Source organism: Coptis chinensis, chromosome 5 (assembly GCF_015680905.1).
Source record: "Coptis chinensis isolate HL-2020 chromosome 5, ASM1568090v1, whole genome shotgun sequence".
NCBI lineage: Eukaryota > Viridiplantae > Streptophyta > Magnoliopsida > Ranunculales > Ranunculaceae > Coptis > Coptis chinensis.
In genome coordinates, this window is record NC_141460.1 from 93,742,263 (window position 1) to 93,882,822 (window position 140,560).

The 140,560-nt window shown below is 36.2% G+C and overlaps 15 protein-coding genes, 2 long non-coding RNA genes and 6 pseudogenes across 30 annotated transcripts; 15 read left to right on the forward strand and 8 right to left on the reverse strand.

Annotated features, from left to right (window-relative positions):
• Positions 1 to 3,654: 3,654 nt before the first annotated feature.
• LOC147500251 (ATP synthase subunit beta, mitochondrial-like) lies at positions 3,655 to 4,240 on the reverse strand. The gene is made up of 2 exons (XM_086563616.1): positions 3,967 to 4,240; positions 3,655 to 3,734 (listed from the first exon to the last, which is right to left on the reverse strand). Exons 1-2 carry the CDS (start codon positions 4,238 to 4,240, stop codon positions 3,655 to 3,657), a joined length of 354 nt encoding a protein of 117 aa, XP_086419742.1.
• Positions 4,241 to 5,210: 970 nt separating this feature from the next.
• Positions 5,211 to 8,017, forward strand: LOC147500252 (putative 12-oxophytodienoate reductase 11). The gene is made up of 5 exons (XM_086561927.1): positions 5,211 to 5,680; positions 5,785 to 5,925; positions 6,597 to 6,727; positions 6,923 to 7,093; positions 7,292 to 8,017. The coding sequence occupies exons 1-5, from the start codon at positions 5,610 to 5,612 to the stop codon at positions 7,894 to 7,896; spliced, it is 1,119 nt and encodes a 372-aa protein (XP_086418053.1). The 5' UTR covers positions 5,211 to 5,609; the 3' UTR covers positions 7,897 to 8,017.
• A 4,833-nt stretch (positions 8,018 to 12,850) lies between these two features.
• LOC147500253 (uncharacterized) lies at positions 12,851 to 13,651 on the forward strand. The gene is made up of 3 exons (XM_086563618.1): positions 12,851 to 13,025; positions 13,124 to 13,228; positions 13,482 to 13,651. The coding sequence occupies exons 1-3, from the start codon at positions 12,851 to 12,853 to the stop codon at positions 13,649 to 13,651; spliced, it is 450 nt and encodes a 149-aa protein (XP_086419744.1).
• A 2,113-nt stretch (positions 13,652 to 15,764) lies between these two features.
• On the forward strand, positions 15,765 to 18,842 carry LOC147500254 (putative 12-oxophytodienoate reductase 11). Its single transcript, XM_086561926.1, has 5 exons — positions 15,765 to 15,931; positions 16,417 to 16,557; positions 17,356 to 17,485; positions 17,679 to 17,856; positions 18,071 to 18,842. Exons 1-5 carry the CDS (start codon positions 15,861 to 15,863, stop codon positions 18,673 to 18,675), a joined length of 1,125 nt encoding a protein of 374 aa, XP_086418052.1. The 5' UTR covers positions 15,765 to 15,860; the 3' UTR covers positions 18,676 to 18,842.
• Positions 18,843 to 19,179: 337 nt separating this feature from the next.
• LOC147500255 (uncharacterized) lies at positions 19,180 to 20,706 on the forward strand. The gene is made up of 2 exons (XR_015196272.1): positions 19,180 to 20,073; positions 20,162 to 20,706. It is a non-coding gene; the product is annotated as an uncharacterized LOC147500255 (long non-coding RNA).
• An 18,235-nt stretch (positions 20,707 to 38,941) lies between these two features.
• LOC147500256 (putative 12-oxophytodienoate reductase 11) lies at positions 38,942 to 42,086 on the forward strand. Of its 2 annotated transcripts, XM_086561928.1 has the most exons (5): positions 38,942 to 39,244; positions 39,347 to 39,487; positions 40,227 to 40,357; positions 40,551 to 40,721; positions 40,934 to 42,086. In XM_086561928.1, exons 1-5 carry the CDS (start codon positions 39,174 to 39,176, stop codon positions 41,536 to 41,538), a joined length of 1,119 nt encoding a protein of 372 aa, XP_086418054.1. In that variant the 5' UTR covers positions 38,942 to 39,173; the 3' UTR covers positions 41,539 to 42,086. The 2 variants fall into 2 exon arrangements, with proteins under 2 accessions (XP_086418054.1, XP_086418055.1); XM_086561929.1 differs by lacking the exon at positions 38,942 to 39,244 and having other exon boundaries at positions 39,419 to 39,537.
• Positions 41,613 to 41,972, forward strand: LOC147500257 (12-oxophytodienoate reductase 1 pseudogene; annotated as a pseudogene).
• Positions 42,087 to 43,013: 927 nt separating the features above from the next.
• On the reverse strand, positions 43,014 to 44,171 carry LOC147500258 (vacuolar protein sorting-associated protein 55 homolog). The gene is made up of 4 exons (XM_086561931.1): positions 43,847 to 44,171; positions 43,737 to 43,776; positions 43,468 to 43,549; positions 43,014 to 43,346 (listed from the first exon to the last, which is right to left on the reverse strand). Exons 1-4 carry the CDS (start codon positions 43,943 to 43,945, stop codon positions 43,154 to 43,156), a joined length of 414 nt encoding a protein of 137 aa, XP_086418057.1. The 5' UTR covers positions 43,946 to 44,171; the 3' UTR covers positions 43,014 to 43,153.
• A 198-nt stretch (positions 44,172 to 44,369) lies between these two features.
• CHR8 (chromatin remodeling 8) lies at positions 44,370 to 49,573 on the reverse strand. 2 transcript variants are annotated; one of them, XM_086561924.1, is made up of 7 exons: positions 49,357 to 49,573; positions 49,118 to 49,223; positions 48,469 to 49,005; positions 47,866 to 48,268; positions 46,153 to 47,642; positions 45,534 to 46,007; positions 44,370 to 45,415 (listed from the first exon to the last, which is right to left on the reverse strand). In XM_086561924.1, exons 2-7 carry the CDS (start codon positions 49,208 to 49,210, stop codon positions 44,735 to 44,737), a joined length of 3,678 nt encoding a protein of 1,225 aa, XP_086418050.1. In that variant the 5' UTR covers positions 49,211 to 49,223; positions 49,357 to 49,573; the 3' UTR covers positions 44,370 to 44,734. The 2 variants fall into 2 exon arrangements, with proteins under 2 accessions (XP_086418050.1, XP_086418049.1); XM_086561923.1 differs by having other exon boundaries at positions 49,118 to 49,240.
• A 534-nt stretch (positions 49,574 to 50,107) lies between these two features.
• On the reverse strand, positions 50,108 to 51,226 carry LOC147500260 (F-box protein At3g07870-like). The gene has a single exon (XM_086563619.1). It carries the CDS (start codon positions 51,089 to 51,091, stop codon positions 50,108 to 50,110), a length of 984 nt encoding a protein of 327 aa, XP_086419745.1. The 5' UTR covers positions 51,092 to 51,226.
• A 779-nt stretch (positions 51,227 to 52,005) lies between these two features.
• Positions 52,006 to 58,038, forward strand: LOC147500261 (uncharacterized). 3 transcript variants are annotated; one of them, XM_086561940.1, is made up of 14 exons: positions 52,006 to 52,141; positions 52,297 to 52,687; positions 53,245 to 53,419; positions 53,788 to 53,871; positions 53,945 to 54,186; positions 54,274 to 54,481; positions 54,776 to 54,855; positions 54,931 to 55,015; positions 55,775 to 55,906; positions 55,999 to 56,112; positions 56,221 to 56,268; positions 56,416 to 56,500; positions 57,166 to 57,225; positions 57,506 to 58,038. In XM_086561940.1, the coding sequence occupies exons 2-14, from the start codon at positions 52,470 to 52,472 to the stop codon at positions 57,619 to 57,621; spliced, it is 1,647 nt and encodes a 548-aa protein (XP_086418066.1). In that variant the 5' UTR covers positions 52,006 to 52,141; positions 52,297 to 52,469; the 3' UTR covers positions 57,622 to 58,038. The 3 variants fall into 3 exon arrangements, with proteins under 3 accessions (XP_086418066.1, XP_086418068.1, XP_086418067.1); XM_086561942.1 differs by lacking the exon at positions 52,297 to 52,687 and having other exon boundaries at positions 52,015 to 52,141; XM_086561941.1 differs by lacking the exon at positions 52,006 to 52,141 and having other exon boundaries at positions 52,206 to 52,687.
• Positions 58,039 to 58,696: 658 nt separating this feature from the next.
• On the forward strand, positions 58,697 to 62,635 carry LOC147500262 (uncharacterized). Its single transcript, XM_086561943.1, has 8 exons — positions 58,697 to 59,327; positions 59,414 to 59,931; positions 61,367 to 61,417; positions 61,513 to 61,620; positions 61,750 to 61,845; positions 61,930 to 62,028; positions 62,110 to 62,169; positions 62,285 to 62,635. Exons 1-8 carry the CDS (start codon positions 58,811 to 58,813, stop codon positions 62,348 to 62,350), a joined length of 1,515 nt encoding a protein of 504 aa, XP_086418069.1. The 5' UTR covers positions 58,697 to 58,810; the 3' UTR covers positions 62,351 to 62,635.
• A 629-nt stretch (positions 62,636 to 63,264) lies between these two features.
• On the forward strand, positions 63,265 to 68,050 carry LOC147500263 (uncharacterized protein At4g14342). Of its 6 annotated transcripts, none has more exons than XM_086561945.1 (5): positions 63,298 to 63,421; positions 65,804 to 65,875; positions 66,021 to 66,114; positions 66,195 to 66,318; positions 67,732 to 68,050. In XM_086561945.1, the coding sequence occupies exons 3-5, from the start codon at positions 66,023 to 66,025 to the stop codon at positions 67,777 to 67,779; spliced, it is 264 nt and encodes an 87-aa protein (XP_086418071.1). In that variant the 5' UTR covers positions 63,298 to 63,421; positions 65,804 to 65,875; positions 66,021 to 66,022; the 3' UTR covers positions 67,780 to 68,050. The 6 variants fall into 6 exon arrangements, with proteins under 6 accessions (XP_086418072.1, XP_086418074.1, XP_086418071.1 ...); XM_086561949.1 differs by having other exon boundaries at positions 63,359 to 63,421; positions 66,018 to 66,114; XM_086561947.1 differs by lacking the exon at positions 63,298 to 63,421 and adding an exon at positions 64,255 to 64,382.
• A 784-nt stretch (positions 68,051 to 68,834) lies between these two features.
• Positions 68,835 to 71,595, forward strand: LOC147500264 (Tetratricopeptide repeat (TPR)-like superfamily protein). Its single transcript, XM_086561944.1, has one exon. It carries the CDS (start codon positions 68,835 to 68,837, stop codon positions 70,917 to 70,919), a length of 2,085 nt encoding a protein of 694 aa, XP_086418070.1. The 3' UTR covers positions 70,920 to 71,595.
• Positions 71,557 to 74,170, reverse strand: LOC147500265 (pentatricopeptide repeat-containing protein At5g27110 pseudogene; annotated as a pseudogene). Its single transcript, XR_015196274.1, has one exon. The product of XR_015196274.1 is annotated as a pentatricopeptide repeat-containing protein At5g27110 pseudogene (transcript).
• A 13,335-nt stretch (positions 74,171 to 87,505) lies between these two features.
• Positions 87,506 to 90,505, reverse strand: LOC147500266 (uncharacterized). The gene is made up of 3 exons (XR_015194652.1): positions 90,435 to 90,505; positions 88,201 to 88,546; positions 87,506 to 87,672 (listed from the first exon to the last, which is right to left on the reverse strand). It is a non-coding gene; the product is annotated as an uncharacterized LOC147500266 (long non-coding RNA).
• A 9,314-nt stretch (positions 90,506 to 99,819) lies between these two features.
• On the forward strand, positions 99,820 to 102,299 carry LOC147500267 (uncharacterized protein At4g14342-like; annotated as a pseudogene). Its single transcript, XR_015196276.1, has 3 exons — positions 99,820 to 100,412; positions 100,493 to 100,603; positions 101,996 to 102,299. The product of XR_015196276.1 is annotated as an uncharacterized protein At4g14342-like (transcript).
• A 764-nt stretch (positions 102,300 to 103,063) lies between these two features.
• On the forward strand, positions 103,064 to 103,626 carry LOC147500268 (uncharacterized). The gene is made up of 2 exons (XM_086559310.1): positions 103,064 to 103,198; positions 103,291 to 103,626. The coding sequence occupies exons 1-2, from the start codon at positions 103,160 to 103,162 to the stop codon at positions 103,564 to 103,566; spliced, it is 315 nt and encodes a 104-aa protein (XP_086415436.1). The 5' UTR covers positions 103,064 to 103,159; the 3' UTR covers positions 103,567 to 103,626.
• Positions 103,627 to 105,531: 1,905 nt separating this feature from the next.
• On the reverse strand, positions 105,532 to 106,074 carry LOC147500269 (uncharacterized). Its single transcript, XM_086563620.1, has one exon. The coding sequence runs from the start codon at positions 106,072 to 106,074 to the stop codon at positions 105,532 to 105,534; it is 543 nt and encodes a 180-aa protein (XP_086419746.1).
• Positions 106,075 to 108,956: 2,882 nt separating this feature from the next.
• Positions 108,957 to 109,586, forward strand: LOC147500270 (putative pentatricopeptide repeat-containing protein At3g23330 pseudogene; annotated as a pseudogene).
• A 5,194-nt stretch (positions 109,587 to 114,780) lies between these two features.
• On the reverse strand, positions 114,781 to 117,456 carry LOC147500271 (pentatricopeptide repeat-containing protein At5g27110 pseudogene; annotated as a pseudogene). The gene has a single exon (XR_015196277.1). The product of XR_015196277.1 is annotated as a pentatricopeptide repeat-containing protein At5g27110 pseudogene (transcript).
• A 2,976-nt stretch (positions 117,457 to 120,432) lies between these two features.
• On the forward strand, positions 120,433 to 121,583 carry LOC147500272 (uncharacterized). Its single transcript, XM_086563621.1, has 3 exons — positions 120,433 to 121,336; positions 121,386 to 121,394; positions 121,498 to 121,583. Exons 1-3 carry the CDS (start codon positions 120,433 to 120,435, stop codon positions 121,581 to 121,583), a joined length of 999 nt encoding a protein of 332 aa, XP_086419747.1.
• A 9,347-nt stretch (positions 121,584 to 130,930) lies between these two features.
• LOC147500273 (scarecrow-like protein 23 pseudogene) lies at positions 130,931 to 134,492 on the forward strand (annotated as a pseudogene). The gene has a single exon (XR_015196278.1). The product of XR_015196278.1 is annotated as a scarecrow-like protein 23 pseudogene (transcript).
• The last annotated feature ends 6,068 nt before the right edge of the window (positions 134,493 to 140,560 follow it).

Genomic DNA, 140,560 nt, shown 5'->3' on the forward strand with positions numbered 1-140,560 from the left:
TATATCGTTTAAGTAATAAAAATTATAGGGAAAAATGAGAGTAAGAGAGGCATATATATGTGGTATATATCTATCTATATTGAATTGCAGATACATCAATGATAGAATAATTTTTTATTGGATTAAATACAAATATAGGTCTTCTAATATATGAAATGCAGTAAAATAGAACAGAAATCAAACAAGGGAGATAGATGACTACATATTTTGCTCATTTTATATGAAATGAAGAAGATTTTGCTTATCATATTATATTCGATACGGGTAGGAGAAGAACCCGACTCGGTAGTCATACAAATTGGTTGATGATTTTGAAGAACTGGAAACTGAAGATGAGTCAACCGAGGATCGTGGTAGTCGTTCACGAAAAACCAAACTTTTAATCATTTTGAATGATAACTAAGTTATAAAGTCGGTCGTTGAATTTGACTCCTTATAGACATTACCTTGTGTATCAATTCCCAAACTAATCTTTTGCAACACCTTATCAATTCCCAAACCAATATTTTGCAACACTTTCTCGCTCAATGCATCAAAATATTGTCATGCAACCATTTGGTAAGCTTACAGTTACTTTGAAACAAAAAACAAAGTTAATATATAGTGTCTGACCACCACATCAAAAATAGTACTACCTACTACGACATAAATAATTTTGATGTCTAGAAATTATAGATTAATTTTATGAACAACACTACCAAAAGCACAATCGAACAAGTAGAAGACGAGTCAATAAGCACAAGTGAATAACTAACATGTTGGGATCCTATTTTTTGAATAATAAGAAATAATAAATGGCTTCATGTGCATAAGTGGACAAGATGTAATGATTGATTAAGTGTAGTCAGAGCACGCAAAGAACAAAATCTACCTACAATTCCATAAAAGTATTACAAGAGATTAGTTATTGCCTGTTCAATTTCAGAAAATTTCACAAAAGAGTCCTTAATTAGGAATCGACCAATCAAAGCAGTAAAGATTCTCCATCATCCATGCCATTTAGGCTATACACTGTTACCCATTTGGAGTCCCTAACTAAGAGCAATTTGTGCAAGAGTCTTCAACAATTTCTTTGACACCATACTTAATCTTAGATGCTTACGCACAATACTTTTTAGCCATGCTGAACTAGGGGAATCTAATGGCTAATATCCCTGCAAAGTGAAGGCCATGAGATATTAAAGTTAGAAGCTTAATTTCCTTAAAACTTATACGTCACGGATAGGTATACTCCATTCAATTGGCAAAAGGCACGCAACTGAGACTGTTGCCAAGTTGGGTGTCATTCCACCTTATTGACAGCAGCAAGGACACTTGAAACTTCCAAAAGCTCTCCCAACTTTTTTGACAAAAAAATTATAATACCAATAGCATGAGACTTGCCAAAATCATAAAGACCCTTCACTGCTTTCCAAAGTACTAGAAAATTCAGGTTGGAAATTCATGTGAATCTATTATAATTTTCACTCATGGACAATTGTATGTGGCGGTTTTAAGAACAACATCTAGACAGGGATTGAGATATATATCTAAATTATATGGACAATGTAGTTGAATCATTAAAATGTGAGATCGAATAAGACCTCATTAATGATTGTAGAAACTGGAGCATGTATACTGATTACTCAAAGCAACATACATGCAAATATACTATGATATACACTAATACAGTGATACACAATTACACATGATCGACCAAGTACAATAAAGATTGGAGAACAAAATTTTCTTTTTCTAATATAATAGGCCCACACAAGAACATAAACAACTTATTTGGCCTATTAGTTTAAAAATCTCAACAAAAAAAGAATGGGGTTCTCAAAACATCCCATAGCATCAATGTTACTTAAACAATTCAACACCGAACCCTTACCTATATCACATTACTGTGGACTAAAATACTAAACATATTAAAGATGTGCTGAGGTGGGATGGTCAACGAAGTAGTATATTTCCAAGAAAATAATGAACAATGCAACAATATACTATACATTACTACATATTTAATCAATTACCAATTCTCTAGAACGGATTTACTCATTGCACTAAAAAATGTATTTAAAAACAAATATATCAAATAAATACCTGCAGTAACACTGTCAATAACGAAGAAGAACTGTTGAAGGAGACGAATGCAATTGATGAAGAACATAAAAGGAATTTAAAAATCCAAAAAGAATATAATAACTTCAAATTAATCCAAAGAGAATTGAAATGAAGTAATAACTTCATTATCAGTTTCAAGTTTCAACTAAAAAATTGGACACGGGTTTCACAAAAAAAGGTCGAAATAGGAGACACCATGACACATGTTCTAACTCAAGAGACACGTACTCTTCACTCTAATAACAACTAAGTTTGGACCAATTATAATAGCCAAGCCCAAATAAGCCCATTAAAGTACCAGCTATTAAAGTCGGTTTATATGTAAGTCGAATCCGGTATGACTCTCAATAGTCTCAATTCAAACATATGAAACAAGTTAGCGGTACTAAAAAACTGCAATCGGAACAATATATACGTGCAACGTTTTTGGGGTTTGGAGGGATGACGTATCTGGCTGCAGACTATCTTTCCAAACCATACAAGTCACAAAAATAATCATAATGGATTTGAAAGTTTTGTTTTGTAAACTCTAGTTTAACTTGGAAACTTCAAGTGATGATAGTAAAATTAGTAGTGGGTCACTGCCTCATTGGTTGGATTAGTTGCTAATACTCTTAGGACTTACGCGAAAGAGTCATAAACATTTTGTGCTTGAATTAGACCATACATTTTTTAAATATAAAAACTATTATAATAAATATTTATTTTACGTCACCAAAGATACTTAAAAGATTCCGGGTTCAAAATCTAGTTTATTAACTACTAGGGTATGCCCGTGCCTACGGCCCGCGATGCGTCGACACGCCTGCGGTGCTACCTACCTCGACGCTCGAAGAGTTATTCTTGAGGTAAACTGGCATGTCCCCACTACTATTTATAATAATTGGGCTTAAATATCATGTGTGTCGCACGACGCGGTGTGCTGTTGAAATATCTAAGCTTTGTTAGAATATGCTAACTATATGAGTTTGGTTTTACTGAGTTAGTTCCCGACATATCATTATATACATACTTTTGCGGATAGAATGGAGAGATAAGAAGGATGCATTCAAGAAGCGTGTTGGCGCGATAGTGCGAACAAACGACCGAAGTTATCGTTTTGATCGACTCCATAATAAGCCACGATCTTTCCGACACCGGCACCACCAAATAACCCAATCTTTCCTCCTCTCGGTATGGTGCAAGCAGGTCCACAACCCGTACAATGCAAAGAATAATACACGTTTAGTTGAGACATAATCTTTCCTCCTCTCAAACTCTTGTAACATTAAGTGAAACAGACACAATCGTGCGCTACTTTTATTCGTGAATTCAAGATAACCGATAATAAACAATATTTACATAAGCACATGAAGCTCTTCATACCTTAATACCGGTTACAAGGATTTCTTGCTTTCGGTAGCACGCTTCAACAAAGGCGGGGGCCTCCACGATGGATGGGCAAGATATGATCGGTTTCGGTGAAAAAGGAAATAACATGTCAAAACAATTGAACAAACCAAAACATATGTACCAAGACAAAACTATGATGAGCAAATGAGCACTGTCTCAAAAATTCTTACTGATATCTCCCCTGTGGTCAATGGGTTCACCAATGATGTTAATAATACGACCAAGAGTAGCCCTGCCTAATGAAACACCAACAACCCACAGATAAGGAAGGGTAATTACCATCAATAATACCACAACCAAAACAGATAAAAATTATCCGCCACATCTTAACCACTGTCGAATACCATGATATGCGTGGAAGTGGAAAAATCTCAATGTTTGAAACAATCCCAAATGAATTTATACAACATTTTCCTTACATTACCTCTCATTAGCAACAAATAACTAAAGTTAATAAATTGGTCATACTTACAGTGATGGGAGAACCAGTATTAAGAAGCATTTGACCTCTAACAAGACCTTCAGTACCATCCATAGCAATAGTCCTAAAATGTTGAGCCAGTTCCAAAACTAGCAGAATCGAATTATCCAAAACTTCTAAAGCAGTCGAAATAGGTGGCAACCCTTCATTAAATCTAACATCAACCACAACACCAATAACTTGACACACACTCCCAATCGCACCCACACCTGTAAACTCATCCGTTATTTTCCCACCTTTATTATTATTATTATTATTCATTATTGTCGAAAACCGACTCATTTGGCCGGTTTTACATTTGTTCTTTGGAAAGTATTCAAGGTAACGGTTTAAGTCTTGATTGAAAACTACTAATCCAACTTTAATAAGGTTTGAAATCTTGAAGATAATTGGTCTTCCACCTGATGTACATGTGGGTTTATTTAATTTCATAACATTTCTAGATCAATCATCACATGTGTTTCCAAACGACTTGATATGGAAGTGGGAAAAAACAAATTTTGAAAAAAAAGCATTAAATATCGTACAAACCTCAACAAATCGATAACCACGCCCAAACAACTTGATATAGAAGTGGGAAAAAATCGAAATAGTGCTAAAGATCACAGAACATGGCTATTATAAGTGTAAATTACATGGCGAAAATGGGAAGATGTTTTAGCATTTCTTTTTGAAACAAAGTAGTGCTAAAGATCACGAGAACATCATATAATATACAAATGAACAACTAAAGTAGTCAACTATTATGATAGGTAAGATCCGGTGTGGTTTTATCTAAATGCTCCGGATCTCGGATCTAAACATCCGCAAGTAAGGTCTTCGTTACTCACCGGGGTTGTGGTTCTTTGTGGAAAGAAAAGCACAACGAGGCGTGGATAATTTTGGTCGCGAAGTTCTCTAAACCGAAGGCGATACCGCGCGGTTTCGAAACAAGATGAGAAAATGGGTGGGAGTGATGGCGGTTAGAGGCGGATGTTGGAAGGAAATGATTATTTTTTTTTTACCCTAAATTAGAAGAAAGAGATATCATGTAACCGCTTATTAACTTTAAACGCAAAGACACTACCAGATGAATTTGAAAGTGGACGCCACAACTTAAAAAACGATAGTAGAAACCATGGATGGGCCGCGGCCCTACACCATCGATGTGTTTTATTAGATAGATATTTGCGAGTTACCAAAAAAAAACAAACTATATTTGCGGGTATACGTGGGGGTAGCAAAGTGATGTGAGTCGTTGAGACATTCAGACATTGGTCCCCGGTAAAGTTCCTTTCCAAAGCCCTACCGACTTTAAAAACTAGCAGATTTGACGAGGGCGTACGTAGTGACGTTTGTTTTTACATTTATTAGACCGAAAGAATCAAATCATTGCGTGCCACAAAGAAGCTCACCACAAGATCATACTATTTCCGTGCCACCGTCCAAGTTCATTGAACTTGTATATATTATTATAACACTCAACTCCGTCAAAAGTCAAAACAAGTGGGCGTGCTTATTACAAATCCAATCACTTTCTTGATTTTGATTTGTCAACGGAGTGACGGACACACACTAATTCAGCTATAAAACCCCGCACCTGGTGGATGAATTGATATTAATTCGAAACTGAAACAAAGAAAATAAGACAATGGGTGCTATTGAAAAGACAATCCCTCTTCTCACACCTTACAAGATGGGCAAGTTCCAATTATCTCACAGGTATGATTATGCTGTTTTGTCTCTCTAATACACAACATATTTTTCATAGGCTGGAAATTAGATGCTAAGAAATGTTAGTTGATCTTTTTTATGTTGGGCTGTAGAGTTGTTTTGGCACCATTGACTAGACAGAGATCTTACGGAAATGTCCCTCAACCGCATGCAATTTTGTATTACTCTCAACGAACCACCAAAGGAGGATTTCTTATAACTGAAGCCACTGGGGTTTCTGATACTGCTCAAGGGTAATAACTTTACCATCTATTAATTTTCTATTGAAGGTTATATACCTCAATTTGTCGTAACTTCGTCATGAATCCAGCTCTGTATCAATTTCAAAATCCTCGTAAATTATTAGTATGTTTATACACTGTAGAATGCTCGTGAAGATGGCATTTTAGTATGTAGGTATGGTACTAAGGTCCTAGTGGACCACATTGTTAGAAAGGAAAAATGTGGACGAGCTATGTTTGTATCAAAGTGATCCGAGATAATCTGGCTGTTTATGCTAGAAGCTCCCATTGTGAAATCAGGAATTATATAGGAATACTCCATGGAATTTTGTTGGAAATGGCTCTGTCATTTCATTCTTTAGCACTGTAGAGTATAGCCAGCAACAACCGAATTTTTTGAATTCCAGATATGTTCTGAAACTATTTGCTTTAGACCAAGTCAGGCTTAGTACGTTACTATTTAGGAAAATATATAAGCACTGCTAAGGTATGTTGGGGGAAGATGCTAAGGTAGTACCCCTGCTTATGGATGTGGAGACCAAACTTTGCTCTCGAAAAGCTCACGTGCTAAGGATCGATCTTGAAAAGGTCGCGATCTACATTTGTTTCACATATAGATGGTTTGTCGGAATTGCATGACTCTGTATATGGTTTGATTTACTTATTGCCATTTAATTTATTAGGTATCCAGATACGCCTGGTATTTGGACAAAGGAGCAGGTGGAAGCTTGGAAACCCATTGTAGAGGCTGTCCATGCGAAGGGTGGTATCTTCTTTTGCCAGATTTGGCATGTAGGAAGGGTTTCTAATACAGGTATGATTTGTATTTGTGAAACGTAAACTCTTATTTTCATATTTTCTTCACAGGCGATGAGTTTAAAAAACATAAGAAAAATGTTTAGTGGATGCAACATGTCTATTTAAGGATCTTAAAAGTGGATATGATTTTGTTTTTCTTTCTCATCTAGTGTTCAATCATTTCTTTGGTTCTTAATGTCTTCTTATGCAGGTTTTCAGCCTAATGGACAAGCTCCAATATCTTCTACTGACAAGTCACTGACGCCACAAATAGGAGGCTTTACTGATGCAGAATTTTCGCCTCCTCGGAGGTTAAAAACAGAAGAAATTCCTCAAATTGTAAACGATTTCAGAATCGCTGCTAGGAATGCTATAGAAGCTGGTAACACCACTTTCCTCAGTACACTCTTATGCACGGGCACATCATAAGGTGTTACCTGTGTTTACATTACCCTTATTTGTTTCCCGTGAAAGTAGACTTTGACACGTTAAATGGCCTGTGGCATTTGCATTCAACACTAATATACTTCTGTTTCATGTCAGAATCTTGTACTGATCAGTTTCAAACATGTTACTGCAGGTTTTGATGGGGTTGAGATCCATGGGGCACATGGCTACCTAATTGATCAGTTCATGAAAGATCATGTCAATGACCGAATAGATGAATACGGTGGCACTCTTGAAAATCGGTGTCGGTTCCCTCTGGAAATTGTGGAAGCAGTAGTCAATGAGATTGGAGCTGATAGAGTTGGAATAAGGCTCTCCCCTTTCGCTAGTTATATGGAGTCAGGTGACTCAGACCCAGAAGCTCTTGGACTTCACATGGCTAAATCACTAAACAAATATGACATTCTTTACTGCCATATGGTCGAACCAAGAATGAAGTTGGTAAATGAGAAATTAGAAACTCCTCATAGTCTTCTGCCAATTAGAAAGGCTTTCAAGGGTACTTTCATAGCTGTTGGAGGTTATGTGGAGGAAGATGGTAACAAAGCGATTGCTGAGAATTATGCAGATCTTGTTGCTTTTGGCAGGTGGTTCTTAGCCAACCCTGATCTGCCGAGGAGGTTTGAGCTTGGTGCACCTCTTAACAAATACGACAGAGAGACTTTTTACATATCTGATCCTGTTCGTGGTTATGTTGACTACCCGTTTCTGGAATCTAGTACTGATGTTTCCAGTTGAAAATCTAACAAATATAGATAGTATTATTGATACGCCTTGTGCCTTTGGAAGTATCAATGACTTCATTCAAATCATATTGTGTAACACCCCTGATCTCAAAATAGGCATTTTTATACCAAAAGTGCGCTGTCCGTGTATATATTTATATATATAATATAAGGGTTTTTCCATAAATCCAAATAACCTTTATTCCAATTGCCATTATTCAAAATATTACTATTCTTAATCAAAATATCAAACCCCAATAAAGTAAACATTTATGCTTAGATCCTAGGGGTGACTTCGGATCGGATCGGATTAACCTCTTTCGGAATTTTTCCAAATTTTTTTGAACCTAATATGCTACTAAAAATCCAATTTTTTTTGGATTCAAAATATATTTCCAATTTGAATTTGGAAATTTCGAATAACTTCGGAAATTTCGAATACTTGGTAAATTTTCAAAATCTCTTTACTTTTAATTATTTTTGGAATATCATACGCCAATGTTCATTGTAGGGAGAGAAAACCATGTCCACAACACCAATATACCAACAACAAACGCGACTTGGTTCTCGAGAAAACCCATTTTCATTCAAACAAGTGATCCAAGAAAAAACGAGAAAAATAACCCCGCGACCACCAAATAGCAAGCATTGCCAATCCGGGTATTTGTAATGTTTCAATCTTTTTCGTATGTGTGGAAATAAGCGTGAAGTGTGGATAAATAATGGATTATGGTCTTGGACTTCTTTACATAATATTTTATCTATTGGAATTTGGCTTTTGGACGGAAGTCATTGTATGACTCAATGACATTTTTTTTCATATCATTGTTGTTATACAGACTTAATGGTAGAAGTGGTCCAATTCAAGTTAGCATCTAGGTTATGTTTTGTTTTGTTTTTGGAAGTAAAAACTAGAAAATGAATGAACGGTCGAGATCTAATCAAGTGGATAGTGAGAGAAGTATATACGAATAAATTGGCAATAATATCGAATTTTCGGATCGGATCGGATTTTAGAATTATATCCAAACCGATCCAATTTTTTTTCGGAATTTTCGAAAATCGGAAAATCGGAAAATCGGCCCATGAAAACTACACCCAGAGCCAGACCAATTTCGGGTCAGATTTCGGAAAAATCGGAAATTCGGCAAAAAGAGACACCCCTATTAGATCCAGAAGCGAATGAAAATGATCAAAGAAACCCTAAACAACTACTAATAGAATCATCTTTGGAATCTGCTAATTACACAATCTCACGAGCTCAAGGTGTAAACAAACTAATTTGAAAAATAGTAAACAACGGAGAGTGACTTCCAATGAACCAAATGACGGTGGAGAATCTTTCTAAGAAATTTTTACAAACACCTAGCTTTCAACACAACTTTGGTACAATATTAAAGGTACGATGAAGTATTTTCCTCAAACAATTTGTATACTATGATTTAAAAAACCTAATATTCCGATACTACTTGTTGGGAGATTTCACTAGGAAGTCACACATCAACCTGGTTACTCTATATCCCAAATGACTTCAATTTCTTAGAAGTCACTCACCCAAAACTTTAGAAGTTATCACAATAAACACAATAGAGCAAAACCACTAAGTTATCCACAAACAATCAATAACAGTCAATAAATATGAAAGTAAATACAAAGAAACACAAGGTTTAGGGTGGATCGGTAAATGTTACTTTTGTCTATACAAGAGTTGAGTTTCTAGTAAAGATTATAGAGTCAACAAGAGTTTTCTAGAATCAAGAACAAATAACCTCACTCAAACCCTAACTCAATAGAGCTCCCACGTTTCTCATGAAATGAATCTCTCAAAGTTGTCTCAACCCTAACCATAAGTTTTTTTTTTATATGTGGGTAAAGTAAATCATGAGAAAATGGACTTGGGGCGTTGTCAAAATTTTGAGATGTTTGGTCAAAGCAGTTGGTTCTCCTTGGCTATCCACACTTCTTAAAGTTGGTCACATCCAACCGACTTCGATACAGGAAAAAAATGACATGCACAAAGGTAGGATGCACAAAGACCAGAACATTTGAACTAAAGTCAAGTGTTCTGGTCTTTGGGTTTGGGACGATTCCCTTGCTCAGATTATATTTCAACGTGCACATGAGTGAAGTAACTTGAATGAATTGTATTTGAGTGTGTGTGATCCAAAAATCTTATACCCAAATTAAAGTGCAATAACATCAGTATGCAAGTTAAAAAAGGCTATCTATAGACTTAAACAATCTCCAAGCTCAGTTCTGTTCTAGTCATGACCGGTCTTAAGCGGAGTGGTGTTGATCATTCATTATTTGTTAAATTATTTGTTAAGTCTAGTTGGTCAGGCTTGGTTGTTGTTTTTATTTATGTTGATGACATAGTTATCACATGTAATGACCATATCGAAATTTCTAAGCTCAATATAGAAATTGTCTATTAAAAAAGGGGCATATTTCTTAATCAAAGGGAATATTGCAATATTTGAAAGGATTCAACACCGTTCTCCTAGAATGTGAAAAACCAGGAACTACACCGTGCACCAAAATCGTAATGAAGATAAAGGCGATAGGAGAGAAACGCATACCTAGAGTCCTCACTGAGTGATTCTTCCTAACAAAGCTAAAAGCCTATAATAACTCTTGAATGACAAACTACGAAAATCGCAGACATATACTCACCTAATAAACAAATAATTTCATTGAATCATGTAATTCCTTTATCTATCAAACAAGGGTTCATGCACAAACACATTCTTACTTGCTTATCTTTTTACACAGACATTATGGAAATATACCAAATCCAACATCTCACAACTCAAAACATACTGTACTCAGATTCTTTGCTCATTTGGACGAAACAAAGTATGGCAAATACAAAAATAGAAAAGGATGATAGCTCCATTATGAGAGCCCCCCAACCAATAATATCAGCATGCTTCAAGATAATTGGTATCGCAATGCTCCCAACTGCTGAAAATCCAGTTAAGAACTTGGTAGCATCTTCCCAGCTGCTGCATAGGTTTAAAAGCAAAATAGAACAAGTCAACCATTTTATGAAGCAGAGGCTTAATTGAACATGTAATCGCAAAATGGCAAAGAGTATTTGATTTTTAACAGAAGGCTAACCTTGATAAATTAGAGAGAGTGAGATTTGAGAATATTTACTTGATTAATTCTAAGGAAATTACAATTGTTTATATAGAGATTACAAGTTCTAAATAGAGAACTAAAACTAAAACAATCAGTTCTAAATAATACCCGAGGGTGGGTGTGCTTTCGGTTGAGCCTTGACGAGCAAGCAGTCGCTACCTGCATCTTATATATCTCCTGGACTCTCGTCAAGGCATGGGCGTAGGTCGCGCTCTTCACTATGACGTGAAGAACAACTTCTAATACTCCCCCTCAAGTTGGAGAGTAAATATCAAGAACTCCCAACTTGCGAATTAATCTCATAAAGGTGTCATTGCCGAGAGGTTTAGTGAAGGCGTCAGCCACCTGATCTGAGGATGATATGGAACGAACGTAGGAGATAGTAACTTGGCCTGTATCTTGTCGCGTAAGAAATGACAGTCAAATTTGATGTGCTTCGTTCATTCATGAAAAACTGGATTTTGAGAGAGATGAAGGGCGGCTTGATTGTCACAAAACATGTTCATCGGAGAAGAATGAGAGATGCCTAAGTCAGAGAGAAGATACTTCAACCATTGAAGTTCACATGTCAGGGTAGCCATGGAACGATTTTCGGCTTCAGCAGAAGAACGGGATACACAATGCTTTGTTTCTTTGTTTTCCAGGAAATAGGCTAGAACCAAGAAAAGTGCAATAACCACTAGTGGAACGACGAGTGACAGGGCAACCATCCTAATCAAAGTCACAGAAACCAGAGATATGTAAAAAACTATTAGCGGATAAGAGAATCCCTTTGTTGATCGAACCTTTAAGGTAGCGGAGTATACAATGAGCAGCATCTAGATGTGGAGTCCATGGCTGAGATAATTAACATAATAAGTGATATCTGGACGTGTAACTGTGAGATATAAGAGACACCCAATCAAGTGATGATAGACAGTAGGATCCTAAAGTAATGTGCCATCATCGGTATGGAGGTTGATGTTTTGTTCCAAATCGACCACCGGTACCACAATCGCACGAATATCCAAAAGACATTTGCGATGTGTAAGAAATAATCCTTCTTTGGAACGAGCAACCTCGATGCCTAAGAAAGACGTCCCAAGTCCTTGATATAGAACTTTGCTTCTAAAAATTGCTTCAAGTTCTGAATGAGAGATGGATTGTTGCCTGTGATCAGAATGTCATCCACATACAAGGACAAATGTAGAATCATAACTACAAATATTTGTGAATAGAGAATAATCAGACTTAGACTGAGTGAAGCCGGCAGTGATAAGAGTGGTACGTAGATAATTTGGCAAACCATTGCCGAGAAGCTTGCTTAAGTCCATATAAGGACTTATTGAGGCGACATATCCTGTTCTCCCCCTGTTTGGCGAATCCAAGAGGTAATGTCATATAAATAGTTTCATCCAAATCGCCTTTGAGAAAGGCAAACCTTGCATAGTTAAACTCTCTACACCTCTCTTTCTACCTATCTCTCTCTTTTGCATTAAAATTAAGTAATTAGTCAAATTAAGCTTGTAGTAACTTGCAGTCCAAGTAACTCAATAAAATCAGTTTAAACCACCAATCAAAATCCATTTCACATAAGTTCCAGTGAACTAATAAAATCAAGTGTTCAGGTCTTTGGGTTTGGGGCGATTCCTTTGCTCAGATTATATTTCAACGTGCACGTGAGTGAGGTAACTTGAATGAATTGTATTTGAGTGTGTGTGATCCAAAAATCTTATACCCAAATTAAAGTGCAATAACATTAGTATGCAAGTTTAAAAAAGCTATCTATAAACTTAAACAATCTCCACGAGCGTGGTATGCCAAACTTCAATTCTGTTCTAGTCATGACCGGTCTTAAGCGGAGTGATGTTGATCCTTCATTATTTGTTAAGTCTAGCAGGTCAGGTTTGGTTGTTGTTCTTATTTATGTTGATGACATAGTTATCACAAGTAATGACCATATCGAAAATTCTAAGTTCAAGGATCTACTGTACAAGAAATTCGCCATCAAGGATCTGGGTATTATGAAGTATTTTCTAGGGATCGAAATTGCCTATTAAAAAAGGGGAATATTTCTTAATCAAAGAAAGTATGTGTTGAATTTTTACGTGAAACAGGAAAGCTAGAGATAAAACCATATGATTCTCCAACTTACAGTGGAGCCAAGTTAGACAACACCAGTGATCTACTTACTGACATTGATCAATATCAGCGATTAGTTGGTAAACTAATATATTTAACTATTACTTGACCTGATATTTCGTATGTAGTTAGTTTGGTTAGTCACTTTATGCACGCTCCAAGGACACATGAATGTAGTTTCTAGAATATTGCAATATTTGAAAGGGTCACCAGGAAGAGATATTTGGATGTAGAAAAATGGGCATATATCCATTACCGCATATAGAAATGCTGATTGGGCAGGATGTCTAGTTGATAGACGATCTACCTCTGGTTATAGTACTTTTGCCGAAGGTAACTTAGTCACCTGGAAAAGCAAGAAACAGAATGTGGTGGCTCGTTCTAGTGTTGAAGCCGAGTATAGAGTTATGGTGTCAACCACTAGTGAAATTATTTGGTTGCGAGCAAACTCTTCTGAAGGATTTATGTTTTGGTTAGCATCTGCCCACTACCCTTTACTGTGATAAATAGGCTGCATTGCATATTGCTGCTAATCCGGTGTTCCATGAGAGAACTAAACATATTGAGGTTGATTGCTACTTTGTGCGTGAAAAAGGTGCAAGCTAACATAGTTACTACCTCATTTGTTTGTAGTGACTAACAATTTGCAAACATTTTTACCAAGGGACTTCCAGGATCGCAGTTTCATGATATCCTCTCCAAGTTGGGTTCATTGGACATCTTCGCACCAACTTGAGGGGGAGTGTGGGAGAAGATAGAGCGTGAGGGTGTGCGCCCCCTGGCTTGGGCATTGACAAGGGGTGTGCGCCCCCTAATCAAGTTTGTTCGGTTTGAGTTTTATAGCGTAGTTTCTATAAGTGAAACTCCATTCCTTTAGAAACAACTACAGCCGATTGTGCTTAATTATATAAATCCTTATAAAACCCTAATCATCAATTAAACAATAAACACCATTTCTTCTCCAGTTTACGTAGGTTGTAGCAATGGCTCCGAACCACTTTAAACTTTGTGTGTTCTGTCTTTAATTCTTCTTTATTTTCTACAATATCCCTTTGGAAGTTGTGGGAACAGTTATCTGTTGGGGTGTGGACCGACATCAATAGTCCCACATTGCTAAAAGATGAAGCAACCACTAGGTATAAAAGTGTGGATCTCCGTAAACTAGCATCAATGCCTTTTCTAAGAAAACCCCACACCTTGATCCAGTCCATGGTTAAATGGGGACAACAGGGCCGTGACTCGATCAAGCCAAAATGTGGCCATAGGCGAGGCCTTTATTTCCTAGGCTATCTATAATCACAAAAAAAATTCACTATATATTCACAATTTTATTATAAATTAAGAGCAAAATTTACTATATATTCACAATTTTATTATAAATTAAGAGCGAAAATCTAGTGTCATGACTCAAATTGAACGAAAAAACGACAAGAACGTAACCAAATAAACATCAAAACTATAAATAAATAAAATAATAGATTCATATTAAAAAAAAAATCAAATTTCACAAAAACTGTGAGTATTAGATGATGAATTGATGATTAATCATTTAGAACTCAAAAATGAAATTGACAAATGGTTAAACTTGAAATTGGTGAAATAGAACAAGTGAGAGAGAAAGATTTAATGAGAGAAGTGTAATGACAATTTCTTTAATTAAGACATTTTAATTAAGAAGAAGAAAAATGCATAGAATGTAGAGATTCTTTCATTAAACATGGAATTTTCCATTTGTTTTTATTCTTCCAATGAAACAATTTGATTAAATGAGCACACTCCTACAAAAACTGAAATTACTACGCACTTGTAGCCATTGGATTCATATTAATACATCGAGATGTCATTTGTGCGGTGGACTATTAGATTGTATACACTCCATATTAATTCACTCTGAAATTTAGTGCGTGGATAGAAAACCCATTTATAAACAAATTAACTATCATATCCTTTTTTGGTGTTTTTTTCTTTATAAAATTAGGTAATAATAAACAAATATGTGGATAAATTAGAAAATATGAGGCCTTCCAAATTTGAGGCCTTAGGTTGCCGCCTAACTCGACTAAGGGTTGAGCCGGCACTGGGGGACAATATCGATGCTAGTGAGATCTATAGGCCCAACATTGTCAATAAGATTGGAGCTGATAGAGTAGAGCTAGAAGCTCTTGGTCTTTACATGTACCTAGATAAATGCCATATGAGATAAATGCATAACCTAGGGTCCTCACTAAGCGATTCTTCCTAGCAAGGCTAAAAGGGCCTATAATAACTTGAGTGACAAGGTAAGAAAATCGCCCCACATTATTAATAGAAATGAGTAGGCAAAGATTTTTGTATTCTAACGCTAAACCATATAAATCTCGTCTCCATTTCTATTGGTTATTTGCATTCCATTGACAAGTATTTTGATTAATTTGATTTCTCATTTTCGTCACCACATTCAATTTTTTTGTCCAATTGTACGTTTCCACATTCCGCACGTAACAAATATCACCGTCCAAGTTCATTGAATTTAATTTAAAATATAAAACTCAACTCCCTTAAAACAAGTGGGCGTGCTTACAAATCCAATCACTTTCTTGATTTTGATTTGTCTAACTTTCCAATGTTGCATGAAGTGTGGCGCACACTAATTTAGCTATAAAACTGGTCACCTGGTGGATGAATTGCTGATTGAAAACTGAACAAACAAAGAAAATAAAAGAAAGAAAGACAATGGGTACTGCTGAACAAACAATCCCTCTTCTTATTCGTTACAAGATGGGCAAGTTCCAATTATCTCACAGGTATAATTCTACCGTCTTTTCTCTCTTATACACAACATATTTATCATAGGAGGGGGTTATAGGGGACTTATCACGTAAACAAACTCAAAATCGTCAGGGCATTTATAAGTTTTGGATTAGGTTAATTTTTTGTATATGTGATTTTCTAACTATTCTAAACATTGTCACAAATAATAAAAAAAATCAAAAATTTCTAAACTTGCCAATTATAGTATAAAAAATGGTGAAAATGAACGGTCTACAATTAGCCAAATTTTGTAAATTTTTAACTACATTTGGTAAGTTCGGAATTTTTTGATTTTTTTGATTATTTGTGAGAATGTTTAGAATAGTTATGAGATTATATCTACAAAAAATTAGCCTAATCCAAAACTTATAAATATCCTAACGATTTTGAGTTTGTTTACGTGTTAAGATAATATATGTCCCTATTGTTGTAAATTAGATGCTAAGAAATGTTAGTTGTTCTGTTTCTATTGTTGTAGAGTTGTTTTGGCACCATTGACTAGACAGAGATCTTACGGAAATGTCCCTCAACCACATGCAATTTTGTATTACTCTCAACGAACCACCAATGGAGGACTTCTTATAGCTGAAGCCGCTGGGGTTTCTGATACTGCTCAAGGGTAATAACTTCGCCATCTACTAATGCCTCTGTTACCATTTTCTATTGAAGGTTATTTACTTCAATTCAAATCGATTTCACTTAAGATCTCCGTTTCGTAACTTATTGGTCATGAATCCAGCTCCGTATCAATTTCAAATTCCTCATAAACTATCAGTATGTTTGTAGGATGCTCGGGAAGATGGTATTTTAGTAACTAGGTATGGTACAAGGTCCTAGTGGACCACATTGCACCTTGGTCCTAGGTGCACTTGGTATCAATCAAAAGATGCTGGAGATGAAAAATGTGGATGAGCTAAGTGTTACGTAAAACCAACACTATGATTCTATAAAAGTGATTAGAGCTAATCTGGCTGTTTATGCTAGAAGCTCCCGTTGTGAATGAAATCAGGAATGATATAGAGATACACCATGGGACTTTGCAGCCAGTCATGGCTGCAAATTTTGTTGGAAATGGCACTGTCGTCATTTCATTATTTTGCACTGTGTTTTATTACCAGCGACAACCGGATTTTCTCAATTCCAGATATGTTCTGAAATTATTTGCATTAGGTCAAGCAAGGCTTATTAATTTTCTATATAGAAAAATATATAAGCACTGCTTCGAACGTATGTTGGGGGAAGATGCTAAAGTAGTACCCCTGCTAATGGACGTGGAGACGAAGTTTGGTCCTGAAAAGCTCATCTGCACTAAGCATCGATCTTGAAAATTGAAATGGTCGCGATCTACGTTTGTTTTGCTTATAGATGGTGTGTCAGAATTGCATGACAGTTTACTTATTGCGACTTAATTTATTAGGTATCCAGATATGCCTGGTATTTGGACAAAGGAGCAGGTAGAAGCTTGGAAACCCATTGTAGATGCTGTCCATGGAAAGGGTGGTATCTTCTTTTGCCAGATTTGGCATGCAGGAAGGGTTTCAAATACTGGTATGATTTGTATTTGTCAAACGTAAACTACTATGTTCATATTTTCTTCATCTGCGATGAGTTGAAAAAACATAAGAAAATTGTTTAGTGGATGGAACATGCCTATTTAAGGATCTTAAAACTGGAGATGATTTGTTTTTTTTCTCGTCTAGTGTTCAACCATTTCTTTGGCTCTTAAGGTTTTCTTCTACGGGTTTTCAGCCTAATGGACAAGCTCCAATATCTTCTACTGACAAGTCACTGACGCCTCAAAAACTATCCAATGGTATTGATGAAGCAGAATTTTCGCCTCCTCGGCGGTTAAAAACAGAAGAAATTCCTCAAATTGTAAACGATTTCAGGATCGCTGCTAGGAATGCTATAGAAGCTGGTAATACCACTTTCCTCAATACACTCTTACACACTGGCACATCGTAAGGTGCTACCTATGTCTACATTACCCTTATCTGTTTGCTTGTGCAAGTCGACTTTGACACCTTAAATGGCCCATGGCTTCAACACATGTGGCATTTGCACTCAACACCAATATACTTCTGTTTATTGTCAGAATATTGTACTGATCATTTTCAAACAAGTTAATGCAGGTTTTGATGGGGTGGAGATCCATGGCGCACATGCCTACCTAATTGATCAGTTCATGAAAGATCATGTCAATGACCGAACAGACGAATATGGTGGCACTCTTGAAAATCGGTGTCGGTTCCCTCTGGAAATTGTGGAAGCACTAGTCAATGAGATCGGAGCTGATAGAGTTGGAATAAGGCTCTCCCCTTACGCTAGTTATATGGAGTCAGGTGACTCAGACCCAGAAGCTCTTGGACTTTACATGGCTAAATCACTAAACAAATATGACATTCTTTACTGCCATATGGTCGAACCAAGAATGAAGTTGGCCGGAGAGAAATTCGAAACTCCTCATAGTCTTCTGCCAATGAGAAAGGCTTTCAAGGGTACTTTCATTGTTGCTGGTGGATATGAGAGGGAAGATGGTAACAAAGCAATTGCTGAGAATTATGCAGATCTTGTTGCTTATGGCAGGTGGTTCTTAGCCAATCCTGATCTACCGAGTAGATTTGAGCTTGGCGCACCTCTCAACAAATATGACCGAGAGACTTTTTACATATCTGATCCTGTTCGCGGTTATGTTGACTACCCATTTCTGGAATCTAGTACCGATGTTTCCAGTTGAAAATGTAACAAATGTAGTAGTATTGGTACGCCTTTTGTCATTGGAAGTACCTTTAACTTCATTATCAACTCATGTTGGTGGGGTTGAATAAATTTATATGATTGCAATGGCGAACACTACTTGCAGATTTTCAAATCCAGTTTACAAGTCTCTTTTAAGACCTGAAACACATTCAATTAGTACAATAGTGCTGAGAAATTTTAGCTTACAAGAGCCTCAGAAAGATGGTGTTCGTGTTTGTGTCTTTTCATTTTACTTTAAGATGTTGATACGATGTTCCTTCCATCTCCAACGACGATGTAACAATTCATTTTGTGGAATGAATGGTCCTGCAAGAAACTTGAAAAAGCGTGCATATCTACTGTTACTTGTATGACTGAATTCAGGCTTCTCAACTTTGCTAAGGTTTTTCGGCGATTTATACTCAATACATCTCTATCTCTATATATATATTATAGCTCTCCCCTCCTCAATTGAGAAAGCTACTAGAGTGTCCATGTGTCCATACTAATTACGATAACGATAAATCAGGAGAAAAAATCTGCAAAAACTAAAGAAGAGTCGCACATCGCACGAAAGTAAAATGAAAACCCCAGACCCTCTTTCTTCTCCGCTCACTCATTCAAGATCCGTACTTCAACTCATCTCCACGTCCTCACTTTCTCTGAAATCACCGCCATCCTTTCTCTCATCGCTTCCTTCATCTATCTCCTCAGCTTCTTCGGCATCGATTTCGTCCAGTCCTTAATTCCTCTTCGCCCCATCGAAGAAGAAGAAGACAGATTCATCACCCGTCTTCGCCCATCGTTGATTCCTCCTCCAAAAACATTCACTCATTCATCCGAAGACGACGATGAGGAGGGAATTATTGATTCAGTGGTTTCAGGCACTACCCCGTCTTACTCGCTTGAATCAAAGCTCGGGGACTGCAAGCGAGCGGCATCCATTCGCCAAGAAGCTCTGCAGAGAGTGACTGGGAAATCTCTTATTGGATTGCCATTAGATGGGTTCGATTACGAATCCATTTTGGGGCAGTGCTGTGAAATGCCTGTTGGTTATGTTCAAATTCCAGTAGGGATTACTGGGCCTTTGTTGCTCAATAGAACAGAGTATTCTGTCCCAATGGCTACCACAGAAGGCTGTTTGGTGGCCAGCACTAACAGGGGTTGTAAAGCGATTCGTGTTGTTGAGAGATGCAATGACTAGAGCTCCAGTTGTTAGGTTTGGATCCGCAAAGAGAGTTGCTGACCTCAAATTGAAACCCCAGTTTGTCTGCCTACATATTCTACTTTGAAGCATCTCCACCTTCATATGCTTCCCATTGAAAACCAAGTTCAAGCTGTTATCATCTTATTAAAAAGAACTCCTAATCTGCAGACTCTTGGTATCTATGTCCTGGTAATACTAGAAATTTTATAAATTTTACATATACCATTATGAGGAGAATTGCGGTTTAGCTCATTTTATTTATTTTTTTCAACTGCAGATGTGAGATACAATGCAAGATACACTCATGGAAAAGGAATATTGGCAACCACAGGAGTTATACTCTGTGCATACATTCGATCATCTTAAATTACTTAAAATCGAGTCATTTCAAGGAACAGAGAGTGAATTTAGACTTTTGAGGCATTTGTTTGAGAATGGTAACGCCATAGAGAGAATGAATATCTGCTATTTAAAAGAAATGACTGAAGCCGGAAGAATTGGTTTTAGTGAGAAACTAATGAAACTAACAAGAGTTTCAACAGAAGTAGAGATATCAGCTGGTGACGACTCATATAAGCCCCATCCCCACATTTTCAAATGGCTCACATTTTAGCATGGATTGTAACCCAAAATAATTACATTCATGTCTGTACCAGATAGTGTTATACTGCTGCAATTTTTTTTCCTTTTTCCTGGTAAACTGGTTCATCATCTGATGCTCTAAGAACATGCAATTTCGAGGATTGCTTACTTTTTTAGTTTGGCTAGGTATGTTTAACAATGATGCAGCAACCAATAACATTTTGTCATTCGTTTCGCCTCTATCCGAATTGCTTTTATAGGGTCAAATTGGTTATCTTCATACTAAAAAGTTATTTGTCATGGTTAATTAGTCCTTCACCTATGTTGTTAGTACCTATGCCCTTCCATTAAGTTTTACATTCATCAGAGAAATATTACTGTGCAAAATATTTCTACATAAGCTACTGTCTATATGTTGTAAAGCAAGTTGCTTGAAAAGTTTTCTTTATTGACAGAAAACAGTTTATATGGGATTCTGGGGATGCAACTCAGGTTAGCTGGAAAAGTTAGGTGCTTTCTGAAGTTTCTTCTAACTTTCAGAGCTTTAACTTGGAGAATGGCAAGTTTTTTTTTTTTTTCAGATGAGAATGGTAAGTTACACCTGGAATCAAATTCTTAAAGCCAATCCAGTTCATATTAGACAGTAGTGCAAATGTGCAATAAGCAATTCTTCTACGCATATGATCTGCTTCCAGCTAAAAAATGGACATTGAAGGTTGTGCAATTGTGCTTGGGTTTGCCTGTGCAAAATTCCCTCTGTAAGCTTGATCTAAAATATACTAGCTTTGAATTAAAACTATGTCGTGCTCTTGGTAAAATAGGATATTTGGACGAATCAATTGAGCTTGAAGAGTTTTTGCATGGTTGTTTGTTAGTGGATTAGGCTTCCAAGTTAGTCCAGCATAAAAAGGCCCAACATGGCATAGTTGGCCCATGAAAGTTTGTGCGGGCAATACATTCAAGTCCTTGAGAGAATTCATTCATACTAGGGGTGTCCCTTTTTGCCGAATTTCCGATTTTTCCGAAATCCAACCCGAAATTGGTCTGGCTCTGGGTGTAGTTTTCATGGGCCGATTTTCCGATTTCCGAAAATTCTGAAAAAAAATTGGATCGGATTTGGATATAATTCTAAAATCCGATCCGATCCGAAAATTCCGAAATTTCCGATATTATTTCTAATTTATTCCGAAAATATATACTTCTCTCACTATCCATTTGATTAGATCTCGACCGTTCATTCATTTTCTAATTTTTTACTTCAAAAAACAAAACAAAAACATAACCTAGCCGCTACTTTCCCACTGGAATTGGACCACTCTACTGTCATTACACCGTCTGCCATAACAACAATGATATGAAAAAAAATGTCATTAAGTCATACAATGATTTCCAGACCAATCCAAAAGCCAAATTCTAATAGATAGAATATTATATAAAACTACTTAGAGTCCAAGATCATAATCCATTATTTATACAGACACTTCACGCTTCAATTTCCACACACAAAAAAAGATTGAAACATTACAAATACCCAGACCTCAACAGAATACAATGCTTGCTATTGGTGGCTGCAGGTTCTTTTTTCGTTTTTTTCTTGGATCACTTGTTTCAATGAAAATGGGTTTTCTCAGTAAGCAAGTGCGTATTGTTGTTGGTACATTGGTGTTGTGGACATGGTTTTCTCTCCCTACAATGAACATTGGCGTATGATATTCCAAAAATAATTGAAAGTAAAGAGATCTTTGAAAATTTACCAAGTATTCCGAAATTTCCGAGTTATTCGAAATTTCGAAAGTTCAAATTGGAAATATATTTTGAATCCGAAAAAAAATTGGATCGGATTTGGCTAGCATATTAGGTTCCGAAAAAAATTTGGAAAAATTCCGAAGGAGGTTAATCCGATCCGATCCGATCCGAAGTCACCCCTAATTCATACCATAAATTTCTGACGTTGGTTTTGGTGATTACGTCAAATATTGGTTACTTGATCAAAGTTACAAATCTAAATAGGCGTAAACCAATTACCAAGTTTCTAAAATTTTGCTGCTACTATGTACAACTACTCCACACCTGTAGGCTATTCCTGCAAGGCTGTTCATCCTATTGCACTTGCAAAAGTGATGAACATTGCACAAATGATGAAATCTAAATTTGACGACAAGCATTATTATCTTTTTGGTATTGGTGGAGTGGAGTGGAGACTGGTAGCGACGCAGCTGAATTTATTCTTCTTGGAGTAAATACTGTTCAGGTTCATTGATATCTGTGATGCCTATTCTTTCTTAATCTTTGAATGTCTACTGAAGAGTTTGGAATTGTGAAAGCTACGATTTAGCTCCAATAATTAGAGAATTTTATTTTAGATTGATAGGTGATGTCTTTAGTTCCATTTGTTATGTTTTGTTAATTGGTAATGTGTGCCTTATTTATGGTCATTACTTATTGTGTGTATGTCGTTGATAGCTTAAAGATTAAGTAATGGTTTGGGGGACATGGTTTATTATTCTTTTTCTAAATGGTGCTATGTTTGCAATATTATGAATTATTTACATGTGCCTGAATCAATTACTGTGTTTGTATCAGTAAGTGGAGGTTGTATTAGCTAGACTACCGTCTTATTGTGTACTGTCTTAACTATGTATGGGGGTTGTAAAAGAATGGGGTAAGTGCATAGAGCGTATTTGCACACATAAAGTGCAAATTGTATGTAACGCAAAGTGAGGGTTCATACGGTTTAGGGCTTAGACTTGATGAGTTCTTCCTTGCTTTTTCAATATTTCTTTTTCTTTGCTCATTAGTTTTGGGATCTCTATTCTCAGCAGATAACGTGGTGGATATTCCAAAGCTAACACCAACATATATACGGATTCCTTATTGTAAGTTCTTGCATCCTCTTACAAACTTGATGAGTTCTTCCTTGCTTTTACAATTATTTTTTTCTTTGCTCATTAGTATAAATAATTCGGGTTTATCCCATCCAGTGGATGGTTGATTTCTATAATTAGTGGATACGGTTAGATGATGGTTAAGAATTATGATGATGGCAATTAGGTTACATTATGTTCAACAAGATTATTGAATAACAACATGTTAGCAAGTTGTTACAATGTCCGGTTTTATTTTTTCCCAAACTCATTAAGTTATTTTCTGCTCATTCAATTACAGTAAATTGGTTGAGTAGTTCATATTTGTTTTTATTAATTAGAGAATTCTCAACACATTACCAGGCGTGTTCTTTGTGTAGACTATTCCACATGCATGTTATTACCGTCTCAATTGGAGATGGCACCCAAGTACAATACTAAAGTATACTGTAGACAGACTTTAATTGGTGGGAACTATGGTCTCCTCAACATGACAACGTTTGTTCCCAATCCTGATTATTACAGGCAAGAAAATTTTCATTGAGATTGAAACGACATATATATATACTTGAGTGATACTCTAATTCTAATGTCCTTCTTCTGTTGATGGATTTATTATGTTCAGTGCACTGATGTGGCATCAGCTTATGGGCAAAGGAGTCCTTGATACTGATAGCAATTCATCGCCATTTTTACGCGTTTATGCCCATTGTTCCAAAGGAAGAGTGAGTTCCATATTATTATTTTAAATTGCCCCAAAAAAGGATTGCATAATCATAAAACTATTGGCTCACAAATGAACTTCAAACACCATGTGAATGCATGGACGAGCTGATTTTGTAGAAGTATTAGAATATCCAGGGTTTAGTGAATTTTTCTTTGTTTTGGTAGACAGCGTTGTTACACCCTAAATTTATCGTAAGGTTCTCACAGGTGGAATCTTACTTATTAAATCTCAACTTGAAAGAGGAGAGAAAAATTGCGATACATGTCTCCAACATAGACTGAAAAGCCCTAAACCTGCCAAAAACCCACGACCCATTCACCAAAACACACGACACACACACACACACACACAACGACTAAAATTAAAAACAACCCTAGAGATTCTCTCGCTTCAATTTCTTTTTCATATTATTTCCATACTGTTATCATTGTCTTTATTTTTTTAGTTAATTTTTTGTTGTAATAATACTTCTTATTCCCAAAGTTTAATTTTCCAAAACCCTCGAATTCATATTTTAATTGTTAGTTGTAAGAGATGAATTTCCCAAAACCAATTAATTGTTGATCGAGAAATCAAAGTAAAGAAGACTTGATACTCAAGCCATTATAAAGTTAGTAGAATTGATAAGCATATAAATTAAGTCTTCCCAATACTCAACCCATAGACATGCCCATTAGGCTTTACATATGCTTTGTCTTTCACATCTGTTTTGGATTGATATTGGACTCTCCTCACCTGTAAAAGAACCAAAATATTTAATATGTAGAAATGATAGAATATCAGAGGAAAGATTTACTGTAAAAATTGTCATAATTAATGGAAACCACAAATTTTAGCTGTAGAAAAGCATAATCCTAAGCACACTTGATGTAAATTTCACAATTATAGTTGGAAACATAAGAAACAAAAGATTAATAGTTCATGCGAAGGATTTGCACAAACCGACACACAAACTTTACCATTACAATTTTTTCCACACTCAGACCTCATAATTTATAGATACTCCCAATTGCAAATCATTTAATACCCACAAATTGTCTTTGAAAATGTATTTAAAGAATCAACACTTGAAGTTAAATTCATGATTAACTAAACCTTCAGCCCATGTCAGGAGGTGCATGCAAGCTTACCGAATACATTAGAGCATTCATTTTTTGTTTGGTAAGTCATAAGAGCAATCAAACAACCTAGGCATTGGAATCTCATATTATTTAGGACATTTCAATGTCTGATAGAATATCTTAAATTAGAAACCTTTGTATCTAATCCCTATATGATCATAGGAATTGTTGGGATTCTGTTATAACTAGGGTCAATGTTGCAGAGTTCCTATGAGTACGATAATGTCATAATGAAGATGATATTAAGCTATAGGTTACTCAAGTTGTTCCTCCATTGCAGATACTTGCTTCAGTCAAACGTCAAAGAGATCACTCAATGTCTACGTAAACTGTTGGGTTGTAAAGGGGTGACCGGATGAGAAAGGAGTTAAATTTGATGTCTGCTAGAGAATTAGAATCATTTGATGATCACTATAAGGCAAAACATGAATCCAATTTCTGATCATGGAGATCCTTAATGGCATGTTAAAGTAAAGTGGCAGAAAAAGAGATCACCTATCATTTTGAATGTAGAAAATTAATATCTCAAATTAATATGAATAGTTCATGGGAACGAAGAGAACTGTATCTATACAGATGTTATGGCGATCAAATGACCACGTAAATTACAAACTTGGGGAGATCAGTTGTGATTGCGGACATGAAGTTTACTTAGTTGTTTGTTCTCTGTGCTCACGGACTCTCATTGTTAGTATTACCTGAATTTTAAAGTTTGTTTTTGGTAAATTCTAATATACAAAGATCAAGAAACCTTTGGGTGTATATATATATTATTTACAACCCAACTACTCACATTTGAACATGAGTGCATACATTCCTTGCCTTTCTTATACTAAGGAATCCAGTTTCAACTATAGAATGATAGTAGACTTTTTGTTATTATTTATTAATTTTTCTAAAATGTTTTGATTGGTTTTTATTAGTGATGTTGTATTTGATCAAGTGTTATTAACTAATGGGTTTATTCTCTATTTTTTAGTTTGAATCATCAGTATGAGTCGGACTCTACTAATGAATGTCTCCAACCAATACTTCATTTATTCTTCTAACAATCCATTGGAATGGGAAAGAACGAGGACGATCGAGGTACTATGTTTTTTTCTCTTATTTGACCCTTCATTCTTTTAAACAAGAAATCGAATATATAGATATTTGTCCTTATTATTCTTTGGGTTTGGGGGAATATACATATAAATGGTGGTGTTCTCTTTCTCTATAAACCCCTTTTCACTACGCTCATCATAAAATCTTAGCTTCTGGCGGTGAAGATACCACCCCTTTAACCCAATGTTTTGCAAGTGATAGTTGAACTTGAAAAAGGAAAGCTAAACCCATGACTAAAAACCAAAAAATAAGTTGATTCTGCATTCTATATTCCTATTTAGCTAGGACTATTTGAATAACAAGGTGTTTTCTCAAGTTCTCGCTTTGGAAAAACATTAGTCTTAGATCGAACTATAGAGCTAAATGTCTTGCAGTTCTTGAAGGAGTAGAATGTGCCTTGACTAAGGGTTGGCGGCATATTTGGGTAGAAACTGATCGATTTAGAAGCAACTGCTTTAGCCTTCAATATGGATAAACTACCATGGATGTTGCTACCTAGGTGGATGAATTGCAAAGGTCAATTGGTAAAGTTCAAGATCTCTTCCATTTGGAGAGAAGTTAACTTTACAGTGGACACGCTAGCAAAAGCAGGAGCATTACTTCAGGACAATGGAACCAGTTTGGTAGATGGCAAACCCGACTGGATTCAAAAATGCAAAAGAGCTTATGCCTTTACTGTATAAAGAAGCAGGATGTTGTCAGTTTAATGCTAATTTGATCTAAAGGGCCAATGCGATTTTCTCCACTCGAGAATATCTTGTTTCAGCATTTGTAAGAGTCTTGCTAACAAAGAATATAGGGCGCCCTTCCATCGCCGTTGACAAATAAGGCGGCACTTACGGCATGATCGATGGCGGCTAAATACTGAACCTATAGCTGCCCTGCCCGTTCTTTGGGTGGCAAGAACTGGAGGTTGGACTAAGTATGCTTTCAAATGACGAAATGCAAGTTCACAGTCCTCCGGCCCAAATTGATCGCGTCTTTCAATGTTTGGAAAAAGGGCGGCATCGATCAGAATACCGAGAGATAAATCGATTTAGGGCAGCCAAGCGTCCTGTAAGTCGTTGAATTTCTTTCTTTGACGTCGGAGAAGGCATTTCAAGGACAGCTCGAATCTGATCCGGATTTGCTTCAATTCCGCGTCTAGTCATCATGTATCCTAAGAATTTACCAGATGATAAACCGAAAGAACACTTAGCCGGATTCAAACGCATGTTGACATTGGAGAGTCTGTCGAAAACAGCTTGCAAATCCGTAAGATGATCAGGTGCTTCTGTAGATTTGACAACCATGTCGTCGATGTATGCTTCGATTGTCTTTCCAAGTAGGTCGAGGAAAAATAGTGTTGACTAGCTTTTTGATATGTGGCTCCGGCGTTTTTCAGACCGAAAGGCATTACACGGTAACGAAGAAATGCCTTGGTGCGTAATGAATGCAAAGATGAACTCTTGGTCCTCAATGAATAACGGAATCGATGATAACCAGAATAAGCATCCAAAAAAGACAAACGCTGAAAACCAGATGTTGCATCGACCATTTCAGATATACGAGGCAATGGATATGGATGAACCGGACAAGCCTTATTGAGATTTGTGAAATCGATACAAACACGTAATTTGCCGTTCTTTTTTAGGCAATGCGACAACATTTGACATCCATGTTGGATAAGTCACGGGCCTTATAAAGTTAATGGACAAGAGACGGTCGATTTCGTCTTTCACTTTAATCTTTCTATCGGGGGCCATCCTTCGGGGCTTTTGTCGAACTGGTTTTGCATTAGGATCAATGTCGAGTTTATGACAAGCCACCGAAGGATCTATACCAGGCATTTGCTCTATTCGCCAAGCAAACACATGATTATTCTTCCGCAATAACAAAATAAGCTCTTGTCTCTCCTCTTCGGAAGTTAGAATTTTGAAATAAAAGTAGTCTCTTGTGGAGTTGGCCAATTTGAACTTCTAAAAGTGGATCGATGTCGGGGTCCTTCAACATTTCTATTTGGCAGAGTAAACCGAAGGTCCGGATCTTTGTAATTGCTATTTTTGGCGTTGGAACTCGAATAGTTAGTCCAACAACTTCGGACTTCTTATAATCATCGAGAACATTGTCGTGGCAAATTAGAGATGCCGGTTGATCGCGCAAGACCTTCTGGACTCTTTTATTGAATGGGAACTTGATGGCTTGATGATATGTTGAGACGACGGCTTCCATATAATGAATCAATCTCGACCAAGGATGACATTGTGGGGATTTACAATCCATCAATAAGAAATCAATATTGACTTCCTTCGCATAAGAGTGACCGGGAGAGACACCTTTCCAACGCAATGAGTAGCGGTACCATCAAAACCAACGATAGGCGATTTTCAGGGGGGTGACCAAGTTATCAATAAAAGGAATACTTTGCGATAACACCGAGAAAACATGACGCTTATTTGAACTACCGGTGTCGATCATTATACGTTGTACACGATACAAAACCGATATACGCAGATTATCGACAAAACATCATAATGAGGAACATGCACACCCATTAGATCTTGGTCAGTGAAACATAATGGTTCATCTTCAATAGTCTCGATGCGAAAACCTTCCACTTAAATTGATCCCGTTAACTTCGCACAAATTAGACGGATATTTGACTTTAGAGCGACGAAGCGGTTTTTCGAGTATTGGACAATGAATCAATGATGGCATGTCCAACCTTAATGACATTGTGATGATCGTTGATAGTTAAAGCTTGAGTTGTTACTTTCTTCGCACATATTGATCAAGCTTCCCATTCGCACAAGCTTTTCAATTCTTCCCCGCAAAAGACCGACAATTCTCCGTCTCATGACCATAATCATTATGAAATTTGCACCATAATGATTTATCACGAAGTTGATTTAGTGTCGTCGCCGCAAAGGAAATGGCGGAGTGAAAGAGACTCTTATCCTTGATTTTGTCGTAAACTACCGCGATATTTGGTATTAAGCGGAGTTAATTCAAAATCAATAAAAGGCTTTCCAAATCCGCTTTCGTGGAGTCTTCTTTCTTATCTGAAGGCTTCCATTTGGGTTCTTTGTTGATCAAAAGTCGGATTCTTCGTTTTATTTAAGCTGATCATTGAAATCCTTTCCTTTATTATCTTTGTCACGAGAAGTTCGAAAGCGTACCGCGGTCGTCTTCAACATTGATAAATTGTTGAACTTCGGTTTGGTATAACGACGTCGGGAAGATGGAATATCGAACAAAGAGAGTTGTATAACCCATCTTTATCAAACAAGATAGCTTCTTTAAAAGCGTAAACCACCATTAGATCGGATTGCTCGTAAATCTCACCGCAGCTGGCGGAAACGCCGATAAAACTACGGAGAGTTTCCTCACGTTGTTGCTTGATGTTGAAAAGAACTCGGACTCCATTTGGACGTTTGAGATTATGATGAAAACGCCTTGAAAACTTTTCAGTTAAGTCCTTGAATCGACGAATAGAACGCGGAGGTAATTCGCTAAACCATACCAACGCTTCCCCTTAATAATGTAGAGGGAAAAGTTTGCATTTTAAAGCATCATCACCTCCCGATAAAACCGGTTTGTTTGTGAAATTAATCACATGAAGCATAGGGCAACCCTCGACATCATCATATTGATCAAACTCGTTGTTTGAAGTCTTTGTTATGAGTAGCCCTTTGGGCGAGAGAAAATTTGTCCAAAATACCATCTTCAACCGCCAGATTTTCTAGTGTCGATTCAAAAGGATCATTTGTCCGTAAGAGCTTTTTAATCATTTCTCGACACGCGTTGAGGAGTCATTAGATCCGTATCTGTTGGATCATGATCATAGTCACGATGGCGCTATGGGGCTTAACAGACGAGAAGAAAACGACGAAGATTCATCGTTTCGTGTCGAGATGATTGTGGATGGTACGTTGGGCTTTTCGAGACGATAATGCTCGAATGATAAGAACGAAGCGTTGTTGAAGTGTTTCACCATACCGATGGTTACGATCATGAGTCGCGATCATTATTCGTTCACCATTTGAATTCCGGGACTTGCCGAAAATTTGTAGGACCGTGGGGTGCGATCCGGACGATTATGAGCAAGACTTTGCCTACCGAGAACGCGTGACCAAGTGGGTGGGGATTTTCGGCGGAGGTCGGGAATTCGTCGCCCATTACTCTTAACTTGTTGATGGCTGTTGCGAATATTGCGAATCTCATCCTCACCACTTAAACGATCCCACACACTATTATGTCGTTGGCGTGTGTGACGTTGTGGTGTGACAGATACAACATCATCTACGAGTGGAGCGCGTCGTTTAAGATGACGCCTGTAGTAATTATTCTGTTTGCGGACAGTCTTTAACTTTTGAAGAAGTGCTTCTCGAGACATATGACTTACATTATCCGTGATCGGATAATCGGAGAATCGTCGAAACAATAACCTCCACGCTGAATAATTTGGCATTGGTGGAACGACAATATTTGAAGGTATTATCTTTGCCGCCAAGTTGTCCTTGACCATCATGTTCGTGGATGATCGTCAGTAAGAATCACATCGGGACCTTGAGCTCTTCGGTATCGTCATAACTTTTCGCAGAACGTGATCGAGGGTGTAGTATAAGAACCGCAGACGGCGCCAATTATGTTTCGACCAAATATGATCAAAACACCAAGTGTTGATGAAAAAGACGAAGAACGTAGAAAAGTAATTAGAAAAATGATGGTGATCGGGGGAATGATGAGACTGTACCTTGCGGTTGCCTACGTACCCAAATTATCAGTGGGATCAAGTCTCAAGAACGTAGTTCTGTATGAAAAATAGTTTGGTATTTATATAGGTAGAGTAGAGAGTCCTTGTAGCTCAAGTAATCTTGTAGCTTGAGTAATTGTGATAGACTATAACTTTCAACTGATAATTATCTTTTTGATAAGAAATGAATCTGGACATAAATCAACGTACATTAGTGGCAAGCCATGTGGCTAAGGTTCAGCCTTAGCCACATGAGTTAATGGGCCTGTACATTGATCCATGATATTGCGAATTGGGCTTTAGCCCTGTCGATTAAACGAATAAAGTGGAGACTCCTACCAATGGACGTTTGCCACGTAGGTGGGGGTCGAAACAAAGGGCAAAGCAATTAAATTCTTCAATGGCCAGACTTATAATTCCATTCACACACTCTGTTTAGTTTACACTATTTTGCCTTGCATCACTATATAAGCTGACATACTTCACCATTGCAAGATATTTGGCCATTGAACTACTTATGAGCTTTTCCATGACCGAGTTGGTTAACTGCTCTTGAATTTATGAAATTATTTAATCCGTTATGCCCTTTCTATATGCAAATATGGTGCATGACTTGCTTTTTAAGAATTTTGTTTATCATTGTATTTTTTGTTTGTTTTAGTAAAAAATAATTTTACGCGTTTTGATGCTAGCAATTTTTTTTTCCTTATTGAAACAACAATATAAAGTTAGTTCATGGGCAAGGTTGTAGGATCAAATTCACGACTGCAAGGATCCTTTTATTTGTTTATTTTGTTCAGTACCGGCCATCTATCTGCAATCTCTTTTTTCTTGCTTTAGGGTCTAAAGTCGATTGGTTTGATTTGTTGTTAGTGACTGCTTTTACAATGGTCCATGTTTGGTGTATGATAGGAAGATAGTTATATGATAGCCAAGATATAGTATTTTGTATTCCATTATTTGTAGCACATTAGGTTGTGTGACTCACCTAATTCCAGTCCACGTTTGGTATAACTTAAATTATTACTTCATTTTGTTTCAATTATGTAGCCTTAGCAGCATGTTAGCCTTTTATTTGTGGAGAACCCATCGTTTTATATGTGGAGAATACACCCCGTGTACTCAATTGGTGTCATTGACAATGAGGTAGACTGATTGATGAATCCAATTATATATACTGTGAAGTTGTGATTAATATGAAATAGAAGCCATGTACCCCTATTAGTTTTTAAACATTATGAGTCTCCCTTATATAATTTATCAAAGGGCTAGATTGTCAGGCCATGTCAAAGGTTCCAGTTGTAATGTTGCTCAATGATTTCAAAAGTATCCAAGGATGAAAAACTGAATAATTGATTTCTATCTCTCGCTAACACTATGCGCATTAAACCCCCAACAAAAACCAAGGAGCTAGCACATCTTCTGCTATCTTCTTCCTCGATCTCCAACGTGAGTTTGGCAATCAAAACTGGTTTTTCTCTCATCGTCAATCTTTTTAAAGATTTTTTGGCTAAATTATATTTCAATATTAAATTGCTAGGTTTTGTTGCGATAAACTTGAGACATATCATACCAGTTTGATTAATCTCCATATATTCTTTGCTTTGATGTTTTTTTGCGCATCTAGGTGAGTTGCCACCACTCTTTAGTGCTTAAAACTTTATGAGTTAAGACTACTCTGAAGAAGAAGAACAGGTTTGTTGTTTTTTGAGTTTTGTAAGCGTTGCATTTGCAAGACATGCTATATTTTCTCATATAGTGAGTAGTATTTCTCCTGCTAACTTCAATTCGCCTCCATTATTCTCAGGATTTATTTTCGTATTTAGGTGAACCGTGAACCCCGCCAACTTCCACCACAATTACTCTATGGAATAAGAATTTACTCTCTTGAGCTATCTCATGAATCTTATGTTTATTGTTCTGATTAATTCCTTACTGCTTTGACTTTTGTTCTTTCTCATTTTTTTGGTTTTTCGGCTAGATTGCAAGTTCATAAACCATTTGTGGATTTGGAGGAGAGTGTAGCGACTAGCGACTGATGCAATAGAAAAACTATGGAGTGGTTAGATATAAATTATTTACATATTTCAGATTTGTTTAATCAAACACAAAATTAATTTTCTTAGTTTTTGTTGGGGAGACAAGGAATGAAATCTCTGATTGTTTTTTCTTATAATGATATTGTGGTTTTAGTATTGGTTTGCTTGGTTTCTTTTTTTGTACTGCCACCACCAAACTCAAGTTGCCCAGGGAAGACCCATCAGTGTTGAGTTTCACATTCCTGACGTGACAACTATAAAACATGATGGCCTTCAACGGGAACTTAGAAGCTTGATGTTAAAGAATTGAATCAATTTCAAAACACCCACAAGATGGGAAATCGGAAGTTTGATGAAAAAGAATTGGATCAATTTCAAATAACCACGAGACAGGAAATAAGAAGCTTGATGGAAAACACTCACGAGATGGAAAAATTGGATCAATCCCAAAGCACCAACAAAATCAGAAGCTTGAATAGTACTTATAATGTCTAAGGTTTGAGCTTATTCTATCCAACCAACCAAGAAGGCCCAATGCAACAAAATATCAAGTCTTTTTCATACACATTGTTCATTTGAAGTTTTGGAACAAACCAAACCACTAATGCATTTGTTTTCTCATGATTTTACCATGTTTCTTGAAGAACATTATTGTTTGAATTGTACACCCATGAGGTGCATAGCTAGCATAAATTCCAATTGTATTATGACTTTCTTCTAATGGTAGATGTCTCTAAAAAAATATAAAGATGGAATTTCAAACGGGATTCATTACCAAAAGTCCAACATAAATAGTCTTACTTACTCAAGAGAACAAATAATCCAAACTCACACACTCTCTCTCTCTCTCTAAAAAGTCCGAAAGTACTAATAGAAAGACGATTATGACAATAAGCAGGATTAATCATGTAGCAGTTCAACTTAATCTTTAAGGATGAAAGACTTCTAATTTATATTTTAAAATAATATTATTAAATGGTAATTGTTCGTAGGACGGGTTCGAAAACTAGTTAGACATGAAAGCTCTATCATACAGTCTTAATCACGCTTATTATGAAGACCAGAGGCTGCTATGAAAAAGTCAAAGGTCAAAGTCTTCAACTCAGAATACCAGAGATGGAGGTCCTTAGCACAAAATATGGCATTCTCCAAAACCTATCTTAATCAAGAAGAAATCAAAAAGCAAAAGAAAAAAAAACAAAAGCATAAAGTAAAGGATGAGGTGACTCAAATATAATGAAGAAGGGCAAATCAGTCAAAAGCATAAAGTAGGGATATATAAACTAAAAGTTAGGGAGAAAGAATGCACCTAGACTTAATCTAGTGTCATGTAGGATTTAATTTCTAGTCTTTTATATTTTCAAGTCATTTTACTTTATTGTTCTTCATTTCAATCTTGTTATTTTGCTTTATTTCAATCAATCAATCTTCTTTTGTTTTTCTTTGTTTCAATCTATCATTTCAATCACTTTTTCAATGTTTTGTGTTATTTCAATCTTCAAACAACGTAAGCTTTCAATGTTCTTCATTCAACTAGAAACTAAACAAGTCATAAACCAAAAGTCTACCTTCCTATCTTCAACTCCCAACATTTAACCTCTAAATAATATATGGTGAACCACATCAAAAACAAACTTTGAGATACTCCAAGCTAGTTCACTTCAGTTGGTCCTTAGTCCTGACTTGACATTTCTGATGACACATTCAATCATTCCATCTTTCAGTCCCATATCTTTGCAAGCTTGCAAAAACACTGGTCTTTGTTGATTCATGTCATTAATTATGTTTCATAGATTGGGAACATTTCGCTTTATTTCACGACTGCTACAAAACTTCCGAATAAAAATTGTCATCTTGTGCTTGTTAAAGAAACTAGAATGCATAACTCCTAGCACCATCTCAAACCAACTCTTAATTGTGTATGTCCCAATCCACAAATTACACTTCATTGGTGACCTTGCCCTGGCACTAGGAGGAGTGGAGTCAGGGCATAACTTCAGTTTTGCTACTGTTCTTGAATTTGATACAAAAAAAACAGCACTCCTAACAAGGACTTCATATAGCAACTCATTCCCAATAAAAATTGTCATGTTGTGCTTGTTAAAGAAACTAGAATGCATGACCCCTAGCACCATCTCAAACCAACTCTTAATCATGCATGTCCCAATCCACATATTACGTTTCATTGGTGACCTTGCCCTGGCGCTAGGAGGAGTGGAGTCAAGGCATAGCTTTAGTTTTTCTACTCTTCTTCAATTTGATACAAAAAAAATAGCACTCCTAATAAGGGCTTCATATAGCAACTCATAGGAATATCATAGCACAACTTCCTCTTTTGAGATCGGTTTTGCATGCAGTTTGTCGCGTTGGAAACTAAATTACAATGTCTTTCTGGTGATATGAGGCACTACACTTGGTTCTTATATATACATTTGGTTAAGTAGCTTACATCTTTGGACGGAAGTCAGAAAATTGAAAGTTTGTGGTGGAGTAAGTAAATCGGGTATAACTTCCTTTTTATAGGTCAGTTTTGCGCGATGTTTCTTGCGTTGGAAACTAGATTACAGTGGCTTTCTAGTGATATAAGTCACTATGTATACTTGGTTCTTATGTATTTGGTTCAGTAACTTATACCTTTGGACAAAAAAAACATCACTCCTAACAAGGGCTTCATATAGCAACTCATAGGAATATCATGGCATAACCTCCTCTTTTGAGATCGGTTTTGCATGCCGTTTCTCTGCGTTGGAAACTAGATTACAGTGTCTGTCCGGTGATATGAGGCAGTACACTTGCTTCTTATGTATTGGTTCAGTAACTTATATCTTTGGATAGAAGTCACAAATTGGTAGTTTTGTGGTTAAATCATGAAATCAGTATAACTTTCCCTCTAGGGGTCGGTTGTGCAAGCCGTTCCATGTGCCAAAAACTATATTCAGTTGTCTTTCCAGTGATATATGGTACTGCACCTATCACTTCTCTATATGTTTCAATTTTGTAAGTCTTTAGGATAGAGTGAAATAGTGTACAGTTTTAACGTATGTAACGTCCTCCCTTAAGGTCCATTAGTTGTTTCTTGCGATAGAAACTTGAGTTAATTACCTTTTTGAAGGTTCATGGCACTGCAAAAAGTTCTCCTTGTCATACATCAAGTATTGAATCTTTTCTGTTACTGTGGACTGAACTTAGAACTCAAACAGTTAGGACATCAGGCCCCTATCTTCTTTGTGTTATTCATATTTTTCACTGGCGATTAGATATGTTGTTTTTAGAGCATATTCATTGTGTACTTTTCAATCATTCAAGACCTCCTTGCTCTATTTCTACTAGCTGTATTTAACATTTATGCTTTGTATCATGTATTACTACTACACCGAGATAATGTTCATTTTCTTTACCCTCTTTTAATTTATTGTTAACTTTTTTTATTTATCATTCATCCATATTCACCATATCATACCCCCAATAACCCAATAGGAGGGATGCAAGTGGGCTTATGGCTAGTGGTTAACACCCCTATTGACGGTGCTAAAAGCCCCAACCACACCACCAACTAAAGATCTATTTGTGTTTACACTTGTGGGGAGGTTTGAAAGTGTGGAACCAAGCCTTATTAGATGCATAAACCGAACCTCATATGCATGCATACTTGCATAGTCATATGGAGTTACTTTTGTTATTTCACAATATTCATTTATTGATATGACTATATAAAATTAGTCATTTTCTTAATAAATATACAATGCGAAGAAAAAAACAAATTTTCTATCTATTAGTAATCAACATTTGTCTCATATAAAATCAAAACAATTAGATTAAAATCAATATAGATAGATTTGTCTCATATTTATAAGGGTGGGATTTGAGCCGAGGGGCTCGGGCTCGGCTCGAGCTCATTCATTTAATTAATGAGCCAAGCTTGATGCTATATTATAGCTTGTCTAACAAACAAGCTATAATAAAGCTCGGCTCGATAAATTTAAATAGCATCATCGTAGTGTAAAATAATCGAGCTACTCGGGCTCAGCTAGCTAAAAGCTCGGCTCAGGCTCGTTCATATATTATATGAGCCAAGCTTGAGTTTTTTTTCAAAGCGCTTAATAAACAAGCCGAGCTTGAGCATAGTGAAGCTCGACTTGATTAGCTTGAATTCCACCCTTATATATTTACATAAAACATAGATAGATTATTCGAATTTGCTTATTAATCCTTGCCTCGAAGATTAAAATTTTCATCTAATATATATTTCATTAGACTTTTAATATATATAATCAATATAGATAAATTTGTCTCATATTCTCATTGAAATATTTTATTTCAAAATAGGTGGAGGTGGAGAACTTGATAATTAATATACCAAGGTGCGTAATAAAAGTCTATTGGAAATCATTAAAGATGATTGGGGTGATAAGAATTGTCTCGATTGGAGACAAAGAGGTGGTCTCAGGAACACACTAAGTTTAGCTAAATTCAAAAACATTTGGTTTTTTTTTTTAGATAATAATCAATTTGGCTTTCATAGAAGCACTACTTAGATGTTGGAGGCTTGGAGCCAAATGACATAGGGGCTATTTGTTTTTTTGGGTTAAGTTATAAGAGGGTCTTATAAGAACATGTCTTATAAGAGGGTCTTATAAGATGATCTTATAAAGTGGTTTGTTTTTCATTTTAAGTTCTTCTTATAAGCACTTGTAAAAGTAGAAAAAACAAATACATGACATCTTATAGATAGTTATTTGACAAATATAACCCTACTTTACATCACATTTAACTTGAATAGATTAATTTGAAATAAGTGTATAGTTTGATTTTCGATTTCAAATCAATTTTGATAATTAGAATATCGATTTTAGAAAACTATCTTAATTGGCGGTGGTGGTAATGGAGGTGATGATATTGGTCTTAATAGTACGGTGGTAGTGGTAGTAGAAGTAGTAGATGTCTTAATAGTACTGTGGTGATGGTGGTGATAGTCTTAATAGTACGGTGGTAGTGGTAGTGGTGGTCGTAGTAGTAGTGGAGGTGATGATTTGGTCTTAATAACACGGTGGTAGTGATAGTGGTGGTGGTAGTTGTAAAAGTGATGGTGGTTTTAATAGTACAGTGGTGGTGGTGGTGATAGTTTTAATAGTACGGTGGTAGTGGTGGTGGAGGTAGTGGTAGTAGTGGTGGTAGTAGTAGAAGTGGTGGTGGTTTTAATAGTACGGTGGTAGTGGTGGTGGAGGTAGTGATGGTGGTGGTGGTAGTAGTAGAAGTGGTATTGGTTTTAATAGCACGGTGGTGATGGTGGTGATAGTCTTAATAGTACGGTGGTAGTGATGGTGGAGGTGATGATGGTGGTGATAGTGGTAGTGGTGGTGGTGGTGGTGGTAGCCAATGGTGTTTAGGGCAATGAAGTTATTTGAAGAAGAAGATAATGAAAAGGGAAGAAGAGAGAAATGAGGCTAAGGGTATATGGACGGGGGTGTTTGAGTCATTTTTCGAGTTATAAGACTTATAGAATTGAAGTAGATTCAATTTTGGTACTTATAGAATTGGAGCCACTTATAAGACATTTCTAGTAGAATGCTTCTTATAAGAAGCAAAAAAACAAACAAAAAAAATGTCTAAAATCACTGGCCAGATCTTATAAGAGGCAAGTTCTTATAACTTTATAAGAGGCAAAAACAAATGCCCATAGTCTGCAAATTTATCAACTTTGCAACACTAAAAGAATGTTCTCAACTTCGTGGAGATGTTGGAGCCAAATGACATGGTCTTCAAATTTAGCTCCTATCATTTTTGCCCAACACTAGAAGAATGTTCTCACGGATGTCTCTTGAAGGAACCCTTGCTTTTCCCCGCCAACGTGTCTCTAAAAATATTTTGAAAAGGATGAAAGTCGACGAGTCAAAACTTACTCTCTTGGTTTCCTTATCTATAGACATTTAAATATTGATATTGATTTTGTATATTATCATAAACCTCAACTCCGTCAAAACAAGTGGGCGTGCTTACAAATCCAATCACTTTCTTGATTTTGATTCGTCGACGGACACACACTAATTCAGCTATAAAACCCCGCACCTGGTGGATGAATTGATATTAATTCGAAACTGAAACAAAGAAAAGAAGACAATGGGTACTATTGAAAAGACAATCCCTCTTCTCACACCTTACAAGATGGGCAAGTTCCAATTATCTCACAGGTATTATTATGCTGTTTTGTCTCTCTTATACACAACATATTTTTCATAGCCTGGAAATTAGATGCTAAGAAATGTTAGTTGATCTTTTTTATGTTGCTATAGAGTTGTTTTGGCACCAATGGGTAGACTGAGATCTTACGGAAATGTCCCTCAACCGCATGCAATTTTGTATTACTCTCAACGAACCAGCAAAGGAGGATTTCTTATAGCTGAAGCCACTGGGGTTTCTGATACTGCTCAAGGGTAATAACTTCACCATCTACTAACGCCTCTGTTACCATTTTCTATCGAAGGTTATATACCTCTCCGTTTCGTAACTTATTGGTCATGAATCCAGCTTCGTATCAATTTCAAATTCCTCATAAACTATCAGTATGTTTGTTGGATGCTCGTGAAGATGGTATTTTAGTAACTAGGTATGGTAAAAGGTCCTAGTGAACCACATTGCATCTTGGTCCTAGGTGCACTTGGTATCAATCAAAAGATGCTAGAGATGAAAAATGTGGATGAGCTATGATTCTATAAAAGTGATTAGAGCTAATCTGGCTGTTTGTGCTAGAAGCTCCCGTTGTGAAATCAGGAATGATTTAGAGATACTCCATGGCACTTTGCAGTCAGTCATGGCTGCAAATTTTGTTGGAAATGGCACTGTCGTCATTTCATTATTTTGCACTGTGTTTTATAACCAGCGACAACCAGATTTTCTCAATTCCAGATATGTTCTGAAATTATTTGCATTAGGTCAAGCAAGGCTTATTACTTTTCTATATAGAAAAATATATAAGCACTGCTTCGAACGTATGTTGGGGGAAGATGCTAAAGTAGTACCCCTGCTAATGGACATGGAGATGAAAGTTTGGTCCTGAAAAGCTCATCTGCACTAAGGATCGATCTTGAAATGGTCGCGATCTACATTTGTTTTACATATAGATGGTGTCTCAGAATTGCATGACGGTTTACTTATTGCCACTTAATTTATTAGGTATCTAGATATGCCTGGTATTTGGACAAAGGAGCAGGTGGAAGCTTGGAAACCCATTGTAGATGCTGTCCATGCAAAGGGTGGTATCTTCTTTTGCCAGATTTTCCATGCAGGAAGGGTTTCAAATACTGGTATGATTTGTATTTGTCAAACGTAAACTACTATGTTCATATTTTCTTCATCTGCGATGAGTTGAAAAAACATAAGAAAATTGTTTAGTGGATGGAACATGCCTATTTAAGGATCTTAAAACTGGAGATGATTTGTTTTTTTTCTCGTCTAGTGTTCAATCATTTCTTTGGCTCTTAAGGTTTTCTTCTACAGGTTTTCAGCCTAATGGACAAGCTCCAATATCTTCTACTGACAAGTCACTGACACCTCAAAAACTATCCAATGATGAAGCAGAATTTTCGCCTCCTCGGCGGTTAAAAACAGAAGAAATTCCTCAAATTGTAAACGATTTCAGGATTGCTGGTAGGAATGCTATAGAAGCTGGTAATATCACTTTCCTCAATACACTCTTACACTGGCACATCGTAAGGTGTTACCTATGTCTACATTACCCTTATTTGTTTCCTCGCGCAAGTCGACTTTGACACGTTAAATGGCCCATGGCTTCATCACGTGTGGCATTTGCACTCAACACCAATATACTTCTGTTTATTGTCAGAATATTGTCCTGATCATTTTCAAACATGTTAATGCAGGTTTTGATGGGGTAGAGATCCATGGCGCACATGGCTACCTAATTGATCAGTTCATGAAAGATCATGTCAATGACCGAACAGATGAATACGGTGGCACTCTTGAAAATCGGTCTCGGTTCCCTCTGGAAATTGTGGAAGCACTAGTCAATGAGATCGGAGCTGATAGAGTTGGAATAAGGCTCTCCCCTTTCGCTAGTTATATGGAGTCAGGTGACTCAGACCCAGAAGCTCTTGGACTTTACATGGCTAAATCACTAAACAAATATGACAATCTTTACTGCCATATGGTCGAACCAAGAATGAAGTTGATCGGAGAGAAATTAGAAACTCCTCATAGTCTTCTGCCAATTAGAAAGGCTTTCAAGGGTACTTTCATAGCTGCTGGAGGTTATGTGGAGGAAGATGGTAACAAAGCGATTGCTGAGAATTATGCAGATCTTGTTGCTTTTGGCAGGCGGTTCTTAGCCAACCCTGATCTGCCGAGGAGGTTTGAGCTTGGTGCACCTCTTAACAAATATGACAGAGAGACTTTTGGCATATCTGATCCTGTTCGTGGTTATGTTGACTACCCGTTTCTCGAATCTAGTACTGATGTTTCCAGTTGAAAATGCACCAAATATAGATGGTATTATTGATACGCCTTGTGCCTTTGGAAGTATCAATGACTTATTAAAGGCCAATGGCTAAATCACTAAACAAATATGACATTCTTTACTGCCATATGGTGGAACCAAGAATGAAGTTGGTAGGAGAGAAATTTGAAACTCCTCCTAGTCTTCTGCCAATGAGAAAGGCTTTCAAGGGTACTTTCATTGTTGCTGGTAGTTATGAGAGGGAAGATGGTAACAAAGTAATTGCTGAGAATGCAGATCTTGTTGCTTATGGCAGGTGGTTCTTAGCCAATCCTGATCTACCGAGGAGATTTGAGCTTGGTGCACCTCTTAACAAATATGACAGGGAGACTTTTTACATATCTGATCCTGTTCGCGGTTATGTTGACTACCCATTTCTGGAATCTAGTACCGATGTTTCCAGTTGAAAATGTAACAAATGTAGTAGTATTGGTACCCCTTTTGTCATTGGAAGTATCTTTAACTTCATTATCAACTCATGTTGGTGGGGTTGAATAAATTTATATGATTGCAATGGCGAACACTACTTGCAGATTTTCAAATCCAGTTTAAAAGTTTACAAGTCTCTTTTAAGACATGAGACACATTCAATCAGTACAATAGTGCTGAGAAATTTCAGCTTACAAGAGCCTCAGAAAGATGGTGTTCGTGTTTGTGTCTTTTCATTTTACTTTAAGATGTTGATACGATGTTCCTTCCATCTCCAACGACGATGTAACAATTCATTTTGTGGAATGAATGGTCCTGCATGAAACTTGAAAAAGCGTGCATATCTACTGTTACTTGTATGACTGAATTCAGGCTTCTCAACTTTGCTAAGGTTTTTCGGCGATTTATACTCAATACATTAGACTTCGGCTGCGTTTGGTTCACGGAAAATGGGAGAAAAGAAAATGTTTTCCTGGATTCTAAATTCTATTAGGTGTTTGGTAGACCACGGAAAATGATAAACAGAGAAAACATTTTCCATTCAGGGTCACTATTGAGGAAAACAACATCCTTTTTAAAACGAGAGAAGTTGCTTTCCTTTTGTCTGTCGGCCGAGATTTGCTGAAGTTATTCCATCGTCGTTGCTCGAGAGGAACTAGAAAATCACTCGTGTATAGAGTTATCAGGTTTCAGGTGGGGTTTGATCCAGTGGACCAGTTTTTAAAATTGTGAACCAAACAACTAGAAAACACATTCCTCAAAAATGGATTCTGGCAAATTAGTTTCTGAATTTTCTCTTTCTTTGAGAATCAAAATTCGTTGAACCAAACACAGCCTTCATGTTGTTCTCCTAGAATGTGAAACACCAGGAACTACACCGTAGACCAAAATCATAATGAAGATAAAGGCGATAGGAGAGAAATGCATACCTAGAGTCCTCACTGAGCGATTCTTCCTAACAAGGCTAAAAGCCTATAATAACTCTTGAATGACAAGCTAAGAAAATCGCAGGCAAATACTCACCTAACAAACAAATAATTTCATTGAATCATGTAATTCCTTTATCTATCAAACAAGGGTTCATGCACAAACACATTCTTACTTGCTTATACTTTTACACAGACGTTATGGAGATACACCAAATCCAACATCTCACAGCTCAAAACATACTGTACTCAGATTCTTTGCTCATTTGGACAAAACAAAGTATGGCAAATACAAAAATAGAAAAGGATGATAGCTCCATTATGAGAGCCCCCCAACCAATAATATCAGCATGCTTCAAGATAATTGGTATCGCAATGCTCCCAACTGCTGAAAATCCAGTTAAGAACTTGGTAGCATCTTCCCAGCTGTTGCATAGGTTTTAATAGCAAAATAGAACAAGTCAACCATTTTATGAAGCATAGGCTTAATTGAACGTGTAAACGCAAAATGGCAAAAAGAGTATTTGATTTTTAACAGAAGGCTAACCTGCTCTCACTTTCAGAAAAAATAGAGTTATCAGAACTCATAAAGAACATCAAAGGCATGGGAAGTAGTACATACATGATAACTGCATGAAGATAGAGAAGTCCATCATTATTTTAGCAATTTAATACGATTACTGATTTACTTATGACCTTCAATGGCATCCCACACTTTCTGAAAAGATATTACATCAATTACTAGTCTTCAGTCATGATTCTGTAACTCTTTCTACAATCTAGAACTGATATAAGCAATTAAATGGCATCACAAACCTGTTAACATTGGCCACCAATTATTGTAAAGGGCACATGCCTGCAAAACCACACATAGAATTCATTAGGTAATGGCACCACAATGTATAACTAGAGAGATTGTTGTTTACCAAAATTTGTAACACGATTCCAGCTGAGACCAAAATTGCCAATAATGCAAGTCTCCCAGTATGCAAGCAGGCAATCAAATAACGAGGTACGTCTGCCATAAGCTTAACTGGCCTCACCACATAGAAACAATATCAGACAACTTTTCTGTTGAATTCCGCGATATCGGTATGTTAGAATTTTAATTGTACTAGCTGGAATTATAGAGATCAAAGTTAATAAATTAAAAGCGTAGACATAAAAAGATATTGTACCAGAGAAAGAAAAGCTCGTTTTGATTGAAGGAAAATTAAAAAAATCTTCTGGAAGTATTCAGCTTTTTAATTCTTTGTTGTTGGGATGAAATTAAAACGAAAACAAAAAAAAACTAATTACAGCCATATAATTGGCTATTTGCAGCCACACTGATTTTGCAAAACTCGCTATAAGCCTGGCCTGTTGTGGGTGTACAGCATATCCGAAAATTTGTTCGAGAGAAGATTATACATAGCTCACAGAGCAGATGAGTTCTCCATATTCTTTCCATTCAATTCTGAAACTGGATTTGATTTTATAGATAACAAAATGAATTTAACAAAAATAGACTAAAGGAGAAATCCAGTAAGCCTAGTTGAGTACCAAAAATTGGCATATGTACATGTGAAATGAGTGTGTTCGCCATCATATCGTACTAAAAGAAACAGCTCAAAATGTGGAAAGACCCAACGGCTAACGGCAGTTGCATCACTCTGCACCAAGAACGAATACAACCTCATTTGAAGGTTCATGTGCTTGAAGGCTTATAGACAAAATTTCCAGAGAAAAGAGAGAAGGTTTCATTTGCTTGAAAGATGGGAACTGGAGTTCAAAGCACAAACTGAGACAAGGAATCATGGTCATGACTCATGAGTTTACTGCTGTTGATACTCTGCCTTCAGCACCCATAACTTTCCAGTAGGTCTTTTCTCTAATGTGGCTATTTCCATTAGAAGATTTTTAAAGAGAGCCAAATCCTTGGAAGGTATTCTTTCCTTGAAATGTGCCACTACGCTGGATGATGTGGTACTTCCACCATTTTGCTGTATGAATGTACAAATATGACGAATCAATATCTCAGGTTGCGTACTGTAAGAAGACCAGGAAGGTTTATTTGTTGTTGATGGTTGGTTTCTATTACTAGAACTAGATGCCAAGTCAAACTGATGTTCAAAACCAGACCCAACTGCTATTTCTTGGGTTCCTCGAATCCTTGCCAGCAATTCAGCAGAACTTAATGCCTTTCCTGCGGACGCCCCAGCTGCAATGCCATTTGGTTTGCTTGTCAGACTGACAGAAGAACCTTCCGAAGGTTTTGGACTGCTAACCAACTTAGAATTCACAGTTGAGCCAAACTTCTTACGCACAGACGACGGTGCACCAGCGGCCCCAGATCTTCCAGTCCATGTAGGAACAGAGATACTGTCTCGGCTTCGAAGCATACGTGATTGACGTAACGCTTCAGCAGCTCGTTGGGCAACTTGGGAAGCTTGCTCGTCAAGCCTCATCTTTTCCTTGTCATGAGCATTCATTATCACATCATGGTTCATAGCACTCTGATGAAGAGAAATGCAAAGGCACCACATGAGTAAGACATAGAACTGTTTGGCACAGTAAAATAGCAGAAGAATGCATAACCTGTTAAACAAAAGAAACAAGTAAAATCCAACTTACATGAATCCCATGAGCATCAAAAAGACTCTGCAAGACATTTGTTTCTTCATCTAATTCTTCATTCTTCTGATCATCTTTTTCTTTCCCTTTAGTTGTGGATGGCTCAAGAACTAAAGATCTCGCTCCCCTGCCAACTTCAGTGTCACCAGAAACGATCGCTGCTGAACTGGAAGTTGTGTTTCTATCCTGACTCTCTTTATGGGTCTGTACGACATTTATATCTCCGGACAATTGACTAAATATGTTAGATGTTTCAGTCGAACCACCTACTGCATCATCTTGCAAAGTAAACAGATCTTTCATATCTCTAGCCTTAAAGAATCTTCTCTGTTGCGGATTCTTCAAAACTTTATTGGTGAGGAAATGTTTGTATATCTGTCTATGATACACCTTTTCTTCTATGGTTCCACGAGTAATCAACCTATATATTGTGACATCCCTTGTTTGCCCAATACGCCAAGCACGTTCCCTTGCCTGAAATAACAACCATCAATTAAAATGAATCTTCCAAGGAAAAGAGAGATACAAGCACCAATCATGAAATGATGATATGATTCTTCTGAAATACATGTTATGGCACTTCATTAAGAATGTAAGTATTAGGCATATATCAAGGTACCTGCATGTCCGTAGAAGGATTCCAATCAGGATCAAAAATTATCACCCTGTTCGCACCAATCAGATTTGTTCCCAAGCCACCAACTTTAGTAGTAAGAATGAAAACAAATACCTCATTTGAGTTATTGAATTCATCAATCAGGGTCATCCGCTGCTTTACTGGAGTTAGTCCATCCATCCGTCGGTATGTATAGTCACCTGCTCTCAAGAAACTCTCAAGAATATCTAACATTTGTTGGGTCTGCGAGAAAAGAAGAACACGGTGACCCTGGTCCTTCCACACCTTAAGCACTTGGGTAGCAACTTTCATCTTCCCACTGCGCACAGGGTTCCCGTAGTCCGGATTGTTCGAGGAATGTTCTCTCTCAAGCAGATCAGGATGATTGCAAATCTTGCGCATGACATCAATTCCATACAGAGAGTTCCTATTCCCATCAAAGATTTGCTCTACCTCCGAGCTAGCAAGAAACGACCTATATATGGATCGCTGCTCCATTGTCAAGCTGCAAAAGAGAACATGCTCAGTCTTCTTTGGTAGATGAGCATTCACATCAGCTTTCATGCGGCGAAGAAGATATGGCATGATTAGGTCACGAAGAACAACTGCACATCTGTAAGCTGTAGATACTTGCAATGGTGTAGCATTTGAATATCCACCAACTGAAATAGGCACTGCAAATTCTGCTTCAAACACAGGCAAAACACCCAGCTTTCCAGGAAAGACAAAATCAAACAATGACCACAGCTCCGCCAGTTTGTTCTGAATTGGTGCACCCGTCATTATTATACGATGGACAGTTTGCAACTGTTTGCAGACTAATGTGATTTCTGCATTTGGGTTTCGTATTCGATGTCCTTCATCCAATACTGCATAACCCCATTCAATGTCAAGTAGCTTTCCCCCTAATAGCCGTAGTTGCTCATAAGTGGTAATGAGCAGTCCAGATTCTGATCTCAAGACACGACCTATGAGTAAATCCCACTTTTTTGTGGTTTTTGTGGTTTTGGTGGATAGAGATATTTCTTCGTCACTATCTAGTGAACATTCAGTATCACAATCACTTTCATCAGATTGGGTTCTCCCCTTTCTGTTAGAAGGAACCTGAGCAGAATCATGCAGTATTTCAACACGGAATCGAGGATACCATTTTCGCGCTTCCCTTCTCCACTGTCGCAAGAGGGTGACAGGACAGACAATAATACTGGGCTTATACATTTTACTGAAATGCAGAGCTCCAAGGAAAGATATGACCTGAATGGTCTTACCAAGACCCATTTCATCTCCAATAATCCCACCTGCTCTTTGGCAATGAAGTTCCCACAACCACTGGACTCCAACTTTTTGGTAGTCAAAGAGTTTACTGAAAATAACTTCTGGGATTTTCAATCCTCCATCCAGAGTTACATGAGAAGGTTCACTGTCATCTGCACCTTCGACGCCTAAGTTTTCTTCCTCGTTGTCTGATGTAGTCAGGTTATCCCTTGCTTCATCTGGAAGAAACACAAGTGGCAAGTGAGTACACTGTATTATGTGCATAACATGAATAACTATTATTTTCCTTCAAAGTGAAAGTATTGCTGATGAAAACAACACTAGACAATCTGAACAAAAGGGTCAAAAAAAAATGAAAATGCATGTCTGCCTTTACATTATCGATATATTAACCAAATTGTATGACACTACAGACTAAATATGATTGAACACAGATCATACCACTTCCTTCTGAGAGTTCCACCTCGCGAGAAGCTGCCTTTCTCCATTTCTTGTCAGGTAAGGGTCTCTTATGTTTGCGAGTTTTGTCTTTCTTCTTCTCTGTCTCAGTGTCTGGTGACAATGGAGGCTTCAAAGGGGGTTTTAGTCTTCGAAAAGGATGAGTGGGTGCATCGAGTTTGGGTAAATCTTGTGCGTCAAGCAGCTTGGTCGTTGGGCGAGCTTGTGCAGCATCAGACATTGATCGAACAGCTCTGGCCACAGTAGCTGAAGCAATGTCATCAGTTTTGTCCTCTTCCTCGGGTACAGTCCTTCTAGATGGCCCTGGTTGTTGAAGGCGACGCTCAAACCCTTTAAGTTTATGGAAAGGGGTTAAGATACCTTTGCGGACCAACTCATCCCTTTCCTAAGACATCATAGCAAAATGTCATTCACATGCCTAACTTTCTATGTGTTCCACTCTATTCCCACTTTAAAGTCCACATATCCAATAAAAATGCATAAATGAATAGAGCTTTAATGTATGAAGTACACTCCACCAACTTTTTCATTCTCAGATCTTTAAAGGCAACATGAGAAGGGGTGATATATATCTAAGTAACTTACCGTTTCAACAAATCCTGCAGAAGCAGCATCCAAAACCGCATCAAAGTCAACATCTTCATCATAAGAGACTGTTTTCTGGCGTTTCTTTGTATCTTTTTTGGATGCCTGAGCTTCTTTCAGCTTTCGCTTTGGCTTAACCTCTTCCTTAACCAGATCTTCAATCAACTTATGCTCATCTTTATCCAACTCTAATAGTTCATTTTGGAGCTGTACCTTTGTTTTCTTGAGGCTTCTTAAACGATCTTTAGCTAGAGCATGTTGAAGGTTTAAATTATTGGTAGCATTCCGAATGTCATTTTTATCATCCTCTTTACCTTCCTGCTCTCCATTATCAATGCTTCCTGAGAAATACTCCTCGTTTTCCACACGACTACTAGCCTGTTCAAAGCTAGCTGCAACAGCATCTATTTCAACTTCAACTGCCCTCAGTTTACTTTGAAGCTTGACTCGACTAGAAGACGAAGAGTCACCGACTTTCTCATTGTCAAGAAGCTGTTCCTCAATGCTCCCTCCAGCTTCACCAACCTTGTCTGTTGCCTACATTATTATTATAAGGACTGTCATTTTCAAACCAATATTGAAACCATAACTACGACGGAGCAGTTAACAAAAGTATAGGCACAATAATAATCAAACATGTCAATCTGACCTCGGCTAATATGTCGCGTTCAATATCTTCAGGGTTGGCGGATGTGACGCCTAGACCGCTGAAAAGAATCCTATCCTCCTCTTCTTCTTCCATGCCAATGCAACAACTATCTCAAATAGAATACTGCAAGTTATAACGCATGAGTAAACAATCACGTTCTGCAACGGTGTCCGCTCAAAAGAAATAAGTAGAATCAATTTAACAATGTAAATTAAAATTTAGATGAAATTTAATCTTACCAAATTTCGAGGTTGAAATGATTTAAAGCACGTGAATCTTTGATTGTGGGATTTTATAAGTTATTGATGACTTGCGTTCTACAAACTATTTTGTTGTTCAGGCGACGTAAGACTTCTCTACCTCGGGTGCAACTTGGCGGGTAAGGGCTAGAACCCGAGTTTCAGTGGGGCATCTCTTTTTGGGACTTGGGGTTCAAAAATTAAAATTTGCCATCAACTGGGCTCAAGACCCAACGGGCCTAGTTCATATAAAGTTGTCTTGGTAACCACCCCGGCGAGTATTCTTCATTAACCTACAATTAATGAGATGGTCAATATTCTAATGGCACGAGGGATATATAGGGAGACAATGATGGTACAACTACCAAGCCAACTAGGCGACGTTCATACCCTTCAATATCGTCATGGTTTGACCCTGGTATTGCACCAACAAGTTCATACTTCATAGCCATAATGGTCCGTAGACATTTATAGGAGAAGCGTGAACTCACCCCTCCCTATATAGGTTGAAATAAGGCTTCTACTGTGAGCAAAATGGAACATTGAAAATTCTTCTTCTCCAGAGACTAATTATATTGTATAAATATAAACTACTCTTTAGTCATTGTGAGATTAATTGAACACTTTGGAACACATAATAGGTTGCAGTAAAAAGGAAATGCTCCAGTTTTTGTTTCCCAAACTATCACCATGAACGAAGTTCAAAAATAACATAACGAAAAGATTTGTAATGTTACTCAGTCGACCACACTTAGACGCTGCAAGCTGATATCGTAGCTAGATAATTAAGCTCCCCGATCAGATAAATTGGAAAGGAGTCACTATCCACTCGTTTATCCATCTTTTTTTTTATGGTGAAATCCACTCGTTTATCCATCAGTCCTGTCTTGGGTGAAAATAAGCTCCCGGTCAGATAAATTGGAAAGTAGTCACTATCCACTCGTTTATCCATCTTTATTTTTGTATCCATCAGTACTGGGTAGTTGTTGATATTGCGAACCGAGATAGAGCTAAAAATCTTATTTTCCAGGTCAAAGTAACCAAGATTACTCATTTTGTCAAGCAACAAGAGCTTCTTGTTCTGTAATTCCATCACTTCATGACACCCATGAGAAAGAGGATGAAAAACTTTTCGATGGAAAACATATTCTTTAGACCAAGAGCTATGTACTCCATAATCTTTCATTACCCAAATCTCCTCACCACGAAATAAGCCATCACCATAAATAAAACAAAGGCGTTCACCTAATACCATCAAATTATTAACAAATCCGAAATTCACATGATTGTTTACAGGAGAAGGCGTTTCGATTATAGAGAATTCATCTGTATTCACATTGAAAGAAAGGATAAATCTAATACCATAATCATGATCATTCCTTGAAATAACTAGCCAATGAACGCATCCATTTATAGCCAAACTAGACCGTTTCATAAAAGTAATAATGTATGGAATACTTACTGGTATCTCTCTCCATGTATCCGAACCCAGAGTATATACTTCAGCCATGTTCCCGGAATTTTTTCTCAAAACTCGAATAAGCTTATATTGATTACTAACTGAATCAAACCCAAACCCAGATGCAAGGGGTTTAATATATTTCTTAGGAGATAATGGAGTCATTAAGTAATCTCTTGTGATAGGATTACAAATATAATACGAACAATCGGAACCGTATAACAAAAAACAAACCAAGCCATTAACTGTTCCTACAACTTCAAAACCTTTTTTCATTATTGTAAAATCTTCCCTCAATTTTAGAGCGTAAGCTGTCACTGATGTTTCAAAATTATCCAAGCATTCAGGTTCAATCAAGTAAGACAATCCAAATCGTTTGAAAAAAACCGCACAAGGACTTTTACTTTTATTCCTTGAAAAATGAAACTCAGCAAAATTTGGGTGTTGTATTAAATCATACCATATTTTCGATACCCATCTGCACTGAGAAATACTTTTAAGTGGTAATCTACAGAAAATGCAGTAAATCACGTCAATCGGGAGCTTTGAAAATAGCCCATTACTGCACTTCTTTTTGTGTATTCCCTTTTCCATTAATCAAGTCTAGGGTTGTAGCAGAAGTGCAAAAGAGTTGGGATTTTATAGGTTTCGGTCTTGGGCTTCTAATACTAACACGGGCCGAAGTATTTGGCCTTATCCACTGTTCTAAAAATCGGTCTAGGGCGCTAGGTCGTGCCTAACCTAGGCGCCTAGGCTCAAGTTGTTTAAAAAATCGGTAGACCGACTCGGTGGGTCTAGCGGACCGATTAGGTGGGTTTAGGCGGTCCAGTTAAGTTATTATTATATATATATTTTTAATTTTTTTTAATAATTAAATGTCAAAAATTAAAGGAGGTGCATAGGCTTAAGATTTAAATGATTTTAAAATACTACGGTCTAATGTAAATTATATGTTACTATAACAAAGATTATGTTTTTATATGAAGTTGATATTCTTTAATTATTATACATTTTTGAAATAAGTATTTTTGTTTGTGTTTATTTTTTGAGTTATGGTAAATGATTTTTTTTATTTATTGTAATATAAATGTGTATTACTAATAGGAAAAAAGCCTAGCGAGTGCCTAGAAGGCCTACGCCCTAGCCACTCCCACCGCCTTTTAGAACACTGGGCATTATTATAACAACTTCTAGAACTAATTTCAATTTATCGTTTTTTTTAATAAAAATATCGCGAGAAAATGAAGGGAAATTTGTTTATTTTACACCAGCGAAAATGGCGGGTTGTTTTTGAAAAGATCCATTTTCTTCTCACACAAATGCGCGGTAATCCCGATTTCTCTTTCTTCGTTTGGATATTTTAAGATTTTGTTTTGTTGGTCCCTTTTTCTGGGGTAGTAACTGGAATTCTCCACTGAATTCTTGTTGAGTCTCGTCAATAATATTTGTTAAGGTTCACATTTTTTATATGATTAATGCAGAAGGAAGGAAATTGTGAATATTGAGGTGGTGAAGAAGCATGAGATCTTTGCTTCTTATTATTAGAATGTGTTTATAGTTTCGGGCATTTGAGTCTATTCGAAAATGGATTTCTAACGGTGTGATACAAGAAATATTTATATTGTTATTGGTTGAGGGAAAAAAAAAGGTGGTCATGGATTCAGCTAGGAGTTGGTTTCATAAGTTTCAACCAAGAGAGAGATTTAGGTCGAGTAAGAGAAGGGAATCGAGTCAGGATATGGAAGGATCACAACAACCATTAAGTGATGAAGCACTTTCTAATATAACGAAACAGAAAGCTGCGGCGGCTAAACAATATATAGAGAATCATTATAAGGAGCAGATGAAGAATCTGCAAGAGAGAAAAGAGCGGTATGCATGGTTTCTACGGTTCTTTGTACCTTCTTTAAAGTAGTTTTTTATTGGTTATGCCTTTCATCAACTTGGTTATTTGCTTTTCGTGATTTTTGAAAGTTGAATTTGTCAATACATAGGACAGGATTTATTCTACCTAGTTCATATGGGTGACATGGTTAATTTCATGTTTTTGTGCGGTAAATACTATAGAAGATGTCAATATGTTTCTATGTTTAAGGAAACTGGCAGTTTGTGTGACACAGATGCTTTCAAGTAAGTATTATTTCAGGCATTGCAATTGGTGAGCAAACTATTGTACATAAACCTAGTAAATTTCTGTGTATCCATTATGTTGTCTAAAATGATTTATGTATAATTAGATGGTAACTTATTCGTCCATAAATTATGTCCTGCATCTGGTTGATCTTATTGGTAGTATGACTATTGAGTATTGGTACATATTATTTGACTTTTGATCTTCAAACCAAAACATTTTTTATCAGAAAAGTGAGTTTCTTATCAAACTTTGCACTTTAGCATGATTCCTAATATTCATACCACTATTCAAGCAGACGTAATGTACTTGAAAAGAAATTGGCCGATGCTGATGTGTCTGAGGAAGACCAAAACAACTTACTAAAGTTTTTGGAAAAGAAGGAAACCGAATATATGCGTCTACAAAGGCATAAAATGGGAGCTGATGATTTTGAGTTATTGACAATGATAGGAAAGGGTGCATTTGGCGAGGTATGTTTTCCATTAGCTATATATGTTGATTTGTTTACTAAGTATGACTGTTCTCCACGTCTCCTACATTGAAGTATGTGTTTATGCCAAAACACTCTTGTAAGTAACTTTCAATAAAGATTATAAACGATCCACTATTGTCTATAGTGGTGAGGTTGGAGCTTATTGAGCTGCAAAAGAGTGATCCTCTCATGTGTACCTAGCTTCAGGGCTAAGGCATAACACCCGCAATCATCCACACTACTTTTTCTGCAATATATATCTGGAGTTTCCTATGTATTGGCTTCTCTTACGCAATTGCTTCTGGCCTTCTGCTTGCATTCACTGAAGTTTTGTGCTCATGGTAATTATTTACTTTTGTTGTTCAGGTCAGAGTCTGTAGGGAGAGGACGACGGGTCATGTGTATGCAATGAAGAAGCTTAAAAAATCAGAGATGCTTCGCAGAGGGCAGGTACACATTTCTCTGTCAATCTTGGCCTGTGTTTCCCTGTGCTGTATCTTTATTTGTTCAAAATCTTTATCAGGTTGAGCATGTCAGAGCCGAGAGGAATCTACTAGCGGAAGTTGACAGCAATTGTATTGTCAAACTATACTGTTCGTTTCAAGATGATGAGTTCTTGTATCTCATTATGGAGTATTTACCTGGTGGAGATATGATGACTTTACTGATGCGGAAGGACACTTTGACGGAAGATGAGGCCAGATTTTATGTTGGGGAAACAGTTCTAGCTATCGCGTCTATCCACAGACATAATTACATTCATAGGTTTGCAGATACTCTTATTTATTTATTGCTTCTCTAACTGGTTGTTTGAGACAGATGACTAAGTCTTTCTGTCAATCCATCTAACAGAGACATTAAACCAGATAATCTTCTACTAGATAAGTATGGTCACATGAAGCTGTCAGATTTTGGGCTATGCAAACCGTTAGACTGTAGTAATCTCCATGAAAAGGACTTTTCTGCGGGAAGCAGTTTTAATAGTTCTCAACCAAATGCTCCACCTAAACGCACACAGATGGAGCAATTGCAACATTGGCAGAAAAATAGGAGGACACTGGTGAATTTCCTAACATTGTATGAGTGATTATTTTGCAATTTTTTTTATAGCAGTAGTAATATTTTTGTCAGAAACAGATATTTTCAAGAGTTTTTTTTTACTACGAAAATAAGGTGCAGTTTTGTTGAATTGATGCTGACCGAGTTTAAAGTGAAAAGAAAAAAAACCAGTATTTTGTTGCCTTGTTCTTATATATATATATATATATAGTTTTTCAGTTCTTTCCAGTGCAGAGTTTCTCGGTGACTGCTTGAGATATATGTGTACTCAACTGTTGGAACATGAAACTTGCAGGCTTATTCTACGGTTGGTACACCTGATTACATTGCTCCAGAAGTATTGTTGAAGAAGGGATATGGAATGGAATGTGATTGGTAAGTAACCATTGAATAAACCTACTTTTAGAGTTAGTGTAGTCTCTTATACTTGGTGCACTTTATTTTGCACAGGTGGTCACTTGGAGCTATCATGTACGAAATGCTTGTTGGTTATCCGCCTTTTTATTCGGATGAACCGATGTCAACATGTAGGAAGGTAATCTACTAGTGCTTATGACTTGGCTAAGCTAAGTGCTTTGTTCCATAAAGTCAGTGTGACACCTTTTTCTTTTTAAAACTAATATCACGAGTTAGACTTGCAGCACCATGGTTGCAGTCCAGTGTATGCACCAATTGTTATCTTTGGCTCTTCCTATTTATAGCATTGCAGCTAATTTTCTTGGAAATACATGCCTTTTTTTCCTGTTTCACAATGTCCGACCTCTCTCTCTCTGTGGAAGTTATCTTTTATTTGGGAACTTATATGTCATATTCTTATGCATGTTTGCCACAAGGCTGCTATTTTGAATGTATAATGCGAGTCATTGATCTTTGTTTTTTGTCTTGTGTGGTTACTATTATTCATCACTATCGAAATCACATATTTCAGGCACTCGCTAACTTTTAATCATTCCTCTATTCAGTGTATTGTACTAATAGACTTTCATTTATTTATCAGTTGATGAAAAACAGATATGTTAGTCTGAGAGTCTGATTATACATAACAATAATAATCATTTACTTGGGAACTATCGAGTAAGATCGGTGATTCAGATAAGAAAAACTTGATTAAGGAAAGCAGAATTCCAAAAAAAATTCCTCAAATTTTCACAATTTTCTCGTCTTCTTTCAAGTTTGCAATGGACTCATAATGGTGTTGGGCGAGGTACATAATGCCAACAGGGCTCACAGGGGCCTTTTAGATCTCAACCTGTTCATATAAATTTCATCAAATGTTTCTTCGCTGTCTATGCAGATAGTAAATTGGAGAACTCATTTGAAGTTCCCTGAAGAAGCAAAGTTATCTCCGGAAGCTAAAGATCTTATCTGCAGACTCCTGTGTAATGTTAATCAGAGGCTTGGATCAAAAGGCGCTGTTGAAATTAAGGTGTTTATTGGTTTATTAGTTCTAAATTGTTGAATTTGTATTCTAATGAAAACTTGACGGACTTACCTGATTGATCCTTCTGCAAATGCCAGGCCCATCCATGGTTTGTTGGAGTTGAATGGGATAGGCTATATCAGATGGAAGCTGCATTTATTCCAGAGGTGAATGATGATTTGGATACTCAAAATTTTGAAAAGTTTGAAGAGGTAAATATGTTGGTCAAGAACCATCAATCTGTGGATCCTCATATCTTTAGGCAATTTTTACCGTGAGCGTTGTTTCATTTTGTTGTAATTTATGGGTACATATTGCAGGCTGACAACAAGAATGAGACTTCATCAAAATCAGGCCCATGGAGAAAGGTAACTTTATGAATACATGATGTCTAACTTTGTGTGCTTCATTGTTGAAGCATTGGTCTTAATCTTACATTCTGCATTTGTTGAAGTGTTTATCAAGTGCCTCAATGTCCATATTAGTTTATTTATTTATTGTCTCGGTACTTGCAGATGCTCTCGTTGAAGGACATCAATTTTGTTGGTTACACGTATAAGAACTTTGAAATTGTAAATGATTATCAAGTTCCTGGGATTGGTAATTTCTCTACTCTGGTGCAATATATCCATCTCTTGTTTGTAATATCATACTGTTTCTCTCTGGATTCACTTTCCACTTCCATTGTGTTTGAGGAAATATCAAAAGATCAATGAATTTTACTTTATTATTTCTTTCTGAAGTTAGACAATCGATAGATGGATACACCAACTGCGTTGTCATTCTGCAGGTGCTTTTTTGTGTTAATAAGCTAGTAGAAATTGTTCCTTATTCTAATCACCATTAAGGCCAAGGATACCTTTTAACAGTAAACCTGATATTCAAATTAAGTATGAGATCAACAACTAGTTGCTCGAATGCTGATAAATGTTAAAGGAAACATGTAAAAACATGGATAGAAAAATAGCTGCTCTGTAGGCAATTAATCAGTAACCAAGCTTTTCGTTCGTGGGATCTGACAATCTAAAATCAACATTTAATTTTTTAGGTCAAATGAGATCCCATTATATGTTATGCTAGGCATTTGCAAATAATAATTGCTTATTCAATGTACTTTTCTTTTCATTTCTAAGTTTCTCTGAGAAAAATTCTTGACAGAAAACAATATTGCTATTCAGACATCATTCCTGACCTTCTCCCAAACGCATATTTACTAGCTGCAGTAACTTGGTTCATTACTGATTTAGTCTTCATTCTCATTGCAGCTGAACTGAAGAAGAAGAAGAGCAGTAAACCGAAGCGGCCATCCATCAAGTCCTTGTTTGGTACGCATTGGACCTACCTTTATAATTGCTTGAAAATACCCATCTAGTTTCTTTGATCACCCTTTCCATCCCTGTTTGTTCCTAATGACATTTTCAGAGCCAAATTGGATTGTGACATGCATACCAAGAGTAAAATATAGCTAGTTTTTTAGTTTCGCTTTGTTTTGATGTATGTATACTGATAAGCAAGTGTCCTTACAATCAAAGACATGAAATAAATATATAATATATAAAACACCATTTTCCTTATTTTATTGATAATGTCACTTTTATGTTGCAGAGGAAGAGTCATCAGATGATTCTAGGCATTCTTCTAAATCTGTTTCACAGGGGAGCTTTCTCAACTATTTACCTCCCAAAGCAGGAGTCTCTCCGAAGGAAATCCAATCCCCATAAGCTCTACTGAATTTACAACACTAGATGTCGAGAAGCTCCAAGTCCGCATTTCTTAGTGATTTGGTTGTCTGATATTTCCGCAGGACATTGAGTTCCAATGCAGTACGGCAACATGCCCATTGGAGGTCATTGATCTGGAGCTATAGTTGCCTAGTTACTTGCTTAAATCAGGGTCCCTTCACTGAAATAGGATACCAATTTTTTTACCACCCTTTCTTTTCCCTCTGGATACCAACAATTCTTTCACTCCTGGAATCTTTTCTTTGCGTAAGATGTACAGACCCTAAAATATTCTGCCTATTAGAAATACATGGATGTAATTTTGAATCAAAAAACCTAATCTTGTGTCTATAAATGCTTTGTAACTTCTTGTACGACATTGTAAAGATATATACAGTAAATTCAGCAGTTTCAGCATTCTCTTGTCAAGTGAGCAGAGCGAACCTTCTGGCCGAGAGGGGAATATGTCGCCAAAATTTGATTTGGTTGGTTTCTGTCTGTTCTCATCTCTTCTCTTCTCTTCTTCTCCTTCTTCCTCTCCCTCTCCACTCTCCACGCTCTTCTAATTCTCTGCTCACGTTGTACATTTTCTTCTAAGAGCATTCCCAATGCAAGCCACTTTTATTCACCTCCACGTTAGTTCTATTTCCCTTATTTTCCACCATTTTGGTGAAAAGCAAGGTGAGGTTGTACAATGCAAAGGTGACTATTATTTTCGGATGGGATGTTTGATTCGGTCTGAATGTAAAAATCGAAAAAAAAAAAAATGAAACATCCGTTTGAAGTTTAAAAAATCTAAAAAACGAGAATGAAACATTCCGGGACACACGAGCCAGGAATAAAATATCCCGTCCGAAGATTCCAACTCAGCTATTATCTCGGTTGAAGGTTTCACTCTTGTTTTGACTTGGGAAAATAGTCACCTTGATATTCGGTTTTTGACCATTTAGTAATATTGTTAGATCCCGTTGATATTCATATGCATTGGGAAATGCTCTAATGGGTTTTCTCAACATGGTCGAAAACGAGATATCGGTATAATACCATATATATCAGAATGTCACGTAATTTCGACATTTATCAACAAATTTCACACTTGCTCACTTCTCAGTTTCTATGAACACAGTGAAATGGAAACCCTAGCTAAACCTTCTCCACTGTAAACAAAAAAAAAAAAAAAAAAAAAAAAATGGCATCAACACTCTCAAAATTGAGAGGAGCATGGACACGTGTACTTGTTCAAAGAAGCCATCTAATTCATCTCCCAAAAACTCACAACATTTTATTCCAAACCCCGGAAACCCATTCTCATTTCAATCATCAGCAGTCACGTGATTTCTGTATATCAACAGAATCAACAGAATTAATACGAAAAATAAGAGCAGAATTGGAAAGAAAGAAACAAAAAGAAAGAGAAAAAGCTGGTCTTCCTATACCTAATGATAATAAAGACGATGAAAATTTTTCAGGTGTCCACCCGTTAATTGAAAAAGTTTTGAAAATGGAAAGGAAAATAAATAAGGATAAAATGGGAAGGAACACAAATAACAATAATGTACGTGATTGGGATTTGGAAATACCTACTGATGATGAAACTGATGAAGATGATGATAGGTTTACTGAAGATGCTATTCGGAAACGTGCTGAATTGCATGACAAAAAGTGTCAACGTCACGAAGATTTGGTTCGCAACTTTACTAATGCTGGTATTGTGTTTTTTTTTTAGTATTGTGTTTTTATTTATTTATTATAATTACTTGTTTTTCATTTATGTTAGTTATTTGATTGACAGAAACTTTTGAGGAAGCATATAAATGTATGGTAACTATTAACAAATTTGAGGAAATGCATTTGAAGATTCCGTTAGAGTATAAGGTTATTGGAGAAATGATGAATCGTTTGAGAGGAGCCACTGGAAAGGAAAAGTTTATGCTTCAACAGAAGTTACATAGAGCCTTGAAAGTAGTGCAGTGGAAGGAAAAGTATGATCCTAATAATCAGGAGAATTATGGAATTATTGAACGTGAAGAAGACAGTCCTTCGGTCAAGGATGTTGAAGAGGATAAGGAAGAATTTGACCTTATGCGAGGAGTTGATGATGACGGCGACGATGAGGGTGACTTTGAAGATGATAAGGATGCGGAGCTGCTTGAGAAGCTTAGTGCCATTGATAAGAACCTTGAAGATAAGCTGGCTCTACTGGATCACACGTTTGGAAGGAAGGGTAGGGCTCTAGAGGAAGAGATTAAGGATCTTGCTGACGAGAGAAACGCTTTGACAGAGGCAAACACACGCCCACTTTACAGAAAAGTAAGTGTGCACGTCTTTCTGTTGTGGGTATTTTGTCTTCCATTTATTTATTTAGTTTTCTGGTATGCCTTTCTTTCGTTCTGATACATACTTATATTAAGTTGCGGTTGATGTTCTAGGTGTAAACCAACGCAACTTTGATCTCTTGAGTTATGAGGTCACGTGAGTTGAAAGTTCATAAAGAATCAGCATAATTACGATTCGTGGAAATATACATAACCATGTATTTCTAATGTTTTCTTATATTTTTTAATCCTTCCTTACTAGAGATAGTCAAGGGGACGGTATATAGCTAGACACAAAAGATGTAAACATATGGCTGACCGGGATGGTCTAAGGTTTAGTATGAAATAACATTTGCAGCAGATTTGTATCATTTGAAACTTACATTTTAGTATAGAAAACACCAGTAGAAGGGCTAAATTTTTGTCCCAGAACATATTGCAATATGTAGGTCAGCAAGGAATGCATAGTGAGTCAGGAGATCATATACCCAGTCTCAGGATTCCAGGACTAATTTTGGACAGTCCAGAGTAAGGGAGTAGTTTAAACTAGGGGTACAATTGTTATAGTCATACAGACTCACAAGAAATAAACTGTAAGGAATTGGGATGGTGATAGGGTGTTGTGGCAGGATGGTTTCCCTCTTGAGTACTTTGAGAAATGTTAAGCTGTGATTAAGTTTGACCTTTTGAAAGTGATTCAAAATTTCCACGATAATGTTTCTTCAGGCATACAGTGAATTGCACTTTTGATCAGTTATACTAATAAGAAAAAGGGTCCAAACGTCTAATGAATATTGACTTTAGATCCATCGACAAAGATAGTGAAAATCGTATGTTTATATTAAAAGTTAGTTCTGCACTCTTTGGTCTCACAAAATCTGGGTGCATTTGTCATTTAAGCATTTTGGATTGCGTGTTCATTGAGAATTAGTGTATTGATAATTAAAGAAATAGGGGCATTACGGCTAATGTTTTGACGAATTCCAGCATAGATGCATAATATTTGCATATAAGAGGAGGGTAAACAATAATTTCCTAAACTTTCCTCCTTACGACGCGACGATGTGAATATTTGAGACTTGTGATCTATGGTCTAGTCAGATGTGAAACTCTAAGTACTTGCTAGTTACTGACTGATTATAGTCAGTATGCGTAATTATCTGGAAACAAGCTGAACTCCCCCTTTAAGTTCAAGTTATCATAATCATTATCTGCACCTTTTTAATTTCTGCAATTTGCTTTCAGACTCCTTAATATGCAAAAGATCTCTCTTGTTAAACTTAGGCCCATGGGTTTGGCAACCTTCAGTCTTACTCGGTTCTCCTTCCTAATTTTCCTTTTTTTCCCCGGATCGGTACTGTCCTTTCTGGATTTCATATTCATTCCAATTCTTTGCTCATTGTAATGTATTGATCTTCTTGTAATGGCAGGGTTTTAAGGAGCGGTTAATTACTGTCAACCGCACATGTAAAGTTACAAAGGTAATGACTTCCCACCACCCACCTCCTTTTCCTGTTCTGTCAGTTATTTGATTAAACCTTTTCTCATGACTTGGTATTCTCCGTGCACATATTAGGGTGGGCAAGTGGCTAGCTTCACTGCTCTGGTAGCTTGTGGGAACTTACATGGAGTTGTGGGTTTTGCAAGAGCAAAAGGTCCAAAAGTTCCCATTGCCCTTCAAAAGGTATGTGTAATAGGTTCTTTCGCTACATACTAGATCTGGTTAAGTATTTTATGTGTTCTTTGTCAGTAATAGGTATGCAATGTCATATGGTTTTGTGCTGTCAGTTTTAATTGGTATTCCACTTCACAGGCTCGTGTGAAATGCTTTCAGAATCTACATTATGTAGAACTACATGAGGAGCACACAATTGCTCATGCAGTACAATCAAATTATAAGAAGACCAAGGTCCACATATCTAGCTCATTTCTGCCATTTTCTCCCCTTGTGGCTCTTTAATTCCTTTGATACTCAATTTCTGTACTTGTTCAGGTATACCTCTGGCCTGCCTCAACAAGAACAGGGATGATAGCAGGCAAAACTGTCAAATGCATCCTTAAGTTAGCTGGTTTCAAAAACATCAAGTCTAAGGTAACAGAATAGAAGATAGACCCTACTGTATGTCGGTGATCGCTTGGTCTATGAGTCTTTAACCTCTGTCATCTTTTGTAGGTTATTGGTTCAAGGAACCCTCTCAACACAGTTAAGGCTGTTTTTAAAGCTTTGAATGCGGTGAGTAGGAGCAAATTACTAATAACATTCTAATTCACTCTTGAGTTTATAATGGTTTCTTGTATGGTTGCTTATGTTGGACTCCTTTGTGGTTTTATCATCTTCGCTTATCCAGATTGAAACTCCCAAAGATGTGCAAGAGAAGTTTGGAAGGACTGTTGTGGAATCATACTTGCTGTAATGGGTATTTGCATATCTGCTAATCCTCGGCATTTGATGTTCTCAGCCATTTGAAGTCGGAGAGGCCGCCATTACTTCTTGAGACTCAAATAGGTTTCTAATGAAGGAAAATTGAATTTCCCGAATTATCATTTGTCTACCCTTTGGAGGTTTAATTTATTTTTCTTGTACTTTAACGTTATTTTCCTGATGATGTCAACACTTCATAATGAAAATTTTGTCTTGCTTGCTAAAGCTTGCACATGTGAATCGATGTTCTTTATAATGAAAGGTTTGTCTTTCTAAACACAGTTGATTTATACTGTAAAATTGTGGTGAATATTTCGTCAATGAGAAGATGCAATGATGGGGAATTGTGAAAAAATAGATAGAAGTTTTTGGGGATAATATACATGATATGGTTTTCGTTGGTGGAATTGAACAATCGTGTACAGACTATAGAATACATTACCTTGGCTCAAATTTGATCAATCATATTATCAGACAATTTTTTATTTTATCTTTAATTATTTAAAGATTTGTGCCATATTCATTGGTATTGGTTCATTATGCACATGTCTATCCCCTTGTTATTGATACTTGCTATTCCTTCGTGGAACCAAGGTATAAATCCAAAAGTGTCCTTCAGTGCATAGTTTCATCGCAACTCACAAATTCACATTTAGCATTCTGCGGAATGGATTATTTGTCCGTTTAATCTTTCACTCCGAGCAACTTTTGAACATATGGCGTCACTATCTCAAATTTGAAGGAAGCAACTAAGCCAAAACATATTTGGCCATTGCAAACGCCCAAATTTTTTTGCTTGAAAACGGCGATGGGAAAAAACTTATGAATCTGGTTTATTTCACTCGAATTAGGTGGGCCGGGCTGGGCTTTATAGAAGATAAACATTAGGGTTGGGCTGGTTTGTGAAATTGAACATATCTGGCTGAATTTAACTGGGTGCATTAAGGATGTGCGCAGATTCTTCTATATATATAACCCGAAAAGTTTCACCCCTTCTTCTTCATCTTTGACAACTATCTCACTCTTCAATCTTCAGCTCTCATTCTCTCAAACTCTACCTCAGGTATTGTCTTCTTCCCCTCTCATTCTCTTATGGAATAAGCATATTTTTTGGCTAATCTGTCCATCTCTGTACATACTACAACCGGAAAGTTCTTGTTTAAAGCTTGTTACTGAAAAATATGATTAAAGGAAATTTCATTATGAACAGTATGGGGTAATGGCTAAGGCTAATTGGCTAACTATGGCAGACCTTTAAATTTGATGAGGAATTAGAAGACTAATTAATTTGGATATAGATTGTTTGACAACATCATCACTAATTGGATGAAATGGATTATGGTGTGAATGTCATTTCTTTAGTATATTGGTTGTGTAGCCAAGTGGGACAATGCATGGCTACTTCTTTTTGTGGTTTTGATCCATCAGAAAAAGTTACTAGCTTTTGTTTTTTCTATACTATATGGGCAGATGCAATTAAGGTAAGTATATTTGTTTGAAAAAGTTTTGTTAGTGTTATTGTAGTGGAGCACCTCCATTTTTTTTACCACCTTATTTATTTATTTTAAATGGTTAGTAAGAATACTTTATTCCAATAAATATGTTCATATACATGTAAGAATTGATTTCATTTGAGTTTTGAATATTCAAAATTTAACTCTTAGTAAGTATTCTTTCCTTGTATGTATGATTTTAGTAATATTCTCTCCCTCTCTTGATTTGCTCTAAACGGAGTGAAGTAAGAAGAAGCTAAGAGAGAATGCTTAGTTATTTTGATTATGTTAACAATGCGTAAGATTCATTTTTATCTTATGATGCTTTCATATTCGGCATAACATGTGTAGAAAGATGAAAAGATAATGTAATATGTAAGCAGTTTTTCTTGGTTTAGTTTCTGGGGTCGGTTCAGAAGAGTCCTGAAAAATTGTGCTTGGGAATTAGGTCTCGGGGCGTGAATAAGAGTTATAGATCTGCGAGTCTGCTTTCCAATACAGTTGGATTCATCTCGTTTCGATACCTGCACAGTAAGTTACGACTGTTTTAGTACAAAAAGGTCAGCTAGAATTTTTCTGACAGAGTTCTGTGTTTGGTGGCATTCTGTGCATTTTCTGTTGGGAACCTGCTTGCATGGTCTGGAAATTAGTTGTAGAAAATTTAGTGTAGTTTCATACCCAATTTACCTTGTACTAATCCAAGTTATACAAATAAAGTTGCGATAGTTTTAATGCCAAAAGGTCAACCAGGATTTTTCCAGACAACCTTTTGTAAAGTCAGGTTAAGTGAATTTATGAGTTGGAATCTGGTTTTTGGGTGTGAACAAATGTTGTAGAGCTTGGAGTGTAGTTTCTGACCCATTTGGATTTGTGTCAAACCAACTTATAGAGAGAAAGCTAGGATTGTTTCAGTAGTGTGGTTAACCATGATTATTTTCTTGATTATATATATGTTGAACCGATTGAGAGTATTTTCCTTTACAATACGATGCCCGTTTGATTATTATTTTTGAAAATTGTGGCGTGACATGCAGTTACAAAAGTGTTACAAATTATCATTTGCTTTTGTGAATATGACTACCAAGTTGTATATGTTTTTTTATGTCGGAAGGCAAACCCGAAAAGGAAGACTTGTAAAGGTAAGCTAATACCTAGGTTGTTGGAGTGGGTTGAAGTGCAGATTTTATGGCAGATTCTATGGGTCCAGATTTGTTTTTCCATTGATGAAATTGATGTGTTGGATGAGGAACAAAAGATTGAGGCTATGGAGTTGTTTTCAAAGGATGGTGTTGAAAACTTGAAAATGTTTTTTCTCAAGATGAGTACTAATAAGCATGCTAGTTGATTATTAAAGAAGCTTTTGATAATTGAGTGGATGAGTTCTTAGACTTTTGTGGCTGTTTTAGATACACTTTGGGTATGTTTTGATGTTGTTCTTTTTCTTTTTATGGTGGAAGTGTCTACTCTTTTGTGGTGTTTTGTATTCATTAAGCGATTTGGATGTTTTGAGGATTATAGTAGCTTTGCATTGTTGCTTTAGTGAATGCACAATGGTTACATGTTTGTGGGAGGTCTCTATTGTTATTTTTAGATAATATTAATATGAGTTTGCAGGTGTCATACAAGTTTATACTCTATGTTGATAAAATAGGGTAGTTTATGCCATTTTTTTTTCTATATGCTAAAGTGTCATATATCTGCAAAAATAGGAAAGGTTATGCCAATTTTTTAATATTATTATTTTATTTTTTTCAGAATCTATGAGTTTTGAGAAAAATGATAAGTAATATGGATGAAATATTTTGTTTCCAACTTTCATTTCTTTTCCACAGTTTTTGCATAACAAACTGGATTATATTTTTCCCCAGTTTTACTTTTCATTCCACAGTTTACCAAACAGACACTATTCTGAAACTGTTTCCATTCCATTACTTTTCCTTTTCTTTCCATAGTGGACCTATGTAAAATAGGCTGCCCATAATTTTCTACTTCACCAATCAGCAACTAAAAGGCGAAAGCTCAAGGTGCCCGTCCACTCCTCCTCTTTAACTGTGATTAATAGTAGTTTAAATCATGTTTTTATTGCATATAGTTAATTCAATAGCTAAAACATTGTATTCCTTTCTAGTGTAGTTTTTAAGCTCACACCTCTTTTTTGGAGTGTAGCAGATATGCAGGCCAGCGACAGGTTTAATATCAATTCACAGCTTGAGCATCTTCAAGCTAAGTATGTTGGGACAGGTCACGCTGATTTGAATAGATTGTAAGTTTCCATCTCTTTGAATTGCGTTTAAGAATTTGTTTGGAAGTTTTGAATTGATGTATGTATGTTTGGATGTATAGTGAATGGGCAGTGAACATCCAGCGAGATAGTTATGCATCGTATGTTGGTCATTATCCTATGCTTGCTTTTTTTGCCCTTGCTGAAAATGAATCCATTGGAAGAGAGCGCTACAATTTTATGCAGGTATGCTTTACGATTTTTCGCCCAATAATTTCCACTGTTTTATTTTGTGCAAGTAATTTTTAGTTTGTTTTGGTTTAGGTCCCATTTGGCACTGCTTTTCCTAATGAAGAGTTTTTTGTTTAATTTCTAGCTTACTTTCCGGTTCCATTGTTTTGAACTAAATCAAATGTCTAGATTGTTGTCTAAAATGTGGTTTTGTTGAAGTAGGAATCCCTTTTCGAATCCCCTTTTTCCTTACTGCTTATGTAAATGATTAAAGTAAAGCATGAGGACTGTACAACTAGTTTTAGGCTGTCAAATCAAAGAAAACAGCGCTATAGAAATTAAGCAATGCAAAATGGGGCCTTAGTGCTTACTTTATAATCACATGTTTATGGTACTTTTATATTTTCTTGAGCAAACACCCGATGAGAGAGAGAGAGAGAGAGGCCTAGCAAAAAGAATGAGGTTGTTTACTGAATATGATGCAGGATTATTACTAGGTCTTGATATGCTGGTTTTTATTAAGGAAGTTGAGCGGCTGACTTGTCCCTAACCCTTCCTTTCCCATGTTTAACTCATTATCAGGAAGACATGAACAGTTAAATGCGGTCTTCTGCTTAAATGAGAAAAACATCTGTAAAGCATGTTGTTGTCTCGTCATACTTTAGATCAGCCGATTAAACTGCACATAAATTGCTGATATAAAATGTTAAGTGTAGGCTGTGTATCAGCAGATTCTGCTAATAAAAATGTGGAACTAGAATTAGACGTGTAGGTGATTGATTGGAAGTTCGTGCAAAAAGGAAAGAAGGTAAGAATTTTAAAAGAAACATCTGGGTTAATCTAAGTGCAGCTAAAGGCAGCAGTTTGGAATCCTTTCACACGAGAAGGTGTTTGATGGATGTGGAAAAAGTAGCTATTCGTGGGTATGGTGTTGATCTTACTAGATACTTTGGCTGTAGAAATAGCTAAATAGGATTCACTGTCGATTCAAAGCCATGATGAATATAAGAATTCCACCCATTTGAGTATTTCTTTATGGATTCATAACATCTGATAATACGAATAACTTCTCTTACCATCCTTTGTTTCTTTCAGTGGAGCTGCTATTGTATAGATTGTTTGAGGAACCATTTGCATTTGTTAGACCAATGACCAATCATAAATTGCTTGCCATGATTTAAGATGCGTAGACTATAACTACTTAATAGTCTTGTTGGTGTTATTTAAACTCAGTACCCATATCTGAATTTTGAGTGTGTTATATAATCTTTTTAAAAATATGTTTGTTTCATATTAACTTAATTGTCTGTGCAATCTTCTAATACATTCAACTCTTATTGCTCTAGTTTTCTCTATTGTAGCTCATAATGGTTTGGCATTGTTATAAAATAACTTCAAACTTCTTGTGTTCTTGTTATATTTTTGCAGAAAATGTTGATGCCTTGTGGTCTCCCGCCAGAAAAAGAGGAAGATTGAAAACTTGCCTCTGATCCTAACATCAACGTATAGCTTGTACCATTGATGGATAGAATTGTCAGGGATTCTGTGGAACTAATGTCTAATGTATTTGATATGTTAAGCCCATTTCAGATTATGAACTTCTGATTAAGTTTGGAATGCTTTCCTATAAAGATAAGCCAATCTTATGTGCCGAATCAATTACGAAGACACTATTTGTAATTTTTCTTGCCATCTGTTTGATTTCTTTCATGGAATTGCTTGTTTAATTATTATTCATCTTCTTGGAGATCCTATAGCTCTATTTATTGTTGTTACGAAATTGAAAATTGATGGTCTGGCTAATATGAATCCTATATCGATCTGATTTCGATATTGTTAAAATAATTAATACCCTAAACTCTAGAAGACTGAGTTGTAAATAAGGTGCAAATTGTATCATATTGTGCTCTATGAACACATGGGTGTGATGCGCTCTAACCAACTCGGCTAAGAGCTGTTTGCCGATTATGTTAACCAGTTTAGATGAGATCATATTTGCCATGCGTGCCATGGGAAGCTCTACTTTTCAAGAGGTGGCCTTGCATTGGATTAGTAAGTTGTACGCCGTTACAGCAAGTCCAACGCTCATGCTATATGGGTGTTTAAACTCCCTGATCCTCAAAATCTGTTTTAATAGGTTTAAGAAAAAATGGAAACAGTGCGCTGTGTGAAAAGGTGCGATGTCGGTTGAGAAAATATGTCTAGACTCTAGAGTTCATTATCAATAAGCCATATTTTTTTTTGTACCAAACTCGTTGAACCAAAAACAGTTACAATAAGAGGGTTGTTTGTTTTATCTGTTAGAATAGATAATACAGATACATGAACTTTTGATAACATAGTAAATTATTTTGAATCTTCAAGAGAGCATATGGACAATTGTAACTAAAGACATTAGCATTCATTCTTAAAGATTCATTACAAAAACAAGAAACAAGAGAAGCACCAAGAACAGCTTGAGGTTGAGTAAGAGGCACTAGTGGGCACAGACATGTTTAAATGTTAAAAATTGAAGAAGAGGGAAAAAAAAAATGAGTGTCAGTCCAATAATAAAATCCTTCCTTTCAAAACCCAAAAAAATAAAATCAAAATCCCAAGCAAACCAACTCCATGCACAAATCCTCAAAACCAATCCATCATACACTTCAATGGTTTCACTTGTATCCATTTACTCAAACCTAGGCTACTTACCCGAGTCCCTACTCATTTTCAATAACTTCACTTCACCTTGCACTATTGCATGGAAATCAATTATTAGATGTTATACTTCACTTGGTCTTTTTAACAACTCTTTACTCAGTTTCGTTCAAATGAGAAATCAAGGGAAGTATCCTGATCATAATACATTTCCTTCTCTACTTAAGTCTTCTACTTCGCTTATGGATTTCAAGCTTGGGGAATCTATACATGGACTTGTTATTCAACTTGGTATGGATTTTGATCTTTATACTGGTAATGCACTTATGAATATGTATTGCAAATTGCAGGGGAAGGAAGTAAGTAATGGTGGGACCAGCTCTCGTTTCTCAAATGTTGTTTCCATGGAAAGTGTGAAAAAAGTGTTTGGTACGATGCCCCAGAGGGATATTGTGTCGTGGAATACTATTGTAGCTGGTAATGCACAGAATGGGATGTATGAAAAAGCTTTAGTGATGATTAGGGAGATGGGGATGGCTGATTTGAAACCTGATGCCTTCACTTTGTCTAGTGTCCTTCCTATATTTGCAGAGTATGTTGATGTTTCTAAAGGAAAGGAGATACATGGTTACACCATACGGCATGGGTTTGATTCGGATGTTTTTATTGGGAGTAGTTTGATTGATATGTATGCAAATTGCAGTAGGGTGGATGACTCCCGTCAAATTTTCAGTCTCTTACCTTACCGTGATGCAATCTCGTGGAACTCTGTTATAGCAGCTTCTGTGCAGAATGGATTGTTTGATGAGGGGCTGAAGTTGTTTCGTCAAATGTTGATGGCAAATATCAAGCCTAGGCATGTTACTTTCTCAAGTCTCATGCCAGCTTGTGCTCACTTGACAACACTGCATCTGGGGAAGCAGCTACATGGGTACATAATTAGGAATAATTTTGACGATAATGTGTTCATTGCTAGCTCGCTCGTAGACATGTACGCCAAGTGTGGGTATGTTCAGATTGCTAGGTCAGTATTTAATAGGATGGGATCGTCTGATATGGTGTCATGGACTGCCATGATAATGGGATATGCTCTGCATGGGCATGCGCAGGATGCCCTCCACTTGTTCCAGCAGATGGAGGTGGTGGGTGTGAGACCTAATTATGTGGCATTTGTCGCTATTTTGACTGCTTGTAGTCATGCTGGACTGATAGATGAAGCTCAGAAGCTTTTCAATAGCATGATACAGGATTATGCCATTTCTCCTGGTTTGGAGCATTATGCTGCAGTAGCAGACCTTCTTGGCCGAGCAGGAAGGTTGGAAGAAGCCTACAAATTCATCAGTAGCATGCATATTGAACCGACAGGGAGTGTTTGGTTAGCATTGTTATCTTCTTGCAGAGTTCACAAAAATACTGAACTGGCTGAAAAGGTGGCTGAGAATATATTTAAGGTGGATCCTGAGAATATGGGGGTCTACGTTCTTATGTCAAATGTATATTCTGCTGCTTTCAGATGGAAAGATGCAGCGAGTATGAGAGTAGCTATGAAATATAAAGGGATGAGAAAGAAACCAGCTTGTAGTTGGATAGAAGTTAAAGGCGAGGTACATGCTTTTGTGTCAGGAGATAAGTCCCACCCTGACTACGATAGAATACACAAGGCTCTGGAAGTTCTGTTGGAGCAAATGGAGCGGGAAGGATATGTACCAAACACAGAGGATGTGCTTCATGATGTTGAAGAGGAGCAAAAGAGAAACATATTGTGCACCCACAGTGAACGGCTGGCTATAGCGTTTGGCATCATTAGCACTCCTTCTGGAACAACCCTAAGAATTACAAAGAATCTCCGGGTATGTGTGGACTGCCACATAGCAACAAAATTAATATCCAAGATTGTTGGGAGGGAGATAATTGTGAGGGACGTTAGCAGATTTCACCATTTCAAGGATGGGAAATGCTCTTGTGGGGACTACTGGTGAGTAGAAGTGAGATCCATGTCACTGCGTTCAAACCCAGTGGCGCATGAGCCTTTGCCTGGTATGCTGCAGAAAACCTCCCTTTGGTACAGCACTTGAAGATGAGCAGGTGCAGAAACCTCCCCACGGTACTGGCGAGTTTGAAAAGTAAGATACATTTCACGAAATTCAGCTCCAATGGCTCGTCAGCCTTCGGCTCATATGGTGCATAAAACCTACTGTTGGTACAAAGCTTGCAGATGAGCGAGTTCCATACTTCCATGGCATTCAAATGGGGACTATCTTGGGAGCTACTTTCCAAGCTTAACTGTCAACTTCTTTCCATGAATCATCATCAGGTTCAGCTTTCCTTGGGACAACAGTGACTTGTCAAAAATCTATAATCCTGCTCAGGAATCATACTATACGGTGCAATTGCAATAAGAGTGCCCATTTGATTTAATATACCGAAGAGCAAACTGTGGTTGTTTATGATTTCTCAGCTGTCTACTAGTCAGGCTTGTATCCAGTATCCCACCCAAATGAGTTGCAATACATGATATGTCAGTATGATCACAATACAAACAGTCTTTATCTTAAAATGTACTTGTACATAACATGTATTTGGGATATAATGAGAGCATGTGTTACTTATTTGAAATGAATCAATAAAAAAAATACAGGATTAAATTAAGTATTACATTGTTGTATGTGCAACTGTGGTTACCACTCTTGGACCCTCACCATCTAGGTAAAGAAGAATAAACACAAGAAATTTAGACCAAACATCTGAATTACAAGCGCAAACATTTGGTCTGACAACTCACTGCAATCAGCTACCTACAACCAAGATTATCTACAATTATCACAGCTCACAAACCTAAAAGTACTTGTATATCTCTTTTCCTGATCAACTTGATCCGATTAGGCAAACATTACATGTGGCGATGCTTAAGGTCCTGAGTCTGCTTCCTCTCCAGATCCACACATTTCTTTGACGGGAGAATTTAATTTACAGGTAAAGAGGCTACTTTACTGTAATACCCTAATGGCCTAATGCAACCAGCAATTCAGAGACTGCGGAGTACAATGAATGTGGAGGTGTTCAGTAGAAAATTAACTTTGTGTCTGCTCCTTTTCCTGGTATGACAGCAGTTCCTCCTCATCCATGTCTGATAATATTTGCTAGACATTCATGTATCAGTTCTACCTCAGGGTGTGATTTATCTTCAACAAAGAATGAGTTTAGTCTCTTGTCAACTTCGATCCAGCTACAACCAGGGTTTATCTTCAACCCTAGCTCTTTCATCTTTAGTCTAGTTTTGCGTACATCACCCCATTTCCCAACAGAAGCGTACAAGTTGGATAGAACTATATAAGTGACTGGATCATCAGGATCCTTCTTCATAAGCAATCTTGCTATTTCTTCTCCCAAGTATACATTCTTGTGCATATTGCACGCAGAAAGCAACGCGCTAAGCGACCCAACAACTTCTTTAATGGCAGGATTACTTTGTAGGATACCATAAGCTTCACTCAGTCTTCCAGCACGCCCGAGAAGATCAACCAAGCATGAGTAATGTTCCAATGTGGGTTTAATCCCATACTTGCTTGTCATGACATTGAAATAATGACACCCTTGGTCCACCAGACCCCCGTGGCTACATGCAGACATTACAGCAAGGAAAGTAACCCCATCTGGCTTCGCCTTGGACTGTTCCATCTTATGGAATAACTCCAAAGCTTCTAAAGCTTGACCATGTGACCCATAAGCTGTGATCATGGAAGTCCATGACACAAAGCTCCTTTCCGGTAACTGATCAAAAACACGACGAGCTTCCACCATATCACCACATTTTGCATACATATCTTGTAGTGCACCCATAACAATCTCATTATTTTCCAGTCTATTTTCAATGACTAGGTAGTGAATTTCTCTACCCTGCTCTAGAGCTGCTAGTTGTGAACAAGCTGGTAAGACACTAATGAATGTAACTGCGTTGGGCCTCACATTACCGTCTTTCATGTCCCTGAAGATGTGCATAGCCTCAAAGTAACAACCTACCATCACATACCCTGAGATCATCACATTCCAAGCTACAACATGAGTCTTGGGCATACGTTTAAAGATATGTTCAGCCAAGTCAGCACTTCCACATTTGAAGTAAAGATCAATAAGTGCGCTATAGATGAAAATATCAGGTTCTATTCGGTTTCTTACAATGTACCCATGTATAAACTTCCCTTCTTGTAGATTAGCTGTTCTAGAACAAGCTGTTAACAAGCTAGTTAGAGTAGTCAACGTGGGTCTCACTCCTTCCTCGTTCATTCTCCGAAATAGCTTAACACATGAATAGCTATCGCCTTTCAAACTGTACCCAGAGATCATGGAAGTCCACGACACTACATCCTTTCTAGGAATCTGCTCGAAAACAGCTCTTGCCATATCCAAATAACCACATTTTCCATACATGTCAACAAGAGCAGAGCTAATATATCCATCCAAAACAAATCCACTTCTCACCAGATCCTCATGAATTTTCCTCCCTCTATCCAACTCCGAAAGTTTAGTACACGCAGAAAAAACAGTCGTAAAAGTCATTGAATCAGGCTCAAACCCCAAACTCTTCATCCTTTCAAACATGTCCAATACTTTCTCAGGTTGCTCATCTTGATAATAACAAGATAGCACAGTATTCCAAGATGTCACATCTTTCTCAGGCATTTCATTGAACAAACAGATTGCCAAATCAAATAAATTGCATTTTGCATACATGCCAACAATAGCATTTACAACCACAACATCGAAATCGAACCCCGATTTAATAACTTGGGTATGAATCTTCTTCCCTTCTTGTGCATTACCCAATGCACTACATGCCTTTAAAACACTTGGGTAAGTAAAATTATCAGGTTTAAGGTATGGGAAAATTTTCAACTTGTCAAAGAGAGTTAAAGCTTCGTTGTACATGTGGTGCTTAGTATAAGCTGATATAAGGCCATTCCATAATGAAATATCATATGGGTTTTCTATAGTTTGAAAAACTAGCCGTGCAGATTCAAATAAATGGCAAGTGAAGTAGAAATTTATAAGTTGTTTGCACAAGGAAATGTTGTTTTGCAGGTCAAGTGTGACTATTTTTTGGTGCACAAGTTTTCCTTGTTTCAATGATTTTGAGGTGATGCATGTTTTTAACAAATAAATTAGCCTTTGTGTCTCCATCAAATTGCATCAGATCAATAAAATTGCCAATAGCTGGGGAGTACATCGTTCTTCGTTGTTCAAAACAAGGCCCAAAATATCGATATCGATGAAATATGTGTGTTTGGACTCGGATATTTCGGATATATCCATTTTTTTTGGCCCAAAACTATTTAAAATATCGGAAATATGGGATATATCGGAAATATAATATCGAAATATCGGATATATATTGGAAATATATTGGAAATAATTTATATTTTAAAATGGTAAAAAAGTCAACGGCCTCATCTGATTATATCGGGCGATATAAAGTTTCATATCGGAAATTCGATATATATATCGGAAAAAAGGGTTCTATATTATGTTTGGATATAGCCCGCCTGTGCCGGGCATCTTTATATATATATATAGATATTTTTGGTCCATGGTTCAAAATGTGTGTTTGGACTCTCGGTTGGGTTTTGGCCCATTTGGTAATAATTTGCATGGCCTTAAGATATAAAATAGGCATCTTTTATATAAAAAATCTCTTTTAAGGACTCATTGGGGCTAACTAAAGGGAGATTCCCTGCGAAACTAAAGTTAATTAATTGTGTTTCCTAAAAATCAGGACCAATCTCTATAATCTAAACACTTTTCACCTCTGTGCCTTCTGTACTCCCCGGCTCAAGCAAGAGCCACAGTGACTGGAACAACAGGCAAAAACCCACCAGTCCTTGGCCGTTCGATTGATTGTTCTTAAGTCGAAGTCATTTCGTTAAGTCGAATTGAAAGGTAGATTTTGTCAGTGATTAAATGGAAAGGGGAGCCTACTCTTGAAAGGCTAATGAAAAGCCAAAACAAATGCAAAATATCGCCTAAGAAAGATGGGATTCGACAAACAAAACAAAGAAAATGAAAACACTCCCTTTTTTTCTCAATTTGTCAAAATTATTGCCGACAATGATGAAACCCAGATCGAACTCTAAAATCAAGTCTTTCATTGTTCAAGCTCTTGAACATAGGTTGAGTTCATACATTATGAATACGGCAAAAACTGCAAACCCATCTTTCTCTCTCACGAAGAAGAACGCGGCAATGACTCAATCTTCAAAGTTCAAACCCCAACTCCACTCTGATGATACAATACCACCCCTCTCCTTACGACTTATGAGTGTTCATCTTCAAGTCTCTCTTCTAAATAACAAGTGTTCTTAGTCACATACTCATATATGCGTTATCTCAATCCTCCTCTTCTTATGTCGAGGATTATTTATTTTTAAATTTATTTTAGTTTGTATTTGTATTGAACTGATTAATCAGATTTTTATTGCAATCTCACTCAATAAAAATAAGATTGGACTAGCGATTCGGGTTATCTAAGGCAATCACAATTGGATCAATTGAACTCTCCAATGATTGGTCATAGTAGAAACTGGTTATTGTATTTTGGTAAGGAAAATCAGTTACTAGATTAAATTGTTGTTACTTCTAGAATTAGAGCATAGGCAATTTGTATGTATATTGTTCAATGTTTTTATGTACAACATGGTTTTGTGCTTCGTCTTTATTGGTTCAACTCAAATACATTGTATTTATTGCATGGCCATTCAACAAATTTTCACATGAGGTTTGTTATTATTTAAACAAATGGTAACAAGACGATATAAATAGATAAATGGTGATACAGGTGTCTTTATCTATTTACTTTTTTCCTTCAGGTCCTAAATGTAACAATCTATGTGCTTATTTAAATTTTACTTCAATATGACGTAATCTTCAAGGGACTACATCTGTATCCTCAATACAACTTCCATGATCGCGAGGTAAAATGAAGTTATTTTATTATTAATATTATTTTGAATGAAGTTGTTCTATTAGGAGTGTTGATTTTTATTTTTGGGGTTGGTTCTGAACTTCTGATGATGAAGATTAGTTTCTCATATTTGTTATATATTTCCAAAAATAGAATTTGAGATCTCTGCAATCAAAGGGTTTCCAACACTAATTTTATCGTGTTCAATCTCATAAATATGGTAAGTTATCATTTATGTCTTGAACACTGTGATTCAACAATTATTAGAACTGCACCAGTTTATTTTCTTTACACTAATTTTAATCAATATATTCTACTTTCGCAATACAATTTATCGTTTGTTAATTCACCGCACTCAGCCACTGGAGTTTATCATTCGAAATCTTAATCTGCAAGTATACGTAGTATTTTAAGTAAATTAATTTGACGAGCATGCTACCCCTCCCATTTGTCATCAATCTATACCAGTAGAGTGTTGAAACTTTTGACCTGTTGAACAAATGTTTTGAACTTTTAGTATTTTGTTTTCCATTAGGTTTGAACCTGGGCAGCAACGCAAACAATGTATTTAAGTTTTTAAAGATAGGTGTCCAGTATAGAAGGAAAGAATGTTTCCTCATGATATGTATTTAGTAGTGAATGCATAGTGTAATAGAGATTACCTGTTTGAGACTTTTGAATCTAATGTGATCTAGGAGAACCAAAGCTCATTCAATATGCCTATATTAAATGTGTAACCGGCATGTTTTTTTGGGGTCTAACATGATATGCCTAATTGGTTCTGTTTTGATCGCCCTAATAATTATAATCAATGTGCATAATCAATCTTATTTTATTCTTTGCAGTTTGTACACGATATGAGAAGCTGTGATGTACACAATGTTCTAATATTTACAAGCCAAATGTAACTGAATTCATGTCCGTAAGTTGCATTCAAAATACTAATTTTTTATGGTTTTAAGTCAGATGTCCACCTAAAAAAATAAGTCATACAAGCAGGTATTGCATAAAGCTTAAGAGCCACTTTTTTTTTTTAAATTTGAGAAAATGAATAATGTCGAAATCAACTCTGTCTTTTTGTGAGTAATGACGTAATTAACTACGCACCATTATATGCTATTATTAGATTTCTTTCTTAGGGTTGTTTCGAGAAATTTTTTTTACTGTGCAAATGCATGCAGGAACCAGGTCCTGAAATTAATTATGTTATATTTGTTTGATATCGTTGTAATCACTTGAATTAAAATTTGGAACAAGTAGAGTCAACTTCAAGGAAATCATATCTCTGTGTAATGCTCTGTCTCAGAATATCCTACTTTGTTCAAAGTCTTGCTACCAAGAATGGCACTAAAAAGTGTGGTTCTTTATCATGCAAGTTATTGTAAAGGTCTGGAACCTTACAACAATCAATATGGATGGTCACCACTTTTAAGAATGGGATACTGGATTCAGATGCTTTGAATAAACTATGGGTTTGCCTTATAGTACAATTTTTTCTTTTGCATCTCTTTAAGTTTTGCTTAACATAGTGGAATGTCTTATTTATATTCTCTTTTACAAATAGTTTTGGAAGAAGATGATATCTTATTTTGGTGTTGGTTTCAGGTTGCTTGCTCTGTCCACTTCAAGTACAAGTCAAGCCGTTCAAGTATGTACAAGAAGACTGAAGCAATTTCTAGTGCAACTCGCCATCACTTCTCAGATTCAGGTTTCTTCCTGCAAAGGCAAACTAATTGGTTTTCTTCTTCTTTGAAGGTAAACATCTTTTATTTAAATCTTGATATGCTCCTATGCCATAGTCAAAAATAGTATCAACTACTAAAAAACTGGGACGTGTAGAAAATTAACCATTAGCACAAGGTATTGCTTGAACATAATGAAATGGAATGTATGATGTTGGAAATTTTAATTCGTGAACGGTGAACCCATGATGCATGAGAAGCACAAAATGTAAAAGGTATATACACAGTAATTTATCTTTGGTTTCACTCACTAACTGTAGCTTACACAAGGCCTATGGGTTGGTTCTCATTGGTCTGTGTTAGAGTCTATGTGTAACACAATGTGTTTTCCCTTACTAAGAAAACTTGAGGATGAGGTACTAAGAGCTGAAATTCTTACCAATGTAGATATGTTTGACGGACATCCAACGTAAATGGAAGCAATTTGCCTCACGCCCTAATAGTTTGAGTTGTTAAGCTTTTCTTCTTTAAAGCATAACTGGATGAGTAGACACTGATATTCTGATATATAGGCTGATATTGGGTTCTTACCTTTGTGTTATACGCTTCTCTAACGGATATGGTTCTCTATCAAAGTTTAGGTTCCACTCGACATACGGGCTTTATTGGGAAATTAGAGATAAGCTCGATCTGATAGTCTTTAAGCCAACAACAAATTGCGTTAGCTATGTTTCAGCCTCTTACTTGAAGACAACTATCTGAATCTAAAACTTTTCTTTAAATTGTTTGCAGAAGATTGAAGATTTCACATCTGCTGCATTCACCGCTTCCTTGGTCAATGTTGTCCTTTTCAATATAAGCACTTAAATTCGTTTTTACTGCAAACTTAACTTTAATTTAGTCCGCCATGAATTTACTAGACTAAGTTGAATTACAACCGAATTCCTTAGTTTTTGATCAATTGTACAATTTGTTTTTCAGCTTCTTATTCAATGTAATCACACCTAAAGTTTGTGTACATCTGACCATCACACATATCCGTGTTAGGCCCACTATACACTTTTCGCATCTCTCTATCTTATACTTTTTGGTTTCTCGACACTCCAGCCAGTTCTGCCACTCCGTTTACACTAAATCAGGTATGGTTTTTCCTTTTGCTTTTTTTTATTATTGTTGTTTTCAACTTCTCTCTATTATTAATTTATGCATTCATTTTTCTTCTAAACATATATTGTATCTAATTTCGATGCTTCCTTTTGGAAAATCCAATCTATCTATGGATGACTCCCTCTCTCACCATTGTATATAACGGAATAAAAGGCTTTTAATAAGTTACATAATGTATAGGAAAATTTTGAAAACCATATATGTATATGCCTTTGAGTTTTTCAAAGATAATGACAATAAAAAACATAGACATGAACTTGGATTAGGAAAATATTATTATACTTATATTGAAGTTTTGGTTAGATATCCATTTTGATAACCAAACTTTATCAGATATGTGTTGTCATTGATCCAGTACTATACTAATCCTTATTTAACTTAGTTTAAGCCTAACATGTTGCAGATTCAAGAAGCTATTAATTTTTTAAAATTATATTTGTGGGACGATTTGCCTCCAACCTATGTTAGTAGGGCTCAAAGACTTTCTAGCACTTATATATTGTCATTACTGATTTTCAGAACCTGGTTGATTATTGTGTAAATGCATGGGCACATATGTACAATTAATTTTCTACTATTTGTTTTCATTAGGTTGATGATTATAATTAATCTGTAATGTGAACTAATTAGGGATTTGGGACATTAATATGCACTTTTAGTTGTCACCGTGTTATATGTATATGAGAAGGAGGAGCAACTTAACACTAGAATCAGGTATGACTTTTTCTTTGTAATTAACTTTTTTCGAACTTTGAATTGCTGCATATAGTATTGTATTGTTTATCTTATGTTCTAGACCCTCTTGGGACGTGAGTTGGATTCCTAGGGGTCATAAGTTGGAAGCACCTCGCCTAGCTTCCCTTTTGAGCTCTCTCAGCTCAAGGTGTCCATATCAAATTTTACTCACGAAAAATCAGGAGAAAATTAAAAGCTTGCCTAAAGAACTTACTTCTTGATATACCGATGAAGCGGGCGAGAATATTAGTTAGACTGTTAGAGTCGAAAAGAATCACAAGATTTACCGAAGATATCTTTTGGGTTTACTCATCTCCTCTCTACGTTAGTCATCTCCAAAGCACCAAAATCGATTTTGTTTCATTGGTCTGAGATCTCTCTGCAATTCTTAGATCACTCCCCTTGAACCATAAAATCTCCGTGAACTCTCACAATATAAAAAATCCATTTAAGTTTCATATATGCCGACTTAAAAGATATGCACTCGAGACAGTCGAATGTAATAGTGGAGGAAGATGCCTCTGGCAAGTTGTACAACAAACTATAGTTTTTGAGTAATACAGGTAAGGGTATGCCTAACCCTAGCTTATTTTCGGGAAAAAAAATATATATGTTGAATGATATGCAAAAAAAATCAAAGAAATCAAAGATGAAGCTGAGGTATGCCATTTGATAAGTACCCAAAATTGTGTTTTAAACCCCGCAGAGACATTACATTTGGGTCAATTATGTGTTTAATAAATGTAAATTAATTGTATTTTCATGTTTTCACAGGTTTCAACAGTCAACGATAAAATACACACAGAACCTGCGTTTTAGCATGAAATACAGCCGAATAAAGCTTGGACTTGAAATCTTCAGTATCAGCTCATTTAAAGCTCCAATCTGCCAGCAAAGCTCATGGACTCAGAAAACCATGAAACAAGTTGAAGAATCCAAACTTGAGTTCTTGAGCTAGCCAAAGGAGTCATGTTCGGGTCAAGACTTGGTCAAACTGACTTGTAACAGTCCGAAAATCAGTAGAAAGTTCAAATGGTGACATCTTTCGTCTCCTAACTCCGATTGAAGCATATGACTGTCAAAATGATGATCAGCAGAGAAAAACTCTACACAACGGTATATTGCTTTTACAAAATGGACATATGGTTTGAAATCAGAGATAAAGCCAAGCACGCCACTATTCATCGAAGACGGCGTAGATATTTTAGATTTTTTATTATTTAACTTTTGTAAAGTCAAAAGATGAATAGTTCAAATAGTGTCAAATAATGTTGAATAGTGTCAAATAGTGATTACTGTTCTTTAAAATCAAAAAGTTGAATAGTGATCAAATCTCAGTCGTTGGATCAGATTTCTGAGATTCGATCACGACCGTCCATTCAACTATAAATATAAGGGTCTAGTTTTAGTTTTTCTCATGGAATGGTTAGCATTCCATCAATAGGAGTAGAGTAGTTTACTGCTTTCCTAGTGTAATGAAGAATTTAATTTCCAATTTTTAATTAAAATGTTTTTAATTCAGTTTTATTTTCTGTTAATTAGAATAAAACTTTAGTTATGTGATCTCAGAGAAGAAACTCTGCTCGAGTGAGAATTATATCCGTTTGGGGAGTTAATAAAACTCATGTGAGGGAAAATCTTCGTTGTTGGTTTGGTAAGTTGTTTAGGAAGAACAACTAGACCTACATCATATCCCAAAATGATAGTTGGTGTAGTGTCTAGTTAGGGATCAAAGTGATGAGCTTAGAGATAAGTCATTGCTTTGGTTCCACTTGCTAGCATGTATGAGCTTAGAGATGAGCCCTACATGTTAGGGATCAAGTTTTCTTCTATTAGACTTGTCTATGAGTTCTAGGAAGAATAAAATGAACTTATCAAATAACAAAACTTATTAAAATCATTGAGATGAAATATTTTGCAATTTTATTGAAATGTGAACGAAATGACAAACCCGACCGCTGTTTTACAGTCAGATCACCATTATTTTTCAATTTCCACCTAAAACCCTTAACTCAATACAAAATCCTTGATTTTATTAAGCATTGGTGTAATTGTGTATGGGTCGCTATTAAATTCAAGCATATGCATATATTTTTGTTCGAAAAATCAACTTATATGCAAATATTTCATGTGCAAGCAACATCTAGATAACATGGTTATATACACGGTAGCAATTGGTTTTAGTAGTTTAGACTTTTGAGGCACTTTAGACTTTTGATACACGTAAGCAACAGAGACATTTTCTTTTTTTTCTTGAAAGAAACTAGAAGAAAGCTAAACTTTATTACTCTACGACAAAAAGAGGATTATAGTTATGTAACTTCCTGATATCTAAGCTTTTACTGTAGAGTCGATGGATCAAGTGTAATTTCACTCAATGCTTATATAATTTTGTGAACTGAAAATATTTTTTAAATGTCACACTTTGAAATGAATGCGAAGTTAGGGGACTTTAGCCTTGCTAAATTATGTGATCATGGAGGTGATCCTCAAACTTTTTGCCATGGAGGTACTCTCGATTATATCAGAGAAGAATTTGCTAGAACTGGAAAAACAAGTACACATAATGATGTGTATCCATTTGGAGCATTTCTCACTACTGTTCTAAATCAAGGTATGTGTCTTCTTCTTTCTCTCTAAAATATATTTTTTGTAATTAAACCAACATGCTTAATTAGGGTATACACATTCTCCAGCTTCATTAACGTGTCTTTTTAGCATTGGAATTGATTGAACTTTATGGAATTGAACTTTTAGGATTTATTTGGGTTTTTAGAAATGAATGGAAAATGAAACATTTAGATAGATCTGATTTAGCTAATAAAAAATTCAGAATTCAGTGCTATGTTGATTTTGTTTAGGAGTGTCATGTTGGGTCACTTATAGCTCAAGTAATTCTAGCATCCTCAACTTCTCAATCTCTTAAAAAGTTTCAAAAGGTACTAATACTCAATTTCTGTGAAAACCCCTGATTTCTTTTTGAGGTTAGGGGTTCCACAACTATTTTTTTCCCTTTTGCTTCCCTTCGTTTTTGTTGCAGAATTACTAGAAATAATGAAACTAGATATTTATATGTACTGTCAGGAAACTCAGTAGTGGATTTAGCTGTTGTGATTGAGTAAAAAACTCGCTATAATTCCGAATATGGATTCCTTTGGAGGTAATCCTACAAAGTAGTAGTTAAATCACTCCATTTACAATTTCCATTTTATTCTCCTTTTATTATTGAGCGTTGTATATAAATTTTGGGAGTGAATTGCAAATTCCCTATTTCTCTTTAGCTTTGAATATGTTTCTTTTGGTTTTCATTACATGCAATACTTATATGGTTATATCAATGTAACACTGTTAATGGTTAGATCTTTCTCAATATTCGTTTTTAATTAAAATCCTATTACTTTAGTTTATATTTGGTAAGTTTAGCAATTGCTCTTACATAACCTATGTCCTCTATCTAATTTTCATAATTGGTTGAGATTGAAATTATGATCACATGAATTTTATTGCTGAGATAAACTGAATCTTGGTGACATCTCATGCAATAGGGTTGCTTAGCAAATGGCCGCATTTTTTTATTCTTAGTTGTTTTAGTTTACACGTGTATTTGAATTCACTATATTTCTCCACATGCCACAACTAAAGCTAGCATCCATGTCTAAAAAATTAAGATAAAAAAACATGTTTTTCCTTTCTTTATTTCCTTTTAAAACAAAGTAAATGAGTGCAATGTTGTGTTTATATAGTTTTGGTTTGTTGGGGTTCTTAGTCTATATATTGTTGTCGTGAATTAGCTGAGTAATACTTTTCTTAACTTTGCTATCTTAAAGTGGAACTTTAGCTCAATGGTAGAGCACTTGAGTATGGAAATACATCTCAAGGGATGGTGGTTCGAATCCACCAAGGTCTTGTGATCCTGTCCATGGTGGTCATTTTCTTTTTGGGGTAAAGGCTATTTAAGTATAATCCAACTCACTTTTTGAGGTAATAAGATAGTCAAGCCTTGAAGAACAAGATCAATTTGGCACAACTTGAAACCATTTGTTACATGTTGTTCTTCTCCTTTCTCATACGTCGTTACAAAGATCTACAAAGATCTGTTTGATTTAAGTTTTGAGGTCATTGTATTTCCTGTCTCTTAAGAACACTACAAAATGATCAATAGAAGTTGGTATTACACACCACCTTAGATAGCTAATGGGAAATTATAAATTACATGTAAATGCATTGAACTAACATGAAAGAACAATTAACGAGAAATTGGAAACTAGATGCAGCTGCAATGAACTAACCTACTAACCTCAAAGAACAATTGGAAACTAGATGTAGCTGCAATGAACTAACCTACTAACCTCAAAGAACAATTAACGGGAAATCAAAAACTGAATGCAACTGCTTTGAATTAACCTCAAAAAGTAATTAACAGAAAATCAAAAATTTAATGTAAATGCGTTGGACTGTCCTCAAAGAATAATTAACACGAAAATTGGAAACTGGATGCAACTACATTGAACTAATCTCAAAGAATAATTAACATAAAATCGAAAACTGAATGCAAATGCATCGGACTAACCTCAAAGAATAATTAACAGGAATATCGAACTAACTTTAAAAAACATTTAACGGGAAATAAAAAACTGGATGAAAATGCATCGAACTAACCTCAAAAAATAATTAATAGGAAATCAGAAATTGGATGCAAATGCATTGAACTAACCTCAAAGAATAATTAACGGAAAATCGGAAACTGGATGCAAATGCATCGAAATAATTAATGAAAAATTGGAAACTGGATGCAAATGCATTGAATTAACATCTAAGAATAATTAATGGGAAAACAGAAATTGGATGCAACAACATTTAACTAATCTCAAAGAATAATTAATGATAAATTGGAAATTGAATGCAAATGCATAGAACTAACCTCAAAACATAGTTGTATTATATGTAGTCGAAATGTCTCGACAATTATAGTTTTGCATTTAAAATGATGTTTATTATATCTTTATTTGTATGATTGAGAATGCCTAACTATTCAACAAGGTGCAATATGATCTTCGCCTCATTTAGCATTAAAAAAAAACTTCAATCAAACGCCTATTATTAAAAAACAAAAAGAAGTCGAAGGGGTTATTTATTTTTATGGTGAGTGGGGTTTTCACGTTGCAAGATTGATATAATATTTATATCTCATAGCTCTATATAATTGCAAATAATTTTCAAAATAATGTAATATATAACGGCACCCGTTCGTAGGACGGGTTCGAAAACTAGTGCTACATTGATAGTTCACGATAAATTTATTTTACTTTTATCAAGCGTAGTATTAACAACTACAATACAATATTATCCATTACATGCATTACCTACCATTGGCAGAGTATTGACTGACCTACCTCCACTGTAATATAATTGATGCATCAGTAGCATAAAAAATTAATAGCGGGCCTGCTATATTAAATTAATTTTCCTTTGTACTAATTCTTTTGAGGAGTAAGTATAATGATTTTTTTTCAAGGAGTAGTAAGTATAAACAAATTGATCAATAGCTTGTCAATAACCGATCCATAGTCATTTCAATCTAAAATTGTGGAGTTTCATGAAATTCTAGCTTACAAACCACTATTATTAATTTCTAGCTTACGAACCATCCAATTGTGAATTACTATAATTAACCAATAATAATTAATACCCTACGAACCATAATATTCTCAATCTCGCAAAGAGTAGTATCATTCTTTATCTGGTCTTCACTCAGTTGTAGACTTTGGTTGTGGTTGGTTTTTCTGTAACGAAATAAAATATCTTCACCAAGGCTTTTCTGATGATTTTCAAAAAGTATTTCTAGAGATGTAACCTCACACAGCAAGATTAAAGTGACAAAAAGTTCTCTTAAAGAAGTTGTATTTGCACGCTCGCTGGCTTGCTTCATAACATCATTGTGAGTACAACTCACCTTTTCAATGAGAGAGAAATAGCATGACTTCACATCTTCCAAATCAATTTACCTTGCTCTTTCTATAAAAGTTATACTTGCTGTTAAATAAATAACGTATTAGTAACAATTTATCGGACAACACATTGCAGTAATGAGAGACAGAGTTGGATGATAACTTTTACTCATATAAACTGGTCCCATCGACAGTCACCATTTGGTTTCTAATCTATGTAGTTTAAGCGTTAATCAGTAGCTACTCGGTCTAGGAGCAAATAGTGATGAGTCCTAGTCATATAATTAATCGGGGAATAATGAGGATCTAATTGAAAATAAGAAAAATATAATAACCGTATATAAGAATAACAACTGAACAGCAGACGCTATTGTTGAGTTAATGAAATGCTCCATTAAAAAGTAAAAACGTATAAGCAAGTCCAGGAAATGTATAATTGTATAAATGCAGCTTGAGACAACCATGAATGAACATTAGATCAACTCTATTTTGAATATATGAGAATGAAGTAGGCTAATACCACATTACATGAATATACTAAGGGAAAAAAGGAAATGTATCTAGCTAGAGTTTGTTAACCATGATTTGATCTTTTGTCTAGTCCTCATCAAGTCTGGTGTACAAATTAAATATTAAGTTCTCCATATCCTTTGTAAGACCATTGTTGCACGTGTGATATGCCTTAGATACTTCTAACTGCTTTCAAGCTTGAAATAAGAAAATTTTGCTTAATATTAGTTTAAGCAAATATTAGTTTCAGGGTACATATATTTTCTTCGAAATATGAAACACTATTGATTGAACCATTGTGTTTACCTTTCCCACTGTCCCAATCAACACCAACCCCAAATTACAGTATACCTTTTTACTCCTCTAATGTACTTCACTGTTTCAATCCTTCTTGGATCACCTAAGGCAAGAAGTCTTTGATTGTCAATAATCAGATTCGACAATCGGTTATGTCTTCTCAGAACTCATTTTTTCTCTGTTATCTAAAATAATCGGATTATTATGTCTAAAGAGTACTATATATTTCATTGTTTACCCAATTTATCCTCCAAATAAGTATCCATAAGGAGTACCTATTTACCATCCGCTAGAGCAACTACAATTGCAACTTACACATTAACCCACAGGAAAGCGCCAAAACTGGTATCCAAACCCCATGTTCTAAGGTTGAAAGCTCTAAATTGGGCATTCCTTGTCCGTAATTTGATTAACAATGAAATAAAAACAGGTAGTGCATAACTAACTGAGGGGTTATATACCCCTTGGCCAACAAAGACTGTTACAACAAACTATGAAAACTATAGTGATTCAACTCCAAAGCACTCCCAACAACAACAAATTATTACTGGAAACGCCACAGAGAGAAGGTCAACAGTGCTATTATCAATCAACAGAAAATAGGTAAAACATGTGTAACACGATGTACATAGCAAGAATTAAAAAGTAAAATCATACTTGGTCATTCCTCATTTGTCCCATAGGAGGATTGAAATTTTGTTGCTCTCCTCCTTACATGCCATCCCTCTACTCCATCTGAGAGAATATTTGTCCTTTGCCTGGCCCTGGATAACTCTGACTATAGCTAGAGGCAGCTCCTTGCCGGCCTGTAGCCTCTCAGCAGCAGGGACCAAAGTTCCTACTATCGCCTCTGAGATCCCTATTCTCTGGAGGCATATTATCTCCTCTTCCCGCCTGTGGGAAGTCCTCTGATACGAAGGCATTGGTTCTCTCTCGCTCTACCTGATAAGTCTCTCTTCATCCAGTCTGTTGTCCGACTGAAACTGGACCATAGTTCTGCTATGGTATGTAGCTTTGTGGTACGGAGTTCAGTTGTACCCTAGTTCCCCTTCCATCTCCTGGTCCAGCTGGAGTTGAATTGAAGTTTGTCTGTGGTGGATAATTCTGTTGTGCCACATAGTTCCTTCCATCTCCGTGTATTTGGACTTGGAGCAAAAATTTTCTTTTTGTGGTGGGCCAGTTTTTGTTGTACCCCACAGTTCCTTCCTACTCTTGGTCCGACCGACTGGATCCGACCAAAGTTTTCCCTTGAACCATAGTTACATTTGTGGTGCATAGTTCTTTCTATCTCCTTGGGCAGAACCCTGGTGATCATACGACTGGTTTCTTGGTTGCATTGGTGGGCGGCCATTACTACGCTTCATATCACCATATCTACCAGACCTATACTGTATTGGCGGAGGCCTGTGAGTAATTATCTTGTTCTCATATTTGTCTCCTGACAATCATAGATAATTCTTTAATGTCAAAAGAACAACCTGAGATCATCATTACTTAGAATTGTGTTACAGTACATAAAACCACAATAGTTACAAAGAAGCAAACATAATATACCCACCCAACCTCTGTCAAACAAAACAAAACTAAAGAGAAGAGAGAGAGAGAGAGAGAGAGTCATGTTATAGTACCTCCATACTCCTCATTGGGTGGATCAATGTAAGAATCAGGCAAGATGAATCATACTCCTCATTGGGTGGATCAATGTAAAAATCAGGCAAGATGAATACTACCTAAGCTATTATACATTATACACTCGATTAAATAAGATTCCTCAGAAGTATAGGTAGAACATTAATCTCGACGCAATTAAACATGTTTTATTCCCCAATCTGAAATCTTTAGAAATGCTGGTTTTATTCCCCAATCTAATCACCTATTAAAATTAAAATAAAAGACAGGTGGGGTCTGCCTTAATCCCATAACCATTTCAGTTATGCAAAGAGCAAAATAACTCCAGTTGACTCACCTCACATCCCGATTCCAATGAAAGCTTGAAGAATCCAAGTGAAACAGAGTGCTTTGCAACTGACTTGGAGAGCTTGATCTGTGATAACCAATATGAAGTTGAGGATATAAGAATGAACTTCTTGTTGCTCATTGAAACTCATTTTTCACTACTACTCCCTTGCCCTTTGCTAGATCCATTCTTTCTGGTCTCAGATAGTGGAGTTATTGTGCCAGTTGACTTAGGGGTGGGACTGATAGAAGATTTTGTAGGACTACAGAGCCTTCTCAGTGGCTTGGCAGATTTGTCATTCGCAGGAAGATTGAGAACACTCACACTTTTGCTAACATTTGATGTAGGCTTACCCCTAAAAATATACATATAGAAGTAAGCAAAGCATTCAAGTACTCCCAGAAATAAACAAAAAGAATAGAAGTCCAACTATTAACGGGAAGCGTCCAATTTGGATACTCAATTGTAAGAGTTCAACTGCCTAATTTTGTTAAGTATTATAACTATACTTCAAAGTTCAAACTGATGGCATGTAAATATATAATATCAGTACTGGTACTTTACAAAATGTTAATTTCTACATTTATAATCTATGCAATCATCAGAATGAAAGGTAAGTTACATAAGGCAACCTAATTCACATATAATAGACTAATAAACATGCAACATGCATCATAGATTTCTCACTCATACCTACTGTTTCAGCAAGATTTGCTAAAACACACCAGTTGAGGGTTGGAAGTAATGTTTTTTTGGAGATGGTGAAGGAGATGGTGGTTGGGAAAAGATGAGACTGGACTTCGATTTTGAAGTTGCCTACGTACCCAAATGTATTGCTTAGGATCAAGTCTTGATGCGTAGTTTTGGAAAAATGACGAAGGTTGGATTTTATAGGTAGGATTGGTGATAGTTACTTCCTCGTTCTCCAATATTCCAATCGTGGGATGAAGTTGGAGAACTGGCAGAAGAACTGTCCAATCATGGGATGAAGTTGGAGAGCCGGGCGGGACAACCGCCACTCGTGGGATGAAGTTGGAGAACTGGGCGGGACATCCGTCGGTTCGTGGGATGAAGTTGGAGAACTGGGGGACAAATTTGCCAACTCGTGGGATGAAGTTGGAGAACTTGCGGGACAACTGTCAGCTCGTGGGATGAAGTTGGAGAACTGGTGGGAGAGCTGTCAGCTCGTGGGATGAAGTTGGAGACAACTGTCAGTGGGATGAAGTTGGAGAACTGGCGGGAGAACTGTCAGCTCGTGGGATGAACTTGGAGAACTGGCGGGAGAACTGTCCAATCATGGGATGAAGTTGGTGGAAGTTGTTTCTTGAATGTGGACGAAGTTGTGTAGGTATGTACGCTTTGAGCATGGGCTCTAAGCGTGGGCTTTATTGTAGATAAGCTCTTAGCATGGGCTCTGAGCGTTGGCTTTTTGGTAGATAAGCTCTAAGCGTGACTTTTTGTAGATAAGCTCGAGCATGGGCTCTAAGCGTAGGCTTTTTTGTAACAAAGCTCTGAGCATGGGCTATGAGCGTGGGCTTTTTTTGTAGCATGGACTTTGAGCGTGAGCTTTATATTGAATTGGGCTTTTATTGTAACAAAGCTCTGAGCGTGGGCTTTTTTGTAGCATGGACTTTGAGCGTGGGCTTTATATTGAATTGGGCTTTTATTGGGCCACATTTGTGGGGGCCGGAACACCTACAACAAATAAAAAGGAGTGAGCGGCCACCGATAAATGAAATAAAAGGAGATGAATATTAAGAGTGGATTATTAATGACATGTGCAAATTAGTTATCAATGGCTCGCAATTTGATCATAATTATAACAACTTGTTGTGGTCCAACATTCTAACCATTATTTTAGGAGACTATGGTTTGTCTATCAGACGAAATAAAGAATTCTAAACTAAACATTGAAGATGTAAAACATGATCTCCGTTGTCAGGTGAACATGGAAATGTTCCCCTGTTTTCAGCAAAAATCAGTAATAAGACAATAGTGCATCTCCTGAACATTATTATTACACTTTGTTGGATTTTGCCAAATCAGATGAATATAACTAAAAGTGATAGGAGAGGGCAAGAAAACTCTTAAGTTTTACGTAGTGTTCCATTGCTGGAAGAAGATTCAAGAACTGATTTTCTGTCTAAATAAAACCAGTTCTTTACCAATACATAATCCTAATTCCAAAATACTCTATAAAATTATACTACCTTAAAGAGAAAAACTTCAGAAAAGCATATAACCTGATGAGCAAAGCAAGAGTTTTGATAACCAATCTTCATGAGCTATCCCCAAACCTTGTGAAACGGAAAAGGCAAAGCTTCAATGTATAAATTGGCACCAAAAATAAATCAGTTGAATAGATTGGACCCCTCTCTTATAGATAAATATCAAGTACATAGTGGAATATCACATTAGGATAATACTATTCTCTTAAGTTTCTTTGAAAAGCTTATTGGGGCGTAGGCAAACTTCTCAAACCAACAACCGTTAAATTAGCCTAAATTGAGGTATGAAAGGTTTACACCACAGACCCACAAAAAGTAAACCAACATCAAGAATTCAAGGTGGGGTTAAATTCTGAAAGTACTTATCATATAGGAAATAAGGAAAATGTCTCTCCTACCTTCCTATCAAGCCACAATTCCAATCATGTTCAAAACTTTCAGAAACTCCTCCCTTCTTAGTGTTGAACTACATAGATTTACTGTCAGGGGTACAAGAACCGAAAAAAGCTAAAGCTCTTATAGGAGTTATAGCCAGATGAAAAGTACATGTTCAAAAAACTTTCACTGTTTGAGGATATTAGGAAAGGAGTGAAACCATAGATAAGAAGGAGATCAAATTGGTATTCTCAGAAAAAACAAAGACTCGAGTTGATGGAGGTGAAAGATGATCGACTTCTCAACATGCCCCAATAAATCCTTATATACTAAATGGTGAATACTTGGTATGAACACATGGATTCCAATGCTACTGCTTGGGTTTCAAATCTGGTGTGAAAACATGGAGATCGATTTCTTAAGAATTTGTCGAAGATAATTTGTTTTAGGTGTATATCCATTATCAGTGTCAAGATCAACTCATGAAACGTTGCATCCTTTATTTGGTTTGTCGCGAAATAGAGACAATGTGGAGAAGAGTGGCTTATCGATGTAGCATTCATCTAGAACCACAAATTCCACAAAAACACTTTCATAAAATATAAAAACTTCAAAACAAAACGGAGAATATTTGATAAGATACCTGCTCTTAATGATGTGTTGAAGCGTGGATCTCCATGTAATGAGACCAAACCGCAATGTAACCCTTCATCATTATAGTTTCTAAAAAAAAAGACTAACAACTCCAAAAGTCATAAGCATAACATATCCATAAAAAGAAAAACATATAGATAAATAAATATATATGTATATGTAATCATTCATCTTCGAATACAGTGGAACATTATAAACCAAGCATTTAGATCTGGTACATGTTAAGTATTGGGTTGATCCAGCGTTACGCAATATAAATATAGCATAACTTCCATTTCCAATCTAATTATTATAAGAGCAATAGGGTCGTTGAACTGGTTTATCTTTGTTTGCCTCTGCCTTGAGACTATCCCCGTTTGGAACATTGTTTGAGCCAAGCCTTATGCAAGGTCAAACCAACCACCATAGTTAGGAGCCTTTCTCTTATTAGCCTAATTGGCAATCCTGACCTACTTCATTGCACCCCTTAAAAATGATTAAGGGCTGAAAGAGTCTACTTACTATACGTAAAGAGTCTCAAACAGTTAATAGATTGACTACATTCAACAATTGAAAAACAAACACACACTTTTTGTGGCCTAAGTAATGCCACAATTCATTGCAATGGAATGGCAAGTTTTAAAAGAAAATGACTAAAGGGAAAGTGATCCTCTCATGCGTATAAGAAGCAACAATTATTGAAAAAAAAGAAGCAATATGGAGCCATAAAAGTCTATTGTAGATTCAAACATTCAAGCAATACAGGCAATATACGTAACTGAAACCCTTGAGTTATTTGATGTAGAGGGCAACTACGCTGAGTCGAATGGGATTTTTTAACAGAGATTTCTAATTAAACAGTAAAAAAATGCACCTAATATATACTTGAGACTTGCCCACTTACAATGGGGAATGAAATTCCTAAATTTTGTAAAACTGCAACTGGCCATTCCAAAAAGTTCATTGTTGCTCCTTAGGGATTCCTATTTCCATTAGTTGCATCAGTCAACAACAAAACAATTTGAGGATAATAGAATACAATAATCCTCACCTTCAATTGAATTTTGGTTTTACACTGGAATCAAATACCTCATAATCCTTAGGAAGATTGTGCGGAAAACCAAGTAGCATGAATGAATTCACAAACTAATTGACAAAAAATTAGATAAGCACTCAGAGTTGAGTTTCTGCGTAATATTAACCTTGGTAATAGAACTCTTCCCTAGCATCATACCTTGGGGTTCCTTAGCGTCATACCTTTGGGAAAGAAAAAGAACGGTGAAATTAAATTATATAAAATGATGCCAAAGTTCAGTAAACTATGAGCGCCACATCCAGTAAAACAACCAATGTACCACAAAGTATACCAAACTAAACTCAGAACATATGCGCATCCCTATAATTTATAGCAATGACATGGAGAGGTCTACAACATAACTTAGTTTAAGGAATTAATAGGCAATACAAATCCAAACTTTACTTGTGAAGGTGAACTCACCATTATATATGCTCTAAGAACTCGGGAATGCTCTCGACCCTACTTTGTTAATAAAAAAATTCCAAACAGATTTTGAGTTGAAACATCTTCGTATACAAACTAAATAAATTAAAAAGCTACTTTCAAACACTATTCCTAAGAACAAAATGGATTACTTGATCCATAGTTATGAAATTGTAAGTTAAAATATATTAGAGGCTTAAGTTATGAGAGAAGGTAACGGCTTACTTACCAATGTACAGTGAGAAGGAATAAAATTCCTGAATTGTGCAACTGGCCATTCCAAAAAGTTCATTGTTGTTCCTTAGGGATTCCTATTTCCATTAGTTGCATCAGTCAACAACAAAACAATTTGAGGATAATAGAATACAATAATCCTCACCTTCAATTGAATTTCGGTTTTACACTGGAATCAAATACCTCATAATCCTTAGGAAGATTGTGTGGAATACCAAGTAGCACGGAATGAATTCACAAACTAATTGACGACAAAAAATTAGATGAGCACTCAGAGTTAGAGTTTCTGCATAATATTAACCTTGGTAGTAGAACTCTTCCTTAGCATCATACCTTAGGATTCCTTAGTGTCATACCTTGGGGAAAGAAAAAGAACGGTGAAATTAAATTAAATAAAATGATGCCAAAGTTTAGTAAACTATGAGCACCACATCCAGTAAAACAACCAATGTACCACAAAGTATATGAAACTAAATTCAGAACATATGCGCATCCCTATAATTTCTAGCAATGACATGAAGAGGTCTACAATAGAACTTAGTTTAAGGAATTAACAGGCAATACAAATCCAAACTTTACTTGTGAAGAACTCGGGAATGCCCTCGACCCTACTTTGTTAATAAAAAAATTCCAAACAGATTTTGAGTTGAAACATCTTCGTATACAAACTAAATAAATTAAAAAGCTGCTTTCAAACATTATTCCTAAGAACAAAATGGATGACTTGATCCATAGTTCTAAGATTGTTAGTTAAAATATATTAGAGGCTTAAGTCATGAGAGAAGGTAACGGCTTACCAATGTACAGTGAGAAGGAATAAAATTCCTGAATTGTGTTCACATGTAAATCTCCTTCATTCCCCAAAGTTCATTGTTGCTCCCTATATGCATAAGTCAACCACAAATAGAAAATAAGGTATCGTGAGTACCCTATCCATGATGAAGATTTCAACAAATAAATTAGTTGCTAGAAAAAATAAGGTAGTGATGCAACACAAACTTAAAAAACCTAATAAGTATAAAGCCTGAAAAGTGCCTACCTTAGAATCCAATAGAAGAAATTCCAAGCCCAGGAACTATTTTTATCTTTCAAATTAGTGGAGTCCCATAATCTTGTAATACGTCCCCTTACTTTCCATCGGTTTGTTCCTTTACATAGGCTATTGAGGTCTTAATAAGGTTGCATCGTCATGCACTGTAATAGGAAAACTTGTAAAATAAGCAAAAAATTATCACAACGCACCTACATGGCCAACATCTATTGGAGTGAGAAAAGACGCAGCATGTTTTGCAAAAAATGAGGAAAAGAAAAATAAATCTAAAGCTAGCATAGTAAAAAGTTATCTAATATTTGATATCAATAACACCAAGTATATTAGTTTGCAGCACTAACATATTTGTTTACTGTATCTAATAGCTACGGAAGTATGAAGAGGTGATTCAGTTATCCATTGCTTTACATGCATTACTTTCTCATTGGCATCTTTCCATTCATTAGCAACAACAACTGCAACCCTATTTGCATTAACCTTTGCTCAAGCCAATTCCCGGTCAAGAGTTTTCATCTCGTCCTAAACAAAATACTTTAAGATTTTTTTTTTTGATTGGCAAGCCTGTTTTTAAAATGAGATCAGTAACTCTTTGATGCTGGCAGGGTTCGAGCCCCAGACCTCTGGTATCATCACCCAAAGGTTTTACCGACTTTGCTAGTCGACAAAAAAAAAAAAAAAAAAAAAAAACTTTAAGATCATTTATTGATTCATGAAATTGTTGTACACTATGGATAGGTATTAGGCATATCTAAAGAAATTAAAGGTAAATGATATAAAATTATTACATTCATCTCCTGCACTTTTCTCTGGTAATCACACTGGCATTGGCGGTCGCTCCACCGAAAAAGAATAGCTTCCTCAAGATCCTATACTGTTTCCATTAGCTTTTCAACCTCTGCAACTTTTTGACGATGCATTTTGTCCAGGATTTTGTTTTCCTCCTGATATAGAATCAAAATATTAAAATCAAACATTTATAGCTCATGGTGAAGCATAAGATAATTCAACAAAATAGCCACATTGCACCAAAAGGTTGAAAACCAAACAAACCTGGCATATTTCAATCTGTTTCATCAATTCCTGGTTCTTGTTTTGCAGTTCATCAACCAATGGCGCCTTTGCCAAAGCTATCTGAATAGTTCTTTCAGCCTCAAGCAAAGCAGCTTCTTTCGATTTAGTGAGGCGATAGACATGCTCACAGTGCTCTTTCAGATGCTGCAGATCTTTAGTGTTCCATCATGGTCTCAACAGATTCTTTTTCAGTATGATTTCCTCCACGGCTCCACCTCCTTTGGAACATAATCCTGTGTCGCCAGCTTCTCGTCTTCAATTTTTCCTCTAGGGTGTGTTTTAATTTTTTTTCTCTAGATTTTCCTTCCCAAACTCACTTGTTTTTAAACTTCTGTCATCTCCACCCTTTTCTCGTCCAACATTACCTTCATTTTCCAAAATTCTCACTATCCTTCTTCAAATCATCACACTCTTTTAGGAGCAACTATTCTCGGCAATTTTATCTAATCCATAAATCCTGCTTCAAGTGAAATTTCAACGGATATGTGGCTTTCTCTATTTTTCAGTTACTCTTAAATTTTCTTCATCTTCATGCAATCACAGCTGTTCCTGTTCGATGTTAGCCCTTTCCATCTCAAGCTCAGCAATTAATAGGATTCTTCAATATTCTTCATCTATGACCTTTTCTTTCATTACCATCTCCAGGTTCTTCTAGTCAACTTTTATGCTCTTCTTCACCTCCCTCAAAGCTTCCAACTTTGGGTCAAGTTCTCTCTCTTTTTCCTTTAGCTTCTCCATCTTCTTTTTCAAAGCCTACTCTGTATTGTGAATCTTCTCTTTCTTGAGACAGGCAATGTTTCATGACACAAAATATTGTGGAGGGGTTGATGGGATGACCTTAGTTTAATTTTGGAAGAAGAATAAGATAGAAGATTTGAAAAGATGAATTTTTTTGGCAGAGTTTGGGGGGTGTTTTGAGAGTATGGAAAGAAGGGTTTTGGTTTTTATCTATTTTGAGTTACGAACAATTGAAATCTGCAAAAAAAGAGCGTAAATTTACCTTTTTTATGCAATCTGATGTGTCAGTGTGAGAGAAAAAAGAGGGGCTGACGTGGGTGCTTGGGAGCATTCTCAACTACTCAGTATTCATGGTCTTTGATACCAAGTAATGGTTTAGAGAATAAAATTAATTTGTGGACTTTTTCAAAGCCTTATCTAGTCTGTGTAGATCTCACCTTGCACACCTCGGAGTTACCTCTTCTTGGCCTTTAACTTTCCCTACTAGTTTGGTGTGCTCGCACAGCCAAAACTGTAATGTCCACAACAAAAACTAAATTAGCAAATGAAGTAAACACAAAATATGTTGCAAGGAGTATATAAACAAAAGAAACTAAACTTCTTTTTACCAAAAGTAAAGTACATCCACTAAATGCTCTTTGCATGTTATACTCATTTACCACTTGATGCTTCAATTCCTCCAAAACTGCTCTTGCCCAACAAAACTTGTTCATAATTCTGAAATCTTCCACACACTCAACTAAGTATTTGGAGACCTATAGCTTGAATTGGCGAAGAGGATGGTAATAATAACATATAAGGAAACAAGCCTAGCAAAGTCATCATGCCTATATGCATATGTGCTCACTAATGTTTGTTTAATGCCTGCTAGAATGTGTTTGGATTTGACTTCTTTTACTCCACTAAAATACTTTAACATGAACCTCGACTGCATGTTTGTCTTCAAGTGTCGATGATTACAACTCGGCTCTAGGAATCTCTATCCTTAAGGCAGCCCTTGAATCAAAATTGTATCCTTTAAAGTCAAACTAATATTATTTCCTCCAATATCAAATGCATCATCATCTAGGGAGTAGGTTATAAAGATACTAAATATCTGTTGGGAGGACTTGTTAGTACTTTCTTTGACAATTTTTCACTATAGAATGTGGTAAAGATATTCCGAAATGGCGTTTTCTCCATTGCCATCACGTATTCCTCTGTAATCCGTGGCCTATTTTCTTCAATTAGTTTATACATCCATTTGAAAGTGCTTCTGCATTGTGGCGGTTTTGCCTTAGGCTTTTCTTCTCAAGCACCGAAACTTCTTCCTCTTTTTCTGTTCTCTTATTCCTTTTGTTGCCAACCGGTTTTGTCTTCTTCCTATTGTTGCCACTAGATTCCATCTTCTTCCTTTTGTTCTTTGACTTCTCCATCATGTTTTTCCTTTTGAGTTCCTGCATAAGTATTGAAGAAGCATTTATTTAAAAAATTGTAAGCAAAACAATATTATAAATCTGATGTATGCACTCATAACTATGCATACTATGATTTTTTCAATTGAGCAAAATAACAATACAAATCCATAGTATGCACTGATAACTGTGCATACTGTGAAATTTTCAACTGAGCAAAATAGCAATACAAATCTATAGTATGCACTGATAACTGTGCATATCGTGAATTTTTCAACTTAGTGAAACAACATTATAAATCTGATGTATGCACTGATAATTGTGCATACCATGATTTTTTCAGCTGAGCAAAATAGCAATAGTATGCACTGATAACTGTGCATACCGTGAGTTTTTCAATTGAGCAAAATAGCAATACAAATCTATAGTATGCACTCATAACTGTGCATACCATGATTTTTTTTCAATTTAGCAAAACAATATTATAAATCTAATGTATACACTGATAACTGTGCATACCATGATTTTTTCAACTGAGCAAAATAGCAATACAAATCTATAGTATGCACTGATAACTGTGCATACCGTGAATTTTTCAACTGAGCAAAATAGCAATACAAATCTATAGTATGCACTCATAACTGTGCATACCATGATTTTTTTTTTTCAACTCTACCAAAATATTCATATGAATAGGCAAATAAACTTTGTTATGAATTGGCAAAAGAAATGTTATGAATAAGCATAGAACACATGCAGATTTGGCATGCACGGTTGTCAGTGCATACCTAAATTCGGTGTTCATTTAATTTAGGTATGCACTACACTGATTTAGGTATGCACATGCAAAGTATGCATGCATACCCAAAATTATCACAAGAACACATGAAACAATTTAATTTTGATGCATATCAAAATGAAATGAAAAATTAAGATGCAAATTTGTTACCCGCGAGTGTTTCTTCACTCTCAGTTTCTCCATCATCATCATCCTCAAAACCTTCTTCCACTTCATCAAATTCACTCTCTTCATCGTCATTTTCTGTGTCATCTTCACTTCTAGCATCTTCGTCATCTTCTTTGACTTCTAAATTTTCTACAAATTGTGTGAAATGTTCATCACAATAAGCTTTACCTTTCAGCACAGTAAACTTGCATGAATCTATTCTACAAACTTTCTCATTATCTTCAGTTTCTTCTTCATTGATCTCTTCTTGTTCTTCTTCTTCACAAAAAAAATGACCAAAAATTACTTTTGATTCCACATTGTGAGAAAGTTCTTCAATTCCGCCATCATTAGCACATTTAATCTGATTACTTTTAGATGAAGAAATTGATATCTTCGAGTTCAATTGTGGGTTTTTTAATTTGGGGAAAGTTTTTTCTGTATTTTCAGTCTCACTCTCGAATTTGGGTTTGGGGTTTTGTTTTGGGATATTTTGGTATATTTGGGAATATTTTGGGGAATTGTGGATATTCTAAAGTCAACTATTGTCCTAAATAGTGTTTTTGAAATTGCGGTGGCCTTTTGGGTTTATTATTTCGGAATTTTGTCCTTTTCAATTTTGTCCCCTTATCAAAAATGGGTTTACACCCCAGTTCCTATTTTTGGACGGCAGTGGCTAGGCTTTTGTGAGTTCATTCTTTTCAACGGAAATCACTTGCCACCAAGAAAGTTGCAAGGCTCTTGTCTACCCACGACAATCCCAAATGTGGAAAATAGAAATACAGGGCAATCAACCACCGACCAAACCACGACCATAGTTAGCGAATTATTCGTTTAATTCAAAAAACGTTTTAAAAAGGTTGTATTTTTCAATGATACGGAATAATTTGTTAATTCGGTAAGAAATCATTAATTCTCGAATAATTAGCCCCCACATTGATTTCATAGTTAGCAATTCGGTGAATAATTCGCGAATTTATCGTGTTTTCACTATAAGTTTGCTGAGTATGCAATAAAATTTTCTCGTATTTTTTTATTTTTAGCTTCGTATTATACTCGAATTACTTACGAATTGAACTTTTGATATTTCCATTTTTTTTAATCCATATTGAAAAAACAAATTCTCATCGAAACTCGAATTTTATTTGATTATTTTTCGTATCGAATTATTACGAATTGCTAACTATGACCACGACTCATTGAAAAATTAAATCTTTAAATTGACTACGGTAATGAAGTTATGAAATAGATGGTGAGCCACGACACAAGAATTCCGCCACAGATGCAATTCCACGGCAACATGTCACTGTTGAAACATATAACTTACGGCAATTGGTTGTCGTGGGATACATAATTGGCTTGGAAGTTTTTGGGTTGGTCACAGTATACGGTTGCTATGAATGATGCAATCCCACGGCAACCAATCACTGTGGAAACCAAGAAGTTACGACAGTTAAATACCGTGAGACACATTTTGGACAAAAATGTGTTATTGTGAGACCACACATTGGATAGTGATGATATGTGGAGATAGTGGTGACAGAAAAATAAGTTGTGGTGAAAAGATAAAGGTGGTGAGATGAAGGATGGTGGTGGTGGCGCATTATATCATGGTGAAGAGACGATTAGGGACGGACCCAGGAATTTTGTCGAGGGTATTCAAGAAAAAAAATCAACAACCAAAAATTTCTTTAGTGTCATGTTAATAAAAAATAAAAATCACAGACAAACAAGTAAGGAATAATTTCGTAAAATCTTGAGGACACAAAAAATAGAAGGTTCAATTCAAGTCGGAAATTTAACAACAAATTTTTTTTTAGTGTCATGATAAAAAAAATCACAGTTTAACGAATAATTTCGTTAAATCTTGAAGACACCAAAAATAGAAAGTTATACAAGTATCCTGCCCAATCGAATATGAGAAAAAGTTCAAATAAAAGATAAGGAGTGTAGTAGATATGCAAGCCACTGACAGGTTTAATATCAATTCACAGCTTGAGAATCTCCAAGCTAAGTATGTTGGGACAGGTCATGCTGATTTGAATAGATTGTAAGTTTCCATCTCTTTGAATTGCGTTTAAGAATTTGTTTGGGGATTTTGAATTTATGTATATATGTTTGGATGTATAGTGAATGGGCGGTGAACATCCAGCGAGATAGTTACGCATCGTATGTTGGTCATTATCCTATGCTTGCTTTTTTTGCCCTTGCTGAAAAAGAGAGCGCTACAATTTTATGCAGGTAAGCTTTACGATTTTTCGCCTACTGTTTAATTAATTTTGAGTTTGTTTTGGATTAGGTCCCATTTGGCACTACTTATCTAATGAAGAGTATTTTTGTTTAGTTTTTAGCTTACGTTTCTTTTCCGTTGTTTTGAACTGAATCAAATGTCTAAATTGTTGTTTAAAATGTGGTTTTGTTCCCCTTTTCCCTTACTGCTTATGTAAATGATTAAAGTATAGCATGAGGACTGTACAACTAGTTTTAGTCTGTGAAATCAAAGAAAAAGACGCTATAGGAATTAAGCAATTTGAAATGGGGCCTTAGTGCTTACTTTACAATCACATGTTTATAGTGCTTTTATATTTTCTTGAGCAAACACCCAATGAGAGAGAGAGAAAGAGGCCTAGCAAAAAGGATGAGGTTGTTTACTGGATATGATGCATGATGATTACTAGGTCTTGATATGCTGGTTTTTATTAAGGAAGTTGAGCGGTTGCCCTAGTTATTACAGCATTACTATTTGTACTTGGACCCTTCCATGCCCATGCTTAACTCATGGGAATACAGGAACAGTTAAATGCGGTCTTCTGCTTAAATGAGAAAAACATTTGTAAAGCATGTTGTTGTCTCGTCGAACTTTAGATCAGCCAATTAAACTGCACATAAATTGCTGACATAAATGTTAAGGGTAGGCTATCTATCAGCAGATTCTGCTAATAAAAATGTGGAACTAGAATTAGACGTGTAGGTGATTGGAAGTTCGTGCAAAAAGGAAAGAAGGTAAGAATTTTAAAGGAAACATCTGGGTTAACCTAAATGCAGCCAAAGGCAGCAGTTTGGAATCCTTTCACACGAGAAGGTGTTTGATGGATGTGGAAAAAAGTAGCTATTCGTGGGTAAGGTGTTGATCTTACTGGATACTTTGGCTGTAGAAATAGATAAATAGGATTCATTGTCGATTCAAAGCCATGATGAATATAAGAATTCTACCCATTCGAGTATTTCTTCTTGGATTCATAACTTTCATCTGATAATACGAATAACTTATCTTTTCACCCTTTGTTTCTTTCAGCGGAGCAACTAATGTATAGATTGCTTGATGAACCATTTCCATTTGTTAGACCAATGACCAATCATAAAATGATTGCCATGATTTAAGATGCATAGACTGTAATACTACTTAATAGTCTTGTTGGTGTTATTTAAACTTAGTACCCATATCTGAAGTTTGAGTGTGTTATATATTCTTTTTAAAATATATATGTTTGTTTCATTTTAACTTAATTGTGTGTGCAATCTTCTAATATGTTCAATTCTTATTGCTCGAGCTTTCTCTATTGTAGCTCATAATGGTTTGGCATTGTTATAAAAGAACTTCAAACTTCTTGTGTTCTTGTTGTGTTTTTGCAGAAAATGTTGATGCCTTGTGGTCTCCCGCCAGAAAAGGAGGAAGATTGAAAACTTACCTCCGATCCTAACATCAACGTATAGCTTGTACTATTGATGGAGAGTATTGTTAGGGATTCTGTGGAACTACTGTGTTTGATATGTTGAACCCATTTCAGATTCTGAACTTCTGATTAAGTTTGGAATCAATTATGAAGACACTACTTGCAATTTTTCTTGCCATCAGTTTGATTTTTAGATGAGGGTGCCGTTTGTATGGTACCTCTCATGGAATTGCTTGTTTCATTATTGTTCATCTTCTTGGAGATCCGACAGCTCTATTTATTGTTGTTACGAAATTGGAAACTGATAGTCTGGGTAATATGAACCTTATATTGATTTAATTTCTTGTCAAAATATTAATACCCTAAAACTCTAATAGACTGAGTTGTAAATAAGGTGCAAATTGTATCATATTGTGTTCTATAACACATGGGTGTGATAAACTCTAACCAACTCGGCTAAGAGCTGATGGCTGATTTTGTTAACCAGCTTAGATCAGATCATATTCGCCATGCGAAGCTCTACTTTTCAATAAGTTGTACGCTCACGCTATACGAGTGTTTAAACTCCCTGAACCTCAAAATCTGTTTTAATAGGTTTAAAAAAAAGAGTTCGTCTATCCCAATGATATCCTCGTAGGGACGAGATCCGAGACCGTTGGAGGCTAATTGGCTAAAACTCGGCTAGGCCGCTAGACATGTTTAAATGTTAAAAATTGAAGAAGAGAGAAAAAAAAAGGTCTTTTAGGTATTGGTCCTAGCTGATAATAGGAAGTTAGACATTAAAGACTAAATAATGTATATTTAGGGATTGACCCTAGTTCCGTCTGTGGACCAGTTACACCGTGAGCAATCTGTTTATGTTTTCCCCTTTTTGTATGATGTCACAAATCAATATTTTTGATACCCAAAATACCCATGGGCAGTCCACATGAGTCACGTGTATTTTGAGCTCACAAATATATAGTCGTTGTGAATTGTCACTTTCCTTATTCACCTATAAACACCATCATTTTTCACGACCTTTCTTCCCCAATACACTTTTTCTCCATAACCCTTCTTCTTCAACATCATTCTCACAATCTGCGTGCAAGTCGGTACTTGAAGAAAGTATAACAAATTACAAATGGGTGGAGCTGATGTGGAAGTCTACTCTGCACCAAAGGTATGTTCATGCTTTAATGGCAGAAAAGTAGGACTTAAACCTAATTTTCTCATTTACAGGTAGGACTTAAACTTGATATTTTTATTTTACAGATTTGTCAACTTGGTGAGCAACAAGGGCATAAAGCAGCATCATGCCCTTACTTGAATCGTAGATGCAAAGAACCTGGGTGTAATGGCATCATGGAAATTATTAAAGGAGGTGATGATGAGGGTAATGTGGATGTGATGCTTCTCAAGTGTGAGTATGATGATTGCAAAGGTGTTGAGAATCTCTACAAAGATAACAAGCCCATGGTCCTTGAAGAGAGCAAAGCTCCATTTGTAATTGAGTGTGATAACTGTGAGAAAAAATACACATCTTGTTGAACTGCTATGAGATGCACATCTCTTATTGAAATGAAATGAAATAAACTGTCATTTATCTAAGTCGGCAAAATACTACATATTTGTTCCAAAATACCAAGTATGCATGAACTTCTTAAACCATTCATTTGCCCAAAATGCTAAAAACAAGTTGGTAACTTCATAAACTAACACATTTGTCCAAAAAAAAAAAAAAAAAAAAAAACTAACCACCAACACATATTTGTTCCAAAATACCAAGTCTGCATGAACTTCTTAAAAGTGTGATGTGCCCAAAATGCTAAAAACAAGTTGGTAACTTCATAAACCAACACATTTGTCATTTGTCCAAAAAAAAACTAACCAACAACACAATTCAATTAGGTCTGACTAAGTGATGGTGGAGGAGTTGAAGACTCTTGGTTTGAAGCTCCTGATGCTTCAAACCAGCTCAACCAATCCCTTCTTGTGGATCTAGTAGCCCTTTGTTGCTGCTGGGGAGCCTGCTGCTGCACATTTGGGGGAGCCTGCTGGTGTTGTGGTGGAACTTGTTGTTGCACATTTAGGGGAGCCTGCTACTGCACATTTGTTGGAGCATGTTGCTGTTGTGGTGGAACTTGCTGCTGCACATTTGCCTGCTGCTGCACACTTGGAGGAGTTGCTTCTTGTTGCTGCTGGAAATTGCCTTGTAGTTCATCTTGAATGATACTTTTCTTAGCTGTTACATGATTAAAATGTTAAAATCCAATAAGTTGGGACAAATATACAAATGTTCACTTTTCTTACCTCTCTTCTTTGGCCTAGTTTCATTCTTCCTTGCATCACATGTCCTTGTATTATGATTTAACTCACCACATTTGCCACATTTTCTTAAGACTTTACTAGTTGCTTCAGGTTCATCTTCATCTCTGATTCTTTGCTTCTTGGGCCTTCCTACTTGGGGTTTAAATTCATGAGGGTTTCCCAAATCCTCACGATCAATCTTGAAAAAACAAATGAAGTTAGCAAAGAAATGAACTTACTTACAATTATGAACTTCAAAAAAAAAAAAAAAAAAAAAAAAAAAAAATATATATATATATATATATATATATGAATATATAAAATAATAAAAAAACAGAACACTTACAATTATCTCCCAATCTTCTTGATTGGCAATAGGATGTATGTGAGTAAAATAAGTTGACTTGAATGCCTCTACTGTAAAGTATTCACTACAATACTTGCTCCATTTATCTATTATTTGTCTGATCACACATATTGCATGCACACAAGGAACTCCTGATATCTGCCAGACAATGCACTCACATGTTTTTTTCTCCAAATCTACACAATAATGATTCTTATTTTTTGTGTTTTGAACTAAACTGATATGGTCTGACACCCCAGAAACTTTATAATTCTTATACTTAGTTTCTCTCTTCTTGATAATATGAAGAACTATTGGAACTACAACATCATAATCACCCAACTCCCTAGACACCATCATCCTATCATACATGAGTTTCACAAGAGAAAGATTGTACATGTCTACAAACTGCACTAAGGGCTTGTCTCTCATTTTTAGAATCCAGGAATTAAATGACTCAGAGAAATTATTGGTAATTTCATCACACTTACAGGTGTGGTCAAAGTAAGCTCTAGCCCAACAACTTCTTTCTTCTGAATCTAACCAATCAGCTGCCTTTTGATCTCTTCACTATATCACCATTTTTCGTAAATGAAGTCATTCTCAGACTTTTCCGGCCGCATCCCATGCAAGTTTCTCCCACATATCACCTTTGAACACTTTCTTAAAAAATTTAAACATATGTCTGAAGCAAAACCTGTTGACATAATAATATATTAGTTACAAATGTTAATTAGAAATGTTACTTACACTTATAATCAGTTTAATCAATGAAGGAAATATTACCTATGGTTAGAGTCTGGAAAGTATGCATGCACAACTGGTATCAGTCCTTTCTGTCTGTCTGAGATGAATGTGAGTTATTCCCTGTGCTGATCAAGGTCAGGTTTTAGAAGTTTCAACAACATCTGCCAGTTGGCTTTGTTTTCACCTTGACATATGTATATGCCAATTGGGAACAAGCCATTCATTGCATCAAGCCCAATAACAGACAAGCAACACCAACCATACTTTCCCTTTAAAAATGAACCATCAAGACCAAGAATTGGTCTACACCCTTCCAACCACCCATCAATTGATGCCTTAAAGGCAATGCACACACCTACAAACTCTCTTGTATTCTTAGTACAAAACCATCTTGCAATGGTCCCAGTATTTTTGTTTTGAATTTGCCTACAAAGCCCTGGCAGTAACCTATACCCTTCCTCATAGTTTCCATTGATATTTTCCAGAATTTTCACTCTTTGCAGCCCAGGCAGTCCAATAAGAAATGTGAACACCATGTCTTGACATGATTTCAGCTTGAATATCCTCAGGCCTGTAAGTGGGATGTGTCCTAAATTCATCTTCCAAGGCATTTGCAATCCATGGAGCTGTGCATTGTTTGTACATATCCTTCTCATTTGCCTAACATGTGTGCTCACCACAAAACTTCCTCAACTGGAAAGTGTACCCATCAGCAATAACAGTTGCATTGATCCTCCACTTGCACTCTGTAATCTATCTATACACTTCAGTATGTACCTTGTTCTGTCATTTTTCTGTGGTTTGAAACTAATAAACTTGTTTTTTATAGCTAGATTCTTAAAAAATTATCTGCAATCATCTATTGTAGGCCATGTCATCCCAGGAATTAAGGCTAAGCTAGCCATTCTATCTACATGATCTTTTGTAACATTTTCCATTTCTTCTTTTTCAAATATGTTATTGCTCAACATAGAAATGTCTACATCAGCATTCACAACAAGTGGTGGTCCCATGTCACCATCACCATTCTCTTATGCATTATCCTCAGCATTTGCCACAAATTCCTCTTCTAAGCTATCACTACTCTCATCTCCTCCAGTACAATCACTCATAAATGGTCCAAAATTTGAACTATATGCATATTCATCCCCATCATCTCCACTTTCATATTCTTCTTCTTCTTCAATATCAACTTCAATAAAATCAGATATATTCTGTGAAATTGCAGATACTGCATCATCAATTTGTGACTGTATACCCTCATCATACATAACATTAACTTTGGGAATATGAGATAGGGATTGACTCAGCCCTTTATTCAACCTAGGTGACCTCCTAATAACCCCATCACTTCTGCTTAACCCCTTATGTTTTGGTGTAGTTGGAATGGTAGGATTCTGTGTTGTTGCTGGAGGAGATAATGGTGGGGTTAGAGTGGTAGGATTCTGTGTTGTTGTTGGAGGAGATAATATATGGTGGGGTTAGAGTGGTAGGATTCTGTGTTGTTGTTGGAGGAGATAATATATGGTGGGGTTAGAGTGGTAGGATTCTGTGTTGTTGCTGGAGGAGATAATGGTGGGGGTTAAAGTGGTAGGGGACACTTGTGGAGGGGGACCAGCTGTAGAAGACAGAAATAGATGAAACTTCTTGTCTTTTCCAGGTTTCATAAGATTCCACAAATGTATAAGTACTTGATCACTTTTAATCTTACACAAATCACCACCAATCAAGCATGCAATATCAACAAATGAACAAGGACTCACCCCTAGACCCAACAACTTGTTCACATCCTTGTTTAGATCCATAAAAGAGAGTTCATCCCCATTTAACTCCCATTTCTCTATCTTCCCACCCTTATAGTCAGACATCTTCAAAATCCTAGTTCCAGTTTTCCCCCAACATCCCCCATAATGGATAACAAACTTTCTTACACCCTAATAAGTCGCGAGCCATACATACCACTGGAAATAACACAATTTAATTAATGATTTCACATAATTTCACACAATTTAATATCACATAATGTATAAATACAATTATATACAGTAATTTAGTCATTTATCAAAGTGTGATGAAATTATGAAATGTGTAATGACTAAATTTCATCATATCAAATATACAATGACTAAATTACACATATCAAATATACAGTAATATAACACTTAGAGAAATTATCACACTTACACAATTATATACAGTACGTAATATACAAGGGTACCCAATATACCATTATCAAATATGCAATGACAGACATCAATTGACAAACAAGGGTACCCGACAAACATATATATTAATTAAGGGGCCCATATACCCATTAAAGAATATTCAGTGCCAATTAAAGAATTAGTAAAAAAAAAAAAACCCCCAATTTCTTCTAAACAATTAGGGTTCGGTCCTACCACATCAATTAAAAATTGGGTTTAAAAATTGGACTCAAAATTTGAAGTGGTGCAAGTCTTTAAAAACAAGTTTTCAACACGCAAAAACATGCAGAAGAAGAATGCAAACAATTAGATCGAATACTTACATGCAGAGATTTGTTTTCATCGTATTTCGCTTCCAAGAGGTTTCCAAGAGATAGCATTCACTTTATTTCGTAAAACCAACTTTCAATTCGTATATAAGAAAATGGCCGAGAGATTGTGGGAGGTAAGGTTCAGATGAGTGTGAACGAAGTAAAACCCTAATTAGATCCATCAATTTCATGGTTTATTTGTGTTAGATTCCTCGAGATATGTGCAAGATAGACGACATGAGATTAAAGCACTACACGCATGACACGTGTGACCTAATACTGATTATAAATGCTCACGTGCAGCGCACATGGAAGGGCATCATAGGCATTTCACAAATATAAACAGATTGCTCACGGCGTAACTGGTCCACAGACGGAACTAGGGTCAATCCCTAAATACACATTATTTAGTCCTTAATGTCTAATTTCCTATTACCAGCTAGGACCAATACCTAAAAGACCCAAAAAAAAAATTTAGTATCAACACAAATGAGTGTTAGGCCAATAATAAAATCCTTCCTTTCAAAACCCACAAAAATAAAATCAAAATCCCAAACAAACCAACTCCATGCACAAATCCTCAAAACCAATCCATCATACACTTCAATGGTTTTTTAGAATATGGGGTCTACGTTCTTATGTCAAATGTATATTCTGCTGCTCATAGTACAAAATATCCCGATATATCGCGATATTTGAGGATATCTATCCAGATTTAAGAGAAATATATATAAATATCACGATATGTTCAGAGATATATATGACTACAAATATCGGTGATATTTCGGCGATATTTGTGATATTTGAGGATATTTGGCGATATTTTGTGTATATAACAATTTTATTTAATATTTACCATTATATTTCAAATAAATATAAATAATGTATCATGATATATCAAGAAATATTTACAATATCCACGATATTTACATGTGAAACAATGTCAAATATCCCCAAAGAGAGGGATATATCCACGATACATATTCAGAAATTGAATATCGATAAATACTCATATCCTGATATTATGCTGCTGCTTTCAGATGGAAATATGCAGCGAGTATGAGACTAGATATGAAATATAAAGGGATGAGAAAGAAACCAGCTTGTAGTTGGATAGAAGTTAAAGGCGAGGTACATGCCTTTGTGTCAGGAGATAAGTCCCACCCTGACTACGATAGAATACACAAGGCTCTGGAAGTTCTGTTGGAGCAAATGGAGCGGGAAGGATATGTACCAAACACAGAGGATGTGCTTCATGATGTTGAAGAGGAGCAAAAGAGAAACATATTGTGCACCAACAGTGAATGGCTGGCTATAGCGTTTGGCATCATTGGCACTCCTTCTGGAACAACCCTAAGAATTACAAAGAATCTCCGGGTATGTGTGGACTGCCACATAGCAACAAAATTAATATCCAAGATTGTTGGGAGGGAGATAATTGTGAGGGACGTTAGCAGATTTCACCATTTCAAGGATGGGAAATGCTCTTGTGGGGACTACTGGTGAGTAAAAGTGAGATCCATGTCACTGCGTTCAAACCCACTGGCGCTTGAGCCTTTTCCTGGTATGGTGCAGAAAACCTCCCTTTGGTGCAGCACTTGAAGATGAGCGGGTGCAGAAACCTCCCCACGGTACTGGCGAGTTTGAAAAGTAAGATACATTTCACGAAAAAATGGCTCGTCACCCTTCACCATATGGTGCATAATGTTGGGTTTGTGGAACCGCCGAGCTTTGCTCCGTGATGGTAGCGAGGAACTAAAAACAGTTGTGAAACATAGATATCGGATTGGCCGCGGTTTTCACTCTTGGATCGCCCGCAAAATCGCCCCACTTTTTGTAGTTTTTTTCACTCGCTTCAAGTCTACCGATGTGACCAACCTTGAGAAGTTTGGATGGCCCCGTGAACCGACCGTAAAAGAAGTTTGGACGGCCCAAGAGAACCAACCGAGATCCATGCACATTTCTTCCTTCCTCGCTTCAATTTCGATGTGACCAACCTTGAGAAGTTGGATGGCCCCAAAGAAGTTTGGATAGTGAAGCCAGGACCAAAATTGCCTTTGACTAAATATTATGAAATTTTGATAGTTTGTCGAAATTTCAATAACCAAACCCATTTTTCACGTAAATTTTCTCCCACCTATATAAAGAAACTTATGGTTGGGGTTGAGATAACTTTTGAGAGATTCATTTCTTGGGTATTGTGAGAGCTCTATTGAGCTAGGGTTTGAGTGAGGCATCTTGTTCTTGATTATTGATATCTCTTGTAAACTCTCCAATCTTTGCTATAAAGGAAACTCGGCTCTTGTGTGGATGTAGGTAACATTTACCGAACTACCTAAATCTTTGTGTCTCTTTGCATATTTACTTCCTTATTTATTGTTTGCTTGTTATGGGTAATGATAAATTAGTGGCTTTGCTTGTTTGAGTTTGTTGTGATAACTACCAAAGTCTTGGGTGGGTGATTTCCTTGGTGTGATCTCCAAGTTGAAATCATTTGGGATAGAAAGTAGCTAGATTGAGGTGTGACTTTCTAGTGAAATCTCCCAACAAGTGGTATCAGAGCACGGTTTTGAATCATTTGAACAAGGTGTGTGAGGAAAGACTCCACCTTTAGCATTGAGAGCTAGGTGTTTGAAGAAATTCCTCTGAGAGAGTCTCCACCGTTGTATTGGTTCAAGTGGAAGTCATGACGAAAAAAAAGGAAAGCTATAAGAGAGAGAAGTTTGTGGAACAAACTTCGCTATGGAAGATGCAAATTGAGGACATACTCTATCAAAAGGATTTGTATGAACCTTTGATGGGAGAGAAGCCAGTGAAGTTGCGAAAGCAAAGTGAATGGGATTTGCTAAATAGAAAAGCATTGGCGACAAACCGAAGTCTCTCGAAGTCGTTGGCCTTCAATATTAAAATGAGAAGAGCCTTCATGAAGGCACTAACGGCATGTATGAAGCAACCTTCGCCTGAACAAAGTCTATTTGATTACCAAGCTCTTCTCCATGAGAATGTCGGAGAAAAAAGGACCACTTAAATGAATTCAACCAAACGAAAGACCAATTGAGTCGGTTGAGATTACATTTAGTGATGAAGTGAGAGCGTTGGCGATAATAGGACAAATGCCTCCAAGTTGGAAGGCTGGGTTTGCTATTAGTGGCTCTACGGGAATGAATAAGTTGAAATTTGACGATGTGGTTAGTATGATACTAAGCGGAGGAAATTGAAGGAGTTCGGATGGGGCCTCGACATCGGTTCGGCTTTGAGTACCGAGAGAAAGCGGATGCACATGCACAAGGGTCGGTAACCGAGAAAAAGAAGGGGAGAATGAACTCTCATGCCCCTAGTGATGAGCCTAGAGATGATAGTATCATTATATGTTATAATTGTGGTTTTTGGCCACTATAGTAACCGATGCCAAACACCAAGGAATAACAACTACAAGAAAAATCAAGAAGCTAATGTAGTTGAAGTGGAAGATGATGCTTTGATATGTTCGATGGAGAACAATAAGGACTCTTGGGTTTTAGATTCCGGCAAGATCATTCCATGTAACCTCAAATCGAGAGTTCTTTGTGAACTACACCAAAGGTGACCTTGGAAAGGTCTTTCTTGGTGATGAAATCTTGTGCCATTGTTGGCAAAGGTGATGTTTGTCATGTTGAAAGATAGGACATGGTTATTAAGGGATGTCGACACGCCCGGATTGAGGAAGAATTTGATTTCATGGGTCAAATTGGCTAGTGAAGGATTTGTTACAATCTTCACGAAGGATACTTGGAAATCTCTAAGGGTTATCTAATAGTCGCTAAAGGCGACAAGGATGGTTTCTCTACATGACCGCATTATGGGTGTGGGTCTAAATCGCGGGCAAAATGGCAAAGAGGATCCAAATGTTTGGCAACCGCAGACTTGGTCACACGAGTGAGAAAGGAATGCAAGTAGGCACTCCATCGGTAAAAGAGTCGACGGACTTTGACTTCTACGAGAATTGCATGTTTGAAAAGCAGAGAAGGGTGAGTTTTCAGGAGATGGGTCGAACTTTGAAAGCTAGGAAGCTTGAGTTGATTCATACAGATGTCTGGGGGCCAGCTAATGTCTCTTCACTTGGCGGAAAGTTATATTTTGTGACTTTCATTGATGACCATACTAGAAAGGTGTGGGTCTATTTCTTGAGACACAAGTCCGAGGTATTGGAAGTGTTCAAGACGTGGAAGGCCATGGTTGAGAATGAGACATGCTTCAAGGTGAAGAAGTTGAGATCCGATAATAGTGGAAGTATGTTGATTCAGGTTTTGAGAAGTATCAGGCTAACAAAGTGGCATCAAGATGGAAAAGACTTTTGGGGACACCTCAGGAGAATGGGGTCGCATAAGCCGGATGATTAGAACACCGACATATAGGGCTAGGTGTCGCGCATACACTAAGCAGAATGAAAGCAATCGGGCAGAAAGTGTTCCTCCAAAACCCGATCAACCGAGGACCATCGGTACCTTTGGATTTCAGAATTCGTGAGGAATGTGGGTGGGAAGGATGTGAACCTTCCCATTTGAGAGTGTTTGGGTGTGAGTCCTATGTGCACACTAGTGACCAAGCTAGGAGTAAGCTTGATGTCAAGTGTACCTTCATTGGATATGGCGATGGATTGGTTATCGTTTTGGGATGACCAAAACCGAAAATTATTAAAGTAGAAATGCCTTGTTCGGTGAGATGGTTTTGTACAAGGACGAGAAAAGAAGAACAGACTCGTGGAGCTACGATAGTGACACGGTATGTTGAGTTGGAAGGCTCTTATATGAGTCGTGGTGTTGTGGAAGTTCCACGGTCGGATGATGATGATAGTAGTGACCGGGTGAAGAGACTACGGAGATAAGTCCATCTCCACGTGCACTAAGGAGGTTACGAAACCTGCATCGAAAGCATGAATATCCCTCTCCACCTATTTATTTATCGATGGTGGTGAACCTCATTGCTATGATGCGGCATTGGAGGTTGGTGATGCTAGCAAAGTGGGAGCTTGTTATGCATGATGAGGGAAGTCCCTCGCCTTTAGTGTCACTTGGGAGTTGGCCAAAGTACCCAAGGACATGACTCTACAGAGCAAATGGGTGTATCGAGTCAAGGAGGAACATGATGGTTCCAAGAAATATTTGGCAATGACAAGTGTTTAGTATTGTTGTATGCGGAAGGTTTAAATCTTAAGCAGCTTAAATGTGAAAACTGCTCACCTCCATTGTGACCATGTTGAGGAGATTTACACGCGACAATTGTTGGGTTTCCTACGGAAGGATAGAGAGAATATGATGTGCAAGCCGAAAAAGCTTGCATGGTAGTTGAATACAACCCGGAAGATATATCCCATGCGGTGGGAGTTGCATGGAGGTTTGTGGCTAACCTTGGCAAACATCATTGGGAAGCGGTGAAATGGATATTGTATTATTCATGGAGTATCACGGAGACATGTCTATGTCAAGTTGTGGAAGACGAAGTTGAAGTGTTCAACTTCGGTGGTTTTCTTGCTTTGAAGACCATGTTGGATGAGAGGGAAAGTGTTTCATTAGTAAATTGGATTTGGATGGAGTTGTTACAATTGAGATGTGAAGAATCTCGGGATGTGTTTCAAGTGGGAGATTGTTGGGTTTGTGGAACCGCCGAAGCTTTGCTCCGTGATGGTATTGAGGAACTAAAACAGTTGTGAAACATAGATATCGGATTAAGCCGTTTTTCACTGGAGCCCGCTAGCACGGCCCCACTTTTGTGTAGTTTTTTCACTCCTCGTTTCAAGTCGGCCCTGATGTGACCAACCTTGAGAAGTTTGATGGCCGGGGAACTGACCGAAAGAAGTTTGGACGCCCAAGAGAACCAACCGAGATCCATGCACATTTCTTCCTTGGGATCGGGCCCGATGTGACCAACCTTGAGAAGTTTGGATGGCCCAGTGAACCGACCGAAAGAAGTTTGATGGCCCAGTGAACCACCAAAATTGCCTTGACGAAATATTATGAAATTTTGATAGTTTGTCGAAATTTCAATAACCAAATCCATTTTCTCACGAAATTTTCTCCCCACCTATATAAAGAAACTTATTGAGATAACTTTTGAGAGATTCATTTCTTGGGTATTGTGAGAGCTCTATTGAGCTAGGGTTTGAGTGAGGCATCTTGTTCTTGATTATTGATATCTCTTGTAAACTCTCCAATCTTTGCTATAAAGGAAACTCGGCTCTTGTGTGGATGTAGGTAACATTTACGGAACTACCTAAATCTTTGTGTCTCTTTGCATATTTACTTCCCTTGTTATGGGTAATGATAAATTAGTGGCTTTGTTTTTGTTTGAGTTTGTTGTGATAACTACCAAAGTCTTGGGTGGGTGATTTCCTTAGTGTGATCTCCAAGTTGAAATCGTTTGGGATAGAAAGTAGCTAGATTGAGGTGTGACTTTCTAGTGAAATCTCCCAACACATAAAACCTACTGTTGGTACAAAGCTTGCAGATGAGCGAGTTCCATACTTCCATGGCATTCAAATGGGGACTATCTTGGGAGCTATTTTCCAAGCTTAACTGTCAACTTCTTTCCATGAATCATCATCAGGTTCAGCTTTCCTTGGGACAACAGTGACTTGTCAAAAATCTATAATCCTGCTCAGGAATCATACTATACGGTGCAATTGCAATAAGAGTGCCCATTTGATTTAATATACCGAAGAGCAAACTGTGGTTGTTTATGATTTCTCAGCTGTCTACTAGTCAGGCTTGTATCCAGTATCCCACCCAAATGAGTTGCAATACGTGATATGTCAGTATGATCACAATACAAAACAGTCTTTTTCTTAAAATGTACTTGTACATAACATGTATTTGGGATATAATGAGAGCCTGTGTTACTTATTTGAAGTGAATCAATAAAAAAAATACAGGATTAAATTAAGTATTACATTGTTGTATGTGCAACTGTGGTTACCACTCTTGGACCCTCACCATCTAGGTAAAGAAGAATAAACACAAGAAATTTAGACCAAACATCTGAATTACAAGCTCAAACATGTGGTCTGACAACTCACTGCAATCAGCTAGCTACAACCAAGATTAAGTTCTACAATTATCACAGCTCACAAACCTAAAAGTACTTGTATATCTCTTTTCCTGATCAACTTGATCTGATTAGGCAAACATTACATGTGGCGATGCTTAAGGTCCTGAGTCTGCTTCCTTTCCAGATCCACACATTTCTTTGACGGGGGAATTTAATTTACAGGTAAAGAGGCTACTTTACTGTAATACCCTAATGGCCTAATGCAACCAGCAATTCAGAGACTGCGGAGTACAATGAATGTGGAGGTGTTCAGTAGAAATTAACTTTGTGTCTGCTCCCTTTCCTGGTATGACAGCAGTTCCTCCTCATCCATATGTCTGATAAAATTTGCTAGACATTCATGTATCAGTTCTACCTCAGGGTGTGATTTATCTTCAACAAAGAATGAGTTTAGTCTCTTGTCAACTTCGATCCAGCTACAACCAGGGTTTTTCTTCAACCCTAGCTCTTTCATCTTTAGTCTAGTTTTGCGCACGTCACCCCATTTCCCAACAGAAGCGTACAAGTTGGATAGAACTATATAAGTGGCTGGATCATCAGGATCCTTCTTCATAAGCAATCTTGCTATTTCTTCTCCTAAGTATACATTCTTGTGCATATTGCACGCAGAAAGCAACGTGCTAAGCAACCCAACATCTTCTTTAATGGCAGGATTACTTTGTAGGATACCATAAGCTTCATTCAGTCTTCCAGCCCGCCCGAGAAGATCAACCAAGCATGAGTAATGTTCCAATGTGGGTTTAATCCCATACTTGTTTGTCATGACATTGAAATAATGACACCCTTGGTCCACCAGACCCCCGTGGCTACATGCAGACATTACAGCAAGGAAAGTAACCCTATCTGGCTTCGCCTTGGACTGTTCCATCTTATGGAATAACTCCAAAGCTTCTAAAGCTTGACCATGTGACCCATAAGCTGTGATCATGGAAGTCCATGACACAAAGTCCCTTTCCGGTAACTGATCAAAAACACGACGAGCTTCAACCATAGCACCACATTTTGCATACATATCTAGTAATGCACCCATAACAATCTCATTATTTTCCAGTCTATTTTGAATGACTAGGTAGTGAATTTCTCTACCCTGCTCTAGAGCTGCTAGTTGTGAATAAGCTGGTAAGACACTAGTGAATGTAACTGCGTCGGGCCTCACATTACCATCTTTCATGTCCCTGAAGATGCGCATAGCCTCAAAGTAACAACCTACCATCACATACCCTGAGATCATCACATTCCAAGCTACAACATGAGTCTTGGGCATACGTTTAAAGATATGTTCAGGCAAGTCAGCACTTCCACATTTGAAGTAAAGATCAATAAGTGCGCTATAGATGAAAATATCAGGTTCTATTCGGTTTCTTACAATGTACCCATGTATAAACTTCCCTTCTTGTAGATTAGCTGTTCTAGAACAAGCTGTTAACAAGCTACTTAGAGTAGTCGTAGTGGGTCTCACTCCTTCCTCGTTCATTCTCTGAAATAGCTTAACACATGAATAGCTATCACCTTTCAAACTGTACCCAGAGATCATGGAATTCCACGACACTACACCCTTTCTAGGAATCTGCTCGAAAACAGCTCTTGCCATATCCAAATAACCACATTTTCCATACATGTCAACAAGAGCAGAGCTAATATATCCATCCAAAACAAATCCACTTCTCACCAGATCCTCATGAATTTTCCTCCCTCTATCCAACTCCGAAAGTTTAGTACACGCAGAAAAAACAGTCGTAAAAGTCACTGAATCAGGCTCAAACCCCAAACTCTTCATCGTTTCAAACATGTCCAATACTTTCTCAGGCTGCCCATCTTGATAATAACAAGATATCACAGTATTCCAAGATGGCACATCTTTCTCAGGCATTTCATTGAACAAGCAGATTGCCAAATCAAATAAATTGCATTTTGCATACATGCCAACAATAGTACTTACAACCACAACATCGAAATCGAACCCCGATTTAATAACTTGGGTATGAATCTTCTTCCCTTCTTGTGCATTACCCAATGCACTACATGCCTTTAAAACACTTGGGTAAGTAAAATTATCAGGTTTAAGGTATGGGGAAATTTTCAACTTGTCAAAGAGAGTTAAAGCTTCATTGTACATGTGGTGCTTAGTATAAGCTGATATAAGGCCATTCCATAATGAAATATCATATGGGTTTTCTATAGTTTGAAAAACTAGCCGTGCAGATTCAAATAAATGGCAAGTGAAGTAGAAATTTATAAGTTGTTTGCACAAGGAAATGTTGTTTTGCAGGTCAAGTGTGACTATTTTTTGGTGCACAAGTTTTCCTTGTTTCAATGATTTTGAGGTGATGCATGTTTTTAACAAATAAATTAGCCTTTGTGTCTCCATCAAATTGAATCAAATCAATAAAATTGCCAATAGCTGGGGAGTACATCGTTCTTCGTTGCTCAAAATGTGTGTTTGGACTCTCACTTGGGCTTTGGCCCATTTGAAAAAAAAAAAAAAAAAGGTTCGGGGTGAGTGCCAAGTGGCAATAATTTGCACGGCCTCCTCTACCTAGAACTGATATATATATATATATATATGCCAAATAATGGTTTAGAGAAGAAAATTAATTTGTGGACTAAATCAACCATTAAACTATGATTAGAACACGTCGGATCATGAAATTATGTTTGTTATTTTATTTTAAACACATCATCACTATTATTAACTTCTGATTAGAAGACATGTTTAATGATAGGGTATCAACCAAAGGACTAGTCGTTTTCAGATTTCAGGGATAAAATTGGATCATTCTCACAAGGAGAAATACTTGTGATTCCATTGTGGAAATGTTCAATATTCATAGAGCACAAATGCAGGTAGGGCGGCAGGTACAGTGAATGAATGAATTCTCTGTATATTTTACAAGAATTTGGTTCTAAGGCTAATTTTTGAGTGAAATTAGCCTTAGGGGGTGTTTGGATCCTATTTATTTATTGTTAAAAAGTGTTTATTAGTGAAAAAACATTTTTTGAAAAAATAAAATGTTTAGGGATTTAAAAAAAAAGGATTTTTTGGATCCAAAAAGATTTGTGATCCCAAAATTTTATGAAAATCAAAAACAAAAAAGATAAGAGAGAAGATGAGAGAATGTTGTATTTCTCGAGAAGTGTGAAACCGATTTGGATCACACATCCAATGGTAAGAAAAATCTTTTTTGAAAAAAAGCTCATCCCTATGAGGACATTCTCTTAGGATCCAATAGGTCAAAACAAAAAGAGACAACCTCTTATTTTAATCACTTTTTAATCACTCCCAAAGACAATTTTCGGGTGAAAATACCTTGAAAATCAATTTTCGAGTGAAAATAATCCATAAAGACAAATAACTAAGATTTGAAATTAATATTTTCTGATTTTACCCTTTCTATTGTTTTGTTATGAACAATGAGTGTTCATACCTTATGTTGATATATGCAAATAGGTTAATGTACCTCATACCATAGTACAAAATATTCCGATATATCGCGATATTTGGGGATATCTATCGAGATTTCAAAGAAAGATATATAAATATCACGATATGTTCAGAGATATATACGACTGCAAATATCAGTGATATTTCAATGATATTTATGATATTTGGGGATATTTTACAATATTTGGCGATATTTTGTGTATATAACAATTTTATTTAATATTTACCATTATATTTCAAATAAATATAAATAATGTATCATGATATATCAAGAAATATCTACAATATCTATGATATTTGTCGATATTTTGGATATATCTACGATATTTGCATGTGAAACAATGTCAAATATCCCTAAAGAGGGGGATATATCCACAATACATATTCAGAAATTGAATATCGATAAATATCCATATCCTGATATTTTGTACTATGCCTTATACAGTATATTAATGTATGAACAATGATTGTTCATAGCTCATGTTGAGATATAAATAATGATTGATCATACTCCAATAGGTGTTCTTATTGATCATACATTATGTTGAGGTATGATATGAACAATGATTATTCATAGCTCATGTTGATATATGAACAGTAATTGTTTATACCCCAAATAGGTATAAACAATGATTGTTCATACTCTAATAGGTGTTTTTAATGATCATATATTATGTTAAGGTATGAATATTGATTGTTTAATGAGTATGAACAATGATTGTTCATATATGAATTGAACACTGAGTGTTCATAGCTCATATTAAGGTATGAACAACCAAGTATGAACAGTGATTGTTTTCATACTTATTTTGGCTATGAACAATCATTGTTCATACCTCAACATAATGTATGATCAGTAAGAATACATATTGGAGTTCATACTATATATACAGGGTCGTTTCGGTTGGGCCGGACCATTTATTATTTTGCGCCAGGGGTATACTTTGAGTAACTTGACTTTTCATCTATCCAAGCCGTTTTTAATTTCGCGTCAAGAGTATACTTGACCTTTTATCTACCTAGTCCTTGTAAGTGATTTAAAAAAAATGGTTCAGAGAGTTACTTTTTCCTCCGAATTGTCCAGAGAGTTACTCCCTGTATATATTTTAATAGAGCGATATTTACACCCAAAATTGTGGGATTGGCAAGGCTAAAGGGTACTAGAAAAATGGTTATACCATTTATATCCTTTATCAGAACAATAAATAAGCCAAAAGTCCCTAATTCTAGTTTTTATCACTGATAAAAACTAGCCAGATTTACAAATCATTGGTTAGGACAAGTTAGACATCATAATCACTAATAAAACTGGTTTTTTGTTTTTAATCATTCAAAAGGACAAGTCCATGTTGACTTGACTTTTTATTTTCTTTTTGATCCAATTATACCCTTCTATGCTTCGTAGTATATAAGTCATTCATTTGAACTAGAAACAGAAAAATTGGAGAAACCATCAAGCGAAGCAAAAATGAAACACAAGATTGATAGTTTTCGATTGAAGATTAAAGCTGAATCTAGAGGTTCTACATTTCATTCGATTCGATTTGAAAGTTTGTCTCAACTTTATTATTCAAATCGAAATTGATTTGATTCGATGTTTGTTTTGATTCATTTTATTTGTTTGTTGAATTAGAAGGTGTTTTTACTATTTTTTTTTTGTTTGTTAACTATCTTATTAATATATGTGGCTCATTTACGCCAAGTTGCTTCCTATATTTAAATCGTCATGGATCTAACTTTTTGAGTATGCACTAACAACTGTGTATACCATATTTTCTTAATGATGTGGTTGGTTGATTTTGTGCTATGAATTTTTGTGTGGTGGGTGTTTTTTGTTATAAAGGAGGTTCGTTGCACATTCGTATCAGGTTGGAAACTTGTTTGGATGATCTTCAACGTGAATTGAGTGACAAGTGGTATGATTTGGGTTCGAATTCCTTTAATTTGTCTTTTTTCCATGATGGCAAGGGCAACATGATTGAGACCGATGAAGAGATACATTCTTTGGCATGTTATTGCTTTGTTGCAAAGAAAGAGTTAACTGTGAAGGTTAAAGTTGCTTGTAATGTGTTTGCTCTTGCTTGTAGTGTTCCTGCTCTTGCTTGTAGTAGTTATGCTCCGGGTGAATCTAGTAGCTCAAACTCGTTGGTGGTTGGTGCTTGTGGGAATGACGAGTATAAGACAATTGCTTGGGTGTATAATTTCAGTGGGGGTGTTGGGCAGAGGTTTGAATTAGGTGCGGCTGAATTTCGTTTGAAAGTTCTCAAGTTTTCTATTGCCACTAGATATAAGTATAAGTTCACTAAGAATGACGAGTGTAGAGTTATAGCTATTTGTGGGAAGCGATTGGAGACAAATTGTTTATGGTTAATCCATGCCTCAGATAATTTTGGTGCATTTGCAATTAGGAAAATAAACCCTATTCATACTTGCGGGTTTGCGTGTAAAGACTATAATAATCCTCCAATGACTAGTAATTTTGTGAAGAGTTTGATTATGGATTATGTAAGTGATACACTTTCAATACCGGTGAAGACGATAATTCGTTACTTTAAAAAGGAGTATGGGTTGACTGTGAAGAAACATGTTGCCTATATGGGGAAACAATTGGCTTTAAAGGAGTTGTATGGTGGGGAAGGTATTTCTTACCACCAGTTGGTCTGGTATATAGAGGAGTTGATGAGAAGACACCTTGGGAATTGTATTGACCTACCAATAAATAAGGAGATATGTAAGTTTGAGAGGGTATTCATAGCCTTTGAGGCTTGCATTCATGGATTCAAGTATTGTCATCCTATGGTGTATTTAGACGGAACATTCTTGATTACAAAGTACAAAGGTTGTTTGATGGTGGCAACTGCGAAGAACGGTGATCAAGGTAAGCATTTGCTATTTTAGTTCAATTGTTTTCCTTCTTGTTTATGCAGGGGGTAAAGGTATGCGGATGCATGTATGCGTGCACACCTTAGCATTATACTGTAAAAGTTTATATTGTGTTCTTTTATTTATTTAGGTTTATATCCTCTGCCATGGGTGTAGTTGATGGTGAAGATGACACTAACTGGTATTGGTTTCTTGATAAGTTTAAAGGGGATTTTGGATACGAGAGGAGGTATACATTTTAAAGCGATCGGCACCATGGGTTGCTTGTTAACATTCCGCTAGTTTTCCCAAGTTCATATCATAGCTTCTGTCTTTGGCACTTGAAGAACAACTTGAGAGCTGCTTTGTCAAAGACTAATTCAGTTAGTAGACACTTAGTCAAGTTATTCTCGATTGTGCATATGCTCCCACACACGACAAGTTTCAAGGGAAAATGGTTGAGCTCCAAACAATTAGTGGTGATCAAGTGGATAGATTTTTAGCTAGAGTTTCTTTGGAGAACTGGGCAAATTTATGTTTTCGCGGTTCAAGATATGGGGAGATGTGTTTTTCACTAGCAGAGTGTTTCAATAGTTGGGTAAAAGACGAATATTTTCTCCCCATCACCTCCATGTTAGATCAAATTAGAAAGAAAATGATGAGTATGGCGACTGAATGGAGGAAGGATTCTAAGGGTTGGGCTACCATTCTTTGTCCTCAAATGGAACTGAAGTTAGCTGAGAGGATTGAGAAAGCACAGTTTTTGGATGTGATAAGGTATGATGATTATGTGTTCCAAGTGATTTCGAAGAATAGTGAGTATCGTGTTGACTTGATATCTAGAGATTGCACTTGTAATAATTGGAAGATAGACGGTTTCCCTTATATTCATGCAATTGAATCCATCTTGTGTAGTGGAGAATTTGTTTATGGCTATATTGATATTGCTTTCCACACCTCGTCATTTTATAATTGCTACTCTCATGGTATTAGTGCTATAGATAACCATGAAATGCTAAAGGAGATCTCGACTTCCTTCAAGTGCTGCCACCAGATGTCAAGAGGGGTCATGGCAAACCATGTTCTAAGAGAATTGAGAATACGGGTGCAATGCGCAACAAGCGTCATAAGTGCTGAAAATGTCATTCGACGGACTACCACAATCACAAGACTTGCACTGGGGAAAAGAATGCATACCAAAGGAATGAGTGGGAAAGGAGTAAGGCATTCTAATGTTGCAATTATTTTTTTTCAATGTCAATAAACATAGAGGAAATTGCACATACATTCAAGTAAACATACATGATTCTCTATTAGATATTATGTCAGAATTCAATAAAAGTTTATTTTAGTTTGTTGGTTCCATTGTTTTGTTTACGTATCTATCCTGGAATTTCATCTCCTGTTAGTCCACATTATTTTTGTATGTGAGAGGGTATGCGTAGTTTTCAGTGCACACTTAAAAGGGTATGCACGGACTTTGGTGCATACCCTCTTTTGGGTGTGCACTGACAGTTTTTGCCTTTTGGTGGTGGTAGTTCATCAACAAAAACTGATTGTCAACTACCACAATACATACACACAACCATCTCAAGCTGCATTTAAGCAAATCCATGAGGAGAGACATGTAGTGTGGTTGAAACATTACCAGTTAATTCAGAAACAATGTATCCTGCACTGACATGGTATGCACCATAGATTTTTTTTTGTTTGTTTTGTACAAAGCCACAACATGTAGACTTGGTTAACGCACAATTAATACTTATACTATATTCAATTGCATGAATTAAATTCATTAAAATAAAAATATATAATGTAAACTAAATATTGTAACATTTATTAAAAAAGTACTTGTTTTCAACTTATTAACTTCATTATCCAACAAAAACATACATCAATGGCACTTGAAAGTTGCAACTAACAATTTCATCCATTCGACCAACATACATTTCCACAATCAAATTCCTGTGTTCGTATCAAATTTCGCTTACATTTTTTGTTCTTCATGTTTCTTCATTTCTTCTTCTTCCACTCTGTCAACCTCCAACAAGATTTGTTCCTCAAATAACTCTTTATTACAATATGATTCCGTTGTCTGTTGTGATAGCAAATTCCAGCTTCTTGGAGGGTCATTGAGTAAGCGGACTGCAAAGTCACCTTGCATCCAAAGTGCATCTTCTCGGGTGAATTCTTTGAAATGATTAGGCTTACCTTTCACTACATATTCCATCAACTTGCATACGTACAATCCACAATCAGTCCTGCATTGCATTATAGAAAAAAAAAACGTTATAATTTATAACAAAATAATAGTCAAAAATGATTTTCAAAATATGCTAATTTCATGGATTATGAAAGTACTTACGCTGTTTCTTGTTAAAGACAATCACCAGTGGCTATTTTATTTTCTTTAATGAGTTGAGCCATCACATTCCCCTCCCTTTGAATACGCTCATTAATGGCCTCTATTAGTTTCCCTTTCTGTTTTGCAACAAACAATTTTGTTAGTTTTCAAACAATATGCTATTGTTGCATATAGATGGCAAGCCAAATTAATTGTTTCTTTTTGCATGTGTTTTGTAACTTACCAGCACTCTTGCAACTTTTCTTGTTTTGTCGTCTTTGGCACCTGCCCTAGCAGAGTAAAAAATACTCCATTCAGTTGATGCTCCTCTTGAGAATTCTAGGAGTAGCATTGTCCAATGGTTGTCAACATTTAATGGGATGCCAATATAATCGACATCAAGCTCGATGGTGTTAATTATTTGCTTTAGATTGCTCTCTCCACCATTTTCTAGACTTTGCTACTAAAGACATGTATATATGCATTATAATCATAATCAGATTGTGTTAAACCAAGTATGTTGTAAAATTTTAAAACAAAAGTCGGTGCATACCACTGGATTACCATAAAATAAATAGTAACTTGTGGTGTGCTTGCACAAATGTATGTGCATGCCCAAAAGTCTTTGAAAACTAAACAAGTAAGTATTTAAGTGGCTTATAAGCAAAAGGGTTAGTTGTGATAAAATAATTGCAATACGTACCTTATCTCCCTCCAATGAGTTTAGAGGGAACCTTTTCAAAGCCTTATCTAGTATGTGTAGATCCCACCTTGCACACCTCGGTGTTACCTCTTCTTGGCCTTTAACTTTCCCTACTAGTTTGGTGTGCTCGCACAGCCAAAACTGTAATGTCCACAACAAAAACTAAATTAGAAAATGAAGTAAACACAAACTATGTTGCAAGGAGTATATAAACAAAAGAAACTAAATTTCTTTTTACCAAAAGTAATAAAGTACATCCACTAAATGCTCTCTGCACGTTATACTCATTTACCACTTGATGCTTCAATTCCTCCAAAACTGGTTATGCCCAACAAAACTTGTTCATAATTCTGAAATCTTCCACACACTCAACTAAGTATTTGGAGACCCTATAGCTTGAATTGGCGAAGAGGATGGTAGTAATAACATATAAGGAAACAAGCCTAGCAAAGTCATCATGCCTATGTGCATCTGTGCTCACCAATGTTTGTTTAATGCTTGCTAGAATGTGTTTGGATTTTATTTCTTTTACTCCACGAAAATACTTTAACATGAACCTCGACTGCATGTTTGTCTTCAAGTGTCGATGATTACAACTCGGCTCTAGGAATCTCTATCCTTGAGGCAGCCCAAGAATCAAAATTGTATCCTTTAAAGTCAAACTAATCTTTTTTCCTCCAATATCAAATGCATCATCATCTAGGGAGTAGGTTCTAAGGATACTAAATATCTGTTGGGAGGACTTTTTAGTACTTCCTTTGACAATTTTTCCACTGTAGAATGCGGTAAAGATATTCCGAAATGGCGTTTTCTCCATTGCCATCACGCACGTATTCCTCTGCAATCTGTGGCCTATTTTCTTCAATTAGTCTATACATCCATTTGAAATTTCTTCTGCATTGTGGCGGCTTTGCCTTAGGCCTTTTCTTCTCGAGCACCGAAACTTCTTCCTCTTTTTCTGTTCTCTTATTCCTTTTGTTGCCAACCGGTTTTGTCTTCTTCCTATTGTTGCCACTAGATTCCATCTTCTTCCTTTTGTTCTTTCACTTCTCCATCATGTTTTTCCTTTTGAGTTCCTACATAAGTATTGAAGAAGCATTTATTTAAAAAATTGTAAGCAAAGCAATATTATAGATCTAATGTATGCACTCATAATTGTGCATACTATGATTTTTTCAACTGAGCAAAATAACAATACAAATCTATAGTATGCACTAATAACTGTGCATACTGTGAATTTTTCAACTGAGCAAAATAGCAATACAAATCTATAGTATGCACCGTGAATTTTTCAACTTAGTGAAACAACATTATAAATCTGATGTATGCACTGATAACTGTGCATACCATGATTTTTTCAACTGAGCAAAATAGCAATAGTATGCATTGATAACTGTGCATACCATGAATTTTTCAACTGAGCAAAATAGCAATACAAATCTATAGTATGCACTCATAACTGTGCATACCATGATTTTTTTTCAATTTAGCGAAACAACATCAGGGCCGGCCCTAAGTTTCCAAAGGCCCAATGCAAAGTCCGCAACATGGAGCCTATTTGTTTACTTTTTCTGGGCTATTGTTTGGAGTTTTAATACCATAGTGGGTTTTGTATAGCTTAATGGGGCTTTTAGTTTCGGTTTAATTTGGGGGCCCTATCCAAAGGCTTAGACAGCATAGGCCCAGGGCCGGCCCTTAACAACATTATAAATCTAATGTATACACTGATAACTGTGCATACCATGATTTTTTTCAACTGAGCAAAATAGCAATACAAATCTATAGTATGCACTGATAATTGTGCATACCGTGAATTTTTTAACTGAGCAAAATAGCAATACAAATCTATAGTATGCACTCATAACTGTGCATACCATGATTTTTTTTTTCAACTCTACCAAAATATTCATATGAACAGGCAAATAAACTTTGTTATGAATTGGCAAAAGAAATGTTATGAATAAGCATAGAACACATGCAGATTTGGCATGCACGGTTGTCTAGTACATACCTAAATTCGGGTGTTCATGAATTTAGGTATGCACTACACCCGAATTTAGGTATGCACAGCAGTGCATGCATACCCAAAATTATCACAAGAACACATGAAACAATTTAATTTTGATGCATATCAAAATGAAATGAAAAATTAAGATGCAAATTTGTTACCGCGAGTGTTTCTTTACTCTCAGTTTCTCCATCATCATCATCCTCAAAACCTTCATCCACTTCATCAAATTCACTCTCTTCATCGTCATTTTCTGTGTCATCTTCACTTCCAGCATCTTCGTCATCTTCTTTGCCTTCTAAATTTTCTACAAATTGTGTGAAATGCTTAGCACAATAAGCTTTACCTTCCAGCACAGTAAACTAGCTTGCATGAATCTATTCTACAAAATTTCTCATTATCTTTAGTTTCTTCTTCATTGATCTCTTCTTGTTCTTCTTCTTCACCAAAAAAATGTCCAAAAATTTCTTTTGATTCCACATTGTGAGAAAGTTTTTAATTCCGTCATCATTAGCACATTCAATCTGATCACTTTTAGATGGAGAAATTGACATCTTCGAGTTCAATTGCGGGTTTTTAAATTTGGGGAAAGTTTTTTCGGTATTTTCAGTCTCACTCTCAAATTTGGGTTTGGGATTTTGTTTTGGGATATTTTGTGGTATATGAATAGGGATAGAATCATATTTTTGGGGAATTGTGGGGATATTTGAGTCATTCAATTCCAAAGTCAACTATTGTCCTAAATAGTGTTTTTGAAATTACGGTGGCCTTTTGGGTTTATTATTTCGGAATTTTGTCCTTTTCAGTTTTGTTCCCTTATCAAAAATGGGTTTACACCCCCAGTTCCTATTTTTGGACGACAGTGGGTGGGCTTTCGTGAGTTCATTCTTTTCGACAGAAATCACTTGCCGCCAAGAAAATTGCAAGGCTCTTGTCTACCCACGACAATCCCAAATGTGGAAAATAGAAATACAGGGCAATCAACCACCGACTCAAACCACAACCATAGTTAGCGAATTATTTGTTTAATTCGGAAAACGTTTTAAAAAGGTCATATTTTTCAATGATACGGAATAATTTGTTAATTCAGTAAGAAATCATTAATTCTCGAATAATTTGCCCCCGCATTGATTTCATTGTTAGCAATTTGGCGAATTTATCGTGTTTTCACTATAAGTCTGCTGAGTATGAAATAAAATTTTCTCGTATTTTTTTATTTTTAGCTTCTTATTATACTCGAATTACTTACGAACTGAACTTTTGCCGTTTCCATTTTTTTTAATCCATATTGAAAAAATGAATTCTCATCGAAACTCGAATTTTTTTATTCGAGTATTTTTCTTATTGAATTTTTGCCACATTATGAATTACGAATTGCTAACTATGACCATGACTCATCGAAAAATTAAATCTTTAAATTGACTACGGTAATGAAGTTCTGAAATAGATGGTGAGCCACGACACAAGAATTCCGCCACAGATGCAATTCCACGACAACATGTCACTGTGGAAACCTATAACTTACGGCAATTGGTTGTTGTGGGAGTGGGATACATATATATATAATTGGATTGGAAGTTTTTGGGTTGGTCCACTACACCAGATTTTTAAAAAAAAAAGACAAAGCTACCGACACTTTTGTTTTGTATTTTTGTGAGTATGCCCACCACGTGTCGTTGAACTCCCCTAAGCGTCGGATAACATTATCACAACCCATAGAAAATAACTTGTTTCGTTCTCTCTCACCAAAATAAGAAAAAACTTGTTTCGTTCTCTCTAACCTATTTTTCACTCTCAAAATCACTCTAAAAAACCACTCTCAAAATCTTCATAATATTTGATCGATCCTCAAATCGCTATCTTCAGCAAATCTACAATCTCTTCAGGTAATTTCAATTATTTCTTTATCAAATCTATAATCTCTTTATCATATCTAAGCGATTTCGTTTAGATTTTAACGTTTTTTAAAGATTAATATATTCATATAATCTTTAAACATGTAATCAGGTTCGAAATTAGTTAAACAGAGTAGTATTGTAATCAGGTTCAAAATTAATTCATATCAAATGTGACGTCACAGTATACGGTTGCTACGAATGATGCAATCCCACGACAACCAATCACCATGGAAACCAAGAAGTTACGGAAGTTAAATACCGTGAGACACATACTGGACAAAAATGTGTTATTGTGAGGCAACACATTTGATAGTGATTATATGTGGAGATAGTGGTGACAGAAAAATAAGTTGTGGTGAAAAGATAAAGGTGGTGAGATGAGGGATGGTGGTGGTGGCAAATTATATCATGGTGACGATTAGGGACGGACCCAGGAGTTTTGTCGAGGGTATTCAAGTAAAAAAATCAACAACCAAAAATTTCTTTAGTATCATGTTAATAAAAAATAAAAATCACATACAAACAAGTAACGAATAATTTCGTAAAATCTTGAGGACACAAAAAATAGAAGGTTCAATTCAAGTCAGAAATTTAACAACAAAAATTTATTTAGTGTCATGATAAAAACAAATCACAATTTAACGAATAATTTCGTTAAATCTTGAGGACACAAAAAATAGAAAGTTATACAAGTATCCTGCCCAATCGAATATGAGAAAAAGTCCAAATAAAAGAGAAGGAAAAAAATTTGGGGAAATTCACTAGAAAGAAAAATAATTACTAACTAGCTTGTAGGCCCGTGCATACGCACCGGCTCTTTTGAAAACATTTATATTTTTTCTACAAAATTGAGACTACCGTTTTAGTTGCTAACCCGTTTTAATTTTCTAACAAATTGTTTTAAATTAAGTTTTAAAAATCCATTTTTTTTAATTGGGAGAGAGATTCTATTTTAATAGGAGAATGATTCCCATTTTAATTAGATACACGGCTAGATTTTCGCTTAATTTTCAATAGAGGAGGAATTCTCATCTTAAATAGGAGAAGGATTCCCGCTTTAATTAAAAGTGTTAGAATTTGTTTTAATAGGAGAAAAATTCTCGTTATAATAGAAGAGAAATTCCCGTTTTTCAAATAGGAGAGAAATTCTCGTTTTAATAGGAGATGACGTGGAATTTTAATAAAGCTCGAAAAATACCCATTGTGGGAGCTTTAATATTAAGACTAGCTTGTAGGCGCACCGGCTCTTTTGAAAACATTTAGATTTTTTTTTAGAAAATTGGAACTACCGTTTTAGTGGCTAACCCGTTTTATTTTTCTAACAAATTGTTTTAAATGAAGTTTTAATTAAATTTTAAAAACCCATTTTTTTAATTAGGAGAGAGATCTTGTTTTAATAGGGGAATAATTCTCATTTTAATTAGATATGCTAGATTTTCTCTTTTCAATAAGGGATGAATTCCCATTTTAATAGGAGAATGATTCCCGCTTTAATTAGAAGTGTTAGAATTTGTTTTAATAGGAGAAAAATTCCCGTTATAATAGGAGATGAAGAATTCCCATTGTAAAATAAAAGATTCTCGTTTTTCAAATATAAGAGAAATTTCCATTTTAATAGGAGATGACGTGGAATTTTAATAAAGTTCAAAAAATACCCCTTGTAGGAGCTTTAATATTAAGATATAGTTTAGAATAAAGCTTTAAAAGTGTGGACTTGGGCCTACAATACAAAGTCCATGATTTAAAATGTTAAAAATAATTTGTCAACTAATGGGGAAAGCCTTTTCTATGCTAAAGAGTAAAAACTAATGGGCCAAGTTAATTAGTAAGATTACTATTTTTTTTTTGGCAAACTCGAGGGTATTCAGGGTATCTCTAATGGGGGGTGTAAACAGTATAAAGTGAAAGTGTAAATTTTACACTTCAAATGCTAAAAAACTCCTTCCAATAGGGGTTGTATATCATAGGTAATAAGTTATTAGTCAATAGATGGGGTGGGGAATTCCCCATTTCGCTATTAGGGCATCTCCAATGGGGCGTGTAAAATGTATAGAGTGGAAATTTTACACCCCAAATATAAAAAAACTCTTTCTAATAGGAGTGTTATACCGTAGGTAATAGAGTATTAGTTAATAGAGATGGTGCATGGGGAATTCCCCCTCTCGCTATCAGCTAATAAAAAGCCCGGACAACACTCGAACAGACGTCTGAATAAAAAAACATTCGGACATCACTTGGAGTGTCGTCCCTATCTATCTCTAAAGTCACAATTTGAAAATTTTAAACTCGAATGTCACTTCAAGTGATGTCCGAGTTTAAAATTGGACTTTTTTACACTTCTCCATTGGGAATATAATAGAGAGTGGATATTTATGGCCTCTACAATAATTTATAATTGAAGTTGTAAAATCCTAATGGCACCTAGGTGGTGCCTATGTGGAGGTGTAATTTTACACTCCCTATTGGAGATGCCCTTAGTTAATAAAAAAAAACCCGGACGTCACTTATAGTAACGTCTGTTTAACTTAAAAACTCGGACATCACTTCAACTCACGTTTGAAGTTTTTTTTTTTTTTTATTTTTTTTTTCCTGTTTGCGACAGTCTAAGTCCGTCGCTCAGTGATTTACAACTATTACAAAACAAGGACGTTACTTTGAATAATGTATGAAAGAGGACCACTATTTGTTTTAAGCTTTTGTGACTGACCAAACCCATCATTTTTCATTATTTTGAATGGGCTGTGACAGTTTAAGTCCGTTGTTATCTATTTTTACACATTTGCCTCCACCTACCATTGGAATAGCCACAAATAGTAAATATACACTTTATGTATTTGGGATTTAGATAAAGTGTATAATCCTAATGGCGCCTATGTGGAGGTGGATTTTTACACTCTCCATTGGAGATGCCCTCAAGTGAATGCCCTGATAATACACTAGGTCGTCTATGGAGATCTATGATGGTGGTAATCAAAGATGGTGGAGGCAGATTGTCATATTAGTTATCTTTGTGGTGGTTTACACCTCCTATGCCAATTCTATTTTCCTTTTCCATTCTATTTTTTGGCTCAAAAATATTTTATTGAGATGAGGGGGCGCTTTGTTCTGTGCCTGAGAATAATGGAGGACTGGAGGTGTGTACCGTACTGCATGTCTCTCAATTAATGGAGGGGTGCTGTAACCATGAGATTTAGCAAAGGGGTGTAGATACCGCCGCCCTATTTTAAGGGTATATTCCCTATATGGTTCACTATGAGTCTAGGTTAAGTATATTTGGATTGATTTGAGGAAAAAAACAAGAGATCTGCATCATAGGAATAGTCATTCCATATTTCCAGTATTCTCAGCTCATTTGGAAAGAGTTGCAAGAGAAAAATGTTAAGTTCTTCTTTTACAATTAGCTACTTCAAGCAGCTGTTGTCAATTTGTTAATTTAAAATTGAATTGGATTGTTTGGACCCTGTCACTTGGTCCCCGTGAACCAAGGTAATCAACATCAACTAACATTATAAAGTAAAAACGACATTAACATTGCTTATTACAGTACTGGATGCAACCGCGCAAGTGATACTGCCAACCTCCTGAACTCCATCCATGCAAACACGGTCCTCTTATAAATCTATCATCATTTTAGTAACAACTTGCGTACAGAAGTACTTAGTGCCAATTAATTGCAATATAAAACCTAAATTTGCCTATTTTTCTAAGGACCAAAAAACAGTAGGCATGAAGTAGTAATGTTCTCTGTTTTGAAGATCATGGAACAAAATGAAGTTCTTCCCTTACTGGGCATCTGCACAGCATGTTGATTAATTTCTCCATGACCAACACCTTAGCTAAAGTATCAATAAACGGCTTTAGAGTAGTAATTAGATTAATTTCATTGGTTACTATATTTTTACTCAGTCAGTGATGTGACCACGATATTTATGTCGTCGGCCTCCATATCAGTGTTTAATCTGTCTCATGCTATAGTCTGGGGATCATTATCAGGTCAATTACCAACAAGCCAACATAAAATTCATATAAAGAACTATTCAAACAAAGATCTACATCACATAACACATAGGTGATTTTGCATATATAAATGGCAACTGATTTAAGTATAAATATATATTCTTTTTAACAATTAGTAAGCATTATTCATTTAGTTATATTTAATTTGGTGGGCAGTTGTTCTATCTCAGTCTTTCTAATTCCACTAGCACCTGTAATACTTAATTCTAGTACACCGTACCAAATAAGATTTAATTTTTGCTTTTCTTTACTTAGGTTGAAGCCCCCATAAAACAAAACCTTCATTCATTTAAAATATTTAGTAAATCACTACCAAACTGACGTTAATTTGGCTTTTGGTTATTTATCTTCTTCTCCATGTCTTTCTATGCCGGCCAGGTATGGAATAAACAACTGAAAATTTGTTCTAGAATCTAGTTAATGACCATGTCATTGGTCCTACTTTGATCAAGTATGCAACTTAGAAATATGGCCTGCATGACTCCTTAATAATCTCCCTGTCCTCTACTTTCCTTTCACTTAGTCTTCTAAACACAGTAAGTGAAACTAAAGCTATCGTAGAAACAAGCACCATGATGAAGGGAGAGTTTGAAGTAGTTCATGGAGGTCTAGACTTCATTAATCAACCCCATGAACAATGGGACTGCAACCCTCCAATCACTTTTTCCGCGACAGCCCTTCATACAAATTCCTTATCAAGGCCAATGATGGGTAATCAATCAAATACAATGGAGAAGTTTGAAGTCTCAGATTGGATGGAACATGTAGCGCGGCAGTTCTCTGAGACTGCAACCACCAATAGTTTTCAGACTGAAACAGCTGTGTCAACTACTGCAGAGAACTTCATGGTGCAAGCTATAGGTGATTCATGTAGACCTCAAAAAACTGCAAGAAGAAACTATAGTCTTAATGTTAATGGTAATGTTGGCGGGATTCAATGGAATATACATCAAAGTAGCTGTAACAATAACGAAGGAAGCAAAGCTATGAACAGGTTAGATGAACATGGATTGAGTTTATTAACTCTTCTTCTTGAATGTGCTGTTGCCATTTCAGTAGACAATTTAGGCGAAGCTCATAGAATGGTACTTGAGCTCACCCAAATGGCTTCACCATATGGGGCATCTTGTGCTGAGAGGATAGTCGCATATTTTTCTATGGCCATGTCTAGTAGAATTATGAACTCCTGGCTAGGTATATGTACCCCCTTAATCAACCATAAAAGTGTTCATGGTGCCTTCCAATTCTTCAATAACATCTCCCCCTTTATCAAATTTGCACACTTCACTTCTAACCAGGCTATCCTAGAAGCTTTCCATCAAAGGGACAGGGTTCATATAATTGATCTCGATATCATGCAAGGACTACAATGGCCTGCATTATTTCATATCCTTGCTACTAGAATCGAAGGCCCTCCACACGTTCGGATGACGGGAATGGGCTCGTCTATGGACCTCTTGGTAGAGACAGGAAAACAACTATCCAACTTTGCAAAGCGACTAGGGTTGTCATTTGAATTCCACCCAATTGCAAAGAAGTTCGGTGATATCGACCTTCCAACAACGATTCAAGTCCGCCGAGGAGAGACCGTAGCAGTACATTGGTTACAACACTCGTTATATGATGCCACAGGACCTGACTGGAAAACAATGAGGCTACTTCAACAACTAGCACCAAGAGTTATCACATTGGTTGAACAGGATATAACACCTGGAGGATCATTCCTCGACCGCTTTGTTGGATCACTACATTATTACTCAACCATCTTTGACTCTCTAGGTGCTTCATTACCCACCGATGATCCAAGTCGCTACAGAGTTGAGCATGGCCTTCTCTATAGAGAGATTAACAACATGCTTGCAATTGGAGGTCCTACGCGCAGTGGGGAGGAAAAATTCAACCATTGGCAAAGTGAACTAGCACGAAATTGCTTTGTTCAAGTACCTATGAGTGGTAATTCCATGGCTCAAGCACAACTCATCCTCAACATGTTCCCTCCAACACATGGTTATAGTCTTGTACAAGGTGATGGTACATTAAAACTTGGTTGGAAAGATACTAGCTTGTTCACTGCCTCTTCTTGGACATCACAAGCTTCTGTGTAGGCTTTTGACATGTGAAAATGTATGTCTTCCTTGAAAACATGTAACTTGAAACGTGCCTTTGTGTCACTAGTTAATAGTTATCCACCTCCTTTAACTCCATTTTACTTCACTTTTTCAACGCTTTAACTTGGTGACTACGTATGCATGCAATTATTCTCTTTAATTAATTATTAATTAGTCACCAACTCACCATCTTAACCATGTAGCTTTATATGTGCAATCATATATTCAAATCAAAAGATTGTATTCTAACTTCCAAGCAGGGGCGGATAGGATTATTACAACTAATATACACTACAAATTTTGTTTTTGGGATGAAGTATACATATTATAACTAGTATTTTTTTTCGGAAAAGTTGGGTGTGTCCCCTAGATCCACCCCTGCCTATGCCTATACCAAATACAATTGTTGTGGTTTAATATATTGCATACCCTGCCAAAACCAACAGTTTCACCTCCAGCATATCCAAGTCCTAAAGTAGCAAAGCTTTTTGTGAAATACTACTAGCACCAAAAGTAGCTTGACTTTGAATCTTAATTGAACAAAATGTGTTGGACTAGCAAGGTACCCAAGTCTAGTCATTGCAAACGAGTAGCCGAAAACCCATTAACAATCAATGTTCTCTCCCACATTCCAAGCAAAGAAGCAAAAACTAATATTATGCATAAACGATATGTTCATAAATTCATCGATAACACTAATAGTCTAGGATGTTTAACTATTTTTTTTAAGTTTTATAGGATAAACAGATCCGGTTGGAAGCGCTTAACATAGAATAAGTACCCTCGACTTCTCATTAAGTTTTGATTCTAAAACTTTAGGATCCAACAAAAGTTATTATTCAAAGATGTTTCTACAATCACCGGATTTGATCGACCATTCTAGCCATTTCGGGACAACTAACATAAAACGGATCAGAATTATAACCTCATCAAACAAACATCAAACAATCATTGAAGTACACTTTATTTAGCACCATTACTAACTAAAATTGGTGTATTAATACCATTCTCTTCTTCAAGTTTATGACATATCGCTTTACATAACTCAAAAGTACCATGTTCGCATTAATGAAAACAATCGATGGGGTATCGAAATCAGGTTCTCGCCAAACCAAAACAAAAGATAAAACAGATAAAGTACAAATTTTGAACTAGTGCAATAGCTTGATCAGTTAAACGGTTTCAGAAACTCTAGAACTCAATGTAGTATCGACCGTAAATAGTGTTCATACTATTTTTTTTTTTTCAATATTTGGTAGATCCGCTTCCAAGGAACTTATGATGTTGCGGACTTGCGGCTAGCTAGCAAAGTAGCAAGTTGCCAGCAAAAGATACTTGTGTAATTGTACTGTGTGTATCGTATAGTTTCTTATTACAAAATTCTAGATCGAGTTATTATATTGTATTTAGGGAACATTAAATAATATATTTTTTTTTGGTAACGAACTAAGAGCATCTTTAGCAGTAGTGATATCAACCTAGCATCAAACATTAAGAATTTGGTGTTTTTTCAACTTCAGGAGAACTACATGTTGATGAAAACACCAAAAAAAACACCAAACCAAACACCAAATCGACCAATATTTGGTTCCAGGTTTGATGCTGTATCAAATCACTTACGCGGTTGTAGGAACACCACGCGGTTTTGCCAAAACCGCGCGTTTTTCCTAAAACTGCGTGCTCTAAATTACAACAATGGGCAAAAAACGGTTATATCTTTCTAACCCTATAAATTGAAACACTCACCCCATATTTTTATACTCACTTCTTTTCTCTACTCTCTACGATTTATTCTCTACTATTTACTCTCGATTCTTAAAACAACAATGAGTCAATAACCAAAATCAAAATCAAGAGGGGCTTCATTGGATACAAGAAGAAGATATTGCTCTCACCAATAGTTGATTACAAGTTAGTCAAGATGGTGTAGTAGGAAATGAGCAAAAGTCGAACGATTTTTGGGCTAGAATTCTAAATACATTTCATGCAAATTTAGGAAGAATGACCGAACGCAACTTGACGGGTATGAAACACCGTTGGTCTATTATTCAAGCTAATATCAACAAGATTCATGCTATTCTTTCTAAAATTCAAGCATCTCCTCCAAGTGGCTATAATGACAATATGATGGTAAGTATTTACTTTTTATTTGTTATTTTGATTAACAAATACATTTTTCAATTATAATTTAGTTTTTGCTTAATTGGTAGGTTGAGGAAGCAATAAGTGCATATGCGATGCATAATGGGGTTTGGAAGTGGATGCAATGCTATAATATGGTGAAAGACTCACCTAAATGGAAGAGGCTACAGTTGAGAAATGATTTGCATCCCACTAAAAAGTCAAAGTCAAACAGTGAGGAAGGAGGTTCATCAATTCCAATATCAACTGCGACAACTCAATTAATGGATTATGATCCACACCAAGTTCATGGGCTTGAGGATAGACCTCTTGGAAAGAAAAAAGACAAAAAAAGAAGGCAAAAAGAGAAAGAATAAGGTGATTCTAAAGTGGAAGAATCCGCTAAGAAACTTAATGCTTTTCTGATTGAACTTTCTAAAACCACCAAAGAAGACTATGAATTGGAAGCTCAAAGACAATTGAAGAAAGATGAGATAGAATTCGAAAAACTTCAATTGAAGAAAAGTTCGATGGATTGGAAGCTTCAAATCCAAAAAGAAAAACTTCAATTGAAGAAAGATGTGCTCCGAGTTCGAGAAGATGAAAATGATGCGAAAATATTAGGAATGAAATTAGAAGGATTACCCGAAGACGAGCGCGAAATTTGGCAACTCAAAAGGGCAGAAATTTTACAAAAAATGAAGAATCAACTTGGCAATATCACTGGTAGTAGTCAAAGTAGTGCATAATCTAAATTTGAGTTTGTATGTTTTTTAATTTGAGTATTTTAATTTGTCTTTTAATTTATGTCTTTTAATTAATGGCGTACTTTAATTTAAGTTTGTATTTTAATTTTAATTAGAATGTACTTTAATTGAATATTTTCTTTTAATTTAAAGTTGATACTTTTTATCATTCTAAAAAAAAATTGTATTTTCAAAATTCTCATATACAGAAATCCTTTCATAAAACCCCAAATACATAGAAATAAACTTATAACACAAATACATAGAAATTGAAACGATAAATAAACACAAAGTCTAAATGAAGTGCAAATAAAAATAGAAATCAAGTCCGCTCACGCCTACTCCACAAATACTCGACCAAGTCATTCTTCAATCTATCAAGAACAATTTTTGAACGAACCCTCTCGACGCCAGATGCCCAACGAGATAGAACAAAGTGGCGTTGATCTTCAGGAGCACTTTCTCTACTTGGTATTTCCAAATCAGGAATATACTGCGGGATATCCGTTTCGCATTCATCTTCCACAATCATATTGTGTAAAATAATGCAAGCCCTCATAACAGTAGCCATGTTCTCCAAATACCATAACCTGCACGGATTCGCTAAAATAGCCCAACGCAACTGTAATATACCAAATGCCCGCTCTATGTCTTTTCTAGCAGTTTCTTGCTTCTTTGCAAAATGTTTGTATTGTGCAATAGTCGGTTTAGCAATCGTTTGAATCAAGGTGGAATAATTAGGATAAATACCGTCAGCCAAGTAATAACCCATATCATAATGATGGTCATTCACAGTGTAGTTACAAGGAATAGCTTCATCATTGACTATATCATCAAATATTGGTGAGCGGTCAAGCACATTAAGATCATTGTGAAAACCCGCCATTCCAAAAAAAACATGCCAAATCCATGCGTCCACGATCAATCCGCCTCCAAAAAATCATCTGTTGGTTTATGCTTATGGGCGGTGTGAGACCCTTGCCACGCGGATGGGCAATTCTTCCATTGCCAGTGCATGCAATCAATGTTTCCTAGCATTCCAGGCCATCCGCGTTCCTCAGACTCTTTAAGCAAACGTTGAATATCTGCAGCATTTGGTTTGCGCAAGTATTCACCTCTAAAAATTCTAATAATTCCATCACAGAAATAGCACATGCATTCATGAACAGTTGGCTCAGCAACATGTAACATATCATCTACTAGATCAGCGGCAGTCCCATAAGCAAGCATTCGTATAGCAGCAATTACTTTTATTTTTGGGTTAATCCCAAACTTACCCAAGACAATTAACTTTTGTTGAAAATATGGTACATTATGATTAAGATGATTGAAAATACGAGTAAATAATGATGACCCATCACTAAATCGGCGCCGAAAAGTCGCGGGTCACGAAATATAGGATTTGCGCCGAAGTAGTTAGCATTTACACGAGCCAGTGTTGCCTCGTACTGACGAGGCTTATATTTTATTCCTTTCTTCGAACCACCATATGGTCTATAAGAAAACTCCACTTCTTACTGACGCAATAAACTCAGACGATGTCGAACCAAATGTAGAGCAATAGTCACTAATTTACGAGTTTTAACTGCAGTATTATCATTTGAAGAGCTCGAGCTCGATGAAGAATCAGAAGAAAATGAATCAGAAGAAGATGAATGATCCATTGAAAAAATCTTCAAAGAGTTTTAGTAGTGTTTTTTTTTTTGGCTCAAGGAGATGAGTTTAGATGAGATGGAACATGAAAAATGAAGAGAACATCGCAAAACCAAGAGAGTTAAATGGTTATAGCACGCAGTTTCTGAAAAACCGCACGGTTTTGGTAAAACCGCGTGGGTTTGGACCTGTAAGATGGGCTTTTATGGAGCGGTTTTGGCAAAACTGCGTGGGCTATATGGCGCGGTTTTGGCGAAACCGCATAGTTGCCTGGTGTTTTTGGTTCAAAATTTTAGTGTTTTTTTGGTTGATCTCCTAAAAATGCTCTAAGTAGTAAAATACTTATTAAGCAATCAATTAAATTGACATACAGATATAGATCCTCATTATGACGACGTATAGATAGATCCTCAAAAATGGCATTCAATTAATTTCCTGTACATTGTTACGACTTACGAGTCCCTCATAAAAATGGACCAATGCAAGAAATTATATACTGAGAGTGAGAACATCGTTAAGTTCTAGCCATTAAGATTATGAATACTGAAAATCTGAATTGAAAGAATTTAGGGTGGCCGGCCGGTTTGATAGTAGCTTTAAATTGACAATGCGTTTCAAAACTAATATAGGTGGACGATTAAAGATCACTCTAAAGGTTTGAACGGTTTCAAAACTAATATAGGTGGACGATTAAAGATCACTCTGAAGGTTTGAACGGTTCCATTTATATTTTGATATATCTCAGCTCAGGGTCACAATTTTGAAAAGTACAATCCACAGTCCATAATCGATCTGGTGGACACTTGTACTGTACACGCTTACAGCTCAACCTGTCAGAATGATGTAGGTATTTTCCTTTACAAATTAAACAATATATAGATGATAATGTGTTATCCAAATATGGATTTGTTAGGTATAGCAAGGCTCTATTTGGCTGGAAGAGATATTGTATTACTTAACTACGATTAGGTGATACAAGTCATGAGATGAAGTACTTGTGTGTGTGCCTCTTATCTGTCACATGTTTTACTTGGCTACTGTTTGGTTGACATTCACACTTATATACTCATTTTTTATATCATACAAAAGAAAAAAAAAAAAAAAATCATATACAAAATTTGCAAATAAAAACTTAAAAACAAATAAAAACTCGTAAACAAATAAAAAAAAAAAAAAAAAAAAACTCTAATTAAATATTGAATACATAAGCACCTAATTAATTTATACAAAAAACATTCCCAAAAAAAGGAAAATCCCAATTTGATGAATAATGTGAAAATTTAAATACCACTTTTTGGAGAAACAAAAAAAAAGTTTTAATGTAAGAAAATAAAAAAAGCGGAGAGTGAAAAATACATAAGGTTTATGGTTCTATTACTAGGGTTCCATGAAGGAGAGAGAGAAGGAGATAGGGATCGGAAAACGTTCTTTACATGTTATTATTATTATTATTATTATTATTATTATTATTATTTTCTCTCTCATTGATAGAAAACACATTTTAGCGAATCTGGGCTTTTCTTTTGGATTTGTTTATCCACACTTTTGTGTTCCCGCAATTCAAGGGGCTTACTAGAGTATCCACATTTTAGACAGACTAAACACCTATATAAGGTAAACAAAATTGCCACGTCACCAATTC

What these genes read in the sequence shown, in the direction of transcription:
- LOC147500262 (XM_086561943.1), top strand. Translation starts at nt 58,811, where the DNA reads ATGGCATCAACACTCTCAAAATTGAGAGGAGCATGGACACGTGTACTT. An exon ending in TCGCAACTTTACTAATGCTG is followed by an intron (nt 59,328 to 59,413) that starts GTATTGTGTTTT and finishes TTTGATTGACAG; the next exon opens with AAACTTTTGAGGAAGCATAT. An exon ending in TCAAAAACATCAAGTCTAAG is followed by an intron (nt 62,029 to 62,109) that starts GTAACAGAATAG and finishes CATCTTTTGTAG; the next exon opens with GTTATTGGTTCAAGGAACCC.
- LOC147500268 (XM_086559310.1), top strand. Translation starts at nt 103,160, where the DNA reads ATGGGTGGAGCTGATGTGGAAGTCTACTCTGCACCAAAG. An exon ending in AAGTCTACTCTGCACCAAAG is followed by an intron (nt 103,199 to 103,290) that starts GTATGTTCATGC and finishes TTTATTTTACAG; the next exon opens with ATTTGTCAACTTGGTGAGCA.
- LOC147500260 (XM_086563619.1), bottom strand. Translation starts at nt 51,091, where the DNA reads ATGAAAAAAGGTTTTGAAGTTGTAGGAACAGTTAATGGCTTGGTTTGT.
- LOC147500269 (XM_086563620.1), bottom strand. Translation starts at nt 106,074, where the DNA reads ATGAGAAGGATATGTACAAACAATGCACAGCTCCATGGATTGCAAATG.
- LOC147500252 (XM_086561927.1), top strand. Translation starts at nt 5,610, where the DNA reads ATGGGTGCTATTGAAAAGACAATCCCTCTTCTCACACCTTACAAGATG. An exon ending in GTTTCTGATACTGCTCAAGG is followed by an intron (nt 5,926 to 6,596) that starts GTAATAACTTTA and finishes TTAATTTATTAG; the next exon opens with GTATCCAGATACGCCTGGTA. An exon ending in TAGGAATGCTATAGAAGCTG is followed by an intron (nt 7,094 to 7,291) that starts GTAACACCACTT and finishes ATGTTACTGCAG; the next exon opens with GTTTTGATGGGGTTGAGATC.
- CHR8 (XM_086561924.1), bottom strand. Translation starts at nt 49,210, where the DNA reads ATGGAAGAAGAAGAGGAGGATAGGATTCTTTTCAGCGGTCTAGGCGTC. An exon ending in CTGCAGGATTTGTTGAAACG is followed by an intron (nt 48,269 to 48,468) that starts GTAAGTTACTTA and finishes ATGATGTCTTAG; the next exon opens with GAAAGGGATGAGTTGGTCCG. An exon ending in GGAACTCTCAGAAGGAAGTG is followed by an intron (nt 47,643 to 47,865) that starts GTATGATCTGTG and finishes TGTTTCTTCCAG; the next exon opens with ATGAAGCAAGGGATAACCTG.
- LOC147500264 (XM_086561944.1), top strand. Translation starts at nt 68,835, where the DNA reads ATGAGTGTCAGTCCAATAATAAAATCCTTCCTTTCAAAACCCAAAAAA.
- LOC147500272 (XM_086563621.1), top strand. Translation starts at nt 120,433, where the DNA reads ATGATTGAGACCGATGAAGAGATACATTCTTTGGCATGTTATTGCTTT.
- LOC147500263 (XM_086561946.1), top strand. Translation starts at nt 66,023, where the DNA reads ATGCAGGCCAGCGACAGGTTTAATATCAATTCACAGCTTGAGCATCTT. An exon ending in CACGCTGATTTGAATAGATT is followed by an intron (nt 66,115 to 66,194) that starts GTAAGTTTCCAT and finishes TTGGATGTATAG; the next exon opens with TGAATGGGCAGTGAACATCC. An exon ending in AGCGCTACAATTTTATGCAG is followed by an intron (nt 66,319 to 67,731) that starts GTATGCTTTACG and finishes ATATTTTTGCAG; the next exon opens with AAAATGTTGATGCCTTGTGG.
- LOC147500254 (XM_086561926.1), top strand. Translation starts at nt 15,861, where the DNA reads ATGGGTACTGCTGAACAAACAATCCCTCTTCTTATTCGTTACAAGATG. An exon ending in GTTTCTGATACTGCTCAAGG is followed by an intron (nt 16,558 to 17,355) that starts GTAATAACTTCG and finishes TTAATTTATTAG; the next exon opens with GTATCCAGATATGCCTGGTA. An exon ending in CAGGAAGGGTTTCAAATACT is followed by an intron (nt 17,486 to 17,678) that starts GGTATGATTTGT and finishes TTTTCTTCTACG; the next exon opens with GGTTTTCAGCCTAATGGACA.
- LOC147500256 (XM_086561928.1), top strand. Translation starts at nt 39,174, where the DNA reads ATGGGTACTATTGAAAAGACAATCCCTCTTCTCACACCTTACAAGATG. An exon ending in GTTTCTGATACTGCTCAAGG is followed by an intron (nt 39,488 to 40,226) that starts GTAATAACTTCA and finishes TTAATTTATTAG; the next exon opens with GTATCTAGATATGCCTGGTA. An exon ending in TAGGAATGCTATAGAAGCTG is followed by an intron (nt 40,722 to 40,933) that starts GTAATATCACTT and finishes ATGTTAATGCAG; the next exon opens with GTTTTGATGGGGTAGAGATC.
- LOC147500261 (XM_086561940.1), top strand. Translation starts at nt 52,470, where the DNA reads ATGGATTCAGCTAGGAGTTGGTTTCATAAGTTTCAACCAAGAGAGAGA. An exon ending in ATTTTGAAAAGTTTGAAGAG is followed by an intron (nt 56,113 to 56,220) that starts GTAAATATGTTG and finishes TACATATTGCAG; the next exon opens with GCTGACAACAAGAATGAGAC. An exon ending in AATCAGGCCCATGGAGAAAG is followed by an intron (nt 56,269 to 56,415) that starts GTAACTTTATGA and finishes CGGTACTTGCAG; the next exon opens with ATGCTCTCGTTGAAGGACAT.
- LOC147500258 (XM_086561931.1), bottom strand. Translation starts at nt 43,945, where the DNA reads ATGGCAGACGTACCTCGTTATTTGATTGCCTGCTTGCATACTGGGAGA. An exon ending in GAATCGTGTTACAAATTTTG is followed by an intron (nt 43,777 to 43,846) that starts GTAAACAACAAT and finishes GTGGTTTTGCAG; the next exon opens with GCATGTGCCCTTTACAATAA. An exon ending in TTTTCTGAAAGTGAGAGCAG is followed by an intron (nt 43,347 to 43,467) that starts GTTAGCCTTCTG and finishes CCTATGCAACAG; the next exon opens with CTGGGAAGATGCTACCAAGT.
- LOC147500253 (XM_086563618.1), top strand. Translation starts at nt 12,851, where the DNA reads ATGACCGGTCTTAAGCGGAGTGATGTTGATCCTTCATTATTTGTTAAG. An exon ending in ATTCGCCATCAAGGATCTGG is followed by an intron (nt 13,026 to 13,123) that starts GTATTATGAAGT and finishes TACGTGAAACAG; the next exon opens with GAAAGCTAGAGATAAAACCA. An exon ending in TCAATATCAGCGATTAGTTG is followed by an intron (nt 13,229 to 13,481) that starts GTAAACTAATAT and finishes CTTTTGCCGAAG; the next exon opens with GTAACTTAGTCACCTGGAAA.
- LOC147500251 (XM_086563616.1), bottom strand. Translation starts at nt 4,240, where the DNA reads ATGAATAATAATAATAATAATAAAGGTGGGAAAATAACGGATGAGTTT. An exon ending in TGGTTCTCCCATCACTGTAA is followed by an intron (nt 3,735 to 3,966) that starts GTATGACCAATT and finishes GTGTTTCATTAG; the next exon opens with GCAGGGCTACTCTTGGTCGT.